The sequence below is a fragment of the Poromitra crassiceps genome (genome assembly GCF_964638095.1).
Source record: "Poromitra crassiceps genome assembly, chromosome: 18".
Classification (NCBI taxonomy): Eukaryota; Metazoa; Chordata; class Actinopteri; order Beryciformes; family Melamphaidae; genus Poromitra; species Poromitra crassiceps.
Genome location: NC_139636.1, coordinates 2125926 through 2270104, shown reverse-complemented (window position 1 = coordinate 2270104; position 144179 = coordinate 2125926). Strand labels below are relative to the sequence as shown.

The 144179-nt window shown below is 44.7% G+C and overlaps 5 protein-coding genes across 8 annotated transcripts in view; 2 read left to right on the top strand and 3 right to left on the bottom strand.

The window, feature by feature from the left end:
* The first annotated feature begins 31171 nt into the window (after positions 1-31171).
* On the top strand, positions 31172-108833 carry tjp1b (tight junction protein 1b). 4 transcript variants are annotated; one of them, XM_083654569.1, is made up of 28 exons: positions 31172-31270; positions 79611-79667; positions 82840-82964; positions 83083-83185; positions 83522-83831; positions 85421-85524; positions 86674-86842; positions 86951-87095; positions 93689-93828; positions 94244-94349; positions 96163-96313; positions 97432-97540; positions 97625-97844; positions 98122-98306; positions 98408-98503; positions 98615-98697; positions 98811-99021; positions 99149-99249; positions 99683-100033; positions 100370-100600; positions 101727-102653; positions 103100-103191; positions 103463-103681; positions 104169-104305; positions 104507-104978; positions 105166-105383; positions 106115-106219; positions 107024-108833. In XM_083654569.1, the coding sequence occupies exons 2-28, from the start codon at positions 79620-79622 to the stop codon at positions 107116-107118; spliced, it is 5253 nt and encodes a 1750-aa protein (XP_083510695.1). In that variant the 5' UTR covers positions 31172-31270; positions 79611-79619; the 3' UTR covers positions 107119-108833. The 4 variants fall into 4 exon arrangements, with proteins under 4 accessions (XP_083510695.1, XP_083510696.1, XP_083510694.1 ...); XM_083654570.1 differs by having other exon boundaries at positions 85418-85524; positions 106115-106198; XM_083654568.1 differs by having other exon boundaries at positions 85418-85524.
* On the top strand, positions 40222-42106 carry LOC310792832 (uncharacterized protein). The gene is made up of 3 exons (XM_083654593.1): positions 40222-41040; positions 41620-41788; positions 41941-42106. Exons 1-3 carry the CDS (start codon positions 40446-40448, stop codon positions 42101-42103), a joined length of 927 nt encoding a protein of 308 aa, XP_083510719.1. The 5' UTR covers positions 40222-40445; the 3' UTR covers positions 42104-42106.
* Positions 108834-114352: 5519 nt separating the features above from the next.
* On the bottom strand, positions 114353-125898 carry slc27a2 (solute carrier family 27 member 2; the record flags this gene model as incomplete). Its single annotated transcript, XM_083654585.1, has 10 exons — positions 114353-116087; positions 116587-116717; positions 117445-117542; positions 118806-119004; positions 119385-119475; positions 119599-119793; positions 121866-121990; positions 122072-122230; positions 122747-122956; positions 125418-125898. The coding sequence occupies 10 exons, from the start codon at positions 125896-125898 to the stop codon at positions 115911-115913; spliced, it is 1866 nt and encodes a 621-aa protein (XP_083510711.1). The 3' UTR covers positions 114353-115910.
* A 6038-nt stretch (positions 125899-131936) lies between these two features.
* On the bottom strand, positions 131937-141490 carry LOC310792448 (long-chain fatty acid transport protein 2-like; the record flags this gene model as incomplete). The annotated part of the gene is made up of 10 exons (XM_083654139.1): positions 131937-133186; positions 133268-133398; positions 133633-133730; positions 133871-134069; positions 136000-136090; positions 136181-136375; positions 136491-136615; positions 137332-137487; positions 139530-139739; positions 141115-141490. The coding sequence occupies 10 exons, from the start codon at positions 141488-141490 to the stop codon at positions 133010-133012; spliced, it is 1758 nt and encodes a 585-aa protein (XP_083510265.1). The 3' UTR covers positions 131937-133009.
* A 1202-nt stretch (positions 141491-142692) lies between these two features.
* The window catches only part of cep152 (centrosomal protein 152), a gene marked incomplete at its 5' end in the record, with an annotated part of 24646 nt that continues 23159 nt past the window's right edge, over positions 142693-144179 (bottom strand). The window contains one exon of the mRNA XM_083654138.1: positions 142693-144179. This exon is cut by the window's right edge and continues 1238 nt beyond it.

Genomic DNA, 144179 nt, shown 5'->3' with positions numbered 1-144179 from the left:
GTGCTCTTCCTCCCAGGAAACATTATTGGTGAGTATGATTCTTAGTGCGGATGATTTGTAGTAGGCTAGTAGGCTATATGATGCAGGTTGAGAGAGAGAGAGAGAGAGAGAATGGGGGGCTGTCGCCTCCCACACATCCCCACAAATGAACGGGTCACGGAGCTCAATCTACAAAAATGCGCACCGTCCTCGTCACATCTGAGCCTCTGCAGCCAGTCTGCACTCTGCTGCTGCACCATGTTGCAATCATTACAGCCTACTGTAGTCGATACTGTAGGTAAGGCAACTCGGTCCGCATGCTGGGAGTTTGCGTGCGTGCGAGTATGTGTGTGTGTGTGTGTGTGTGTGTGTGTATTAGGCCTATATGTAATGTGTGTATGTGCGTGAACGCGCTTTTTAGTGACTCCAGGTCCAGTGCGTATTTTTGTCCTTTTATTTATTTTTGTCCCCCTCACCATCACATCAGTTTGTAAAGTTGAATGCTGTACGAGGATGATGTCATTGCATTATCATTGTTTCTTTGCCTCCAACTTCATGTGCTGCTGTAGCTATTAATGTAAGGCCTACATTGTATGCGCTCACTGCTATTTCATTATAATTGCATAAACCATGTGGCAAACCATTACGCCCCCATCCCTTACCATAGGCTACTGTATTGTAAGCTGAATAAAATGATCGCATGAAATATGGTCCTCTGCTGTTTTTATTTCCTACCTGACTGTGAAGTGCTGCTAGGCCTCTGTACACCTCTCTATTAAACGTCATTTGACTCATACTCTCAGCATGTGTGTGTGTGTTTGTGTCTTTTCCATCTATTCAATGTTCTCATTACTGTATATGCCAATGCCGGTGGCCACTTCTCTCTCCTCAGTAGTACGCTGTGGCCGTGTTCATTTGTTTACTTTAAGGGAATCTGCCTTTGGTTCCTTTCTCCTTGCTGTGAGCAGATTTGTGGCGAGGCTGCAGTGTGTGTGACATAGTATCCCTAATTACAAGAGGATTACCATCATGTTTGATAGGGGAGACGGTTAATTAGCAGTCGATAGGCTGCCTTGGCATTCGGATAGCAAGTGTCTCTCACAAACCCCAAAATGTTACAGTATACTGTGTGCAGGCTATAATGCAGTGGACTCCACTGTGCGAGAGGCTTAACTCTATACTGTGTGCAGGCTGGATGGTTTTCACCCTATAATGCAGTGGACTCCACTGTGTATACTGTGTGCAGGCTGGATGGTTTTCACCCTATAATGCAGTGGACTCCACTGTACTGTGTACAGGCTGGATGGTTTTCACCCTATAATGCAGTGGACTCCACTGTATACTGTGTGCAGGCTGGATCGTTTTCACCCTATAATGCAGTGGACTCCACTGTGTATACTGTGTGCAGGCTGGATCGTTTCCACCCTATAATGCAGTGGACTCCACTGTGTATACTGTGTGCAGGCTGGATGGTTTTCACCCTATAATGCAGTGGACTCCACTGTGTATACTGTGTGCAGGCTGGATGGTTTTCACCCTATAATGCAGTGGACTCCACTGTGCGAGAGGCTTAACTCTATTATCGTCACCTCTTCATAGCCAGGCCCAAACCATTTTTCCGTTGGAGCAAGGACAAAACACAGTTGATGTTCCTCGCTGAAAATCTCTGATGTTTGATATTATTCTGAGGTAGATTATCCAGATCGCAGCAGGAGGCGTACAGATAGGCTACTCATACCCAGTGTGAGTGTGAGAATAGGTGAGATTATTTCCAAGAAGAAAGTAACTGTTGTGTGCACAGTATGCGTATGCCACAACAGAGGGCTATTTTGGTTCATATCAATGTATTGTAACATCTAGCGTTACCGTTTTGGAATGTGATCCTTCTTGTTCTTCCGTGTTAACCATGTCATGTCCTGTCCGACCACCATCATCCACTATAAACACATGTGATGTCAACAAAGTCAAAGTGCTGCTGTAACCTCAGCAGGGGTCAGAAGCTCGGCTTTTATCACATGCATCTTTTTACCTCCCAGCCTCTTTGGCTAATCATATTCCTTTGGTCATCCTCATATTAGCCTAATTGTCCCCCTAGGAGAGGATCAGGGATTTCACTACAGAGTGAGGGCTCCCTCCAATCTTTCCTCTTTGTTTTCATACTGGCATCTCCATATTCAAGTGGATTTTGGGGGGATTTGGGAAGGAGTCCTCTTTTGTCTGGCCTACAACAATTCGCTGATACAAAAGGATAAACTGGTTATGTAACTCTTTGAGCAAGCTCTGACCTTGTTAAATTGAATTTGTCTTTCCCACGATGAAAAGGAATAGCCCCATGCTATTGTGAGCTACTGAACTGAAAAGGCTGAGCTGAAATGGCTTTGTCCCCCTGATGAGCCATGGGAAGCATTGGCCAATTGCTTCGTAGTATTTTTGTTTCTAAAATCAAATTCGTTTATAGCCTACTTCTTGATATCGATAATTAGAATTATCCTGTATAAACTTTGGCAAAATGAGGAAGCCTCTTATAGTGTTGTGGCCTAAGAGCTCATTTTGAACAGATGGCTCAAGGGCAAGGAACCATTGTGGGCTAAAATGAGCCACTAATAGCTGCAGTTTATCTTATATCGTGTTAACCTGCTATTAATGAGTACATAACATGTACAAGATGTGATACATTGCGTGGCCTCAGTAAACATGATTAATATTAGTAGTAGTAATAGTTGTACTTCTACTACTACTACTACTACTACTACTACTACTAGTAGTAGTAGTAGTAGTAGTAGTACTACTACATTTAAATTCTCATCTTTGTGACATTTACCATTTACACAAATTTGAGCTAGACTTTCCTCTCTCCACTCCATCAGAACAAGTAATAAAATACCCCAGGAGAGTGTACTCTAAAATAAAATTTAAAAAGCTATTTATAAATTATGACAGAGTGGAGATAAAAAATTTAGTGTATGAAAAGACAGTAAAATGATGTAGAGTAGGCCTGGTCTCTGTTCAGCTGAGTGAAATACAGCTCTCTACTGAAACAACAATAGGACCATCGTAAGCTTAACAAAATAAACAAATATTAAACATCTCATAAAGACACTGAAGAGCACCAGGTCAAACGTATCAGTGAGTTTTGGCACCTCGGATCAAAAACCCTGAATGAATCCTGCATCAAGATTCCAGACGCATTAAGCACAGGTGAAGCTTCTTAATAGGAATCGTAAATGGAGTCGTAATGGGAATGATGTAAGGTTTTGTACACAGCAAAGTTCTTATAATGATAAATATTGTGTCAAGAAGCCTCAGGTTCTGGAATTCTTCCTATTGTGATTTCTTGTAATGTGTATTTCTTTTGTAACTATACTGGCATTGCTATGTGAGAAAATAATCTCCATTGGTGTCACCCCTCTCCCACATTTTGGTGAGAGATTCTCTTTGGGTTCAAACTCTTTTTTGCAAATGATTTTGATACCTTCTCATGATTAAAGTGACCATTTAGATCTATACTGTTTTATATGTATTATTAACACTCCATATACACACTACCCCCACAAACACACCACATCAATGGTTTCAATGAAAAGCCAATTACATTTGCGAATGGAACATTGCGGTTTCCGTCATACACTGACACATTAGACATACTGTACAGTAACAGTCTGTAACTGACACATTAGACATACTGTACAGTAACAGAGTGAGTGATTCACACAGCTGAAAGAGGGGGTAACACTATAATAACGTTCAGTCATAACCTATTTACAAAACATTAATATAACAAACAAATCATTAGTAAATGATTAATAACACACAGCTGACGCACAGAGTCATTTCTTCATCGGATTTGTGGAATATCAAATCTTTGAATGACTACAAATGATTCATAATAACTAATTACTTATCAATCATTTATGAATGATTTGTGTGTTATATTAATGTTTTGTAAATGATTCATCAAGAACTAAAGGCTTATAAATGACTTATGACTGAACGTTATAAAGTGTTATGGAAAAAGGGCTTCATTGCATTTGACTCTTGCCTCTCTGAGGTGTGTTATGTTGTTGCTCTTTAGATCATTGCTTACTAATTTGATTTATTAATTTGACCTCACAGCCTGTGGTCAGATGATCGCAACCCGAACACTCACACCATCCACCAAGCACAGCCTATGTGATCTGTATGTGATCTGTATGTGATCTGTATGTGATCTGTATCATATTCACAGAGACACATGCTTTGCTTTGCCTCTGATGAAGGATAGTAGTAGCTCTCTAAATTGGCGAGCAGGTGATCCTCTCACCTGCAGTCTTAAAAACTCATTCCCCCTGACAAAGATTAGCATTAACTTGACTTCATCAACTTGACACTCTTGTCGGGCCAGAGGGGGTCATGTTGGCACACGTCTATTGTGCTTATGTAATGTTTCATCCCATTTTGAAAAAGCAGGCAGATAATGTGCTTACATCATAGAAATAAATCATTTAGGACTTGTCAGTAGTGGATTGTTGTTGAAGTGATGTGTGTGTGTGTGTGTGTGTGTGTGTGTGTGTGTGTGTGTGTGTGTGTGTGTGTGTGTGTGTGTGTGTGTGCAGGGCTGGACTGCAATGTAATTCTACCGGTGCAATGGCCGGTGGGCCGCTCGCTAGTGGGCCGGTCAGGTTGGTGAAAAGTATGTATTATGTATTTGAAAAGAAAAAAAAAAAAAAAAATTGGGGGGGGAACTGAAATGTACCCAGGCCCGGGCCCGTGTTGCCCGGGCAGTTCCGCGACCCATGATTACACCTAAAACCCCTAGACCGGGTCATAACGTGGCTTTATAAGTAAATCCCCAACCCATGCGAGCGTGAGCGAAGCGAGCGCGAGCTCGAAAAATTGGGCCGATTCGAAATTGTGGGCCTGTCTGACACATGGCAGGTAGCTTTTTTGGTCCCAGTCCAGCCCTGTGTGTGTGTGTTTCTGACTGCAGTGCTTCCTGAGTCTGATCCAGTATTATATATACGCAGAATTATACTTTCGATACCCACCCCCATTTTTATTTTTTGTTTTTGCTCCAAGTGAATTGTTTTATGGCCACTCACGCTTCAGTAGCTGGCTGCTTGGCTTGGTTCCAGGCTTAAAACTCTTTATATAAGTATTTTTTTTCGAAACATCTATGGAGGAAATGAATGGGGAATTCTCTGATGGAACCGGAGCTGCGAAAATGTGGGCAGTCACTGTTGAGCTCTATTCATATTATTCCCATGATGTCACATACATTCTCTACCAATATGATGCTTTACAATACACACAGCTCATTGGCTATTTCGGTCGTTTGATTGTAATCACCTGTTAATTGATTACAATCACCTGTTATTGTCCTATCAAGATGGCCGTGGAATCATGTATCAGAATACTATGGATACCAGTACCCTTAAAGTGATACTAATCGACACCAATATAGTACTTAATTCGCTATCATACAAATCGTTTTTTTTTTTAGATCAGTGTACAAATTGGATCAAAATGCAGGTATCGTTTGACTGGAGCGGAGAAGTTTTGATCGATACTACATGGTACTGGGTTATTTAAGCCAATCTGTCTGTATGCCTTTGATTGTGTCTGTATCAGGGTGGGAATTTCCTCATTTTAGGCACAAGGTCACATGCCAGGGCACAAGGTCACATGCCAGGGCACAAGGTCACACTCCAGGGCACAAAGGTCATTGCTCTATTGACAACATGAAGAGCGATCCTTCTGAAATGTGTGTTAAAATGAGCCAATGACACATCCATTGCATAGGGCAGCAGGCTACATTAAACTGAGACCACTGATGCTTTTAAAGCGACTGACAGTAGCAGGCTGCTAGCAGGGCACTGCCAACGTGGCCTTAGGGATCTCAGGGCATCACGGCCAGAAGGAGGGGCAACGGAGGCCATGGCCTCCATGGCCTCCATGTAATTCCCACCCTGGTCTGTGTACCAGACAACAGGCAAGACTTCTTGCTTGTTAAGTCTTATTTTAGCACTGACCAAGATAGGAGGGATGAAGCGTAACATTGCCTATTGACCTGCTGATAAAGCAGTAGCTGTTATCGCTGGAACTAATCGTACCTGATGGCTGCTCGAGTCAGATCAAGAAAGAGGGAATAGGAGGATTGCATAAAGTAGTGCGATTGATTTACTGTATGTGTGTCTCTTGTCCTTTCTTTGAAATAGCGTTAGACATCTGTGGGACCTTTTCTGTGAACTACATTCTCACAGTCCATGCTGGAGGGTACGGGAATATCATGGGACTTGGCATTGATCTCCTTTATTCTCTTGAATTTATTATTCTTAGCGTTAGTTTGAACCTGTGTAGGAGAACCACACACAGAAATGTTTACTAAACCGACTTTCAGAATAATTTCCTTGTGATTACTTTTCTGGAACTTATTGTATTGACCACTCTGGCAAAACCCACCCACCAGATACATAAGTATGCAAGAAACAAGCTGCTCTCTGTCTTCACCAAAAGAGTAGAAAATAATACCCCTTTCACACCAACGATTCAACCAGGGTTATTCCCAGGGTGTGGAAGGGTTAACCTGGGTTGCCTGACCCGGGTTGGCGACGCACTTCGTGAGGTCCAGAGTCGGACAAGGGTTGATTTCAGTGTGAACGGCACCACCCGGGTTGCTAAATGTGTTATGCTAACATCCTATGCTAATTGTTATGCATCTCTCCCGGGTGGTGACCTGGGTTCTATCTGAATGGTCAGGACCAGGGATGAACCCGTGTTGACTGACTTGGTGTGAATTGCCAAAAGAAGAGTTGGACATGGGTCAAGTAACCCTGGTCCAACCCTGGCCGTTGGTATGAAAGTGGTGTTAAAGGTCAAACGCTGCCCTCTCAATGATATTATGAGTATTATAACTACATTAGTGAGAGAGCAGGAAAGAGTTTTCTGTATGTAATTGTTTGCCCTCTACTTTACTATTCCCCCATTAAAATGATCCTATTACATGCGCATGTGTCATAAAACGTACAAAGGTGAGTGTGTGTGTGTGTGTGTGTGTGTGTGTGTGTGCGTGTGTGTGTGTGTGTGTGTGTGTGTGTGCGTGTGTGTGTGTGTGTGTGTGTGTGTGTGTGTGCGTGTGTGTGTGTGTGTGTGTGTGTGTGTGTGTGTGTGTGTGTGCGTGTGCGTGCGCGTGCGCGTGCGTGCGTGCATGTGTGTTTTAACTTTCCATAAGTTTGGCACGATCATTCGCAGCTGTATGCCAAGATGCATTCAACCGTGTATAGGTTAAACCTTCCCCATAAACATCGAGGTCAAAAAGAGACAAAACATTAAATCACAGTTTTAAGTGTTCTCGCAAATCCCTAATGAAACACATGACACATGCATATTTGACCAGTGGCATGCATCAAAAAAAGCAATTTTAAATCTTTGCCCAGTATCTCTTAAGTGTAAGTCACCCCAGTTGCTGGCAGTATGTTACAGTATGCCTTTGTGGCCCGAAGTGTTTTGGCTGAAATCCATTTCAGAATCAACATCCACGAAATGAGCGTGTGACTGCGCAGGACTGCATCGGGTCTCTGACACCGTGCAAGAGCCTTTTCTCATTAGTCATGTTTACGGTATTGTTTATGAGAACAACCTGCTGTCGCTCGTAAGCCACTGAGCTGCATCTGACTCAGGGCTCATGGCGACTGCTCAATGAATGCAGGGGGGAAGCAGAAGGCCATGTTCTGATTTTCCTATCTTTGCTCAGTCCCGCCTCTCTCTCATTACACCATGTCCCTCTCTGAGTCACTGAAACCTCTGGAGCCCTGACACAGCCTGACACCCAGCATGTGAATGAGCCCTGACACAGCCTGACACCCAGCATGTGAATGAAACCTCTGGAGCCCTGACACAGCCTGACACCCAGCATGTGAATGGACATCTTCTGTCTATCAGCCGCTCTCTGTGCAGACAGGATTTCTGTGCAACCTCATTGAATATTGTGTTAGGTAAATCCTCATTAAGCATGCCTGTCCTCCATGACACAGAAAATAACCTAGAAGAGCAAAGTAGCAACACCTGTTGTACAATCAAGGAAAACATCCTATTTTTCCCTATTTTTCGTCAGAAGGTGATGTGCAAAATCATCAGGACACTCACTCGGTCACTCGTTCACTTATGGACGTTTAATGAGGCGAATATAGGGAATAGGGGCCGTAGTTAGGAAAAGGAAGGTGGTAGAGAGTCAGGATTCGAGGGGTAGGTAGGGTTAGTGGCTAGGGGGATGTTCAAGGATGGGGGGGGGGGGCTAGGGAAAAGGAAATGGTGGATAGGAAGGTGGTAGAGTGTCAGGATTGGAGGGTTGAGTAGGGGGAGTGGCTAGGGGGGATGTGGGTGGTTGCGGGGGGTGTGAGGAGGGGTGCGAGGGAAAAGGGATGATAGCTAGGGATAGAAAGGTGGTAGAGTGTCAGGACTGGAGGGATGGGTAGGGCGAGTGGCTAGGGGGATGTGGGTGGTGGGAGCGGGCATGGTGCCATCAAGCTGAATGGCCACACCACTGCGCCGTGGGCTTAAAGGTTTGCGCTTGTTGTTTCTGTCTGCAGCTGGGAGATATGGCTGAAATCAATATCTCAATAACCCTAATGTTTTTTTATATTGATATATCTCATAATATGGCTCATGTATGAAAAATCATTTTAGATAATCAAATGAATGTTCATCCCATTGAATTGAATGGTAATGCTAGGTGTGATGTCAAACAGAAACATCTTTGAATAATATTCCTATAAAATGTTTCATACCTCGTTGTGTTAGACTTTAAATACAATTTCTTATGAGTTTAGACAACATTATCATGTGTCATGATATCCCAGAATCACCATATAATAATAATGGTCTAAAAAGTCCTCTCTGCCAAGTAATGGTTGGATCGGGATAAATACTTAATAATCAACCAAATGCTCAATTCAGCTCAGTTCAGTCGAGTTCAACTTTATTAAGGTATGGGGACAATTCATTTTGGGGCACACAGGGCACAATCAAGCAACAGACATGAGAAAGAGAAAGAGAATGAGAGGTGGAGAGGGCTCCAGACATGAGAAAGAGAAAGAGAATGAGAGGTGGAGAGGGCTCCAGACATGAGAAAGAGAAAGAGAATGAGAGGTGGAGAGGGCTCCAGACATGAGAAAGAGAAAGAGAAAGAGAGGTGGAGAGGGCTCCAGACACGAGAAAGAGAAAGAGAAAGAGAGGTGGAGAGGGCTCCAGACATGAGAAAGAGAAAGAGAATGAGAGGTGGAGAGGGCTCCAGACATGAGAAAGAGAAAGAGAATGAGAGGTGGAGAGGGCTCCAGACATGAGAAAGAGAAAGAGAAAGAGAGGTGGAGAGGGCTCCAGACATGAGAAAGAGAATGAGAGGTGGAGAGGGCTCCAGACATGAGAAAGAGAAAGAGAATGAGAGGTGGAGAGGGCTCCAGACATGAGAAAGAGAAAGAGAATGAGAGGTGGAGAGGGCTCCAGACATGAGAAAGAGAATGAGAGGTGGAGAGGGCTCCAGACATGAGAAAGAGAAAGAGAATGAGAGGTGGAGAGGGCTCCAGACATGAGAAAGAGAAAGAGAAAGAGAGGTGGAGAGGGCTCCAGACATGAGAAAGAGAAAGAGAATGAGAGGTGGAGAGGGCTCCAGACATGAGAAAGAGAAAGAGAATGAGAGGTGGAGAGGGCTCCAGACATGAGAAAGAGAAAGAGAATGAGAGGTGGAGAGGGCTCCAGACATGAGAAAGAGAAAGAGAATGAGAGGTGGAGAGGGCTCCAGACACGAGAAAGAGAAAGAGAATGAGAGGTGGAGAGGGCTCCAGACACGAGAAAGAGAAAGAGAATGAGAGGTGGAGAGGGCTCCAGATGAGAGGTGGAGAGGGCTCCAGACATGAGAAAGAGAAAGAGAGGTGGAGAGGGCTCCAGACACGAGAAAGAGAATGAGAGGTGGAGAGGGCTCCAGACACGAGAAAGAGAATGAGAGGTGGAGAGGGCTCCAGACACGAGAAAGAGAATGAGAGGTGGAGAGGGCTCCAGACACGAGAAAGAGAATGAGAGGTGGAGAGGGCTCCAGACATGAGAAAGAGAATGAGAGGTGGAGAGGGCTCCAGACATGAGAAAGAGAATGAGAGGTGGAGAGGGCTCCAGACATGAGAAAGAGAATGAGAGGTGGAGAGGGCTCCAGACATGAGAAAGAGAATGAGAGGTGGAGAGGGCTCCAGACATGAGAAAGAGAAAGAGAATGAGAGGTGGAGAGGGCTCCAGTAATGTTGCTAAAGTGTGTCATTAATGAAGGGTAAAGCATGTCCTGAGAGTATTGGTGATAGGTCGGCCAAGTGTGCCTCCTCCCCACATCTCCCCGTGACCCAGCTTAGTCCGAGCGGCGCGGCCTGGAGAAGGCTCTCTACAGTCTACACAACCTCACAGCCCTGTGTGTGTGTGTGTGTGTGTGTGTGTGTGTGTGTGTGTGTGTGTGTGTGTGTGTGTGTGTGTTTCTGACTGCAGCGCTTCCTGAGTCTGATCCGGCTCTCCTACAGGGCCTCTGTGACATTCAATCCAATTATACATACTGTAGTTTTGTTTATATTGTACCCAGTGGGCGACTGTGGCCTTTTGAGAAACAGTGTTCTTTTACATCCGCTGTAGGTGTGTGTCTCCCATGCCGTCGCCTACAATCACGCCCGTGGCTCTTGGTCCTCCTGGCTAGTGGCACGTGCTGCTGTGATACATGCTAGCGTAGCGTCAGTGTACCTGTCCTAATGTGTCAGTGTACCTGTCCTAATGTGTCAGTGTACCTGTCCTAATGTGTCAGTGTACCTGTCCTAATGTGTCAGTGTACCTGTCCTAATGTGTCAGTGTACCTGTCCTAATGTGTCAGTGTACCTGTCCTAATGTGTCAGTGTACCTGTCCTAATGTGTCAGTGTACCTGTCCTAATGTGTCAGTGTACCTGTCCTAATGTGTCAGTGTACCTGTCCTAATGTGTCAGTGTACCTGTCCTAATGCGTCAGTGTACCTGTCCTAATGTGTCAGTGTACCTGTCCTAATGTGTCAGTGTACCTGTCCTAATGTGTCAGTGTACCTGTCCTAATGTGTCAGTGTACCTGTCCTAATGTGTCAGTGTACCTGTCCTAATGTGTCAGTGTACCTGTCCTAATGCGTCAGTGTACCTGTCCTAATGTGTCAGTGTACCTGTCCTAATGTGTCAGTGTACCTGTCCTAATGTGTCAGTGTACCTGTCCTAATGTGTCAGTGTACCTGTCCTAATGTGTCAGTGTACCTGTCCTAATGTGTCAGTGTACCTGTCCTAATGTGTCAGTGTACCTGTCCTAATGTGTCAGTGTACCTGTCCTAATGCGTCAGTGTACCTGTCCTAATGCGTCAGTGTACCTGTCCTAATGTGTCAGTGTACCTGTCCTAATGCGTCAGTGTACCTGTCCTAATGTGTCAGTGTACCTGTCCTAATGCGTCAGTGTACCTGTCCTAATGTGTCAGTGTACCTGTCCTAATGTGTCAGTGTACCTGTCCTAATGCGTCAGTGTACCTGTCCTAATGTGTCAGTGTACCTGTCCTAATGTGTCAGTGTACCTGTCCTAATGCGTCAGTGTACCTGTCCTAATGTGTCAGTGTACCTGTCCTAATGCGTCAGTGTACCTGTCCTAATGCGTCAGTGTACCTGTCCTAATGTGTCAGTGTACCTGTCCTAATGTGTCAGTGTACCTGTCCTAATGTGTCAGTGTACCTGTCCTAATGTGTCAGTGTACCTGTCCTAATGTGTCAGTGTACCTGTCCTAATGTGTCAGTGTACCTGTCCTAATGTGTCAGTGTACCTGTCCTAATGCGTCAGTGTACCTGTCCTAATGTGTCAGTGTACCTGTCCTAATGCGTCAGTGTACCTGTCCTAATGTGTCAGTGTACCTGTCCTAATGTGTCAGTGTACCTGTCCTAATGTGTCAGTGTACCTGTCCTAATGCGTCAGTGTACCTGTCCTAATGCGTCAGTGTACCTGTCCTAATGTGTCAGTGTACCTGTCCTAATGTGTCAGTGTACCTGTCCTAATGTGTCAGTGTACCTGTCCTAATGTGTCAGTGTACCTGTCCTAATGCGTCAGTGTACCTGTCCTAATGCGTCAGTGTACCTGTCCTAATGTGTCAGTGTACCTGTCCTAATGTGTCAGTGTACCTGTCCTAATGTGTCAGTGTACCTGTCCTAATGTGTCAGTGTACCTGTCCTAATGTGTCAGTGTACCTGTCCTAATGTGTCAGTGTACCTGTCCTAATGTGTCAGTGTACCTGTCCTAATGTGTCAGTGTACCTGTCCTAATGTGTCAGTGTACCTGTCCTAATGTTAGCCCCGTTCCAAACCGGCCCCTATTACAGAAATAGTGTGTAGGCCATTTTGTACTAGTGTCCGAATTCTCAACTGTTTGAATTTGATTGAATTTGATTCACTATATAGTCCACTATAAAATACCCACAATGCACTACCATTTCTAGTGAACAGAGAATGTACCCCACATTTTCTCCCTGATACACCACAATGCAATGCTGCCGTGTTTACCAAAGACGAGTGAAGTAGCGTCTGAAACTTGTCTGTTCACGATTACGATAAACACTACATGGGGAATAGTGAGTCAGTGAGTGAATGAATGAGTGAACCATTCCGAACATGGCTGTTGTGTTTGATCTCTCTTTGTGTCCTGCCCCCCCCCCCACCCCCCCGCCTCAGGATACACCCCAGCCCAACCCATGGCTCCATCACAGCGTCGCACTCCTCAGTGAGCACCATTCAGGGCAAGCCATCACTCCGTCGCATCAAGGGCCGTATTCACAGGAGCAAGAGCTTGGACAGCATTGATCTGCTCGACTCCAACGTGAGTAAAATGAATGAAATGCACACATGATGTTCAGCTGTACGAGCTCACCGTGGCCTACGAGGCCACCGAGAGAAGATGTACAGAAATAGCACGCCGACAACCTGGGCCACGGCCGTCGGCGTGCTGCAGCTAGGCTGACTGATGTTTGTAGAGCAACGCAGACGTGAGCCAATACACAAGTGTCAGCAGTGTTTAATTAGTGGGTGACTTTAAAACTGCTGAAACAAAGCAGAGACAATGAGCTGTTTAAAAGTCCAAACAATCAGTCCCACAATTCACCAAATTACAGACACTTGCCTTTTGAAATTTCCAGACTGCTTAGTCTGCTTCTGAGGTCATCTATCAACCCAGCTTGTGTAGACTACCTTTAGATTGATTTGCTTGGTGATAAAACATAAAAGCAGTGCAATAAAAACACATACAATGATTTAAAAAAACACTGAAGAGATGCCTTCACTAATCTGTGCATGATGTGAGATTAAGCAATAAAATGAACAAACCGAACAGTCTCAGACTGTTCAGGAAAAGGAGAAAAGAAAAAATAATAATGGAAAAGTACATAACAGTACATATATATATATTACACTGCCACGTGATGCTACCAGCCACGTGAAGTGCTTATGTGCAGGGATATTGTACATAGGATCCCAAATGGGGGGACCATGAGAAACTAGCCGTGCAAGTCACCCGTCGCCCCTAGCCTCGTCAAGGTAGGCCACAAATGGGTCCCAGCTAGCCAAAAACCTCCTAAGTGAGTTATTCCTCAGGAACCTGAGTCTCTCAATCCGTACAACTGAGGCCATGTCCATCAACCATAGCTGAAAAGAGGGTGGGGAGAGGGACTTCCATTCCTTTAGAATGAGTTTCTTGGTGACAATCGTCCCCTGTATCGACTGCTGCACAGCCGTGGGGAGGAGCAGAGAGGATTCAGAGCAGCCACGGATGGCGAGTTCGGCCTCCGACTGAAGGGTTATTTTGTAGGCCTTAAGAGTACCAGTCAAATATTTTGGCCCAGAATCCAGACAGTGAAGGGCAAAACCAAAAAGCATGGGACAGTGTGCCCTCTGACACCGGACACCTATCACATAGTGGTGAGACAGAAGGATAAATCTTGTGCGAAATTTAATCTATTCTATCAGAGGATACTGAGCTGGCCAGTGGTGTCAGCCACTTTATGTTATTTTCTCAAATTAAAGTTGGCTTACAAAAATGAATAAAGTGCCTAACTAATTTCTGCATCCACCAGCCACCATGGCTAGCAAATACAGATGTTAATTTCCTGCTATTTCCACAGTTCATATTATTATGCTGAGGGTATTTCAATGACAATAATCATCATTCAGAAGACCGATGTCTCGATCCTCTGCACTGTTCAGAGAAAACGTTCTGACGCCTCAAAACATGGGGAACCACCATCTGAACAGACATCATCTGAAGTTAAAACTCTTGTATTAATCGTTTTTGTAGTCACCCTGACTGAATCATCACCAAATACCACATGCTGCGTGTTTTTAGACACATAAGGCATGAGGATATTATCTGGGTGTGTTAGTCGGACTTTTATAACTTCAATTTCAGTCGAGCTAACATGTTTACGTGCATTTCAAAAGTCTGGTTTTAGGCGGACTAACGCAATAATTCGATTTTTTTTAAGTGCATGTAAACGTACTGATTGTTTTAGATTCAACACTCTCATCTACATGAATCAAAGGTGACTCAGAAGTACTCGTACTCAGACAGACAGAGCAGTTAGCCTGCTGCAGAGCCTCAGCCCGGGGCAATTAAGAAGGATGTAATATATAGTAAGTGTTAGCCAAAAGTACATAGCTATTTGGGAACATGAGAGTTCGGAATGCTCTCTTCTAACAGAGGTGTATCAAATAAGTGCGAAATCGCAATAGCTGTGACCACATGCCTGGATCCACGCGTCACACCACACACACTCTACCACCGCAAATTTCCGGCAGGACACGCCCGACTCTGCTTCTGATTGGCTTCCCCTGATATTTTATCCTAACCTTCAGATTCAGATTTACTTTTATCGCCACAGTAGGTAATCCGGTTGCATATGAGGAATTTGACTTAGTGTAGCGGTTACATCAATAGTCAGAAGACAAAAACAATATAGAAAGACAATCCCAAAGAAATCAAGGTGCGGTCCAATTATGGCTAAATCAACCAATCATCACTCTATATGCCTAAACTCAACCCAATCAGAGTCAGAGTATAGGACGGGTTCTTCCCCTGCCACCCTGCATTTGGAAATGCACCCCCCCCCCTTTAGGCAAGTGGTACGCAACCTTGCCCTACTCAGGAGCCACATTAACAAACAAAAAATCTTTGCAAGAGCCACAATCCCAAAAAACTCCCTTTCCTCACTTTATTTTTATTTATTTATATTAAGTAGAACTTAAAAGAGCCACAACTACCCACAAAGGAGCTGCATGTGGCTCTCTAGAGCCTCGGGTTGAGTATCACTGTTTTAGGCTATAATTGACAGATGAATGGTGGCCGTGATTTTGAGCCAGACACAGAGAACATAAGAGGGGCAGTGTAGCATCACTGTATTCTGCATCATGTCTATGCTGTAACTGTAAAGTCACACTTACCTCATCCCGGGTTATTTGGCTTTATGGCCTGCCACTCAGAGGGGGGGGGGGGGGGGGTTCCAACCATCTCACTAGAGACTGTGTGAGAGCACAGTGAAGGGCTCCTGGCTCTTTCCACACTATATTTCTTTTGTACGGGTTGTGTGTGCAGCACAAGGGGAAAAGTTGCTGACGTGCCCAAACTCAAATGCAGCTGATGGAAGTAACGGTCCGCCTTACAGTGAGTGATGAGACTGCAGGATGCTGAGCTGAGGAGCCGCTTGCAGTGCATCCTATACTACACTGTCACACAACTGAGGCGTCGCACTTTCTGCACTCATATATTCGAACAGAAATGTCACCTGGTGGCTCACTAGTTGTCTCAAAGGAAATGTGAGTGTATTCATCATTAGAGTTCAGCGTATGTATTTTAGGTCCATAACTATCATTGCCCATCACCATAGAGCTCAGTAATCAATAGTAGTTAAGACTTTGTTTGCATCGATTCCTTCTTTTGATTGCTTTTCTATCTTGATAGTCAGGGGAGGACTTTGGCGCCGGGCCCACTCCCGCTGTCATTTGTGTTGGCAAGCAGCATACTTGTTCACAGAAAGCTTGAATCAGATTTTAGTGCTAAGGCTGCAGAAAGCACAACAGAGATGGAGAGAGAGGGGAGAGAACTACAGTATTGTACGCAACCAAACCTTTTGTGTACCGGGAGTTTATTTTGTTGTTGTCTCTCAGCAGCAGCAGCACCTCATCCCATTCCAAAGCGCCATTTGTTTCTCACTGCTTAATGGAGACGCATTAGTCCATCTGTTGCCTAGTATTTACACTCCATCTCATTCTGGTCAGTATTTAAGCCTCCGGTCGCCAGTATCCAACCGCTCTCTGTGACGATTCCAAAAAAGGTGACCTCAGGGACACAGGAAGAAATGCTCAACTGTCATCTTGCCCAAGAGATTTGCCCCCCATGCATTGCTGTGTGTGTGTATGTGTGTGTGTGTGAGAGAGAGAGAGAGAGAGAGAGGGGGAGAGAGAGAGGGAGAGCGCATGCAGACCAACGTTAGATGATGCTGAATATGCGGCTTATCTTTATGTGCATTATATTTCATGATGACAGTGGAAAGAGATCAACTTTAGCCTCCAACAGAACAGAGTAGCGCTGCATGGTGCAGTGTGGCTGCTAAACCCAGGTTGCTGTTTCTGTCATAATTCTCATGTGCCTTGATTTTTTTTGGGGGGGGGAAGATTTGTTTTTAATGCAGTATTTTTCTGCCCTCTCAGCTGTTTTGGAAAAATGTTAACAGAATGTTTGCTGCAGAGGCCGTGAGCAGGTGAGTTGCAGAGAAAACTGGGAGCATATCAGCAGGAGCAGCTGCCGCTAAAGCCAAGACGAAAAGCGCAATTAAATTAATTACTCCTTAACAGATCAGGATCAGTCACCTACTAGGCTTCAGATTTGCCAGTCACCTACTGGGCTTCAGATTTGCCTCGGTCTGAGCCTTAATCTGTTATTAAATCTGCTTGCCCCAACCCACCTCCTAAAATCCCATTTCTGGCTGCAGTCTGCTGTGGAGGCACCCTCCCTCCCTCCCTACCACCACCACCAAAAAAACCAGCGTAAGCATTTATTCGCTGCTCAGTGTCCTGAAAGTGCTGCAGCTGCATTTACAGAGAGCGCAACTGCAGCTGAATTAACCAATCTGCATATTCAGGGCCTGTTAGAGGGAGATTGTTCCCGTGTGATAAAAGGCGTGGACTGCTTGGAGGAGAGCACCAGGGTGGGAGCGGAGGATTGCACCTATAGTGAGACACACACACAGCAGAAGGGCTGGAGAGAGAGAGAGAGAGAGAGAGAGAGAGAGAGAGAGAGAGAGAGAGAGAGAGAGAGAGAGAGAGAGAGAGAGAGAGAGAGAGAGAGAGGGAGAGGGAGGACCAGAGCAGAGGGGTGGGTGGGTGCGTGCAGGAGATTTATCATGACTGATACAGTAGGAGGCCTCATTAGAAGGAGGGGGGCTCCTATGGGTTGGGAGTGTGGGGAGGACGCTGGCGAGGGAGCGGGGAGAGGCGCTGTAATTGGAGCAGCTACGGCGTTTCTCTAGGTAAGACAGGTCTGTTATGTAAGAGGCAAGAGGAGTGGGTTTGTTTTGGTCCTATGTGATGAACAGTGGAGCCGACGCCTAATCAGAGAGATGAGTGCGAGTGTCTGAGGTAGAGGCGGCCATGCGTGACGCACGGTTTGCGTGTGCGCTCCCCACAGGCCGCGTGCGTGCGTGCGTGCGTGCGTGCGTGCGTGCGTGCGTGCGTGGAGGGGATGGCAGATGTTTGCTATGTTTCTGGAGGCTGTGACTCAGGAGCACACTCTGCCTGTGTCCCTTCTGATGAGGAGACATATGGCAGGGTCACTGTGGGCGCTGCGGAGTGTGTAGTGTGTGTAGTGCGTGTGTAGTGTGTGTGTGTGTGTGTGTGTGTGTGTGTGTGTGTGTGTGTGTGTGTAGTGTGTGTGTGTGTGTGTGTGTGTGTGTGTGTGTGTGTGTGTAGCTACTACCACAATGTCACACATCTTGGAGCAATGTGTTGACTTTACAGCCTCTGCACTACTTGGTAGGGTTTCCACAGTTTTTATCATGCCATAGAAATATTGACAAAAGGAATATTCATGATTTAAAACTTGATTTGATAGTCAATTACTGTATAATTAAGTATATTTCATGACAAGTATTTAGGGTTAGGGTTAGTGACAGTGATGTCATAAGATGATTTTGGTCAATAATGATGTCACTGATGGCATCACTGATGATGTCATAGACATTGTGACATCATCAGTGGGACAACGATTTAAACAGACAGACAGACAGATATTGCCCACTTGCAATAATATAAAAAGGATGTGTAGGACCAAAGAAAATCACACCTACAGTACTGTAGATTTGAATTTTATCAACATATCTTTCCTTTCATTCCTTAAAAGATCTTGTGGAAAGATTCTAAGCAGCATAGTCCTCAGTTGTCGGAGAGAGCAGAAGAAAGTGATTCGCGCTTCTGAATGATTTTTATGGTCGGGCTCGCGTCCCTCATCTGCAGCAAATCATTTCAAGAGAGAGAGAAGAGAGAGAAGAGAGAGAAGAGAGAGAAGAGAGAGAAGAGAGAGAAGGCCCAAACCCGCATAAATCCCAACAACTCTATTGACTTCCCCCACATGATTTACGACAGGAGCGGCGCTCCGGACAGTAAGCGCCATCACTGGCCGAGTATTAGTGAACATGTAGCACTAAACCAGTATTTTCCATTCCAAAAATACAATCTTAATCTGTTAAACACACAATAGCAACCTTTCACTATCATTGGTTTATTTCCCAAGGAACGATGATGTCCGTGGTATTCTCCTATTTGAACACTTTGGTTTACGGGGTCAACTGAAGGACAACCACGGGGGGATGATGTAATGTTTGTAGGAATCAAGATGGTGGCCATGGTGGGGAAGTCGAGCATGAACGAATGAGACACCGGGATGGTTTCGCTCAGATAACATAATCCATCACAGGGGTGAACGTTCAAAGTTTACGTCCTCTGTTGATTACATGAGAGGAACAAATATTATTTTTATGAAGGCAATTACAGTAACTAAAACAAGATTCCACCGCCAGCAAATATTGATTTACTTTCTCTAAATTATAATATAACATCATACCCAGTAATGAGCATATATTTGGTGTCAGTCTGAATTGTGTTGTTCAATGGAAATGTGTTTGCAGTAATTAATTCCAGCACAGCAGATTCTCCGTCTATTGATCAATCTAAATCAAGCGATATGCACAGTGATAAATGAAAGCCCCATATTAGTGTCAAATCATATATTAATTTGAATCTCACAATAATTCACACATCACAACACAATGATTCATGGTCAAACGAGAAACACAACAGAGTAGGGCTGGACAATATATCGATATTATATCGATATCGTGATATGAGACTAGATCACGTCTGCGATTTTGGATATGGTATTGTGATATGGCATAAGTGTTATCTTTTCCTGGTTTTAAAGGCTGCATTACAGTAAAGTCATGTACTTTTCTGAATTTACCAGACTGTTCTAGCTGTTCTATTATTTGCCTTTACCAGGGTTGGGGAGTAATGGAATTCATGTATTCAGAATACAGTATTTAAAATATAAAATATAAGCAACTATGTTCCATTACAATTACGGCTTAAATTGATGGTATTCTGAATACAGTTACTGTCCTTAAAAATAGGTTACTTTAAGGGATTAGCCTACTTTATTTTTGTTTTGTTTTATTTGCTCTAAAATTCATGTAAGGCACGCATTTTCCATAAACAGCTTTGAGAAAATGTGCGCGCGCAGTGCACCTGCCACACACACACACACACTACAAGAGAATGGCAATGTCAGAGGAGACACACAGCCAGGACACTCTCACGAATGTGTTCTTGACATGGGAATATACATCAACGTCATTTGACACAACCATCTCTCTTGGTGCCCTGTGTGCTCTCACTCCTCTTGGTGCCCTGTGTGCTCTCACTCCTCTTGGTGCCCTGTGTGCTCTCACTCCTGTGTGCTCTCACTCCTTGCTCTCTCTCATTTGAAAATGACCTCTAAGCAAAGGTTTTCTGTCAATGAGGTTTTGTCACAGTTCTTTGTGAAGTTGTGACTTCAAAAGAAATTATTTCGATTATTATGCAGGATTTTTTGTAACGTGATGATGCAGGATCTCGCGTGAAACCCGCTGCCTCGCAAGGTGACATTTTTGGGATTTGGTAAATAAATAAATAAATAAATAGAAGCCTTTTGACTGTGTGGCAGTAAAGTTAGTGACAGGTAGCATCATGGTGTATTTGGCTCAGGGGCCCCTGGGTCTGTACCCAGTTGGCCCATTCACTAATCCATCCATGTGAGCAATTTGTTAACTGAGTGACCCAGATAAGTGGTCTCAGCAAGACGATTTTGATGTATTCCAAAAGTAATCCAAAGTATTTAGAATACGTTAGTTAACTTGAGTAATCTAATGAAATACGTTATAAATTACATTTTAGGGCAGTGCTACTCAACTCGAGGCTCTAGATCCACAGTACTGTAGTGGCTCTTTTAAGTCCTACTTTAAAAAAAAGCAAATAAAAAAATCTAAGAAATCTAAACTCTCAGGTCTCGTTTGCAGGTGCGCCAGACAAGTTCAAACGCCATCACACTGGGAGAACTAGCTTAGCATGAACCTAAAATGGTTAAAGTACATAAGGAATACAAATATGAAGAGGAATATCGAACATTTAAAGAGGACTGGGAACTCAAGTTTATCTTCGTGTCCATGGGTTCAGGAAGATGCATCTGTCTGCTTTGTCATTTCACAATTCAAAAGGTCCAATTGGATTGTGGCTCTTGCAAAAAATATTTTTTTTTATCAGAAATCTCATTGTATAAATATTTTGTGAAAGCACCAAGTTACATCTGAACATTTAGCCCACTTTGTAGAAAATATATATAGTGTATTGCCATTCAGCCTAAAAATACAGATATGATTTTTGTCCATATTGCCCAGGGTGTAATTCAGTGTGATAACGCAAACACACAAAAGACAATTGTTGGATACCTGGGCCTCATTTTCTACATGTCAAAATCCCTGCTAGGCTACTATCGGCTACTACCCACTACTACGCCGTGTGTCTGTTTTTAAGAATGAGAGTATGTCCTTGTGTGTGTACAGTATGTGTATATGAGTGTGTGTGTATGTATCATGCAGCCTGCAGTGTTGCTGGACATGTGTAGGATGTGTGTTGATGCCCAGGGAGGCACCATATGCTGTTGAGACTTAGGCGCATCCCATCACAGCACAACCCCGTGGGTGAACAACCCCAACTCCCTCTTGTGTCTCCCTCTGTCCATTCATGCATTCACTCATGCCTCATCAGCCAGCGGGGCTGATATCACGCAGATCCACTGCCTCCTCCTGCTTTGTCTTCACGTCACCGCCGTCCTTCAATATAGATTTCCTCCTCCTGCCAGGCCCGACACAGGCAGCACAAAGAATGTGCGGCTGGAATCCTGCAGAGGGCAGAGTTTTACTACCTAAAACGTACAGGAGGACAGTGAAACATCCATGTTTGCATAGCCTGACGCAGTAGGGTGAGGAGGGGTAGAGTGGGCTGAGCTGAATGTTTTCCTTTCACATGTGGCTATAAAAGAGCCCCGGTGTTTGATAAGATATATTTCATCAGCTCGGCACACTGGAGGTTATTAGTGAGCGATTCTGGGAGTGCAGTCGACGGACGGCCATTTTCACATGTGATGTTATGTGGTTGGTGAGGTGTGAGGCATGCACGCAAACATGCAGTTCACCCTCTCTCTCTTCCCCCCCCCCCCCCCCCATCTCTCTGGTGCACACACACACACACACACACACACACACACACACACACACGCACGCATGCATGCATGCATATGGCTACTGCAGCAAACCTAACCATGCTCGTCAAAGGTATTTGTTCATGCAGCCTGGCATCCAGGGGCATAGTGGAGGGTAAACACAAGTAAACACAGTTTAGCCACCTCTTTGAAATGAGACAGATAGTTTACTCGCCTATTTTCAGATCAACTGTATCGAAGAACAAGGGGAAACTATTCACTTTGCATAGTTTACCCACCTCTGTATTTACAACTACACCCTGCTCGCACCATTTATTTATTTGTGTTCTTTTGATTTTACATGTGTATATACCTTGCTATACTTTTATAGGCCTACTGGCATTTGAGTATAAAAATGCTTACAAAAGTTACAATCATATAAAATGACACAAAAACAGGAGAAATCCAAAAGGAGTAAGAACTAAAACGGAATTTGGGGGGAATAACAGATTTAACAAGGTCCTGCAGTTTGCATTTATGTCTGTCTATCTTTCTTTCTTTAAACACTCATTACACACATGCGGGCGCGCACACACACACACACACGCGCACAGCGCGCACACACACACACACACACACACACACACACACACACGCACACACAAGACTCATCTGATGTATTGCACAGGGGGTAACCTTGTACTGTTTGCTCTGTTAAACAATAATTGCGGTTTGATTTTTTTTTCTTTTGTGGATTTATCGATGAGTCAACCCAATAGTTGTGATAAACAAAATTAATTTCCAGTTGAATTGAGAGGCTGAGGAGATTTATAGTATACTCTGGCTTCGTTCCGCAGTGCGGTAAATTACCCTGGGGTGATTTTTCTCCCCGTTTCATCCTCGCCCTGTTACCCCATTACCTGCCCCCCCCCCCCACACACACACACACACACACACCCGCACACACACACACACACACACACACACACACACACACACACACACACACACACACACACACACACACACACACACACACACACACACACACACCCGGTCCAAAGGGAGCACCTGATCCCACATCATCAGGGGCCCTATAATAACTCCTTGTGAATTCAGTCATACAGTATGTTTTACAAACTCAATCAAAGGGCTGTTTCAGGGGACATCAAAAGTTACAGGCACCAATGAATGAATAGGTGACAAACAATATTTGGACCTGCAGCGTGTGTAAGCCTGTGTCACTCTGATTGCGTGTCATGAGTGTCTGTCATGTCAGTGTGTTTTGCTTTTAGATCAGTGAGTCTCGCTGGGCCTCCATGAGAAGAGCCTCAGAGTCTTTATGGCTAATTAACGTGCCTAATTAATCTGCCGTTGCCATTTCCAGCTGTCTGCGAAATCACAATTGGATTGATCAGGATCCTGCTGCTGTAAAAGCTTTTATCGCCCCAAGGAATTCAGCTTGGTTGTTAGCACTGCAATCTATGATCTGGGCATGTGTTCAAAAGCAAAATCATTCAACACACCATTTCACGGCTAAAGATACCTCTCTTTCTCTCTCTCTCTCTCTCTTTCTCTCTCTCTCTCTCTCTCTCTCTGTCTGTCTGTCTGTCTGTCTGTCTCTGTGTCTCTTTCTCATAGAGACAGCTCGGTATCATCCACATTAACTGATTGGAATTGTTAATCTTTATTAGCATTTTGTGCTCTCCCCCTGGGATAAACATACTTAGGCGATTGCTTCTTTGCTAAACGTGGTAACTGTTAAGAACCTACTGTAGGCTAGCTAGGCTACATGATGCTACAGTTTGATCTGGGATTTGCATGCCGGTGACCTGCGCTGCTGTTTCTGTTGTCAGTCACATGATCTGGTGGCTGGAGGTGGCGAGGTCATTTCATGTCACCTGATATGTCTGAGCACCTGGCTCTGGGTAGGGAAAAATGAGACAGAGATTATAGATTCAACTGGGGAATCTTGAAAAATATGGATTTCATCTCTGAATGTGGATTCAGATTTTAGCTTGCAGTTTTGAATGAATGTGAATGCTATGTGAATTATGATTATATATATATATATATATATATATATATATATATATATATATATATATATATATATATATATATATATATATATACATACATACATACACACACACACACACACACACACACACACACACACACACACACACACACACACACACACACACACACACACTGCATGTGTATGCCTTACGTGTGTGTGTGTAAAGCAGACATTGAAAAAAATTGATGTAGTATGGATGAAATATTTTTTGACAAACTGCATTAATGCACATGACAGCAAACAAATGTTCAAAAATATTCTGTATGCCTGCCTACACATAGTCTGTCAGTGCAGACAAATATTGAGAGTGAAAAGATTTGCATGTGGTGAAACCGGAACCCATAGGCCTACTCTTGACACTAGATTTAGATTGCTTTGTTTCTGTGCTGCATTTACGTAGCAATCAATACAACAGCCAAATTGTCAAACATGTATCTCTTGGATAGTATTGGTGTAAACTAACACCGGGCGCAAGCTGTTAGAAACACAAAACCTTGTCCTTGGTAATGAGAAGAAAAAAAATATATAAACATCATCATTCCATTTGAGCTACAGATAAACCAGGAGGAACAAAATGAATTCTCTACATAATCAATCGCTTAATTGCTTTTGGCCGCCGATATTAAAGCTGACAACACAAAAGCCTAAGGGGGCAAAGCCTGCTGCATCGATAATGGTGAAAGTTGAAATGTGAAATCTAAGGCAGAAAGCGCACGTTCTGCGTCTGAACGGAATACTCTCAAATCAATGAGCCAATAATCTGCGCTCATCAATCCACATGCAGCAAAATATTTGCTCCTTTGTGAGACAAGTGGCAGTAAAACAATGTCAGATCGCAATCACACACCGTCAGACGAGCTGGGGAGCGTTAAGTAGGCTGCAGCCTCACACTGCATCTCATCTCCTGCATGCGTTAGCTGCATTTTCCTTCATCTGCAGCCCTGTCCCACAGAGGTCACACTTCACTCTTCTATAACGCACCCTTTCCATGAGCTGCTTTTTTCTGCTGACTTTGGCAGGCGGCTCACGCTTGCTACCTCACAGAACCTTTTCTCTCTTTGCAGCTCTGAACGTGCTAAATATACATACCGTATACATATACATATACATATATACAGTATAACATACCCGTGTGTGGCGTCGTGTAAAGCGTGCGCGTGTGTCGAGAACCGATGGTGTCAAAAAAATAAAGTCTGGGGTGCTGGGTTCTCACGCCAGAGGTCATGGATACAGGATACTGATAGAGGACAACAGAGTTCATCGAAATACATGAAAGCGGCAGCTTCGTGATGGGATTACATCGATGTACTCCGGTTTGTCAAAGCAAAGACTAGAAACCGCAACTTAAGAAGAGCGTCTCATGTATCATCTTGCCTGCCTTGACAAAGCACTTTTGAATGATAGCATTTGGCCCTCCTATAGCCATTAGAAAAAATGCTTTTATTTATTTTCATCTCCGCTGCAGTGCTATGTTTAATGTCTGTCGTGTCATACGATAGCTGCAGTCATAAAAGCTCATGGATAGCCACAGCGACCTTTTGCTTAGTAGGCTGTTTTCCTGACCCGTACAGTTGGGAGGTGACTCGCTCAGCGCACTCTAAGAGGCAACCTGCGGTGAATTTGTAATTTGCTTTTCCACTCGTGTGATTTGGTCCTGCAGTCATATTCTGGGTTTGGATCCTGTCTCTGTGCCTAAAATGTGCTGATGGGGGGAGGAGTGTGGGGGGGGGGGGGGGGGGGGGATGCATCATTCTGTTACACGGCATGTGAAACTCGCTCTGTGCTGTTACAGCTATAGTGATGCAAACACTGTCACAGCGTTGACAGAGGGTATTTCAAGGGCTTCCACAGAGAACGTTAAGCAGCATAAGCCCACATCAAAGCCATGCCAATAACGCACAGATCTTACCAAGTTTACATTCGTGTATTTCCCGGGGAAAGGCTTTTGATAGCTTATATTATTTTTTCCCTCTGATTCAAGCCTTTAGTCACTTTTAATACGGTACTGCTTGATGACAATTCACTGCCATAGGCGCAACCATCACTCACTAAACTCTGCCCATTATCATTCCCACTGGACACTGTCACCAAGACACAGCTGCCTGTAACAGAGGTGTAACAGAGGTGTAACAGAGGTGTAACAGAGGTGTAACAGAGGCGCAGATACAAAGTAGCTGAGTTCTTCACGCTGTGCTATTTAGCTTGTCACTTTTCGCTGTGATTTGTGTCATTTTCTTATCTTAACAGCTACAAGATATCCTGCTGCTCATCATCCTTTGTTTTCCCACAGGATGTCTATGACTGCCCTTGTTTATCTCATTCTCATGACCTTGGCCAACTCACATTCTTCCATTCAAGATGCCCCCGCCCCCTCCTTCTGATCGTCCAATGGAATCTGCGGCAAGTCTCCTTACGTCAGCAACATTGCTGGACCTCTGTGCTCGTCCAGCGTTGTATTCAGGCCCGATCTCCTCCTGCGCTCATTAGTGCAAAGAGAGGTAGAGGTGACATGAGCGCTCGCAAAGTGACTAGATGCACAACACAATTCGGTGCTGCATAGAATTCGCCACTTCTAGAAACTGACACAGAAACTACAGTGCATGATGGAATAGAGTCTTAAGCATGCGGTTTGGTGCAGTGCACAATTTACATTCTACTGTATATTGATTACATCTGTATACCTCATGGGAAGGAGTATTGAGCATCGTGACTGTAAGGTGGATTATCCTCTGCATTTTAATCTGTTTCTAGCGAACAATATACAACGTTAATGCAATCTTCCAAATTAAGGGCCTGTCCTGCTTTTCCCCTAAGCAGGTTTTGTGGAAAGCTAACATTTTTAAATAATTGCAAGATTTTCTGGTTATACACCAATGCCAACAAGGGGACCGTATAGTGAGGAATAACTCAAAGAATCTCAAGCACGAACACACACTGACAGGAGCGCTGAGAGATATGAGGGATAACCCATCTTGGCCTTGTCCAAACCTTTTGGTTCAAAGAATTATATCACTCAAAACACTCACTGTCTATCAAAGCAAACCTTAAGGTTATATTATATCACTCAAAACACTCACTGTCTATCAAAGCAAACCTTAAGGTTATACAGTATTATATCACTCAAAACACTCACTGTCTATCAAAGCAAACCTTAAGGTTATATTAGGCCTGCTGAATGTAAGACACTCTTGTCTTAATTCGTAGCAGAATACGTTGTCACTTGTAGCAAGATGCATACTGTATATGCATCTGGGTGTAGAATTCTGATGATAGAAGTGTAAACACTAAGATCCTCTTGGATGTTATATATATATATATATATATATGACATCACTCACTGATGACATGTGTCACTGTGGGACACTATGACATCACTGATGATGTCATAGACATTGTGACATCATCAGTTACAACCACAATTGCTCAAGTGACCATCACTGATGACATCACTGATGATGTCATAGACATTGTGACATCAGTGGGACAAAAATTGAAACAGACACAGAGCCCACTTACTCCCTTTTATATATAATGATGATGATGATGAAGATAATGATAATGATGATGATATAAGGGAGCAAGTGGGCAATGTTTGTTTGTTTAAATGTTTGTTCCACTGATGATGTCATAGAGGCATTGTGACATAACTGAGGATGTCATCACTCATCAGTGATGTCATAAGACTGATGATGTCATCAGTGACGTCATAAGAGCAAAATCATCTTATGACATCATAGGCACTGATGTAAACTTAGGGGGCGCACACACACACACACCCGCACCAATGTAACTTAAGGGCAATAATATTTTGTGAGCAACACACACACACACACACACACACACACACACACACACACACACACCCACACCCACGCGTGACAATAGAGCAGGCGAGACCATGACATCACTTCCGGGAAGTGATGCATCAGTGATGTCACTTGAGCCAATTGTGCATTGTGAGAGCACTGATGATGTCATAGGCATTGTGACATCATTAGTGATGTCATAAGAGCAAATGTGATGTCATCACTGATGCGAAGTTGTGACATCATCAGTTTGTGACATAATCAGTGATCTCATAAGAGCAAGTGAGCCCGCACAGCGGGCGAGCTGCATAATGCGAGCTGCAGGGCCAGCTTGGCGAGCTGCAGGGCGGGCGAGGCCGCGCTGCAGGCGAGCCTAGGACTCGAGCATGCGTAGCGCGCCGCCCGTGATGCCTAGTATATATATATATATATACATATATATTTATATATATATACATATATATATATATATATATATATATATATATATATATATATATATATATATATATACAGTTCACATACATACATAAATAAATACATACACACACAGACACACTTCCAAATCACTTCCTGATTTTACGTCAATATGTGAGAAATCTAGCAGCACTATGGTCTCTCACTACAAACTGGATCGCTCATGCATTGTTACACCCATTTAGGTCTCTATTTGATCAGAGTGCTTGTTAAAAGCACAGAGAAGATAAAATGTAACTGGTTAGGTCACTTGCAGCAAAGCTGACAATGCTTTGTCTGCACAATAACCTATTACTGCAGTCTACCTGCAGGTAGCCTGTAGTAGTGTACTACGGGCTCATGCTACAGGGAGATGAGGATCACTTGGGGGGAGAAAATGTCTATTTTTGGTCGCCGACACCAAGATCAAAATAGGGATTCTTATTTTATATCTTTTTCTTGCTGGCATTTTTCTTCATATTGTTTTATTATATTTTGCTACATTACCAGTTTATCCCCTCTAGTAAGCCTATACTGTTAATTCATATTTCGTATGGATATATAGGCCCAGTTTAAAAGCTTGAGGTCTAAAGTCATAGTGTGCCTATCCTTTTTGAAATTATTTTAGTTTCTTTTCGGTCGATCGATCAGTCAATCAACATAGAAGTAGGCTAGAAGGCGTTTTTGTTACAGATAGATTGAATGAAAAAGAGCCCACTTGACTGCTATAGCCAATTAAACCATAACATCTATTAACAATACTCCTATAATATTATTCCTATAGATTTGCAGCATAAATATTCAGTCAGTGACCTTTAGTACTTTATGGTATTATTATTAGGCTATTATAATAATAAAAAAAATCTGCATGGACTTGTCCTTTTGCTATATTAATATGGTTAATCCTTCTAGAACAGTGGTTCCCAACCTTTTCCAACTCAGGGCCCACTTTTATGTCTCAAAAATGTTCGCGGCCCACCTCCGACCCCATAAATACAAAGGCCATATAATGCGTTCTCAGAGCACTTTTTTATTGAAAATTGAACATAAAGGACTGAACTGAATACAGGAGAAACATGTTGGAAGCTCCACAGTCACTAACACAGCACCTGTAACATGTTGCAACACCTTCAGTATTACAGTTTTCAAGGAGCTGTCCACACACACACACACATACACACACACACGCACACACACACACACACACACACACACACACACACACACACACACACACACACACACACACACACCAATCATTCAAGGAGCTGTCCATCAGCACCACACAGATGTCAGAAATGACAAGCAAGGGGCTGTCTGTAACAGGCTAATTAACAAATGATTAACACGTTAACTGCCAACGACGTACTGATACGTCAAGCAGAATCCAACCGTTTACTGCCAGCGACGTATGGATACGTCAAAAAAATCGTTTTTTTTTTTTTGACGGTGGATCGTTGATCTGGCCCTTTTGCATCTTCTATTATACTGTTAGAGCCGCCGGGCGTGTGCAATCCATTCCGCCGACCCACTGAGTGGCGACGGTGCTCAGACTATTGAGTGTTGTTTGGCCAGAAACGCACGCATTCCAGCTGAGCTCAACCGAGGACCCAGAAGCGAACGAGCCTCATTCTCATACTGTAGGCGAAAACCTTTCACACGGGCGCACGGCGGTGGGGGCTTCCACAGGTGGACTGGGTGGAAAGCACACTTTGAAGCGCGCAGCATAAGCCTAGAGTCACACAAGGCTTCGTCAAAGCTCTCAACCGAAAATCCAAGAACGGATTAAGCCACATCCACGCTCGCCGACGAGGGGCCGCCAGAGAGAGAGGCTGCTGCTCACTGCTCAGACAGGCAGGAGAGACTGGCTTGTGACTGACAAACGCTGCTGAAATCCACCAGACACGCCCACGGAGGGAGGAGTTGTAAGGAGAGGGGGTGCGGGTGCTGCTATGGAGGAAATTACTGTTCAGAACTATATTGTTTATGTCTGATGTCTCACTGATGCCAAAAATAAATGGTTAAAGTGACTGTTTGATATTGAATTTCACAAAACTGCGATTATCTCAGCTTTTTGTCTCAGACGCTGAAACCATGCTGTACTCAACGGCTAATATCTACATAACTACTAACTCTACAAACTAACTCTTTTAGACAGAGAAAGCACACATTCTATTAGTACTTTTGTGAACTTTGTGTTGACAAACTCCAAGCAGAAAATTATCCTTGGCTCTTGTAAAATGAGCCAGAATCCTCAAAAAAACCCTCTGGCAAAAGCTACCTACAGTAAAAAAAAAAAGGCTGGCAGTGAATGTGTTAATAAATAACGGTATCCTTCAACAATGGAAAAATGCATTCTCATAACAATTTGACATCCAATATCAGATCCAAACAAAATCCAAATATCAGAAGAAAGCCCATTAAATCGATAGGCTTACAAATAAACACAAACCCAATATAAAGATGATGTAAAGATGAAACTTCAATTCAAGCAAAAGCAATAACATCAAAGAAACAAAAATCATACTTTTTCAAGTATGATTTTTCAAAATCTTTCAAAAAAAGAAATTGAAAAAAAAAAAAAATTTGATTTTTTTTTCTTTCAAAAATCATACTTTTTTGGAAATGATTTGGCGGCCCACTTGCAATACCTTCGCGGCCCACCAGGGGGCCGCGGACCACAGGTTGGGAATCACTGTTCTAGAATGTATTAGGATTGCTCTCATTAATCAGTGCAATTGAAAAAGGTAATAGGACCTAATGTGTTCACTGGGCATGATAAAGCTGTATCAGTGTATGTTCACTCACTGTCGAGTCGACGACCGCTCGCTCTGCTCAGTGCTCTCAGCGGAATGGCGCTTGATGCTGCTGGCTGGGTAGTGCTGCTGCGGCTGCGGTGGACTGCCCACCGCCTCTCCGCTCCCCCCTCGGACAAAACCAAATGGTTTGCTCCAAGTGAACCTGTCACTGTCACCGCGGCTGTGAAGGAAACCGAAGTGAACGAGCAGAGGGGGGGAAGGCATCCACTGCCTGCTATTGCAGTGCGGCGGCACCAGGAAGACCAATTCATTCCTTTTCCATCAGATTTTCAGACACACGCCGTGAGGACCGTTGCTTTGCGAAGGTGAATGGCTTTCTTGAGTCGTCTGTGAGTATTCGGGAAAGTTTTTTCACCAGCGGAAGAGGCTGACTTGTTGTTGTCTGTCCCTCTGCGGTTACAAGCGAGTGTGCTAACGGTGCAGGGGCAAGCCAAGCCGATGTAGCTAACGTTACCTCAGTGCTAGCCAGCTGAATGTATGCGCTATGCTAACGCTTCGATGCTAGCTGTCTAGCTAGAGTAAACTTACAGGCTAACGACGTTGTCATGTTATTTACTGGCTGGAAACATTGTATCGACATCCGCTGCATTCGTTTTACAGGGGTTTACAAAAGCCGTTCAATAAAATCTTGATCATGAAATGCCTTGCGATGAAGCTGTCACTGGGTAGACGGGTTGTTCATGTCAAGTGCGCGCTGCCAGGTAGCTAGGAAGAGCGTTAGCTTCTGAACAAAATGTCGGCCAGCCAGGGTTGATTTGACCAAGAGGGTATCAGTAGCAGAAAGGGGGCATGGGATCATGCAGTGGTCAGACTGCATGAGCCAAGCAGGGAGTGGTAACATAAAGGTCAGTTACTAAAATTACGATACAATTTTTCTAAATTAATGGAAGGTCATACACCATGTCTCTCCTTGTTTTGATGGGCGGTTAGTAAAGCTATCCAGCTAGGTAGCAGTTAGCTCACATTTGCTGGTTAGCCAACAGTAATCTGGTGGCAGTGAAGTACCTGCCTACCCGATGTCTCTAGCTGTCCAGCTGTCCTCCAGCACTGTCATGCCAGCTGGGTGTGTGGTCTTGCCGGCCGGTCCACTAACAGTTTGCTTGAGTTACCCTGAGCTAGCGTTAGCTAGCTATATTGGTAAGGTTAGCTCGTTTCCATACCAACAGATGGACAGGCAGCTAACATGAGCAAAAGCACCATGTCGTCACCTGTTGAATATTGATAGACGCATCGTGCGTGGTGCGGATATCGTTTGTTTAGTGAATGCGTGTCTAGCTGTGCCTGTATGTGCTGTAAACTAACAGTACAGTATACATGGAGATGCTTACTTATCTTGTTTGGGACACTGATAGCTGATAGCCTGTCTTTTTAAAAGTGCAATTAAGGTGTATGCTGACATCGATTGATGGAATTCGTTTTTGTCATAGATATTGTGTGTCTAGTTCTGTTGACCAATTATATAATATATGTCAAATATATATTGGTCAATAAGTAAACAGTTGAAAGACCAAATTATTTCTTTTGTTGTTTGGTCAATAAGTAAACAGTTGAAAGAGCAAATTATTTATTTTGTTGTTTGGTCAATAAGTAAACAGTTGAAAGAACAAATTATTTATTTTGTTGTTTGGTCAATAAGTAAACAGTTGAAAGAGCAAATTATTTGTTTTGTTGTTTGGTCAATAAGTAAACAGTTGAAAGAACAAATTATTTGTTTTGTTGTTTTAGTTAGTGCTGTTGTGGAACAATAAACATGTCATCACTGACCTCAAGATAGAAGGTATTTTAAATGGCAATATATACATGTTGGGGGCAGAGCAGAGATGTTTCAGTGCACATCTCAATTGCCAGGTTTTGGAGGAATTCAAATTGCAGTGGTGTGCAAGGAATACTGCTGGTAAGCTTGTTGCCTCAGTAGTAGAACAGCTCAAGGGCAGCCATACTGTTTACTGTTATACGGTACATGTTGACCTGTAAATCATGTTGCCCTAAGCTGTCATGGGAACAACGGTCAGCTGAATCGTGGTGATTTTGGAAGGATGGATGATATTTTGCCTACCCAAGAGGATAGGAGAATCTGTGTCGAGCACAGATGCAGGTTATGACAGACCTAGATGACAACAGGCTTACTACTGATAGACTCACATTTAACGCATGGTTCAGTGGAGAAAGGAAGTTTTCTGCATTTTTCCTCAAACTCAGATTTCATGCAGTCCAGGTTGGTTCAAGAGTGTCCCATTGGCATGATGCAGATGAACTTCTAAGCAATTGGGCTATGGTATTGATATAAAAGGGGTCAAGGTACTTGATGGGAGGAATACACTAATTAGGGAGCTGGAGAACAATGCAGTGGAATGGCAAAGAAGCTTTTTAGTACCAACAGTGTCACATGACATGACATGACATGACATGACAAAGCAAGGCCTAAAGAAGAGGGCCTACATTATGGGTTATTCTGCACTATTCTAAAGTATCTATGCTTTATTTTATTGATTCATTTATACCATTAGGACCATTGTGAAATATCTGTCTACTGAAGACTTGACTTCAGAGTGAGATGATGATCATTTCTGTTCATTACCTATTTTTTTTATCACCCCACTTGATATCATGAATATTAATTAGTTTGAGGCTTTGGTATTCTGCACTGCAACCCAATTTAATATCTCTGTTAATGTACTTTCCCGTAGCAATAATGGCACCAAATTAATTATATGACAAGTTGACAACTGTTGCTGCAGGAGAGCTACGCTTCCCCTCCATGCTGACATCAAATGCTCACCACTCAACACTAAGTGATCATAGAATAAAAGTTGTTTTTTGTTACTCTTCCCAGCCAAGACTATCTCAGATACAATTTAATGAAATATACCCACTGATGATAGGCCCAATCACAGACTTTTTGTTGGTAAGACTTTAAATGTTTAGGTTATATATGCGTTATATAGGCCTATACGGGCTACTCGTGGTGGTGGTTGGTTAAGTATATTCTTCTCTCATCCTTGAAGAGTTTTTTTCTGTAATGGGGAAGTTGATTGATGGGCGCCTCAGCCATTGAAAGGTCAAATGCTCTGATGTATGACCAAGCTAAGACTCCCCAGCAGCAAACAGGCTTATAAAAATAAAAATAAAATTAAAGTCCATGTCGCCATAGTAGGTCTTTCTGTGTTAACAAATGGCACGTTTACATTAGGGTTATAGCTCCAGTGACACAGAAGCCTTGTATAAATCAAGTCCGCCGTAAATCCCTACTTGAAAGAGGTGTGGAATTATCAGGGAGAAGAGGCCTGCAACATCTCCAATCAATCACGTTTCAGCATGAAGCTCCTTTTTCGTCCGGTGCAGAAACATCCCTTATCGTCCATGTTTTTCATTGGCCCCTTTGTCTGCACCTCTCTCAGTGAGGGAGGTGCAGGGAAGACGGCGCTGCTTATCAGCACATTCCTGCCCTGTGTGTGTGCTCTGTGTGGGGCACTGATAACTTCCACTGGGCTGATTGAGTTCAGGAGCTGATTTCCATGTGTGAGCGTGAGACAGACTCTCAGGCTCTGGCTATGATCACTGACTCCCCTCTCAAAAATAGACCCACCCTGCTCACAAATAGCCATGATGATTCCTGAGTGCGTATTGGAGTTGGGTCTTTTTGTGGAAAATGATCCAGAGAAATCAAAAGCTCAAATCAGATTGTTTTTCGGTGATGTGATTCAGATTTTTTTTTAAGACTAGCCAGTAAAAAAGACAAAGAAGAATGCATTGTTTTCAGTTGTGATTAGAGATGCTGCGATCGAGATTTTTCAATTCCGATCCGATTCCGATATTTTAGCCTCAAAACCGATCCGATTCCGATCAAATTTCGATACCCGATTCGATACCGATTTCGATCCGATACGGATACAGCACATATTTAAGCCTCTCTATGCTGTCTGATAGCTAGCAGGCAACAAACATTTTTAGGGTTAGGTATGTATGTGTGTGCTTTGGTAATATAGTATGTAAACGATTTAGTTCATCTAATTAATTTTATGTAAAACTAAAACATAACAATCAAATACACACTTATTTTGTAATGGATGGACACAAATAATGATTGTTTCCTCACACATACACCCCCACTCTGTCTCACACAGGACACATACACACACAGCCCTGTCCCTCTCTCTCTCACTCTCTCACTCCCTGTTTCTGTCTCTCACACACACACACACAAAGTTTGTGCATACATTTCCACTGCCAGATTGGAGGAGTCTTTTGTCATTTTCTAATGTTACTTCTCTTCAGTGCAATACGTTTTGATAACGACCTGCTGTACAGCGCCGTTCGCTCAGTCAACTACGTGTCGTTAACGTTAGTTTAGAGGAGAAAGATAGCTGGTGTTAGCTAGCTAATTAGCCATGTTAGCTGCCTCAGTGGGTAACGTTAGCCTATAGAGAGTATTTATCTGACGTTTATGTTAGCTACTCCTCAAACCTGCGGGTGGAAATGGTTTATGCGATGCGATGTATGTTGAAGCAAGACAACGTTTTGGCCCTGGCCATCCTAGGCTCAACGCGGCCTCAGTGTGCTGCATGCTGGATAGAAATCCTGGAGCGGAGTCATGGAATGGAGTGCTTATATCGGAGCCTTGGATCGGTCATTTTCGCTGGAATCCGATCCGATCCATGTTTTTTGGCTGATATCGCGCCTATATCTGATCACATGATCGGATCGCAGCATCTCTAGTTGTGATTTAAACTAAAATGTGTCTGTGGTTGCAAACAGGGTCCAAAATTGGCACCAGCCACCAAGCAGGTAACATTTGACTCATTCAACTCTGCTCAAGGAACACCGAGAGACCATCTCATCTCATTCATAAACCAGAAGAGGTTAAAGCAGAAGGGGTTGGGACAGATGGTTTGGTCTCGGAGTGCAGTTTTTAAAAAGAAAAGTACATTCGCCATAACAGGCATGCATTATTTCATTGCTATCTTGTTCATCCCATTTTCCTTAGATGAATTTTACAGAAATCAGGTTCGGGTACAGAATGAAAATAATTTCTGCTCTTCCCTTGCCTGTCAGCCAAGGTCTACCAGAAGCATCATAATTGGTCCTTTACTTCCTGAGGGATTAATATCTCAAAACAAACACTGGAAAGACCTATAGCTATATCAAGTCTGCTGCAGTACTTTCACCATATATCAAGTCTGCTGCAGTACTTTCACCATATATCAAGTCTGCTGCAGTACTTTAACCATATATCAAGTCTGCTGCAGTACTTTCACCATATATCAAGTCTGCTGCAGTACTTTCACCATATATCAAGTCTGCTGCAGTACTTTCACCATATATCAAGTCTGCTGCAGTACTTTCACCATATATCAAGTCTGCTGCAGTACTTTCACCATATATCAAGTCTGCTGCAGTACTTTCACCATATATCAAGTCTGCTGCAGTACTTTCACCATATATCAAGTCTGCTGCAGTACTTTCACCATATATCAAGTATGCTGCAGTACTTTCACCATATATCAAGTCTGCTGCAGTACTTTCACCATATATCAAGTATGCTGCAGTACTTTCACCATATATCAAGTATGCTGCAGTACTTTCACCATATATCAAGTCTGCTGCAGTACTTTCACCATATATCAAGTCTGCTGCAGTACTTTCACCATATATCAAGTCTGCTGCAGTACTTTCACCATATATCAAGTCTGCTGCAGTACTTTCACCATATATCAAGTCTGCTGCAGTACTTTCATCATATATCAAGTCTGCTGCAGTACTTTCCCCATATATCAAGTCTGCTGCAGTACTTTAACCATATATCAAGTCTGCTGCAGTACTTTAACCATATATCAAGTCTGCTGCAGTACTTTAACCATATATCAAGTCTGCTGCAGTACTTTCACCATATATCAAGTCTGCTGCAGTACTTTCACCATATATCAAGTCTGCTGCAGTACTTTCACCATATATCAAGTCTGCTGCAGTACTTTAACCATATATCAAGTCTGCTGCAGTACTTTAACCATATATCAAGTCTGCTGCAGTACTTTAACCATATATCAAGTCTGCTGCAGTACTTTCACCATATATCAAGTATGCTGCAGTACTTTCACCATATATCAAGTATGCTGCAGTACTTTCACCATATATCAAGTATGCTGCAGTACTTTCACCATATATCAAGTATGCTGCAGTACTTTCACCATATATCAAGTATGCTGCAGTACTTTCACCATATATCAAGTCTGCTGCAGTACTTTCACCATATATCAAGTCTGCTGCAGTACTTTAACCATATATCAAGTCTGCTGCAGTACTTTCAGTACTTTCACCATATATCAAGTCTGCTGCAGTACTTTCACCATATATCAAGTATGCTGCAGTACTTTCACCATATATCAAGTCTGCTGCAGTACTTTCACCATATATCAAGTCTGCTGCAGTACTTTAACCATATATCAAGTCTGCTGCAGTACTTTCACCATATATAAAGTATGCTGCAGTACTTTCACCATATATCAAGTATGCTGCAGTACTTTCACCATATATCAAGTCTGCTGCAGTACTTTCATCATATATCAAGTCTGCTGCAGTACTTTCACCATATATCAAGTCTGCTGCAGTACTTTCAGTACTTTCACCATATATCAAGTCTGCTGCAGTACTTTCACCATATATCAAGTCTGCTGCAGTACTTTCACCATATATCAAGTATGCTGCAGTACTTTCACCATATATCAAGTCTGCTGCAGTACTTTCACCATATATCAAGTCTGCTGCAGTACTTTCACCATATATCAAGTCTGCTGCAGTACTTTCACCATATATCAAGTCTGCTGCAGTACTTTCACCATATATCAAGTCTGCTGCAGTACTTTCACCATATATAAAGTATGCTGCAGTACTTTCACCATATATCAAGTCTGCTGCAGTACTTTCACCATATATCAAGTCTGCTGCAGTACTTTCACCATATATCAAGTCTGCTGCAGTACTTTCACCATATATCAAGTATGCTGCAGTACTTTCCCCATATATCAAGTATGCTGCAGTACTTTCACCATATATCAAGTCTGCTGCAGTACTTTCATCATATATCAAGTCTGCTGCAGTACTTTCCCCATATATCAAGTCTGCTGCAGTACTTTCCCCATATATCAAGTCTGCTGCAGTACTTTCACCATATATCAAGTCTGCTGCAGTACTTTCACCATATATCAAGTATGCTGCAGTACTTTCACCATATATCAAGTCTGCTGCAGTACTTTCACCATATATCAAGTATGCTGCAGTACTTTCACCATATATCAAGTCTGCTGCAGTACTTTCACCATATATCAAGTCTGCTGCAGTACTTTCACCATATATCAAGTATGCTGCAGTACTTTCACCATATATCAAGTCTGCTGCAGTACTTTCACCATATATCAAGTATGCTGCAGTACTTTCACCATATATCAAGTCTGCTGCAGTACTTTCACCATATATCAAGTCTGCTGCAGTACTTTCACCATATATCAAGTATGCTGCAGTACTTTCCCCATATATCAAGTATGCTGCAGTACTTTCCCCATATATCAAGTATGCTGCAGTACTTTCATCATATATCAAGTCTGCTGCAGTACTTTCACCATATGGAGTCAAAAAAGAGGAAGAAAAAACAAACATGCTATGTTCAGCCACTGATCAATCAGTCTATTTCCTCCTTTCGGAACTGGAAACCCAATCATTACATTATGGTCTATAGGCTCTTAAATATATCATGGCATTCGCAACCTTAGTGGGTTTTTTTAAGTCATTGATATATAGTTACTGCTGGACTGGAATATGCTTTTCACCTTGACTGTTTAAAACACAGATTATTGAGAATTGTATTACACATAATTGCTTCTTGTTGTAGTTATTATAGAATTCCCATTAATTTCTGTTGGGAGTTATTACTGCTTTACTGCTTTTTCACCTTACATTTGAAGCATTTAGCTGACACTGACTATGTGACTTGAAAGTAGATTTAATCTTCAATGCTTGGATCGTCAGGACATAAAGTGATCATGTGCTAGGAAGAACCTGCTAGGAAAAGATTAAAAAAAAATGGGAGCTAAGGAGAGAAATAGGCACGGAATTTATTTACCTCTGCATTCTGTAGTCATGAATGTCGAAGAGGAGAACTTTATAAGTAGCTGAACTACTGGAATCCAAGATGACTTCTAGTGATTATCACCCCGTGTTCTCACATGCCTCTTTCGGGTTCATCTGAGGATGATTCATTTTGGATGCCGGTAAGGAGAAGGCAGTGGAGAGAGGAAAGTATGTATGGAATCTGTCACCACTCTTAGGTGCTGCCATTAGGGGATGTAAATTTAACTCGTCCCCTTGCCAGCAGTGAGAGGATTCCATGTGGGACCAGTCCAATTATCGTGACTGGAAAGCGGGGATGTTATGAACCCGCCTTGGTTTGTTATTAAGCCCATGCACGGGGCGTCCGGGTAGTGTAGCGGTAGATTCCCTGCCCAGTGCCTAGTGCCTACCAACATGAGGGTTGCAGGTTCGCGCCCCTGTGTCCATATAGGCACGATTGGCTGTGTCTGCGGGTGGGAAGCCGGATTGAGGGTATGTGTCCTGGTCGCTGCACTAGCGCCTCCTCTGGTCGGGGCAGAATGGAACTGGTGGGAATAGCGTGTTACGTCCTGCCTGTGAAGCTCCCCGCTGTCAGGTGAAAAGAAGCGGCTGGCAACTGCGCATGTGTGAGAGGAAGCATGGTGCTAGTCTATGGCTCTCCCCAGATCAGCAGAGGGTGGAGCAGTGACTGGGGCAACAGAGGGAAATTGGCCAAGTACAATTGGGGTGGAAATGGGGGGGGGGGGGGATCTCGTATGAATGAACAGCATATTTGTTTGAATTCTGTGTTATAGTAGTATTTCAGGAATTGAACCCGGGTCTCCGCGGTATTCAGAACTTCTTTCATAGTGTCGGAACAGTCAGCTTACTCTCTGTTGGTGTGGCTTCTAATAATTAGAAGTGCCATAATGATTAGTCAACAGGTGGCTTTCACACACTGCGATTTTGGGCTGTCCCAGATGAAAGATGACCAATGTGAAAGAAATGTGGAGTAATCTTTGGTTGTGGCGTCTTGCGTCGCCCAGTGAGAGAGGTTCAAAGATGGCCGTTGTCACAGTCTTGCGACCAAAGATAGCCTAGGACCAATTCTGACCGTGTCAGAAATGTAGTAGGCCATATTGTGACTAGCATTTTCGTTTACTTCCGTTCCCACGGCAGGGGCACTACACACTTTTTTCTCCATAAAAGAGATCTATAGGTAGAAAGTACAAATAAAAAAGTTCTACTCGTGTTATCCTGCAGTATTTTTTTAATCAGTGGTCAAAGACGGCACTATTTCTTACTAGGCGTACTAATCTGTGCAAGGGGAGTGGTGTGGTTTTGGTCACGTGGACCAATCGCGTAGCCGCTTTATTCCCTTGCCGTAATAACATTAGAGCCATGGCGACCACCAGTTCAAGCAGCGAAGAGGGGAAAAAGAAACCAAAACAGCGGAAAAAAGTGCGTAAAAGCCGGGAATCAAAGGACTCCAAACGATGCTATATGCACTTTTTGTCAGTACAGAATGAGGACGTGCAGGATTTTACCCAGACAAGGTGGGACACTTACAGGTCTGTCGTCAAACAGTGGCTTTGTCTGGACGGCGATAGTAAAGTTATCGCTGAAACTTTTAAACATTGCGTGGACGTGGATTTTGACCATGTTCCCGAGGACGCTGGATTTCACGCGACGTGTTACCGTCGCTTTATTTGTAAAAGACGTTTGGGTTTGGCTGAGAAACGCTGCACACAGATGGTGCAGGGGGGGGGAGAAGAAGAACCAGATGCAGCCGCAGCCTCGGACAGCATCGGCCCCGACGGAGCCACGTCTGAAACCCCCCGAAAGAAACTTCGGTCTCGGACAGGTTTGCCCGTCCGTTCTGCTGGCCCTGTCCTTCCAGCCATCTGCATCATTTGTAAAAAGGTGGACAAATATATTACTGTTGGTGGAAAACGGAAGAAGGATCAACTTTCACAAGCAGAGACAGTGTCTGCAGGTAAGCGACCCCCCCCCCTCTCTCTCTATCTCACACACACACACACACACACACACACACACACACACACACACACACACACACACACACACGGGACTGAAAAACATGGAACAAGGAAGTGTGCAGATAGACAGGCAGAAAAGGCGGTGGTCTTGTGATGTAGTTGATTTATATATTATATTATATTACTTATCATTGATTAAAAAAATGTGTATCTACAGAACAGAGACTGAAACACCAAGGGGGGGCAGGTCACAAGTGCCAGCTGGCCCATTGTTCACTGTGTTATTTACAGCCCCCAAACCAACACACACACACACACACACACACACACACACACACACACACACACACACACACACACACACACACACACACACACACACACACACACACACAGAGAGAGAGAGAGGGAGCATTTTATTTTATTGCCTTGATCTCCTTGCCCCCCCCACCTCTTTTTTCTTGTAATAACAATACAATGGATAAAAGATACAAAAACAAATGTCACCCACTTTTTTTTATTATAAAATGTGTGATTTGACAGTAAAGCTGATTATAACTTTTTTTTGTTTTCAGGCCAGTTGCGGAAGGCTGCTGAGAAGAAGGAAGACTCTAGCGTTCTTTTGCATATCAAAGACAAAGACTGTGTGTCTCTGGAAGTGCGTTACCACAGGTCCTGTTACAGAGAATACACAAGGTCCTTGTCAAAGTCTACGGCAACACATACTGCAACCACAGATGAAGTGTGAGTTATTACATTGCATTAACACTGCACATTTCAAAAGTAAGGCTTTGACCTACAACAAATACTATTTTGTCTGTCTTTAGATACAATGTTGACAGCAGACCTCTTTGCACATGTTAAGTATTTTTTTGTCTGCGTGTGTGTGTTTTCAGAAATGAACAACCCTTTGCTGCCAGCTACAAGATATTCTGCGAACGAGTCATCCGTCAAAGGATTATCGATAAACAAGAAATCCTGAAAATGAACCAACTAAGGAAGAAATTCATAGACATCGTTAAGAAGAATGAGGATATTGATGCTTCAGACTACAGGTAACTGTGTCCTTGACAGTTCAGTAAATAAAAAAGAACCTCTTTCATACTGAAAAGTTTCCATTTTATTGATTTATTCGCTCACAAGAAAGGCTGACAGTATGTTTAAATGTATTTGTTTGTCATTGTCAAAAAAATCCCTTTATTTATACATTTGTGCTCGTCTTTTTCTATATTTTCATGTTGCAGGCAGGATAAACTGAAAAAGCGGTTGGCCCGTGATTTCCCCCAGCTGGTGTTTCACAGCCCTGCAACGCGCAACATCTCCGAACTGGTTTTTGTTGAAACATTATCAGCAGATACACTGTTAGACAGGCTACCGCATCCATCAGACACGACAACAACTGAGTCAACCGAGGTAAGCCAAGCTGAAAGTGACAATGAACACACATCTGGACAAACTACAGAGCACACAAGGACACTGTACAGTGCAGGACTGATATTGAAGAGACTTGTGAATGAAACTCCCGGGATGAAATGCCCCTGGCCTCCCACAGCAGAGGATTTGAATGTTTCTGACGCAAAATCTGTTGTGCCAGTTGAACTATTCAATGTGATTTCCTGGATTATAGGTGCAACAGAGGAACCAACACTAGACCATTATGTTGATATTCCTGAAGATGTGAACCTAAAAGTTTTATCTGTTTGTCAAGACATTGTGTATCTTGCTTCTAAAGGTCGGAAGCAGACGCCTAAGTCACTGTGTCTTGGTCTAACTGTTCGCCATTTAACAGGTTCATCCAATGTTCTGTCACTACTGAACAGATTAGGACACTGTGCTTCATGGAACACAGTTGTCAGTCTAGACACTAGCCTAGCGTCACTACAACTTCTAGAGGGCAGAGACAAAATCCCTAAGGGGTTCTCAAAGAAGGCACCAACCATACTGGTGTGGGATAACATCGATTTTGGGGAGGAGACACTGTCAGGTCGTGGAACTACTCACCATACAAATGGCATTATGGTACAAAGTTCTGTTGTTGAAACAATGTCTAGACCAGACAGACAGCCACTGCCGAAGTCAGTTTACACATTCAAAGCACCTCCTAGCATCCCGCTACAACACTATCCACAGACTAAAAGACAAGGGCCACAGAACTTGCTTCAGGATGAAAGTGTTCCATTGCAGGTGGAAACGTACAGGTTGAACACTGTGTCTGCTGCCAAAACAGAACTGGCATATGTTTTAGTGAAGAACACAGATGCTGAAGCATGTACAGTACCAGGCTGGACAGGTTTCCACACAATGCTACAAAGTGATGCCACTCTACCTAAGTCAGCACTGTATTATCTTCCAGTCATTGAGGCTTCACCGACAGAGATGTCAACAGTTAACACTATTCTGAAGCGAAGTGTTGAACTTGCTGATCAGCTAGAACTGGACCATGTAGTGTTAGTTTTTGACCAAGCTATATATGCCAAAGCTCAGCAAATCCGCTGGAAAGATGATGAGTTGACAAAGCGTCTTGTGGTTAGACTAGGTGAGTTTCATACATGCATGTCCTTCCTAGGCATTTTAGGAAAAAGATTTGGTGATGCAGGACTGCAAGACATACTCATCGAGTCTGAAGTCGTTGCCCAAGGATCCATCAATGGTGTGATCAGTGGTCATCATTACAACCGCAGCATGAGGGCACACAAACTTATGTATGAGAGTCTGCAACGTGCCAGATTCAGCACATTCCTAGACTCATTAACACCAGAGGAGAGAGATGAGTGCATGGCTGTCATCACTGAGATCAAAGACGCTTTCCCAGACAGAACAATGGATGTTTTGTGTGCAAATGAGAACTTTGACAAAATGTGTTCAAAGTATGCCGTCTTTGTGGAAACGAGAAGTGCAGAAAACCCAACGTTTGCCTTCTGGAGTTCATACATTGACATGGTACAAATACTACTGCTGTTTGTGAGAGCAACACGTGAATCAGACTGGCAGCTTCACCTGTCAACAGTGCGCCTGATGATGGCATGGTTTTTTGCTTACGACCGTGTAAACTATGCTAGGTATTTGCCTTCATACTGGCTGGAAATGGTCAATTTGCCTCTCACACATCCTTCTTGTCACAAAGACCTCAGTGTAAAAGGCCAGTGGACTGTCCAACGTCAAAGTGCCCATGGATTTGCCTCCATTGCTTGTGACCAGGCTATTGAGCAAACATGCAATAGAGATTCCAAGACAAAGGGTGGCTGGACAGGGATAACACTGAATCGGGCTGCAGTGTCTCGCTGGATATTGTCACAACATGAAAGAGCTGCCATAGCTAGACAATGTGAGTCAATGGCTGGTAAATCTCCTGAAACACGGAGACGAAAAGATCTGGACCAAACACGGATTCATGCCGATGAAAATGCTGTGACCAGAATAAGTTCCACCATAGATTCTATGCTGAACCCATTTGACATACACCAAGATGGCATTGTTTGTCTTAGCTCAGGGACAGTAGCAGCTGAAGATGTCAAGAATGATTTGCTTGCAGCACAAGAAAGAGGTGAAGAAGCTGTCAAAGTCTTTTTGGACCAAAGACTGTTGTCAAAATCAGTCGACATTTTCGCCCCCATCAAGGCACAAAAACTGAAGACCTTCAGTGACCAGGCAAAGACAAAGAAGAAATCTGCAGCAGGCAAAGATGTGATTCTGCGTGCTGACAAGAAACTGTTCTCCAGACTACTCATTGTTGGTCAAACTAGAAAGATAGACCTGAGGGAAGTTCTGTCCTACTCCTTGGGAACGGTTTCATATCCTTTAGCCAGTACTGACGGGTCACTAGCTAAAACAAACAAATCAGCTCTGATGAATATATTGGAGAACAAAGACAAAGACTGCTTAGTTCAACAAGTTCCGTCAGATGGAGCTATTCTCTTCGATGGCATGGCAGTCATTCAAGCCATTCGTTCCAAACCGGCTACCTTTGGAGAATTGGCTGAAAACGTACTACAGTATGTGCTCAAATTAGCTCTGCAGCACAAGTGTACACGGATAGACTTTGTCATTGACCAGTATCCAAAAATTAGCATTAAGAACCTAGAGCGGTCACGTAGGGCTGGGGTCGGTACACAACGGGTGCAAATCTATGGACGGGATCAAAAGGCACCAACGCAATGGAAAAAGTTTCTATCAGATGGAACAAACAAAGCAGAACTGGCAGAATTCCTCTATGTTGCATGGCGAGATGCTGACCTCACCATTTTGGGCAGGGACCTCAGCTTGTACATAGCACATGGAGAACTGTGTCACTGTGTTTCCGTAAAAGAGGGTTCACAAACTGTCACTGCTGTTCAAGAACTGACATGTGACCATGAGGAATATGACACTAGGGTATTTGTACATGCACAGCATGCTGCACAAGAACACCAAACTGTAGTCATCAAAAGCCCCGATACTGACGTGGCAGTGATTGCTGTAAGTCTGCAGAAAGATTTACAGTGTAGCTTGTATTTCTTCACAGGAGTAGGCAACAGAACGAGGATCATTGATGTGGCTAAGGTGTCAGCAGCTCTTGGCACCAGTGTTTGTTCTGCACTCATTGGCATCCATACCTTCACAGGTTGTGACTCGACCAGTGCCTTTCATGGCAAGGGCAAAGGGAAGACATTTTCTCTTGCTTGCCAGAAAGAAGAATACCTGACTGGGTTCACAAATCTTGGCAGCAGTTTTAACCTTGACCAGTCAACTTTCAACACACTGAGCAAATATGTGTGCCACCTGTATGGCCAATCATCTGCCAAAAACGTGAACGATGCAAGGTACAAATCATTTTGTACGGCATCATCAGCTTTGCCAGAACTGTCCATTCCCCCAACAAGTGATGCTCTCCACCAACATTGCAAAAGGGCAAACTACCAAGCAGCAGTGATGAGACGTTCTCTGACTAGTAGGATGTGTGCTCCTTCACCCATTGGCAATGGATGGGGCATGGAGGATGGGGAGTTAACAGTAACATGGATGACTAGAAATCCTGCCCCTGATAGTGTGTTGCAGGTAGTCCACTGTAATTGTAAAAAAAGCAAATGTGAAACTGGAAGATGTTCATGCATGTCTGCAAAACTGTCTTGCACTGATTTATGTCACTGCCAGGACTGTGAAAATGTGTCAAAGGAAACAGAAGAAAGAGGTACATGGGATGATGACTCTGATGAAAGTGATAGGGATGAGTAACCCAACATGTTACTATGTAGGCCTACTACTTGTTTTGTTCAAGAATTATTAAATTGTTAAAGAATTGCCACACTGCCTACATCCAGTTAAATGCAATGCATAAATGCAAACAGCACAGACTACTTACACAGCCAACAGAAGGTTTTATTGTGATGCATTTGTATGCTATTTTGTATTTTCATATATTTCCTTGGCGGGGGGGGGGGGGGGGTGTACAAATGACAGATGCTGTGACACTTTGTGGTACTTGAATAAATGTTTCATACCATATGTTGTAATAATTCTGACCTCTAGTACTTTAATTTTTAGTCTTGTCCATTTTTTGCATTATTCCAATTTAGGGGCGTGGTAACATTTTGATAGATTTTCTGCCATTTTGGTCCAAGGTGCCCTGATTTTCTTTTCTACCTTTCATTACACAGTAGGTTGAGACATTTTTTATGTATGAAACATAAGCTTTTGGCACAATTTACTGTGGAGGTTTCATTGTACTGTGTGGCAAACACTTAAGTTGAAGCATATTCTTTAACAAATATGCTACATTTCATGATCTAAATTCACATATGAGTAAACTAAAGGCACCAATACTTGTTTCAGATGTTAAGTATATGCATTTTAGCATTTATGACATTTGAGAAAGATTTTGTGTTGCCAAAAACACATTTTACAAGCAAAAACAGCAGCACAAGATTTTCGTTTTTTGGTTATAAACTGTTTATACATTTCTGGCTTGTGACAAAATACTGCAGGATATTATGAGTAGAACTTTTAACCCAAAGTCCAGAAGGGTATTGTCTATGAAAAAATGCATTGAATGAGTAGTGCCCATGACATGGGAACGAAACTCATTTTCTAAGCACTTTTTCATGGGTCCCAACACGGCCTATAGGGTGATTCAATGGCTAGAAGTGAACCCAAGGAGAGAGTGTAGTGCAGTGAGTGCATGCATATCTTTCACTCTCTTCTCTTATCTCCCCATCTACATTATATTATACTTCTGTTGTGGTTCACATCAGCTGTGTTGAGTCACATTTTGGTTCACGTCAGCTGTGTTGAGTCACATTTTCGGGAGCTGCATGCCGGGAGGCTCACCAGCTGCGGCACAGCCCGCGGCACTCGCCAGCGGCACAGCCTGCGGCGCATTCGGCGAGGGCTTTGCCGTTGTAGCATGTTGTCCGCATTAGACCATTGAGCCACCAGGACACCCCCAAACTCTTCATTAACAAGAACAGCACAGTGTATCCAGCCAGGTAATAGATTTTTGATTGTTTGATTGATTTTCTTTATTTAAGTGTCATGCTTCGAATGAAGCCCAGCCCACATGGGCTTACAGGACACTTTTACTGTTTTTTTCATCATTTTAACAAACAATGATCAAACATAAAACCAACAGAAACACCCAAAATACATACAGTAAAGTTGTACAGCATGAAAACCACCACCTGGACCTACTTAACACATTGAGTGCCAGCGACGCCATATGGCGTCATTAGAAATTTACCGTAGGCTGCCAGCGACGCCAAATGGCGTCAGTAACTCCAAATTGTTTTTTTGACGGGGGGGGTGTCGATCTAAGCTTCTTACATCGCCTCTTACAATATTGTAGCTATTGGAGGTCTATAACCTATTTTACAAACCCATTAGGTGGCGACAGCACTCTCCTGATAAGAGAAAGTGGAGCCAAACACACAGAAGAAATCGCTGGGGAAAAAGGAAATCGCATCGCATCCGTCCGTATGCATCGACATGCATGAAGCCAAACGCCAGCTGTGCCCGCAGCAGCTGCATCCGCTGTCACAACTGAGCACCTCCGTGTCCGCTGCGACAGCACATTCGCATAATCAGCCTTATTATTCTCAACTCGAAGCATGGGAGCCCGTGACAAACACACGCGGAACCAAAAAGCTGGATGTCGCGCACCCTCACTGTGTGTGCACAGCAAACTCAGCAGAGAGCCAACAGACACACCCAGGAGGAGGCGTGTGCAGTTGAGGGAGGGAGGGGGAGGGAGGGGGGGGGGGGCACGCAGAGCAGCATACACTTCACCCAGACAGACCCAGACATCAGAAAATTAGCTTCAGAGTCAGTGATGTGCTTGAAATGTTTAATTTCACAAAAGGCTCATTATCTCAGCTCGTAGAAAAAAAGGGCTGTTTTTGGTTCAATCAAGCTATCTTCTCCGGCTCATAACTAAAGAACGGAAAATGGGATCAATAAACTTTTTTTTGCAGGTGATAGAAGAGAGTCTCATCGTTATTTGTGCGTGTTCAGTGTTTACATAGTAATTATTAAAGAAATTATATGACTGTTTTAAAATGCATTGCGGCCTATGTGGCACAGCAAGCAACCTTTTGCCCAAGGGCCGTGGCACTCAAAGTGTTAAAGAGCTGTGCTTGCCTTCTATTCCAGGCCCTAGAAATAAAGTTAGCAATCTTAAATACCTCAGTCTTAAACAACCACTCCAACTTCTGGTCATCATCTGCCCAGAAGAGCTCAGGTCTTTGCTTTTGCATTTCGTCAAATAAGGAAATCCTCAAATCATCATATAATGTACAATAAAACATGAAATTAAACTAATTTTCAACAGAACAGCACAGTGTATCCAGCCAGGTAATAGAACAGCACAGTATATCCAGCCAGGTAATAGAACAACACAGTATATCCAGCCAGGTAATAGAACAACACAGTATATCCAGCCAGGCAATAGAACAGCACAGTGCATCCAGCCAGGTAATAGAACAGCACAGTGTATCCAGCCAGGTAATAGAACAGCACAGTGTATCCAGCCAGGTAATAGAACAGCACAGTGTATCCAGCCAGGTAATAGAACAGCACAGTGTATCCAGCCAGGCAATAGAACAACACAGTGTATCCAGCCAGGTAATAGAACAGCACAGTGCATCCAGCCAGGTAATATAACAGCACAGTGTATCCAGCCAGGCAATAGAACAACACAGTGTATCCAGCCAGGTAATAGAACAGCACAGTGTATCCAGCCAGGTAATAGAACAACACAGTGTATCCAGCCAGGTAATAGAACAGCACAGTGTATCCAGCCAGGCAATAGAACAACACAGTGTATCCAGCCAGGTAATAGAACAGCACAGTGCATCCAGCCAGGTAATAGAACAGCACAGTGTATCCAGCCAGGTAATAGAACAGCACAGTGTATCCACCCATGTAATAGAACAGCACAGTGTATCCAGCCAGGTAATAGAACAGCACAGTGCATCCAGCCCGGTAATAGAACAGCACAGTGTATCCAGCCAGGTAACAGAACAGCACAGTGTATCCAGCTCGGTAATAGAACAGCACAGTGTATCCAGCCAGGTAACAGAACAGCACAGTGTATCCAGCCAGGTAATAGAACAACACAGTGCATCCAGCCGGTAATAGAACAGCACAGTGTATCCAGCCAGGTAATAGAACAGCACAGTGTATCCACCCATGTAATAGAACAGCACAGTGTATCCAGCCAGGTAACAGAACAGCACAGTGTATCCAGCCAGGTAATAGAACAACACAGTGCATCCAGCCCGGTAATAGAACAGCACAGTGTATCCAGCCAGGTAATAGAACAGCACAGTGTATCCACCCATGTAATAGAACAGCACAGTGTATCCAGCCAGGTAACAGAACAGCACAGTGCATCCAGCCAGGTAATAGAACAGCACAGTGTATCCAGCCAGGCAATAGAACAACACAGTGTATCCAGCCAGGTAATAGAACAGCACAGTGTATCCAGCCAGGTAATAGAACAGCACAGTGCATCCAGCCATGTAATAGAACAGCACAGTGTATCCAGCCAGGTAATAGAACAGCACAGTGTATCCATCCATGTAATAGAACAGCACAGTGTATCCAGCCATGTAATATAACAGCACAGTGCATCCAGCCAGGTAATAGAACAGCACAGTGTATCCAGCCAGGCAATAGAACAGCACAGTGTATCCAGCCAGGCAATAGAACAGCACAGTGTATCCAGCCAGGCAATAGGAATGCTTCAGGGCGTGGGGTTGAGTCATTGTATGTGATAATGGTTTGTTCTCATACTGGTTAAACTGAGCTACCACATGCCTATGCAGATAGCCTAAGGATGAATTGACATATTTGAATAATGAATCTGTGTAATATAAAAGAGCAATGCTGTAGTTTCTTGGTGACTAGTGCCCCAAATCGTATATTACATATTATACAAGTCAGGCATGCCTCCTTATTTTCCTCTCTGTCTACCTCCACCTCAGGCCTGTTGATTCTGTCTACCTCCACCTCAGGCCTGTTGATTCTGCCCTTCATTTCATCTGCCTTGTTTTTGCAACCTGTTAATTTTTGGGGGGAAATGTTTGTGAGTGATGCGGTTCACTGACTGAGTTATGTTTGTGTTGATCATTTTTCACCTCATAAGCTCCAATATAAAAACAAATACACAATAGACCCATTAAGACCTGATGCAGCATTTGTGTGTAATATCCCTTTAAGACCCGATGCAGCATCTGTGTTCTTCTCCCTTTCAGCAAAGATATTTTAGACACTATCCCTCAGGTTTTCAGGAGATTGTTTGAAATACGCTTTAGATTTGAGATGCTTTTCTAGCTTTCTTAGCTCTTCATGTCTTCTTTGTATTTAACACGCAGGTCTGTGGTCAGAAACCTTCTGCTATGCCATCATGTCATTGTGTTGGGGATCCTAATTTATGCGTGCAATGCAGCACACCTGATCGTAATGTCCCACATGGCTCTGGCTCCACCACCACCACGGCACCTTAAGGGTTAAGTCCGATACAGCAGTTTACACTGCGGGTGGATGTTCGCTAGTAGAGAGGAGTCCCATGCTGTAGAGAGGAGTCCCATGCTGTAGAGAGGAGTCCCATGATGTAGAGAGGAGTCCCATGCTGTAGAGAGGAGTCCCATGCTGTAGAGAGGAGTCCCATGCTGTAGAGAGGAGTCCCATGCTGTAGAGAGGAGTCCCATGCTGTAGAGAGGAGTCCCATGATGTAGAGAGGAGTCCCATGCTGTAGAGAGGAGTCCCATGCTGTAGAGAGGAGTCCCATGATGTAGAGAGGAGTCCCATGATGTAGAGAGGAGTCCCATGCTGTAGAGAGGAGTCCCATGCTGTAGAGAGGAGTCCCATGCTGTAGAGAGGAGTCCCATGCTGTAGAGAGGAGTCCCATGATGTAGAGAGGAGTCCCATGATGTAGAGAGGAGTCCCATGATGTAGAGAGGAGTCCCATGCTGTAGAGAGGAGTCCCCATGATGTAGAGAGGAGTCCCCATGATGTAGAGAGGAGTCCCATGATGTAGAGAGGAGTCCCATGCTGTAGAGAGGAGTCCCATGATGTAGAGAGGAGTCCCATGATGTAGAGAGGAGTCCCATGATGTAGAGAGGAGTCCCATGCTGTAGAGAGGAGTCCCCATTGTTGTGCTCGTTATTTGGATTAAATTTGGTTGGGTAAAATAAAATATTAATAATCCGAAAATTATTAATATTTCATAAAATTATTAAAATATCAAATATGTAATCCTTGATAAGGATTAACCTAGGGGCACCACCTGCTTGATCGCAGGACCCAACTTTAATCACAGTTAGTCTCTCTGAAGTGTGAAGTCCTAAATCCTTAAACAGAGGTTCACCACAATACCACAAAATCACTCTGAAACAGTTGGATTCAATTAAAGCTGACACTATTTATTCTATGTAAAATAAAAAAGGAATATGGGCATTACAATCAACGAATTTCTTCTATAACTAAGTCACATTCCAAATCATTGACCTGTAGGTATGGAAGTGCGTGTGTGTGTGTGTGCGCGTGTGTGTGTGTGTGTGGGGACTCAGGTCAGGTCTTAGAGGGGGCAGACTGGTTGCATCACAACATGGCTGCCTCCACAAGACCCTGTGAGGGTGTGTGTGTGTGTGTGTGTGTGTGTGTGTGAGCACGTGCATGTGAGCGTGCACGTGGATGAGAAAGTAGTGCAGGGGAAACAGACACAATTCACCACTACAGCTGTGCGCTGGCATTTAACTAGTGACGAATTGTGCCGTTTGTCTTAATGCCTAGATCTGCTCACGCAGGATCGGAGGTGGTCTTAAATAGCATTCAGAGATTCACAGTTTCATGCACATTTATACAGTCACAAATAGCTCCAAGTCATACCATTCCGTTCACAGTATTAAATCAATTCACAATACTAAATCAATATTAACAACAGTTCTTCTTATGCTAATCAATCCTAACTTCTGCCCGAACTAATAAAGGGAAAAATTAGAGCCAGTCCCTTACTCTGTGCACGAGTTTGAGTTCGGTTTGCAGGGGTCTCTTTCCCAGCGGGAGGAGACGGTGGTCTGGATGCGCGTCCGCTGTCCAGACGAAGAGGAGGGGTGAGGGAGGAACAGACGGTCGGTCTCTGCGGGCCAAGCTGAGGCGCCTTTGGTCTGCTGGGAGGCGGCGATGCCGGCTTCGGAAGAGGAGAGGAGAGGATCTCAGAGCTAGCTTAGCTCTGGGCAGGTAGCACTAGCCTGGTGGTGGCTATGCTATTCTTGGGTCCAGAGGAGTGGGGCCTTGTCCCTCTCTCCCTGTGGTACAGATGATCCTGTTGCAGCGTGCAGCTACTTAGAACTGAAGTTTTCAGGCTTCAAACCTGTATATGTTTTGGGGTGCAGGGCGTGTCTTTGCTGTGGTTTAGGCACACCGATTGGTTCACCTTATCTCACTTACAGACAGCAGAGTTGGCTCTCCCTTTGTCAGTCTTCGATAACAAAGGAATGGCTCGCTTCCCTGTGGTTTTTATCACGGGTGTGGTATTCAAATTGGCCAAATGGCCAGGTATGTGGGGGTTGTGTGCTCCCACTGTCTCCACACAGACCAGCTAGTATTCAAACAACATGTCTTTCATTCAATGTCAGTGTTCGTTCAACATGTTGTTCATTCAATATCAATATTCATTCAATATCAGTGTTCATTCAATATCACTATTCATTCAATATCAATGTTCCTTCAATATGTCTGTTCCTTCAATATGTCTGGCCCAACATCCCCCCGATGGTTGAAAGGGTGTGTTCTGGCACAGTCTTTAAAGCATCTCCAGGGCCATGCGGCCTGCGGGTGGCGACCCATTGGTTGCCTAGTCCGTGAGGCTGAAAGGAGCAAGTTCGTTAGGTCCTACGCTATGTGGTCCTATGTGGGCTCAAGTCCGGGCAGATCACCTGTGTCCGGGCAGGACTTTCTCAAGCTATTCTATCATTCTATATCACACAAACAATACATTCAGATGGTCATCCTATACTATATCACACAAACAATACATTCCGATTGTCATACTAGTCTACATCACACGAAGCAATACATTCAGATTGTCATACTTCAAGTTTCTTAGGCAGGGCCTGGGCCCGGTTCTCTGTCTTGGTCACTTAGCTCTTCGTTTTTACACGATTTGCATAAGGGGAAGGGAGAGAAGGAGTGTGAGGTAGTGTAATGACCTGGTTACATGTTTGGTGAATGGGGGTCCAGTTGCCTTGGGGCTGAACTAGACTAGTTTGGTCCCTCGGGGGACCGTGTAGAAGACCGTCTGATTCATAGGTTCAGTTTAGTGACCATGTCATAGCGGTTGTGTGACAGTGTTTTAGCCTACATGTTCTGCGGTTCAATGATTGGTAGGTTGACAAGGAATCCTATTTCTAGATGCGGTGGATCTATGAAAATTGGGATTGCACTGCCAAGACTGTATGCCAAGCGTACCTGAGAGGGCTAGGCCACGGTGGTCGTGGCGGATTTTAAGATTTGTTCAACCAGAGATAGGGAGACTAGGTAGTGGGGGTATGTTACCCCCACTCAGACTGGTGACTGAGGAGGATATCTCCCTGTAAGGTCTTGTGTCAAGTCTCTGGTCGCGTGCACATAGGTCTTGTCCTCTCGTACTATGCTGGTTAGAGTCTGTAAGGCATGGAGGTTGAGTCTGAGTTACTGGCAGTAGGGCTCTATGTAGCCTAGGTTAGTGGTTAGTGCATACTGGCGGAGTGAGTGGACATGCACCTATCCTGGCTACCCTACTAAGTCTCGTTCACTACCTCTGTGGTGGGGCTTGCCTTCCCCCCTTTGGAGGTGTGTACAAGCTGTTAACTGACACTCCCAGTGGCTGCCGCATCAGCGCTGGGTCAGGTGCATGCGTCGGGTTCTGCACCAGAGTGTTGGTTGAACGATTGTCCAACTTAAAGAAAGGAGTGCCGCGCATCGTCATGTTTTGTTCTCTGTGCCGGGGCAACGGCTGGGAGAATGCCTGCCTGCCGGGCAGTTTCTGTCCCAGGCTGATGGCCAGGCGTACGGGAACCTTCGCGGTTCGAGCGGGAACTGACGCGCGGGTTTCGTTTGCGGAGAATGCGGGGAGCAGTCGCTCCTGTTTGCACAGGCGGCGGTACAGCTCGGGGCTAGCGGTGGAAACGTAGCGTGCCGGCAGCGATGTGCCAGCTTCCTTGATGACAGCGACTTGTCTGTCTGTGCTAGGCTGGCGGCCAGGTGACGCCCATGGCTTTGGCGTCTGAACCTGAGCCCAAATGCGATTGCTGGAGCAGTCGATGATTGGGACTAGCCGGTCCAGGAGATCCTGGCCAATGAGAAGCGGTTCGGTATCGAGAGGGCTGATGTGAATGGGGTGGCGTATAGTCATCCCCTGGAAGGTGATGTCCAGCAGAGCACGCTCAGCAATGGGGGTTTGGTCTTGTGTGTAGCTGGTGATGCTAACATCACAAGGCTCGATCCGAAGTGGCCTATTGGTGGCGTGCATGGCTATGCAGACCTTCTCGAAGGTGTTGGCACTCATCAAGCTGATGGAGGCTCCTGTGTCCACTAAGGCGAGGGTGCGAGTGCACCCCCCTACCACCACTGGGGTGTAGATGCGATGGGCGTTGCCCTTGCGGACAAGGTTGCCCATGAAAGTTAGAGTAGGACGGTTTGGTGAAGCCTGAGAAGGAGACTTAGGAAGGGGTCTGGTTCTTCGGGGTCCCCTCCGCCTGTTGACAAAGCGAACTTTGGCAGGTGGCGGAGGTTCCCCCCCAAGTCATGCGACCGGGGTTTTGTCTGGCTCCGGCGGGGAGCCAGCTGGTTTGTCTTTTTCAAAGAGCATTTTTACCGTGTCAGCTAAAGCGTTCAGCAGTCGGGTCGACTGGTCTTCCGCGGTTGTTCGCCTGTCCCTACCGTCGGTGTCGCTCCCTGACTGGTTCTTCTGCTGGTTGGGTTTGTGTGATTTCTTACCTGACTGGTCCTGGTTCTGCCAGGGGCATCCCTGACTGGGGTAGTAAGAGTTCCCTGACTGGTTCTGTACCCAGTCCTGGTTGTACCAGGACCGTCCTTGACTGGGGTGGTAGGAGTTCCCTGGCTGACGTCGTTCCCACTCCTGGTTCTGCCAGGGCCGTCCCTGGTTGGGTCTCCCCCCCTTTCCCTGCTTCCTACCCCTACCTCGACGGCTGGGCTGTCTGTCTTTTAAGTGTGAGGGTGCAGGGCGTCGAGGAGCGGTTGGCTTCCGGACCTGGGGCACCTCGTCGCCCTCTAGGGTGAGACGGTCAGGCACTGGCTTCTCTACGCTGTAAACTGCTCTACGCTGGGCTTCCTCTTCATCAGAGTAGTCTTCCCCTGAGTAGGCTTGGGGGCTCTCTAGGTGTTTCCTGGTTGGCTTGGGTCGTGCTTCCCATGCCAACTGTGCGTACTGTCGCGTATAGCTCAGTGTGGACTGGAGGAGCCTACAATGAGTTTCTACACCGGAGCGTATGCTCTCGTGCAGGTTTGACATGTACGTGAGGAGGAAATCCCTATCTCCCTCCCCCCCCCCGATGGGGGGGCCTCTACCCTGGAAGTAGGCTGCTGACAAGCGCCTGAAGTACTCTCGGGGATCTTCGTCTACTTTCTGTTTGATGGCCTCGGCGGCCCTTCGCGCGATGATCGGGTCAGAGTATGGGCGGTACTCCTGTCGGAGGGCCCGGCAGACGAGTCGGTAGCTCTTTTGAGTCCGACTGGGAAGTACGTCTATGAAATCGCGGACGGTGCTCGTGGTGGTCTTCCAGACCAGCCAGAGTCTCTCACGCGTGGTAGGTCGCTCCAAGTTGGTGAGGTAGCGATTGACGTCTCGTAGGTACCGATCGATGTTGGCGGCACGGTGCGCCGGGTCAAAACGTTCTATGTCCCTGGCGAAGGACTCGATTCGCCGGTCACGGACATCTCTTTCCCGCGCGGTGAACGCTGGCTCGGAGTCGGACGACGATGAGTCGTTGTGGTCGTCCGCCCATAGGCCAGGCCCCATGTGACCCGAGAAGAGGAGGGGCGTCTCTTGGTAGTAGCCTTCGCTCCTCTTACTCTCCTGGCCATGCCGACGTCGCTTCTCCCGTGGGTGGGAGTCGGCGTGGCGTTCGTCGCCCCAGCGGTCGTCTGCCCGCCGCCCCGTGGGCGGGAGGCAGTCGTCCGGGCGGTCGGTGCGGCGTTCGTTGCCCCAGCGGTCGTCTGCCCGCCGCCCTGTGGGCGGGGTGCAGTCGTCCAGGCAGTCGGTGTGGCGTTCGTTGCCCCAGCGGTCGTCTGCCCGCCGCCCTGTGGGCGGGGGCCAGTCGTCCGGGCATGGGTGCGGGGAATGGTCGCGCCTGTATCTATTCCCCCCCTCCTCTGGTGGGGGGGGGACTTCGGTCCTACTGTCCTCGAAGTGTGGTTGTCCCCAGGCGGCCTTTTTGTGGCCACTCTCACGGGTTAGCGACCCCCCTTGTTCATGCCTATGCGACGGCCTTACGAGCGTGGACTCGTATGGGGGGTGGGGTCCCCTGACCCCCCTGGGCTGGGACTCGGGCATGGCGGGCGTGTCTATGGTATATAGTGAGGGTTCGACCTCACCACCGGACCCGTCGCGCGATAGCGCTGGTGCAGCAGGCGTCTGGGCAACGTGGGATGAGGATACCTGTGGAGGCGGGCTTACCTGTGGCCTCTGGTTATGGACCTGTCGGTGAGGGAACGAACACGCAAGCTGGTTGGCTCCATACCTACCTGTTTTTCTTTTCTCCTCCTCGCTCTCTAGGTCCGCCTTTTGTTTTTCCAACTCCGTTGCTCGCTGGTCCAACTCAGCTGCTCGTTCCTGCAGCTGTGCGTTGGTTTTCCTGTGAAAAGTTTCTCTGTGGAGGACAAGATAAAGCATATTGGGTCCCCTGGCCTCACTGGGCTGGGACCCGAGTACGACGGGCGTGTCGATGTCGTATGGCGAGGGTTCGGCTCCACTACCGAACCCGTTACGCGGTGCAGCCGGCGTCTGGACGCCGTGCGATGAGGACGCTTGTGGAGGCAGACTTACCTGCCTCTCTTGGTCTTCGTTTGAGACCTCCAGGCACGCATTTTGCCTGTCCAACTCAGTTGCTCGGTTATGCAGCTGTGTGTTGGTTTTTCTGTGAAAGGTTTCTCTGTGGAGAACGAGATAAAGCAGCTCTGACAGCATGGTGCAGTTTACCGTATCTGCACTTTTCATGGCGGCTGCTTTTCCTTCCAACATTTTCTCACATTCTTCTTCTGTGAGCTTCCGCAGATGTTCGATCTGTCCTCTCTCAGGAGGAACCGCGTTCATGAGCGCTTCATGTAACAGCTGGTCGGGCGAGGCCGAGTGCTCTGCAGCAGCACCCTGGCCGTTGTGCTGTGACATCTTACCTGCTAGTCAGTGCACTTCTTAAGCTTAGGTGGAGCTCGTACCTGTAGCTTGAATGTCAAATAACTTGTATTTGAGAGGCAAACGTAAAATAGGCTTGTAGTCAAACTGTGTTTGCGAAAGTCCTATGGTTGAATTTTAAATATAAGCAGGTTTTAATTCAACTGTAGTTGCCTAATGTTAGGAGTTAGTCGTTATGCAAGCTTGAAATAAGGGGTTCTTAAATCAAAACGATTGAACTGTGTTAGATCGTCTGTGTCAGTTTGAATCTGTGTCAGTCTGAGCGGTGGTAGCTCTGTCTGGCTCCGCTCGTTCTGGCTGGAAGCTGTTTTGGGAGGTTTACTAGCATTCAGTGCTTGGCATGCGCTCGGTGGTTACACAATGCAATTTAGGTAATTCAGTGTTTCAGTCAAAATTGTGATACTTGTGGTAAACTCTGCCTGAAAGACACCTCGGGCGGGGCTCCAAATGTTGTGCTCGTTATTTGGATTAAATTTGGTTGGGTAAAATAAAATATTAATAATCCGAAAATTATTAATATTTCATAAAATTATTAAAATATCAAATATGTAATCCTTGATAAGGATTAACCTAGGGGCACCACCTGCTTGATCGCAGGACCCAACTTTAATCACAGTTAGTCTCTCTGAAGTGTGAAGTCCTAAATCCTTAAACAGAGGTTCACCACAATACCACAAAATCACTCTGAAACAGTTGGATTCAATTAAAGCTGACACTATTTATTCTATGTAAAATAAAAAAGGAATATGGGCATTACAATCAACGAATTTCTTCTATAACTAAGTCACATTCCAAATCATTGACCTGTAGGTATGGAAGTGCGTGTGTGTGTGTGTGCGCGTGTGTGTGTGTGTGTGGGGACTCAGGTCAGGTCTTAGAGGGGGCAGACTGGTTGCATCACAACATGGCTGCCTCCACAAGACCCTGTGAGGGTGTGTGTGTGTGTGTGTGTGTGTGTGTGTGAGCACGTGCATGTGAGCGTGCACGTGGATGAGAAAGTAGTGCAGGGGAAACAGACACAATTCACCACTACAGCTGTGCGCTGGCATTTAACTAGTGACGAATTGTGCCGTTTGTCTTAATGCCTAGATCTGCTCACGCAGGATCGGAGGTGGTCTTAAATAGCATTCAGAGATTCACAGTTTCATGCACATTTATACAGTCACAAATAGCTCCAAGTCATACCATTCCGTTCACAGTATTAAATCAATTCACAATACTAAATCAATATTAACAACAGTTCTTCTTATGCTAATCAATCCTAACTTCTGCCCGAACTAATAAAGGGAAAAATTAGAGCCAGTCCCTTACTCTGTGCACGAGTTTGAGTTCGGTTTGCAGGGGTCTCTTTCCCAGCGGGAGGAGACGGTGGTCTGGATGCGCGTCCGCTGTCCAGACGAAGAGGAGGGGTGAGGGAGGAACAGACGGTCGGTCTCTGCGGGCCAAGCTGAGGCGCCTTTGGTCTGCTGGGAGGCGGCGATGCCGGCTTCGGAAGAGGAGAGGAGAGGATCTCAGAGCTAGCTTAGCTCTGGGCAGGTAGCACTAGCCTGGTGGTGGCTATGCTATTCTTGGGTCCAGAGGAGTGGGGCCTTGTCCCTCTCTCCCTGTGGTACAGATGATCCTGTTGCAGCGTGCAGCTACTTAGAACTGAAGTTTTCAGGCTTCAAACCTGTATATGTTTTGGGGTGCAGGGCGTGTCTTTGCTGTGGTTTAGGCACACCGATTGGTTCACCTTATCTCACTTACAGACAGCAGAGTTGGCTCTCCCTTTGTCAGTCTTCGATAACAAAGGAATGGCTCGCTTCCCTGTGGTTTTTATCACGGGTGTGGTATTCAAATTGGCCAAATGGCCAGGTATGTGGGGGTTGTGTGCTCCCACTGTCTCCACACAGACCAGCTAGTATTCAAACAACATGTCTTTCATTCAATGTCAGTGTTCGTTCAACATGTTGTTCATTCAATATCAATATTCATTCAATATCAGTGTTCATTCAATATCACTATTCATTCAATATCAATGTTCCTTCAATATGTCTGTTCCTTCAATATGTCTGGCCCAACACCATGATGTAGAGAGGAGTCCCATGCTGTAGAGAGGAGTCCCATGATGTAGAGAGGAGTCCCCATGATGTAGAGAGGAGTCCCATGCTGTAGAGAGGAGTCCCCATGATGTAGAGAGGAGTCCCATGATGTAGAGAGGAGTCCCATGATGTAGAGAGGAGTGCCATGATGTAGAGAGGAGTGCCATGATGTAGAGAGGAGTCCCATGCTGTAGAGAGGAGTCCCATGCTGTAGAGAGGAGTCCCATGATGTAGAGAGGAGTCCCATGATGTAGAGAGGAGTGCCATGATGTAGAGAGGAGTGCCATGATGTAGAGAGGAGTCCCATGATGTAGAGAGGAGTCCCATGATGTAGAGAGGAGTCCCATGATGTAGAGAGGAGTCCCATGATGTAGAGAGGAGTCCCATGCTGTAGAGAGGAGTCCCATGATGTAGAGAGGAGTCCCATGATGTAGAGAGGAGTCCCCATGATGTAGAGAGGAGTCCCATGATGTAGAGAGGAGTCCCCATGATGTAGAGAGGAGTCCCATGCTGTAGAGAGGAGTCCCATGCTGTAGAGAGGAGTCCCATGATGTAGAGAGGAGTCCCCATGATGTAGAGAGGAGTCCCATGCTGTAGAGACGAGTCCCATGATGTAGAGAGGAGTCCCATGCTGTAGAGAGGAGTCCCATGATGTAGAGAGGAGTCCCATGATGTAGAGAGGAGTCCCATGATGTAGAGAGGAGTCCCATGATGTAGAGAGGAGTCCCATGATGTAGAGAGGAGTCCCATGATGTAGAGAGGAGTCCCATGATGTAGAGAGGTCCATGATGTAGAGAGGAGTCCCATGATGTAGAGAGGAGTCCCATGCTGTAGAGAGGAGTCCCCATGATGTAGAGAGGAGTCCCATGATGTAGAGAGGAGTCCCCATGATGTAGAGAGGAGTCCCATGATGTAGAGAGGTCCATGATGTAGAGAGGAGTCCCATGATGTAGAGAGGAGTCCCATGCTGTAGAGAGGAGTCCCCATGATGTAGAGAGGAGTCCCCATGCTGTAGAGAGGAGTCCCATGATGTAGAGAGGAGTCCCATGATGTAGAGAGGTCCATGATGTAGAGAGGAGTCCCATGATGTAGAGAGGAGTCCCCATGATGTAGAGAGGAGTCCCATGATGTAGAGAGGAGTCCCCATGATGTAGAGAGGAGTCCCATGATGTAGAGAGGTCCATGATGTAGAGAGGAGTCCCATGATGTAGAGAGGAGTCCCATGATGTAGCGGAACTGCAGATCCCACACAGATCGCTGCCAAGCCAGAGGGGATTTGCTTCGATCCCGTGAGCATGGAGGGAGGGAGGGAGGGAGAGAGGGAGGGATGGAGAGAGGGAGGGAGGGAGGGAGGGAGGGAGGGAGGGAGGGAGAGATTGTGAGAAAGATGTTGGGAGAGGACACAGACCCATGTGGGGCAGAGGAGCCGTTTTGGTGTAGCTGCTTTGAAATAGCTTTTCTGTGACCGCGGGGTGTGTTTCATAACCCCTCACCTGTGCTTGTAGTTTTCAGTTGTTTCAGAGCCAGAAAAAAAGGAAAGGAAAGGAAGGTGGGGGCAATTCCCTCCCAGCCCTAATTGGTGCGGTCGGTCATGCTGCTGAATCTCTTGCTGGATTTACTGAGGAGTGGCTGGAGGTGGGTTTGTCTGGGTCTCCTCTCTGTGATCACCAGGATGACCTGAGGAGTGGCTGGAGGTGGGCTTCAAGATTCAAGATTTTTATTGTCACTCCATGGTACAAGTATCACGTGTGAAATTATTGTGCTAAGTATAACAGCACAAGATATAACAGGGCATATGAGTGCAAAAACAACAAGAGACACAACAAGCAATAAGGCAGTATAGTGATAAGACAAGTCAGAGACAGTGGCATATTCACTGCACATAGGTGCACATGTCGTGTGCATACTTTAGACTTGATTCAACATTTTAAATTCGGCGTATTTGACATACAGGTGCAAATAGCATATACCTAATTAAACGGCTGTCTGGGTCTCCTCTCTGTGATCACCAGGATGACCTGATGGAAGTACCCCACCACGCCTCCACACCTCTCTGGATATGTATGCAACAGAGCAGAGATGAAGGGAATGTGGCGGAAGTCTTGTCTGTTACATTCTAGCCTATTAGTGTTAAGTGTGTGTCGTTCATGGTTGGTGATTAAGTTTTATGTCGGAGTTAATAGGTTCCATCTACTGACCTTCTTATCGGTGCATCGCTGCATCTCTCTCCCCCCTCCAGTACAGTGTCACTGTCACCATGTTGTATGTGCACAGTGTGCAGGATGGTCAGTACAGTGTCACCATGTTGTATGTGCACAGTGTGCAGTACAGTGTCACCATGTTGTATGTGCACAGTGTGCAGTACAGTGTCACCATGTTGTATGTGCACAGTGTGCAGTACAGTGTCACCATGTTGTATGTGCACAGTGTGCAGGATGGTCAGTACAGTGTCACCATGTTGTATGTGCACAGTGTGCAGTACAGTGTCACCATGTTGTATGTGCACAGTGTGCAGTACAGTGTCACCATGTTGTATGTGCACAGTGTGCAGTACAGTGTCACCATGTTGTATGTGCACAGTGTGCAGGATGGTCAGTACAGTGTCACCATGTTGTATGTGCACAGTGTGCAGTACAGTGTCACCATGTTGTATGTGCACAGTGTGCAGTACAGTGTCACCATGTTGTATGTGCACAGTGTGCAGTACAGTGTCACCATGTTGTATGTGCACAGTGTGCAGGATGGTCAGTACAGTGTCACCATGTTGTATGTGCACAGTGTGCAGGATGGTCAGTACAGTGTCACCATGTTGTATGTGCACAGTGTGCAGGATGGTCAGTACAGTGTCACCATGTTGTATGTGCACAGTGTGCAGAATGGTCACTCGCCTCTCCGGGGACCCCCCTCTCTCATGCCACAGCATGGGGCCCTCATCATCAGCATTTGAATCATATGTTTTCTGAGGCAGCCGGACTTTTAGCAGTTGTCAGCAAATCCCCCACTGACTCCAGCACATCGTTTTCCATTTCTGAACTGATCAATCATCTTATTCTGCTTGTTTTCTGCTTCACTGACAGCCAGCGAGGTGGAGTGTGATCCCACTGTTTTCTTTCTCTGCCTTTGGCCGCAGTGCAACTTACACAATATGTGTGGTTATTTAGTGAACAATGTATTCAGTGGTTTACTTACACAATATGTGTGGTTATTTAGTGAACAATGTATTCAGTGGTTTACTTACACAATATGTGTTGTTATTTAGTGAACAATGTATTCAGTGGTTTACTTACACAATATGTGTTGTTATTTAGTGAACAATGTATTCAGTGGTTTACTTACACAATATGTGTGGTTATTTAGTGAACAATGTATTCAGTGGTTTACTTACACAATATGTGTGGTTATTTAGTGAACAATGTATTCAGTGGTTTACTTACACAATATGTGTGGTTATTTAGTGAACAATGTATTCAGTGGTTTACTTACACAATATGTGTTGTTATTTAGTGAACAATGTATTCAGTGGTTTACTTACACAATATGTGTTGTTATTTAGTGAACAATGTATTCAGTGGTTTACTTACACAATATGTGTTGTTATTTAGTGAACAATGTATTCAGTGGTTTACTTACACAATATGTGTGGTTATTTAGTGAACAATGTATTCAGTGGTTTACTTACACAATATGTGTTGTTATTTAGTGAACAATGTACGGTATTCAGTGGTTTACTTACACAATATGTGTGGTTATTTAGTGAACAATGTATTCAGTGGTTTACTTACACAATATGTGTGGTTATTTAGTGAACAATGTATTCAGTGGTTTACTTACACAATATGTGTGGTTATTTAGTGAACAATGTATTCAGTGGTTTACTTACACAATATGTGTGGTTATTTAGTGAACAATGTATTCAGTGGTTTACTTACACAATATGTGTTGTTATTTAGTGAACAATGTATTCAGTGGTTTACTTACACAATATGTGTTGTTATTTAGTGAACAATGTATTCAGTGGTTTACTTACACAATATGTGTTGTTATTTAGTGAACAATGTATTCAGTGGTTTACTTACACAATATGTGTGGTTATTTAGTGAACAATGTATTCAGTGGTTTACTTACACAATATGTGTGGTTATTTAGTGAACAATGTATTCAGTGGTTTACTTACACAATATGTGTTGTTATTTAGTGAACAATGTATTCAGTGGTTTACTTACACAATATGTGTTGTTATTTAGTGAACAATGTATTCAGTGGTTTACTTACACAATATGTGTTGTTATTTAGTGAACAATGTATTCAGTGGTTTACTTACACAATATGTGTGGTTATTTAGTGAACAATGTATTCAGTGGTTTACTTACACAATATGTGTTGTTATTTAGTGAACAATGTATTCAGTGGTTTACTTACACAATATGTGTGGTTATTTAGTGAACAATGTATTCAGTGGTTTACTTACACAATATGTGTGGTTATTTAGTGAACAATGTATTCAGTGGTTTACTTACACAATATGTGTGGTTATTTAGTGAACAATGTATTCAGTGGTTTACTTACACAATATGTGTGGTTATTTAGTGAACAATGTATTCAGTGGTTTACTTACACAATATGTGTGGTTATTTAGTGAACAATGTATTCAGTGGTTTACTTACACAATATGTGTGGTTATTTAGTGAACAATGTATTCAGTGGTTTACTTACACAATATGTGTTGTTATTTAGTGAACAATGTATTCAGTGGTTTACTTACACAATATGTGTGGTTATTTAGTGAACAATGTATTCAGTGGTTTACTTACACAATATGTGTGGTTATTTAGTGAACAATGTATTCAGTGGTTTACTTACACAATATGTGTGGTTATTTAGTGAACAATGTATTCAGTGGTTTACTTACACAATATGTGTGGTTATTTAGTGAACAATGTATTCAGTGGTTTACTTACACAATATGTGTCGTTATTTAGTGAACAATGTATTCAGTGGTTTACTTTGGCATGCTAGTCTTTGTGTCAGCGTCATCCCTGGTTTGCTTTAACAGTGATCCCAACATCCAGATCTCTTAGAACTAGGGATGCACGATATATCGGCAATCATATCGGTATCGGCCGATGTTAGTCATTTTTTAACATATGGGTATCGGTCCGATGTTGCAATGTTAATATCGGTTATCGGTATCAGCCAAATTCTTCACATTGAGATGAAATAATGCAGTAAATCTATGATTTATGGGCTTTTACAAATGTTTTTGAAATAAAGAAATGCATTACTTTTTCAAATTCAGTGTTTACATGTGTTTTTCACTATCTACAAAATTTTATTATCATAGAAATGTGTTTTTATTCAGATCATATCGACATCGGTAAATATCGGTTATCGGTCATAACAGCAATGTTAACACGTTCACTGCCAATGGCGAGTTGAGTCGTCAAAAAAAATCCAACGGTTGACTGCCAATGACGAGTTGAGTCGTCAAAAAAAAAAAAAAAAAATTTTTGACGGTGGGACGTTGATCAACGCCCCCCACGTCTCCTATAAAAATATTGGAGCCACCGAACGTGTACAACCCATTCCACCGACCCACTAAGTGGCGACAGTGCACTCCATTCTAGAAAAAGTCGAGCCAAAACTGCAGGGGAACGCGCGATGAAACCATTCTCCTACTGTAAAATGGATTGGCGAAAACGCTTTCGCTTTCGCACTGATTGCTGGCGGTGCGGGATTGCAAATTTGCATAATAGATTATGGGTGCAACACACTTTGAAACACGCAGCATAAATAAGACCACAATCGCAAAAGAAACCCCGTTTCTTGGGGTTTCTCAACCGAAAACCCAGAAACGAACGAGCCTCATTCTCATACTGTAGGCGAAAACGCTTTCACGCTGGCGCACACGGGCGCACAACGGTGGGGGGTTCCAAAAATAGACTGGGTGGAAAACACTTTGAAACACGCAGCATAAAGCCTAGAATCGCACAAAGCTTCATCAAAGCTCTCAAACCCAAGAAACGAGTGAGCCCCATCCACACTCCCAGGGAGGGAGGCTGCTCACTGCTCAGACAGGCAGTAGAAACTGCTTGTGACAAACGCACTGCTGAAAGCCACCAGACACGCCCACGGAGGGAGGAGTTTGAAGGAGAGGGCGTTCAGAACTATATTGTTTAGATGTCTGATATCTCACTGATGCCAAAAATAAATGGTTAAAGTGACTGTTCTGCCTGTTTGATTGAATTTCACAAAACTGCGATTATCTCAGCTTTCAGTCTCAGAAGCTGAAACCATGCTGTACTCAATGGCTAATATCTACATAACTACTAACTCTACAAACTAACTCTTTTAGACAGAGAAAGCACACATTCTATTAGTACTTTTGTGAACTTTGTGTTCACAAAGTCCAAGCAGAAAATAATCCTCGGCTCTTGTAAAATGAGCCAGAATCCTCAAAAAAACCCTCTGGCAGAAGCTACCTACAGTAAAAAAAAAACGGCTGGCAGTGAATGTGTTAATATCGGATATCGGCATCGGCCAAAATTTTCATATCGGTGCATCCCTACTTAGAACTCCACTTCTCCGTGTCACAACCCAAATATTGTAGTCCTTATAGGCACTTTTACTACCTAAGACCCAGACTCATTGACCTTTATTGCTGCTCTTGCCATGTGGGGGACCCACCTGTAGTTGGAGCGTGGAAACTCATTTTGGGTGCCAAATAAGGATGCACTGAACTAAGGGTCGTGTTATCTTGAGCTGATACCGGGCTAAAATAGGGTTGTGGTGAATCTTCCCCTTCACTAAAATCCAATAGCACTCTGTGACTTTATTTTCTGCCCTTTTCACACAAAGAACAAGTTGATGTCTTTACTGGCGTTCAGGGAAAGTCATTGATAGGTCACGGATTGATAGGTTTGAGTACTACATTTTAGCTTTGGCCAATACAGAGGTATTGGCCAAAGCTAAAATGTAGTACCGTACTCAAACTCATCTCGTATCTGAAGAAACTTTGCTCTATATCGGTGGGTCTCTCAAAAGTGTTTGGCTTCGGTTCAGTACCCCCTTTCCTTGATTTCTGAAGTGCCCCCTTTACCCCACTACAACATTTTGCTTAGAAAACTGCCAGAGAAAAGTGTACGAGGGATCAGCCCAGCAGCATTTTGGTAAACAAACCGCGTTTCCGGGGGAAATGGCAATGGGACCCTATGGAGCCAGCCTTGAGTGCTCACTCTAGCCCCGGCTGTGCGGTGTACATTTTAAAAACTGCAACAGTTCACACAACTTTAACACGACATGCATATATTATTATACATAAAACTCTTGAGCTACTTCTGCTCTCACTCAGAATGTCAAAATATAAGCGATGTCATGTATAGTGTTTGAGATATTAACGTGTGTTTGGCACAACTCATACTAGTTAACTGCTGCGGGGCTTCCGCATTTCTGGGGGATTCGTTGTTATTATGATGATGTCGCGCAGATTCGTCCCGTGCCACCCGAGCAGATCAACATTTCATTTATTTTCATGATTTTATACAATTTTTCCATTTCTCCCTTTCTCTCAAGTAGCCCCTGTAGTACATCCACGTACCCCTAGGGGTACGTGTACCCCGGTGTGGGAACCACTGAGTCTGCTCTCTAAATTATCTAATTTTCATCTGATTTGGCAGCGCTCTGTATGTGTGACAGTCTAACCCAGCATGGATTTCAAGGAACCTGCTAAAGTGAGAACATCCTCCCTTGGAAACATTGTTTGAATAGCCACATTGTCACAACTCTGCCTCTGGAAAGTATCTCCCTGTGTTTGCTTCAGACCATACAGAAGCCAACAGGAGGGCACTATAGAGAGTGAATGCATTGTCTTTGTTGTATTGCATCATTTGTTTCAGTAGTGCTTTCATGGCATTTAATATAACGGTAGGTTATTAAGCGTTCTCTCTCCAGCGTTCATACTCCCGAGTTTCCCTTAAATCACTCTGTTGCAGCATCACAACGGCAGAATTAATGTGATCTATTTTTAGCTACTCGGTGTCCCACAGCGGTCAAAATTGAATAAGGCTCTTCTGCCTCACCCCTAAACCACACTACAGCATCAAATATAGGATCTTAATCGGAGGATTAAACACCCGCCAAATTGCCTCAGTTCCCTATTAAGATGAAATAATATTTCTTCTGCTGCTGAATAGCAAGTCAGTGAGACTGAACGCCTTCATTTGAATGATATTACAAAGTGAAGATAAAAATTAAACACCGTGTCCCTCCCCCCCCCCCTCTCTTCATGGGTGAGTGTTGTGATGAGTCTGATGATGACTCATTGTATATTAAGGTTGTTTCTCTCCCAGGCAAGATGGAGATGCTGTCATTATTTTTGTCCACATTTTCTATCACAGTGTATTAATGGATTAATGCATCATTCTGTAATAAAGCTATGCCGTTGGCTATAGCTGTTATGAAATTCACATTTTCAGGGGGATTAGGGGTTTGCCATCTTCTGTTGTTGTGATATTGCAGTAAAGAGACAAGGAAGCGAAGAGGGAGGCAGAGATGTGAAGCCGAAAAAAACCCCATGGATCGGCCCCTTCCAGTATTTCACCTGCCAAACTGATTTGAACAATTGAAAAGAACTTCCAAAAGACTGGTAACCTGCCAAAGTGGCTGTTAGACAAACTTGCCAACAACAGCCAACATTTACTGGCATCCCATTGCATTTGCTTCAGACTGGACCAACGGGCCACACAAATATTTGTGTCTGGAGACGTTTCACTGGCTTAGCCTACTGTACCTCTAGCTCTAAACTCCTGACTCGAATAGATGTGACCTCTAGCCTCGGCAAAAATGTCTCATTTATTTTGATCAGACATAAACAGCTTGAAACACTTGGTAGATAGAGGAACAGATAAACCACAATTGGCCTATAGTTTTATACAAATCATGTTTTCAGTCTGGTTTGTGTATTAAGTAAACGCAGACCATTTTGACCGCAGCTTTCCCTTTTCCCCTCAGCTGTGTGGTCCATCTGTGTTGTAGTGCTGCCTCCCAAATCGGTTGCTCCCAAGTTGGCTGCTTGTAATCCCCCAAGCATGACCCACCCGCCATGGTGGGGCTCCACGGGGCAGTGGCTGCCAGCCCTGGCTCTGGCTTGTGGCATTGAGCTCCTGTTGGCACCGCTTGTTTGTGGCCAGAAAGGGCATTACACACAACAGTGCCACAAAGAGTCATCAATTACTGGATGCCGACACCACTGACAACACACGGTGCACGAGAGCACTGCAGTCTTCAGGGCCACAGTTCTTCTGGTGGAACGCTACTTTCTTTTTCTGTCTTTCTTTCTCTTACATTCTCTTACATTTAGTTATTTCGGGCTCTAGATGAAGCAGTTAGTCTAACCGCTGGCTTGGTTTCGGGACTATATGCTATAGGGGTAGGAAACACAAATGCCCCACGATACGATATTATCATGATACGATAGTATTGCGCTATTGCGATATGCTAGTATTGCGATATATTGAGTATTCCGATATTGAAATATATTGTGATTTATTACCTTTGTTCAACTGCAAATGATGTCCCCAAAGGATTTTTTTTTGTCAACATCATTCTGTTTTATCTAATGAGATAAAATTTCCAGTCTGTTCAAGGATTTGGCTTGCTTTCTTCAGTAACAGTTGGAGCTCCTTAGTTTTTTTAATGAGGGACCGGGTCCATCACATTACAGAAATGAAAATTAAATGAAAATAAAATTATTAAAATAATCACAGTGTTTAGGGGGCATTCTGAGATTTCTTGTGGCATTTTTTTGCCCTTGCCCCCACCGAATTTCCTACGCTGCTTTCAGTGTCATTGAATCCTACAAAGAGTAGTCATTTAAGAGGTGATAACATGCTGTCTATGCTGCTGTGTATGTTTGAAGTGAATGTTAGCTTACAAATTGCAAAGTATACACCTACATGCGCCAACAATTACCGTAAGTGACACTCATCTCAAATGGAAAAAAATATAGCGTTTGTTTCTTAATTCAGTTGTGTGTGTGTGTGTGTGTGTGTGTGTGTTTACATCACACACTTGAGTGGAACCTTCAGACATGGCCTGAAAATGTCAGGCCACTTGAACAACACCACACTGTTCTGTTCCCCCACCGTTACCAGAGCAACAAGCTCTGCAGGAGGAGAAAGCAAAATTACATCCCTTCAAACTGAAGTGTGTGTGTGTGTGTGTGTGTGTGTGTGACGCACACTGCAGGGCCCTGTTTAATCTGTTTTGCCATTTTCTTTACCAATTGTGTAATTCTTTTTACACCTTTTTGGATTTTGGATTTTACACGGTTTTAAGCATTTTTAGAGTGTGCACTCACTGTAGGCATTATTTTAGTTCTTCATCTTTACATCTTCCAGACAAGCAAACCACATTGCTCAACACCTGATCGCATCATTGGGCCCAGTATTTGTTTGTGTGTTATTGCTGCGTAAAATGGCCATAAAGAACTTGTGAAAGAAGTACGGTAGTGTCATCTGGAAACGAGTGCCTCTTTTATTGGCTTTTGCGTTCAGCGATAAAACTTCTATAAATTCAGACTAAATGTTGCAGCGTTCTTTGCATCAGCATTTTCACCTTGCCGATCAATTGCAAGACGCATAAAAATCCTCCTCGAAGGACAACCTTGTTCAGCCAGAATTCTTGCCTCTGTTTCCAGCGATCTTGTTCATATTCAGAAGTCTTTTTTTCTCAGTGTGGTTTATTCACTGTAAAAGGCCAGAAGGAGCTCCCCCTTGTTCAAACTTTTGTTCCTCCTAGCTGCTGGAGGTTCTTTCTGACTGTTGCTGCTGAACCAAGAACCTCTAAGCTGCTGGAGGGCTTTCTGACTGTTGCTGCTGAACCAAGAACCTCTAAGCTGCTGGAGGTTCTTTCTGACTGTTGCTGCTGAACCAAGAACCTCTAAGCTGCTGGAGGGCTTTCTGACTGTTGCTGCTGAACCAAGAACCTCTAAGCTGCTGGAGGTTCTTTCTGACTGTTGCTGCTGAACCAAGAACCTCTAAGCTGCTGGAGGTTCTTTCTGACTGTTGCTGCTGAACCAAGAACCTCTGGGGCCACTTGTGGCGTTTCATTCAGACGGTCATATTCCCAGACAGACGCTAGCTAACGCTATGGCACTTGGCCGACGGGGTCCGACAGTCAGACAGTCAGACACGTTGGGACGATGTGTTGTAGGAAGAACCCTGGGTGGGAGAACAATAAACAGAACGGCCGTGGAGCCAAAGTGAGTAGGCTAAATAATCATTTCTGTGGGTTTGCTCAGCCTCTTACTTGGTGAGAGTGGGTATTTAATTTAATTAATTCACAATTTGGAGGTAGTCATTTTGATATAGGTACATATAATCTAATATTAATAATCATTCCATGGTTGTGGTAGTCTGGTAAACCAGCCGGTCACGTCAGGTTAGCCTGGTAAACCAGCCGGTCACGTCAGGTTAGCCTGGTAAACCAGCCGGTCACGTCAGGTTAGCCTGGTAAACCAGCCGGTCACGTCAGGTTAGCCTGGTAAACCAGCCGGTCACGTCTGGTAAACCAGCCGGTCACGTCAGGTTAGTCTGGTAAACCAGCCGGTCACGTCAGGTTAGCCTGGTAAACCAGCCGGTCACGTCAGGTTAGCCTGGTAAACCAGCCGGTCGCGTCAGGTTAGTCTGGTAAACCAGCCGGTCACGTCAGGTTAGTCTGGTAAACCAGCCGGTCACGTCAGGTTAGTCTGGTAAACCAGCCGGTCACGTCAGGTTAGTCAGGTAAACCAGCCGGTCACGTCAGGTTAGCCTGGTAAACCAGCCGGTCACGTCAGGTTAGCCTGGTAAACCAGCCGGTCACGTCAGGTTAGTCAGGTAAACCAGCCGGTCACGTCAGGTTAGCCTGGTAAACCAGCCGGTCACGTCTGGTAAACCAGCCGGTCACGTCAGGTTAGTCTGGTAAACCAGCCGGTCACGTCAGGTTAGTCTGGTAAACCAGCCGGTCACGTCAGGTTAGTCTGGTAAACCAGCCGGTCACGTCAGGTTAGTCTGGTAAACCAGCCGGTCACGTCAGGTTAGCCTGGTAAACCAGCCGGTCACGTCAGGTTAGTCTGGTAAACCAGCCGGTCACGTCAGGTTAGTCTGGTAAACCAGCCGGTCACGTCAGGTTAGCCTGGTAAACCAGCCGGTCACGTCAGGTTAGTCTGGTAAACCAGCCGGTCACGTCAGGTTAGCCTGGTAAACCAGCCGGTCACGTCAGGTTAGTCTGGTAAACCAGCCGGTCACGTCAGGTTAGTCTGGTAAACCAGCCGGTCACGTCAGGTTAGCCTGGTAAACCAGCCGGTCACGTCAGGTTAGTCTGGTAAACCAGCCGGTCACGTCAGGTTAGTCTGGTAAACCAGCCGGTCACGTCAGGTTAGTCTGGTAAACCAGCCGGTCACGTCAGGTTAGCCTGGTAAACCAGCCGGTCACGTCAGGTTAGTCTGGTAAACCAGCCGGTCACGTCAGGTTAGTCTGGTAAACCAGCCGGTCACGTCAGGTTAGCCTGGTAAACCAGCCGGTCACGTCAGGTTAGTCTGGTAAACCAGCCGGTCACGTCAGGTTAGCCTGGTAAACCAGCCGGTCACGTCAGGTTAGTCTGGTAAACCAGCCGGTCACGTCAGGTTAGCCTGGTAAACCAGCCGGTCACGTCAGGTTAGTCTGGTAAACCAGCCGGTCACGTCAGGTTAGCCTGGTAAACCAGCCGGTCACGTCAGGTTAGCCTGGTAAACCAGCCGGTCACGTCAGGTTAGCCTGGTAAACCAGCCGGTCACGTCAGGTTAGCCTGGTAAACCAGCCGGTCACGTCAGGTTAGTCTGGTAAACCAGCCGGTCACGTCAGGTTAGCCTGGTAAACCAGCCGGTCACGTCAGGTTAGCCTGGTAAACCAGCCGGTCACGTCAGGTTAGTCTGGTAAACCAGCCGGTCACGTCAGGTTAGTCTGGTAAACCAGCCGGTCACGTCAGGTTAGTCTGGTAAACCAGCCGGTCACGTCAGGTTAGTCTGGTAAACCAGCCGGTCACGTCAGGTTAGTCTGGTAAACCAGCCGGTCACGTCAGGTTAGTCTGGTAAACCAGCCGGTCACGTCAGGTTAGCCTGGTAAACCAGCCGGTCACGTCAGGTTAGCCTGGTAAACCAGCCGGTCACGTCAGGTTAGTCTGGTAAACCAGCCGGTCACGTCAGGTTAGTCTGGTAAACCAGCCGGTCACGTCAGGTTAGTCTGGTAAACCAGCCGGTCACGTCAGGTTAGCCTGGTAAACCAGCCGGTCACGTCAGGTTAGTCTGGTAAACCAGCCGGTCACATCAGGTTAGTCTGGTAAACCAGCCGGTCACGTGAACTGACATTTAATTTCCTTCTACCAGACCGTCTGGCCTCCAGCTTTCACACAGTGTTTGCAGTGGGCAGAAGTTGGGCGGGTCTACTTGCCTTGACAGACAACTCCTTCAGCCAATCAGCGTTGGATCCAGTCAAATCCAAATCCACTCGGGAGAACGGCAAAATCATCTTTTCCGCCGCGAAAACATCTTTTCCGCCGCAAAAACTCCACTGTTGCTGCATACTCCTGTACTCGCTTAATTGTTGTTATTGAGTCTATTTCTGCAATATTGGCGCTTTATGGCTGTTTAAACTTGTCGAACGTTGACGTTACTGCTCGAGGTGGACAGGCACGGAGGCAGCCATTACTGTTTTGCCAGCAGCGTTCCTGATTGGCCGGGCGGGTACGATGTCAATGAGGCGGGTCGCTGATTGGCTACTACACTTAGCTTTGCAGTTTCTGCAAACACCCTCCCAGGGCTTGAGGCCAGACGCTCTGGTAGAGCGAAATGAAATGTGAGTTGACGTGACCGGCTGGTTTACCAGGCTGTTACCAGTAGGGGTGGGGGAAAAAATCGATTCACCTAAGTATCGCGATTTTTAATGTCACGATTTTTTGGATCGATCTTTTATTCCAGAATCGATAATCGCAAATTAAAAAAAAAAAAAAAAAAAAAAAAAAAAATTGGGTGCTTGCAGTCAGGCCACTCACTGAACAGCAGGCCAGGCGCCGCCTACTGGTTTACTAGTGGTTTTATTACTTTATTAGTTAGTCTGAAGTAATAATTACACTTCAGGGTTAAAGTGGGTGCATCTCATTGTAAAATTGGACTTCAAACGGCCCAAATCTGGCTTCAAACGGCCCAAATTTCACGCGCGTTGGCCCATATCGGCCTGGCCTGCTTGGTATCTAATGCCCGGCCTGAATTATGATCCCAGTCCGCCCCTGTTTTTAACTATATCGCCCAGCCCTACTCATGATATATAATATACAGTCTCTAGTGTATGATTCAACTTTTCCCATGTTCTAATCTAGTGTAAAAAAGCAAACAAACTGAAAAAAGAAAAGAAAAAAATAAACAAAAATCGCAATAAATCGTAATATCGAATCGCAATAATCGTAGAATCGCAATACTTAAGAATCGCAATATAAATCGAATCGGCACCCAAGAATCGTGATAGTATCGAATCGGGAGATAAGTGAATCGCCACAGCCCTAGTTACCAGGCTGTTCACCTGACCGGCTGGTTTACCAGGCTGTTACCAGGCTGTTCACCTGACCGGCTGGTTTACCAGGCTGAGGTCATGTGACCGGCTGGTTTACCAGGCTGTGGTTGTGCCGCGGCTCAACCAGGATTGTTGGAGGGCTAAGTCAGCAGAACCACGGTTCAACATCAAAGTGGACTGACGGCACTTAACCTAATAGATGTTCTGAGGGGCAGTTTAACCTACTAGATGCTCTGAGGGGCAGTTTAACCTACTAGATGCTCTGAGGGGCAGTGGTGAATGGCTTCTGCAGCTGCCAGCAGGGTGTCAAGCTAAAGGTCCAAGCACTGGAACCTGCTTTAAATGAAAGATTCACCTCCCCCCCTCCCCCCCATATTTCACTATGCGTTAATGCGCCGCAACATGAGCTCATTCTGTCCAATGGCTTTTCTGCCTAGGTGGTCGTAAGCGCTGGAAGTTAGTGTCAAAGAAATGAGCGGAAGAACATTGGCGTTGCATGGTGCTAGCTGCCTGCTGGCTGCTGCGTGTGGTGGAGGAGCACAGTAATGACTCAGCTCACATACATTAAGGTCACACACCCCAGATCAATTTACATGACAAATAGGGCTTACTGCATAAGGTGCTGAAATATGGCTTGTAATACCTACGCCCCATACATACGCCCCATACATACCCCCATACGCCCCATACATACCCCCATACGCCCCATACATACCCCCATACGCCCCATACATACCCCCATATGCCCCATACATACCCCCATATAGAGATGCAGCGGTATGATTTTTTGACGGTATGATAACCTTGGAGAAAATAACCACGGTTTCACGGTATCACGGTATCGCGGACCTTTATGTATTCTTGTCAAATATGGCACAAAAAAAACATTTTTTTTTTTACCATGAACAAAATGATAGTTGAATGGGGACCATGATGACAAAAATATATTTGGCAATGAAGTATGCCACAGCATAATTTAATTATTTGGCATGTTTGGATTTGGGTGCATAGGCAAATGCATGTTGAATTGTTGGCTGGTCTCTGCAGCTGTTGATGTGGATACCCCTCCGCTGGTGCCAGTACTACTGCTAGCCTAAAAAAAGAAAAAATACATGTTAATGTAACCTACATCTGTAATGACAGTTAACTGTTGCGAATGTGTGTGTGCTTGGATATATAACAGTACCATTCTTACTTATCATAAATGACGATTTATTTAATCTAATTTTATGTAAAACTAAAACACATAATATCAAATAGATGCTTATCTTTTGTAAAAATCGGATGGACACTGACTGCACTGGACACAAATGATTGTTTCACGTTGATGGCACACACCCACTCACACACACCCCTCTCACACATTAGCCTCTGCCCCTGTGCTGAGCGCTTGTCTTTTCCCCCTCTCTCACACACACACACACACACTGTTTGTGCCTCAATTCACTGGCAGGTTGGAGGAGTCTTAGTTTCTACATTATTGAACGTTACTTCTCTTCAGTTCAATATGTTTTTGATAACGAGGCGCTGGCCAGCCTGGCCTACACAAGACGTGATCACTCAGTCAAGAAGTAACGTTACGTTAACGTTAGTCAGCTGATGCTAATTAGCCATGTTAACGATAGCCTATGATGAGTCATGAGTGTTTATCTTACGTTAATGTTAGCTACTCCTCAAACCTGCCGGTGGAAATGGTTTAGCGTTATGTCCGATGTGATGTATGATGAAGCAAGACAACGTTAAGTACCTTGAATTTTGCAAATGAGGACGGCTGGTGTTGATGGGCTATCATGTTTGAGGTAGGCTATTGCCTCCTAGTGCAGCCACTCTTCGCCTGCATGTCTTGCATGTTGGCTGTCCTTCCTCCTGTAAGCCCTGGCCATCCGTTTTTCTGATAACCAAAATAGTCCCACACTACCGATTTTGTCCTTTTTTGACTGGGGAAAAAGTTCGGGGGGTTCTTCACCTCTCTGGCAGCCATTGTCACGCGGCACGCCACTCACACAACAATGATGACTCCTTGATGATGATAGCTGCGGTCTGCCAGCTACTGATTGCTCTACACACACATGCAGCAGGGGGGAGGGGCCGCGTAACTGCACTCTGTCTCTGCAAGGGACCTGGGCACTTTCTCTCAGGGAAACAGCTGATACCGTGGAGAAGGTATGACGGCAAAATTTAGTGGTTTTGATACCGTGGCTTTTTCAAACCGCGGTATACCTTCAAACCGGAAACCGCTGCATCCCTACCCCCATACGCCCCATACATACCCCCATACGCCCCATACATACCCCCATACGCCCCATACATACCCCCATACGCCCCATAGAGTGTTTTACACACTGTCATTGAGTGCCTGATGCATATTGGGATTGTGGGGGAGGTGAAATGGCACAAGGGGGAAATGTATAGAGGGCCTGGAGAGAGAGAGAGGACAGCACTGACTTAACATCTGAAGGTGTGGTGGGCCTGGAGAGAGAGAGAGGACAGCACTGACTTAACATCTGAAGGTGTGGTGGGCCTGGAGAGAGAGAGAGGACAGCACTGACTTAACATCTGAAGGTGTGGTGGGCCTGGAGAGAGAGAGAGGACAGCACTGACTTAACATCTGAAGGTGTGGGCCTGGAGAGAGAGAGAGGACAGCACTGACTTAACATCTGAAGGTGTGGGCCTGGAGAGAGAGAGAGGACAGCACTGACTTAACATCTGAAGGTGTGGGCCTGGAGAGAGAGAGAGGACAGCACTGACTTAACATCTGAAGGTGTGGTGGGCCTGGAGAGAGAGAGAGGACAGCACTGACTTAACATCTGAAGGTGTGGTGGGCCTGGAGAGAGAGAGAGGACAGCACTGACTTAACATCTGAAGGTGTGGTGGGCCTGGAGAGAGAGAGAGGACAGCACTGACTTAACATCTGAAGCAAGGCGTGGGCCTCCTCTATAGGGCCTGGAGAGAGAGGACAGCACTGACTTAACATCTGAAGGTGTGGGCCTGGAGAGAGAGGACAGCACTGACTTAACATCTGAAGCAAGGCGTGGGCCTCCTCTATAGGGCCTGGAGAGAGAGGACAGCACTGACTTAACATCTGAAGGTGTGGGCCTGGAGAGAGAGGACAGCACTGACTTAACATCTGAAGCAAGGCGTGGGCCTCCTCTATAGGGCCTGGAGAGAGAGGACAGCACTGACTTAACATCTGAAGGTGTGGGCCTGGAGAGAGAGGACAGCACTGACTTAACATCTGAAGCAAGGCGTGGGCCTCCTCTGTCCTGTCTTCTTCTCTCATGTCTCATTGACTGTTGTTAATGTGAGGATGTGCCTCACTTTCACAGACAGACAGACAATGCAGCAGAACACAATGTGATCATTGTATTCAAGGCACTGTAAACACACAGCCACACACTGTGGATCCACCACCTCTCCTCTGACACCTACATGTTAGAAGTTCACTTTCACTCAACTTCCTGTGTGTGTGTGTGTGTGTGTGTGTGTGTGTGTGTGTGTGTGTGTGTGTGTGTGTGTGTGTGTGTGTGTGTGTGAGTGTGAGAAATAACTCCAGTGACATCAGAAAACTGGGCTTGGGACTCCGTCTCTCTCCAGTCACTAGAAGCTCGTACTGCTTACTTACTAGAGGGAATGACGTGGAAATGGACCCCTCTCCAATCGCTTTGTGTTTTCAAAATGTGTTTTTGACGTTCTTAACGGTCTCACTCTTTCTAATTGAAGTGTTCTATGTGTTCTATGTGTTCTATGTGTTCTATGTGTTCTATGTGTGCTGTTGCTCCGGCCGTACTGAGTTGGCTCAGCAGCAGCTTTGGGACGTGGCTCAGCAGCATATTCCTGATCTCCCTCTCCTGCAGTGTAGGGATGCACCCATCCACTTTTTTCACTTCCGATCCGATTCCGATACCTGAATTTGGATATCTGCCGATACCAATATTTTTCTTGAATATACAGTATAGGCAAAGATTTGGCCAATTAAAGTTTTTTTTTTAAATATACCTTGCAAAAAGCAGACAAAATTAAGAAAATATACAAGGCAAAGAAGGATACTATTATACATTATTATACAAATTACGGCCAGCTGTGCGCTGGAATTGCAAAAAAAAAAAATCCGATCCGATCCGATCCGTGAATTAGTGCCATATCGGCACCCGATACGGATATTGGATCGGATGGGCCCCATCCCTACTGCAGTGCAGAAGTGATGCAAATAGAGAAAGCCTCCATCCCTCACATGGCTGTTCTATATATATAAGAAAAGACACCCGTCCAAAGCTTTTGTTTTCACTTGCCTTTTTCTCAACTTAACATAATGACAATCTACAGCATCCAGAAAGAGATGGGGAGCCCGCTGTGCGTAGGTGCCTGCAAGCAGGTTACTCATGATAAAGGCAATTAAATTGTGCAGATAAAACACTGCATTTTCCCATTTGAAAGAGATGATAATGATGAGCACATGATGCACCGTTCTGCACACGTGTCCAACAGAGTTGAAGAACTCAGGTTAAAGTTGTTCATCTGGTGGTGTCAATTCTACGTATATCTATTTCAAGAACAAGCCAGCTTGAACGCCGAAACATTTGCGCACTCGTCGTCATCTGTGCAATTCAAGTGGTTATTCTCACATGGTCTGTGACTGTTTGCCATCTTGAGTGCAGAAAAGCTTCCAGATGAATTTGGGGCTGTTGAACCTGACAATGAATGAATGCACACCAACTTGATTAACTGTAAGAGAAAGCTTTAGAAATGTTGTATGGCTTCTGTCATACTTACAGGGACAAGACTAATTGGTTTGAGAGGGGGAACGACAGACGCCCTCTTGTCTAGCGCAACATCCGTAACACTAGCAAAGTTGTCTTCCTTATGTTGCAGTATTTAACATTTGTGCACAACATTTTAGGCGTTTCTGCTAGCTAACTACTTTGCACGTCGAAGAAACATCCTGTTCCTAGCCGCATACGTCTAAGCCTGGTGCTGTGGTCTTCTGGTGTAACTGAGTGGTGCTTTTGTGTCTCTCTGTCTTCCAGAGCGCAGCAATGGAGGAGACTGTCATTTGGGAACAGCACACAGTAACACTACACAGGGTGAGCATCTACCTATCTCACACTTTCTACACTTTCCATCTTTGTTGAAACCCGGCCCAATATGTCTGTGTCTGTCCCTTGCAGGGAGAACGGAGGAGACGAAGGAAGTGTCACAAATCTTTCCTTCTGCATGGTTGTCTTCTAGGTTGTTGGCTGTAGAATCCTAACAGCCCACACACAGTAACCTGGCACCGCATACACATGCTGCATCCTATTGTCTCTGCTGATACACAAGAGAAGCTGGCACACTACACACACTACACCTTACACACTACTACACACTACACCTTACACACTACTACACACTACACCTTACACACTACTACACACTACACACACTACACCTTACACACTACTACACACTACTACACACTACACCTTACACACTACTACACACTACACCTTACACACTACTACACACTACACCTTACACACTACTACACACTACACCTTACACACTACTACACACTACACCTTACACACTACTACACACTACACCGTACACACTACTACACACTACACACACTACACCTTACACACTACTACACACTACTACACACTACACCTTACACACTACTACACACTACACCTTACACACACTACTACACACTACACCTTACACACTACTACACACTACACCTTACACACTACTACACACTACACACACTACACCTTACACACTACTACACACTAAACCTTACACACTACTACACACTACACCGTACACACTACTACACACTACACACACTACACCTTACACACTACTACACACTACTACACACTACACCTTACACACTACTACACACTACACCTTACACACACTACTACACACTACACCTTACACACTACTACACACTACACCTTACACACTACTACACACTACACACACTACACCTTACACACTACTACACACTAAACCTTACACACTACTACACACTACACCTTACACACTACTACACACTACACCTTACACACTACTACACACTACACCTTACACACTACTACACACTACACACACTACACCTTACACACTACTACACACTACTACACACTACACCTTACACACTACTACACACTACACCTTACACACTACTACACACTACACCTTACACACTACTACACACTACACACACTACACCTTACACACTACTACACACTACACCTTACACACTACTACACACTACACCTTACACACTACACCTTACACACTACTACACACTACACACACTACACCTTACACACTACTACACACACTACACCTTACACACTACTACACACTACACCTTACACACTACTACACACTACACACACTACACCTTACACACTACTACACACACTACACCTTACACACTACTACACACTACACACACTACACCTTACACACTACTACACACTACTACACACTACACCTTACACACTACTACACACTACACACACTACACCTTACACACTACTACACACTACTACACACTACACCTTACACACTACTACACACTACACCTTACACACTACTACACACTACACCTTACACACTACACCCTACACACTACTACACACTACACCTTACACACTACTCAAATTAATAACTCATTAACTCAAATCAACTCTCAATAACTGTCAAACTATTCATCACTCATCTAGTTTGACAGTTATTGAGAGTTGATTATGAGTTAATGGGTTATTAATTTGAGTTAGTGTGGACCAGTGATGTCACTGGTCCACACTTTAACACTCAATACCTGTCAAATTAAATGACAGACTTCAAAACCGTTTACAGTTTTCTGATATACTACTGATGTTCTAATGATACAAAGCTGGTTGAAAAGGGGCAGAGTATTCCTTTAATTGTTAACAAAAATATACAATTTGTAAATTGTAAATTAACACACAATCCAAAAACAATGTGTGGTTTGGATGACAAATTCCAAGCAGGTTAGGATGTTGTGCTGACTCAGCTAGAGATGAAATGATGTGAAAATTTGATATCACGATTTATAGTGATAAAAATTATCACCGTTATCAGTATTATCACGGTATTATTCAAATGTGCTGAAAATGTTCAAAAAATACTAACACGGTCATAGAAATCATTTCACCAAGATTTATATTGAAAACTCGGACCAAAGAATTATTGATACTCACTGAAATGATTTCTCCAAGTCAGCATCTGGGAGATGGTTGCCAACTTTGGTTGAGGATGGAGAGTATTTACTAGCCTGGGTAAACCTAGGCTAAGTATTTACTAGGAATGGGCATCGAATTTTCGAATAATCGTTGTTATTATCAAGGTCGACTTTTATTATTGAAAGTCGAAATTCGAAAATAAAAATAAAAATGTTTTTTTTTTTTTTTTTTTGTGTGAGTGAAATGTCGCATTGTCTCTCCCCTGATTCTAAGTATAGTCAAATCGCTTGGTTTGAGCAAGTAAAACAATTTTTATAAGCATTTTAAGCAAGGTTTATGGAAAAATGAATGGCGGATGAAATCCCATGAAGAGGGAGAGGGGGTGACTTTGGCACCCCTTTGGCACTCAGACCTGAGCCTACTAAATATTTAATGAACCACTCATGATTGTCAAAACTGTTTTTATTTTCGAAAATGTCAATGTCATGTAACATGTTCTTTACTTCAGTGGTGCAATGCTTGTTTGAGCTAAAAATCCACAGCAGAAGCTTTTTCTATTAATTAATAAAGCCTTAGACTTAGAATCAGGGGAGACAATGCAACATTTCACTCACAATCTTTTTTTTTTTACATTTTAATTTTAATTTTTTTTTTTTTCGAATTTCGAATTTCGAATTTCGATTAAAAGTCGACTTTGGCCAGCGAATTTCGAATAGTGTTTTTGCTAGAAATGCCCATCCCTAGTATTTACCATGTTTGTAATGGTTATTGTAAGGAATTTTATCACGGCTATCAAGGAATGTTATCACAGTTATCATTAAAACCGCTTATTGTTTCATCCCTAGACTCAGCGCCGTCTGGCCTTGTCCGTCTACACCTTTTTATTCTGCATCATCATTTAGTAACTTCATTACTGCTGATGTTTGTTTCTACAAAGATGGCGAGATGATCAGTGGCCTAACTGATGTTTCTGTGTGCAGGCACCAGGGTCCTAACTGATGTTTCTGTGTGCAGGCACCAGGGTCCTAACTGATGTTTCTGTGTGCAGGCACCAGGGTTTGGCTTCGGGATCGCCATCTCAGGAGGTCGGGATAACCCTCATTTTCAGAGTGGCGAGACCTCCATTGTCATCTCAGATGTGCTTAAGGGAGGCCCCGCCGAAGGCCTACTGCAGTAAGATCTTGCTCCATAGAGCCCAGTAGGACTGCTACCGGTAGTTAGTAGTATTTAATGACTGTACCTGCTCCAGAGGGAGTCCAACATGTCTGTTCTCTGTGCTTCCTTTCTCTAGGGAGAATGACAGAGTGGTTATGGTCAATGCTGTCTCCATGGACAATGTGGAGCACGCATACGCAGTCCAGCAGCTTCGCAAGAGTGGCAAAAACGCCAAAATTGTGAGTGTCATCAGCAGCACCAACACCACCACACTATGCATTTTCTTCACCGTTTTTCTGACTGGTATGGTTAGTATGTATGGTCAACTTGTTACAACTGAAACCAAAGTCAGGAACTACCTTGCTTCAAGTCAAAGCCAAAACAGGTCAGAAGTGGGCAGCATAGTATATATCCTGCCATGACACATGTATATGTTATGTGAAAACTGACTCGTCAGAGAAAAGCATTTGATGGAGGGATTATGATTGAGTCAGTGTTTGATGCAGGAGGGAATATGATTGAGTCGTCTAAACTTGTCTGAGAAGTTGTCATGTTGATCTAATTTCTCCGTCCAGACAATCAGACGAAAGAGGAAGGTGCACGTCCCCATGGGCCGTCTTGGGGAGAGGGAAACCATGTCTGAGCATGACGAGGAGGAGGACAGCTATGATGAGGAGATATACGAGACCCGGAGCGCCCGCAGCGGCGCCTACAGTGGCGTAGGCGGGGCCATGGGCAGGCGCAGCGGCCGGGGCAGCGGGCGAAGGGACCGGGAGCGGGAACGCAGTGGCTCGCGGGAGAGGAGTCTCTCCCCACGTCGCTTGCACAACCTCCCCCCACCACGCCCCGCCAAAGTCACCCTCGTCAAGTCCCGCAAAAATGAAGGTGAGGCTCACAAAGTCGGGGAAATGAGGAGTGGCTGGTAAATCCCAAATGTCAGCTTCCACTTTAATTATTTACCAGATTATTACTAGACAGCTAGATTTTTTGATGAGAATAAGACCTCCAAATCATGCTTGGTTAACTGTCAGAGTAAACACACTTACCAGACACAAAAATCCAAGTTAGAATAAGAAGTGAATTAAAGTAAATAGCCGTTAATTGTCTTTGATCAGTAACTTTCAGGTTCTGCACTCTCCTGGTTTGCTTCCTATCTCTCGAACCGCTCATACCAGGTCTTATGGAGAGGGTCCGTCTCCAGATCCTGCCCTCTTACCACTGGTGTCCCCCAGGGCTCAGTCCTGGGCCCCTTACTTTTCCTTCTCTATATCAGATCTCTTGCCTATGTGATCTCTTCTCATGGCTTCTCTTATCACTGCTATGCTGATGACACTCAACTTTTCCTTTCCTTCCCCCCCTCCGACACCCAAATCGAGGCTCGCATCTCTGCATGTCTCAAGGACATTGGCAACTGGATGTCTGCCCACCACCTGAAGCTCAACCTTGGTAAGACAGAGCTACTCTTCCTCCCAGGGAAAGACTGTCCTCTCGCAGATCTCTCCATCTCCATCGACAACACGACTGTACTTCCCTCCCAAACAGCTAAGAACCTTGGGGTGATCCTCGACAACCAGCTGTCTTGCTCAGCCAACATAGCTGCGACAGCACGCTCCTGTAGGTTCTCCCTCTACAACATCCGCAAAATCCGTCCCTTCCTCACAAGAGAAGCACTCAACTCCTGGTCCAGTCACTTATCATCCCTCGCCTGGACTACTGCAACGTGCTCCTGGCCGGCCTACCTGCCACCGACATCCGACCGCTTCAACTCATTCAGAACGCTGGTATTCAACCAACCCAAATTCTCTCATGTCACTCCCCTCTTCCGGGACCTCCACTGGCTTCCCATCTCAGCTCGCATCAAATTCAAGACACTGGTACTGGCCTACAGGGCAGTACACCAGTCAGCTCCCCTGTACCTGCAATCTATGGTCAGGTTCCAAACCTCTCACCGCTCCCTTCGCTCCTCCACCAGTGCAGGGCGCCTCGCCCCTCCTTCGCTACGGGCGCTCAAAAGTCGCTCATCCCGATCTCGACTCTTCTCGTCCCTGGCACCCCAATGGTGGAACGAGCTTCCACCTTCGGTCAGGACTGCTGAATCACTGCCGATCTTTCGGAAAAGACTAAAGACTCACCTTTTCAGGCTCCATCTGGGCCCTTCTTGATCTAACTTCTTTCTCTCTCTTTCTATAAAAAAAAACAAACAAAAAAACAACAACCCTAAACTAAACTCGTACCACTGTTCCTTCAGGATTTGTAGTTGTCATAGACTGTGCTCCATAGTTGATTGCTCTATTGCTGACAAAAAGTGTGTTATTGTAAGTCGCTTTGGATAAAAGCGTCTGCCAAATGACGTAATGTAATGTAACTCCTAGGGGATAAATCCCTGTGGGAGCAGCATCCGACAGCGAAGTGCGGTTGTCACGTGAACTTTATGCTAACATCATCTTTGTTGCTGTCGTTCACTTTGTAAGCAGAATATGGCCTGCGCCTGGCCAGCCACATCTTTGTCAAGGACATTTCCCCAGAGAGCCTGGCAGCCAGGGACGGCAACATCCAGGAAGGGGATGTTGTGCTGAAGGTGAGTGGAGTGGAGACTAGAGGAGATAGGTGGGAGGGAGGGAGGGGTGGGCAGGTAGAGAAGGGGGAGCAGTGGGGGGGGGGGGAGTGAAGATTTGATATGGGATGACTTTAATAAGCATAAATAAAACATTAAAGATAAATAAATAAAGTAGTGATGTCACAATATTTGTTTTCATTTGGGTCTTGAGATAATCGGAGAAAATAAGCTAAGTGGAGTTTGTGTTGTGCTGGAATGGGCTGGTATTCGCTGTTTTGCCGTACCAGCCATTTTTGTTTTACACCAATCTATTCATAGTATTGTGTTACAGCGCCACACGGCCATCTCTGTGTGAAAATAATAAATTAACATGTGATTATAATCAAGTGACAGGCAGCCACAGCCAATGAGCTGTGTTTAAATACTAAAGCACCATATTGGGAGGAAATGCATGTGGCATCATGTTCTATGCTGTTGGTTTATTTACCCCATATTGCGTAACAACACTTGTTGCATCTAGACCTCCGCTCCTTCTCACACTTTGGAGAAAATATAAAGTAGGTCTCTGTGCTCAACAGATTCTGCTAATTATTTTCTCGTTAGGCTGTTTCAGAAGCGTAGCCGTTCTGATTCAGTTGTGTCTCACATTCAGCCTCCTCACACACCATTTGACTTGGTTTTAGTGCTGTGCCAGCAAATGTGCATGGTGCTTAAAATTGAAGAGAAATTTGAATGGCTAATCTAATGACTATTAGGCCGAATTTTCAAAATACCTTAGAGGTTTATCTACACTGTATGACGTGAATCTTGCATGCGTGTAATTTTTTCTCTCCTAGGCTGCTTCTCATAGCTTTCTAAATTGATTTCAGCCTATAAAAACACAATCATGTTGAAGGTAATGTGGGAGTCATATTTTGCCTTTAAACAGACAATCCATTTCAAGCACTTTTACAGGTTGGGCAACTACTTCTCATTCGAGCATATGATTGCTTGCAAATGGTTATTTTTGAAGTGTGTGTGTGTGTGTGTGTGTGTGTGTGTGTGTGTGTGTGTGTGTGTGTGTGTGTGTGTGTTTTACGGCTATCTTTTAAATTCCAATTCGAGCACTAACATTCTTTTGTCATATCAGAAATGAGCTAATAGCCTCTTTTTCTTTTCTAATTCTCTCAGATCAATGGCACAGTGACAGAGAATCTCTCGTTGATAGACGCCAAGAAGCTTATAGAAAGGTCAAAGGGCAAGCTAAAAATGGTGGTCCAGAGGGACGAGAGGGCAACACTGCTGAACATCCCTGACCTCGACGACAGCATTCCTTCAGCCAACGCCTCTGACAGAGACGGTGAGATAGGCGTTGGGTCTTTAGATTCAGCCCAAAGCAGGGCGCGGCCCAACTTGTTAAATGTGCATTTCAAACTGCAGTCGCTGACAGCCACTCGTGTTTCATCAGACATTTCAGATATCCATTCTCTGGCATCCGACCATTCCAATCGATCGCATGACAGACACCGTAGCAGCCGCTCCCGCTCTCCGGACAGGCGGTCCGAACCCTCAGACCACTCCAGACACTCCCCCCCACAGATCAGCAACGGCAGGTAACGAGCATCCATAAAGATAACATTCATGATTTATTTTAGGCACATATTCAAACACATATCGCTTACAATGCTATATGATGGCATAAGGTATCAGGCAGCCTGTAGGACATTCCTGCTTACAATGCTATATGATGGCATAAGGTATCAGGCAGCCTGTAGGACATTCCTGCGCATGTGACTGTGTTAATTGTCACCTGCAATGGATGAAGGGATCAGCATAGCCAGGTCATGTGTGTGAAAGTCAGTTTGTCTGGTGTTTAACACTATCCTTTTTATTCCCTTTATACACCGACAGTTGGAGAATACCGTAAGTTTGGCAGCCTTGGCCTTGTGTAAATAGTTTAGTTGTGGTAGTAAATTCTCAGTTGATTTGAACGTAGCTTAATAGATGCGTAGATCTCCTTTTAGATCCTTTTTGACTACGATAGAGAGCCACTTCCTGCTTCAGAGATTTTCATCCGCCATTTATTTTCCCATAGACATTTCGTGAAATGCTTATAAAAATTGTTTTACTTGTTCAAACCAAACGGTTCAGATATATTTAGAAACATGAGAGACCACATAACATTTCACTTTGACCAAAATGTCAAAAAAAATTGGGGCTTTAAAGAAAATATTTTTTCGATGTTGTTTTTTAGTTTTGGTCCAAGTGAAAAGTTCTATGGTCTCTCTAGTAAAACTATTTTTATAAAACTATTTTTATAAGCATTTTACAAAATGTCTATGGGAAAATAGATAGCGGATGAAAATCTCTGGCACAGTGCTGAAGCAGGAAGTGCCGTTCACTTTGGCTCTCTATAATAAACCTGTAGCCATCAAGAAACGATCCCACAGCTGCCTAGAGTAGAGTAGAGTAGAGTAGAGTAGAGGCGGGTGAGTGGGGGGCGTTTGTAGCAATCCATGCGATTATGAATGCCATCCATTTTTGATGAGTTCTGTGTCCTTGATGTGTGGCATCATGGAGTTCACGTCAGGGAAATCAGTGCTTTGGTTTAACAGCGACGGATTACCTGATGAAATATTACTGACGTGATCAATTATTAAGTGGCAGGTGTTGTTTTGACTTGGGATCACTGTCACGCAGAACAGAGTCTGTGAAAGTGTCACATGATCTCAGCAAACCGCATGTTTGGCACGAGGACAGTATGCCTCTAACAATGAGCGGACAATAGGCCATCACCAACTATCAGTGTCAACAGGCTCCTGTTTTGTGTGTGGCTGGCATTACGACAACCTTCTCTTTTGTATCTGTGTGTCTGGCTGTCTGCGTGCTCCCCGCCTGCTTTGACACTGTTTTGAAGCCGTTTTAAAATTCTGTACACACACACACACACACACACACACACACAAAGAAGAAAACCAGTTAAATCCTGTTCCTAATAATTTACTGTTGAAACATCCAGGCCACTAGAGCACATTTATCATTCAATGGCATCATGGAAGACAATGTTTTTATTGACAGGAAGGAGAGGTTGGAACAACTTGTTTATTCGAGCCTGACCTGCGACCCTTGCTCCCACTTCCAGGAAGCTGGCATTACAAGCATGGTCTCCTCCAGGATGGAGTTGAATAAGCGGTTTTCCCCCTGCAGCTTGTTGGTTGTGTTGGTTACTCTCGTTCTGTGAAGAAGGCAGCTCTTTGCCAGCAAAGTTGTGCCAGTGACCTGACTGCCCATGTGACCAACAGGTTGGAGTTGTCCCATGTCTCTGACACTGGGGGAACTTTGCGTCTCCCTCTTCTCTTCTCCACTGTATTTTGATTGAAAAACAAGAGCGCTGGAATTCTGTTATCCTGTAGAACTAGAAGGGCACTCAGAGAGCGCAGACCCCCCAGCTTTGTGCTATTATTGCATCTTGGTCAATCTTGCATCTTGCGGCTCCGGATCCACTCCGAAATGGAATGGCTTCTTCCTTGGCCGTGGACTAGTCATTTGTCCGTAATCCTGCTGACAGACAACAAACATACTAATGGCACCGGAAAAAAATCCTTGGTGGAGGCAATTATCTTGCTAATAATTGCCCAGGTTTTTTGGGGGGCCAGCGCTAGCGTCGCCCTGTAGAGCCGTCCAGTCGTATTTGCGTGACGATCTGCGGGCCGATTTGCAAGCCGATCTGGTCATCTGCACGCCAATCCGAGGAAGCCTTTGAGCCTTTGGGTGGCACGCTGCGATATAGCCAAGGAAATGCAGGAAACGTGACTCCTTCCAGAGCATTTAGCAAACTGTTTCCACTTTCCAGCTTTACTTTGCTCACCAGTTTGCCGTTTTCTCGTCCAAAATAATCCATGCACGTAACGTACCTATCCAACACCGCCTCGCATGTACAGGACAAGGAGGACAGCACAGAGCATCGCGCCTCCTCAGCTGTTGCCAAAGAACAGCAAAGAACTGACATTCAACAGGTTCAACCCACCGCAACACACAGCTAATCCTCCATTTTGGACAGATCGTCAATGCCTCCGGCTAATGTTTTTCAGGCCAAAATGGCGGCAGCGCTGCTTCCAAAACTACACTAATACCCAGAGTGCCTTGCGCTACCGAAGAGAGAGAGAGAGAGAGGGGGGGGGGGGTTACGTTTAAAGTGAATGTTTTCTAATACATAATTATATAAATCACCTACAGACTTTTCAAAACATGTTTTCTTTGTTGTGTTTGAGAGGCTCAGATTTTCTAGTATTCAATATTTTATTTTAACCCCTAAAATAACATTTTACATCAGTAATGTAGCTACAACTAGAGCTGGGTGATATGACCAAAATCTCATATTCTATATACGGTAGGTCATTTCATATCCCGATAACGATATACATCAAGATATAGCATATTTTCTGTAAATTCAATTTATAGTGTATATAAAATGACCACATGGCCATTTATTTATGTAACATTTAAAGTCGAGCTGAACCCAAGAATGACTTTTCTTTTCTTTTAGTTCAAATACCTGGGTATGCAGTGCACCTATTTAATAATGTATGCAAAACAAATCACAACAATCTAATTTATTTAGTTTTTCACACTTTTTCACATCAAAAGTTCGTTTTTCAAGATTTCATTGATAACAGTAATTTACAGTTTGCTGACGTCACCCAGTACTATCAAATTTCTACCCCATTTCAACCAATCATATCCCGACATGCAGCTGTCAATCAAATCTTCATTTCTGGATAATTTTCTCTTCCAAATGAAGTCGAAAATGGCGCCTAGTGCCTGTCATCTGGCAGAATTCCTATCCCATAAACTAACTACTAACTTGGCCAATTGTTAGAAACATGGATAAAAAACAAAAACTATAATCTCTAAGAATGCAAAGAAATGTAACTGGCTCGTTAAAACGCGCATTCCAGGGATATCGTATCGTTATAGCAGCGATAATGGCGCGCGCATCCGAGAGCTTGGTTGTCAGGGGTCGCACTTCGGAGATTCCAGGCCGACGTGCTGCACTCTCCGCTCGGCAACACGAAGGCAGCTGGCTGCCTGCGGCTCGCTGAGCTCCACTCCTCCCGTCAAAAGGCTCTTCCCGAGGGGAGCGCCACAACACACTGAATCCCACTCGATTTGGAGGCGGAACACGCCAGGATTGGCCAAAGCCCAATCCAGTCCCCAGAATTGTCAAATAAAATCATCGACATGATACTATGACCCGCCTCTCAACCTGTCATCTTAGACAAACTATGTTTTCAGTCTGAAACGGACTCATTATGCACGTGACGAACAGGTTCAGTTCGACTTTAAACCAGTTAAAATGTTATCAAACCTCACCAAGGATACATGCATTCAGAATACAGATAAGCATGGTTATTCTTTACAACACAAATAATAATAATTACTTGCAGGGCAGTAGAATGAAACAAACTGAACCACACCACTAGTTCGATTTTCAAAGATTACATTAGAGCAAAACGGGTAGAATAAAACTTATTTAGCCAATAGTGCAGTCCAGTTCTCTCAGTTTGTTTATAAAGCAACAAAAATGCTCTACTTCGGGATTTCCATGTTACCAGTTCAGTTCACTCAACAAAAATACTCCACTCCGGGATTTCACGGTTATCCAACACAAGTTAACTCTTAGTCTTAAACCCAGGGAAAGCTATAAGCTAAAGCTAACGATAGACGTTTTGTTGTCGGGTCCTCAATGGATTTCCTTGGGATGATGAGAGGATGGGAGGAGATGTTTTGCCAGGTTTAACGTTAGGAAGACACACGCAAATATGGATCAAACGTGGACTTAACACAGTGCAAATGCCTGGGTAGACTAGGCGGATGGAGTGGAGGTAACATCTCCCTGCTCTTTAGCCTACTCACCGGCTGATTTGTGCCACTTATAAAGGGAGGCAAGGGGCTTGTTGACACAGAGTCGGGTGCGTGTGTGAGTAAAAAGAAAACAGAATGACGAAAGCACAGCGTCATCCAAATGACGGACAATATTGCTGTAAAGAAAGTGTGATTTGCGACACGGCAATATAAACGATAGAGCTTCATATTAAACGAAATACATTTTCTATCGTCATATCGCCCAGCCCTACCTACAACACTGATCAGATCCAATTGTATATAGGCTATCTATAAATCTATCTATATATAGATGATGTATTATAGATTATAGGGATGGGCATCGAATTTCGAATTTTCGAATAATCGTTGTTATTATCATTCATTCTCAAATACACTGCTACCGCATGCGCTAGGACGTGTCATCAGTGATGTTATCTGGGGTCGTTAGGTGTTTCGGGTCTGTCAACATCATACACCCTCGCCCAGTAGACCCAGCCGAGGCCAATTAAGACCCCGACTCACGTCCCAGAAGCCGCTACGGATCAGCCTTACTACTCTATCTGCAACGTTGCCCGCGGGAGGGGTAAAAAGAACCCAATCCGCTGCAATAGAGCTAGTGCTACGCCGCAGTATTGGCCCTTCGGTGCATGGAGGATCTGACTGGCAGGTCTTTTATTATTGGAAGTCGAAATTCGGGGATTTTTTTTTTGTTTTTTGTTTTTTGTTTTTTGTTTTTTGTTTTTTTGTGAGTGAAATGTTGCATTGTCTCCCCTGATTCTAAGTATAGTCGAATCGCTTGGTTTGAGCAAGTAAAACAATTTTTATAAGCATTTTAAGCAAGGTTTATGGAAAAATGAATGGCGGATGAAATCCCATGAAGAGGGAGAGGGGGTGACTTTGGCACCCCTTTGGCACTCAGACCTCAGCCTACTAAATATTTAATGAACCACTCATGATTGTCAAAACTGTTTTTTCTTTTCGAAAATGTCAATGTCATGTAACATGTTCTTTACTTCAATGGTGCAATGCTTGTTTGAGCTAAAAATCCACAGCAGAAGCTTTTTCTATTAATTAATAAAGCCTTAGACTTAGAATCAGGGGAGACAATGCAACATTTCACTCACCATTTTTTTTTTTACATTTTTTTTTTTTTTTCGAATTTCGAATAAAAGTCGACTTTGGCCAGCGAATTTTCGAATAGTGTTTTTGCTAGAAATGCCCATCCCTAATAGATTATAAGATAACAAATTATATAATACAATACAATTAATAGAATGTTTGACAAGTATCCTTCATACTTTTGCCACCAACAGCTCTTCCCATTAATAATGCCGCTACACAGTGAAATTCACCTGGAGGACAGAATCCACTCTGCCACCTTAGATAAGCTCCTTCTAAAAATAGTGCACCAAAGAGAGGAGAGAAAGAGCAGTGACCTTCAAGACTACAATGCGGCCTCAGACTCGAGCTGTTCCTTTCTGCCCAATGCATGTGCACTGCAGTCAGGACCCCGTGGATGTCCACTGCAGTCAGGACCCAGTGCATGTCCACTGCAGTCAGGACCCAGTGCATGTCCACTGCAGTCAGGACCCAGTGCATGTCCACTGCAGTCAGGACTCAGTGCATGTCCACTGCAGTCAGGACTCAGTGCATGTCCACTGCAGTCAGGACCCAGTGCATGTCCACTGCAGTCAGGACCCAGTGCATGTCCACTGCAGTCAGGACCCAGTGCATGTCCACTGCAGTCAGGACCCAGTGGATGTCCACTGCAGTCAGGACCCAGTGCATGTCCACTGCAGTCAGGACCCAGTGCATGTCCACTGCAGTCAGGACTCAGTGCATGTCCACTGCAGTCAGGACCCAGTGCATGTCCACTGCAGTCAGGACCCAGTGCATGTCCACTGCAGTCAGGACTCAGTGCATGTCCACTGCAGTCAGGAGAAGTTCATGTGCTCTAGGATTTGTATTGAGCTGTGTTGTATGGCCTTGACTTGGTTGACCTATTGTATAGATGTTGTAGCCTTACTGCACGCAATTTTGCAAATTTGCGCGAAGTCTGTGCAAACATGCGAGCAGACGCCGGGCTGCATGAATCAGGCAAATGAAGTGAAATTTCGCTGCAAGAAATGTGCCTTATTCGCTCATTCACTTTGGCTAATAAATTGTCAAACTCGAGCGACTGACGCAATTTCCGCTCTTGGTGTGAACGCAACATTAGAGCGCTTTTGTAGCCTAGCTCGACATCTCCACAATATTTATAATCTCACCACTTCCATTTCTAAAAATAAACTGTACAAAAAACATTGATTTTTGTCCGCAGTCAGAGAAGTCGTGATGACGAAAGGCTCTCTAAGCCAGCTTCCACACCAGCCAAGCTAGCGGAGGAGATTCCTCTTCCTCTTCCCAAGCCCATGGAGTCAGCTGTTGCCAGAGAGGAGAAGCAGCTCCCACCACTCCCAGGTCAGGACTGCAGCCATCAGCCACTAAAGCACATCTTTCTCTGTGTGTTTGACAGATATCATCAATGTTTTCTTACAGGCATACATGTGAGAGACTCCCTTTCAATGCCAAATTCAACACACCCTATTTCACTGGCTATTGCCAGTAGTAGAAATTAAATAGTTTCTTATTGGTGAAAAGGGGACCTTCTTTGAACCAGTCATTTTTGCCCTGTTTAAAAGCACAAAGTTCAATCCAGAAGCCTGCTGAGCTTGGCTGATTTTGCCTGGAGCCCAAGTGAAAATAAACTGTATGAGTTGATCGACTCTGACGTTCCTCCCCAGCCTGCAGTACCCTGTGTGACCTCTGTGCTCAGGACACTCTGTGTGTGTGTGTGTGTGTGTGTGTGTGTGTGTGTGTGTATGTGTGTGTTCAGAGCCCAAGCCGGTGTATGCCCAGCCTGGACAGCCAGATGTAGACCTGCCAGTCAGTCCCTCTGATGCCCCCGCACCGAGCGCTGCCCATGATGACAGCATTCTACGGTAATCCCCTCTCCAATACGAAGCACTGGCAATAGACCCTTTTCACGGGGGCCGTTTTGTGTCGAAAAGGCAGAATAAACACAGGTGCAAGCAAAACACTAATGAGGGTTCCCAAATTCCAATCATGGAAGTTGGAAACCCTCATTAGTGTTTTGCTTGCACCTGTGTTTACTCTGCCTTTTCGACACAAAATTGCCCCCGTGAGAAGGGTCTATCGGGCAAGCCACGAGTAATCCAGTGCTGCTAGGTATGTGCATTTCACAGCACACACCAATCTGCTGCAACAATGAATACTGCATGACAGGGGGCACTAAAATAAAAGCTTGTGAGTCAGTCCAACATATTATTTGTTTATAGTTAATATATTCAAATGTATTGATGTCCCCTAGAGAGCACTTTATTAGGAACACCTGTACACCTGCTTATTTATGAATTTACCGAATCAGCCAATCATGTGGCAGCAGTGCAATGCATAAGATCGTGTAGATACAGGTGAGCAGCTTCAGTTCACGTTCACATCAAACATCAGAATGGGGGAAAAGTGATCTCAGTGACTTTGACCGTGACATACTGTAGTTGTTGGTGCCAGACTGGTTGATGAGAGCAGTCAGAGGAGAAGGCCTCAGACTGGTTGATGAGAGCAGTCAGAGGAGAAGGCCTCAGACTGGTTGATGAGAGCAGTCAGAGGAGAAGGCCTCAGAAAAGCATCTCAGAATGCCCATGGATTGTTGAGGCAGATGTCACTTTGGTAGTCTCCTCACTTGTCGAGTGGTGTGCCCAGAACAACTTAACCCTCAACATCTCCAAAACCAAGGAGATGATTGTGGATTTCCGCAAAAATAAAGCTGAACTCCAGCCTTTAATCATAAATGATCAGGCTGTTGAGAAGGTGGAAAGTTTCAAATTCCTGGGGACCACGATCTCCTCTTCTCTTAAATGGAACGTCAATGTGAGCCTTATCGTAAAGAAAGCCCACCAACGTTTGTTCTTCCTGAGGCAACTCAGGAAATTCAAAGTCTCAAAGATAGGGATGTGTCACTTCTACCGAGCTATGATAGAGAGTGTGCTCACATTCTCTATCACAGTTTGGTTTGGTAACTGTTCAGCTGAAGACAGAGAAGAGCTGAACAGAGTCGTGAAAACGGCATCGAAGATCGTAGGTAAGGATTTGCCGAGATTATCCGATATTTATAACGAGCGCATACTGAAGCTAGGGCTGAAGATAATAAGGGACCCCTCCCATCCAGCCAATGCTCTCTTTGCCCCCCTTCCTTCGGGAAGAAGGGTACGCAGCATCAAATGCCGAACCACTCGTCTGCGTAACAGCTCATACCCTGAAGCAGTGAGGGCCCTTAACTCCTCCTCAGTTCAGTTCACCACCCCAACTTAATTTTACTCCCTGGTCTTTTAATGCACCAGACACTTTAATGCATTGTGCACTTTTTTTGTTGCACTAGCCGCCTGTGCCTACCCTGCACTGTACACTGTATTGCATACTGTTTTGCAGTTGTTTTTGATTGCATGTTCCTACTTTTTATACATTGCAGCAGATGTGTAGTTGTATTGTCTGTCTCTCATGGTCTGTTACTGTGATTGTTTTGTCTGTTGAGCATGCCAAGACAAATTCCAATCAACTTTGGTTGATATGGCAATAAAACTATTGAATCTTGAATCTTGAATCTTGGTAGCCGGTTGACATTATTAGCGTGGTGTTCCAGTAAAGTGCTCATTGAGCGTAGTCATGTGCTATTGTTGCCATGTCACCCAGCACTAAAATGTACCTATCTGTAAATGCAACCGATCTGCTCCTCAGGCCAAGCATGAAGCTGGTGAAGTTCAAGAAGGGGGAGAGCGTGGGGCTTCGGCTGGCCGGGGGTAACGACGTGGGCATCTTTGTGGCCGGAGTGCTGGAGGATAGCCCAGCTGCTAAAGAAGGCCTGGAGGAGGGTGACCAAATTCTCAGGGTGAGATTATGCTTTTCAAAAGGACCAAACAGACTCACTGGAAATGAACTGCACGGGCAGCATTGTGCACACACTAGAGTACCAAATGTGTTACAAACATAATCTGAGACTATATGTCAACTAAAACAAAACGCAGACTAGTTATTGCATCGACTGTATGCTACAAGGGCTAATTTTGTATTCCTTTTTTTTTTAACAATGAGTAGCTGATGGTGTCTAACAGCAGCAGTGCTTTATGGGTATGCATGCCTAAGCTTTTCCCTTTTATTCATGGTTTTACTCACTGGCTGCTCCAAGATGCCTGTACCTCCGGGCTGCTCTCCTAGCAACGGCCCTGAGGGAGTACACAACAAAAAGTGTCTGCGTGTTTCCTCTCGCTGTGTTTGTTCCATTTCCTCACAGCCGTATATCTCCCTGTTTGTACCTCCTCCTTTCTCCAAGTATAATGAAGAATGGCTCAAGTCCTCAAAGTGCAATAAAACCTGAAGTGTGTAGTTACCCAGGCAATGGTTGAGCACGGGAGGAGCTATGTAAACATTTATCTGACTCCAGATTCACACTTTGTGCAACAAAAGCTTACTGATTTTGAGATCATTTGGAAGCTTGTAGTCCTAGATTGCATTGAAGTTATTTCTCCCTGAAAAACATAATATTGCTGAACCTGCAAGGATTATAACCACCGACCCCCCTGGCTGCCTATGATGAAAATTAATGGGATTCTTGTATCCCATTTGTCCAAGTTGTTACATAATTAAACACATTACAACACACAGGGCGGAAGTTGTGTTATCCTCTTTACGCTCTATGTTATCTTCACTCCACAATGTCACCAAATATTTGAATGAGCAGGTATGGCTTGCAAATTTTTTTCTTTTTTTCCATCGCAGCTTCAAACCCCATCAGAAGCTACCTCAACAAATAAAGAACTGCAAGATATATGAACCCTTAAAAGCAAAAAATGATGAATGTTGTCACTGGATGGAATTAAATGCAATCGCTTTACACTCTTCATTTTCATGTTAGACTGGAAGTGGGTGGGGATCCCTTAGTTGGGCTGAAACGTTACACCGCACGTGAGAGGTCTATCGCAGTAACTCGTCTGTCGTCCCGATTTTCAGGTAAATAATGTCGATTTTGCAAACATAATCCGAGAGGAGGCGGTGCTGTTCCTCCTGGACCTCCCTAAAGGCGAAGAGGTCACCATTCTAGCCCAGAAGAAGAAAGATGGTAAGTGAGGTTTAAGGAGGACACTGGAGATGAGAGGAGGTGTTTGGTCCCCTGGATCTGACTCTCTGCTCTGTCCCGCTCAAGTGTATCGACGAATTGTGGAGTCAGACGTCGGCGACTCCTTCTACATCCGGACGCACTTTGAGTATGAGAAGGAATCTCCATATGGGCTGAGCTTTAACAAGGGCGAGGTGTTCCGTGTGGTGGACACCCTCTACAACGGCAAACTGGGCTCCTGGCTGGCTATCCGCATCGGCAAGAACCACCAGGAAGTGGAGAGGGGCATCATCCCCAACAAGAACAGGTGAGAGCATCCTCACAGTCTGTCTGCCATGGCTCCAGTTGCACCTCGGTCATCTCACATAATGGCACACTAGATGAACGCTTGTCTGTCACATAGTTCCCCTCATTGCACCAGATTTGTTATGATTATCACAGGCATGTAACAGCCTCAGGTGTTGGCAGTGTTGAGGTTAGCAGTGCCAAGTCTATAATTCATTAGCTTGTGTTGTGCTAAGAGCTGTCCCTCCCTCCCTCCCTCTCTCTCTCTCTTCCTCTCACTTCCTGTCCTTGGTCAACAGAGCGGAGCAGCTCTCCAGCGTGCAGTACACCCTCCCCAAGACAGCAGGGGGCGACAGGGCAGACTTCTGGAGGTTCCGTGGCCTGCGCAGCTCCAAGAGGAACCTGAGGAAGAGCCGAGAAGACCTCTCTGCTCAGCCGGTCCAGACCAAGTTCCCGGCATACGAGAGGGTGGTGCTAAGAGAGGGTGAGGAATCTGAATCTGACCATGTGTTCTAGCTGGACAAATACTGCGTTGTGAGCCTGGCAAGGTGTTCATGTTCCGTGTTTTTTTTTGTTCTGGTGCAGCTGGTTTCCTGAGGCCCGTTGTGATATTTGGGCCCATCGCTGATGTGGCTCGAGAAAAACTCTCCAGAGAAGAGACAGATATTTTTGAGCTTGCAAGTATGTCTGTATGAATTTCGGTACAAAAGATGACTACAATTGCAGCTAAATGGACATAAACTGATTGTTTTAAATTAATTTTATACATCCTATTTACCATGTTTTGAACAGAAAGTGAACCTAGAGATGCTGGAACAGACCAACGTAGTTCAGGAATCATTCGTCTTCACACCATCAAGCAGATCATTGACAGAGTGAGTGTGCCTGCCTTCGTCATGTCGAATGGATTGTAAATGTGTTTATATGTATAATTATTCATTGTAATACTGTCACCTTATACAGTATCTATTTTCTTTATCTAATAAAGGACAAACATGCTGTGCTGGACATCACCCCCAATGCTGTGGACAGGCTGAACTATGCTCAGTGGTACCCCATCGTGGTGTTCCTCAACCCTGACAACAAGCAGGGTGTGAAGAACATGAGGACCCGACTGTGCCCAGAGTCCAGGAAGAGCGCGAGGAAGCTCTATGAGCGAGCCATCAAACTGAGGAAGAACAACCACCACCTGTTCACCAGTGAGTGGACACAGAATGGGTTCAAAATAAGTCCAAGAGAAACCTGTCAATTCTGTCCAATTTTCACTTCCTGATCTTTGCGTTTGTTGTTCTCGATGAATTAAGTGACTCTGAAATTCTTTCCTAGCCACCATCAACATGAATAACATGAATGACGGCTGGTATGGAGCTCTTAAAGAGACCATCCAGCAACAGCAGAACCAGTTGGTCTGGGTGTCGGAGGGCAAGGTGAGAGACAATCCCCACTTAGATTTTCTAATCCCGTAACATTGAACATTTTGTTGGCTCCGCCAAAGGAGATGGTCAGGAGGTCATGTTTTCAACCCTGTTTGTTTGTCAGCAGGATGTTTTCAACCCTGTTTGTTTGTCAGCAGGAGATCTCAAAAAGTTAGCAACAGATTTGCACAAAACTTTGTAGAAAAGTGTCATGGGCCAACTTAGAACGGATTAACTTTCCACGGCCACTGGCCAAAAGGGGGCGTGGCAATGGGCGCATCCAATCACAGAAATGCGCCTAACTACCAAGCAGACTCACGTTAACTCCCTGAAACTATGTAGAAAGGTTGGCGGGGGGGTATGCACGCTACCAAGTGCCCTCTGGTTTGTCCTGTTAGCCTGACTGAGAGACGTGAGGTGACTTCTCTGCTCCTCTCCTCCTCAGGCGGATGGAGCGCCAGAGGACGACTTGGACATCCACGACGACCGTCTGTCCTACCTCTCGGCGCCAGGCAGCGAGTACTCCATGTACAGCACAGACAGCCGCCACACCTCCGACTATGAGGACACGGACACAGAGGGCGGAGCCTACACTGACCAGGAGCTGGACGAGACACTGAACGACGAGGTGGGTCTGCCCACGGAGCCTGCCATCACCCGCTCCTCCGAGCCTGTGCGAGAAGACCCACCGGTCATTCAGGATGCTCCTGGTTACCCTGGATACCAGCACCCCGTGCAGCCCGACCCAGCCAATCGCATAGATCCTGCCGGGTTCAAGATGGCCGCTCCGCAGCAGGTGAAGTCCACATCCAGCACTCGGCAGGTAGTGCCACGAACAGAGATTGTTGCATTGCTGAAAATATAAGAACGCAGAAAAGAGAAATAGCTCCTCCATGTTCAGTGTGTCATGTCTTTGCCCTTGTTAGGATTTATGTGTCCTTTCTAAGTAATAAACCTGTTTTAGAAGCTACCAGTATACAGTATCTATTGTATCCACATTTTTGGAAATGCATTCTCTGGCTGGTGTCAAAATGATTCAGTGTGTTGAAGATGATCGTGGTGATGGGGTGAGCTGTAGTGTGTGTGCCCTTGGCGCAGCCTGTTATAAATGTCTCTTAACAATACTTCACAGCGAGATGAGGCTGCTCTGTCCATGCCCTCGCTGCCCCCGGCGGTGGCAGCGTCCCCTGCTGTTGAGCAGCCTGTACTACAGCTAGAGGGTTTGCACCCAGAGGAGCCGCCTGCTGCAGCCGCAGCTCCTCCTCAGGCCGACTCACTTAGCAGCCCCAGCCCTGCCCCCGAGCTAATTCAGCCCCCACCACATGAACCCCACCCGTCTGGGCCGCCTGGTCCAGAACCAAAGGTACCCGCTGCTGTTTCGCCAGCCACTCGGACCGGGCCTGGGCCCCCAGCCTGCTGTTTTAACTGCCTGTCTTCTCGCACACGCTTTCCACTCCGCTCTGTGCATGCCCCGCCCATGCTGTGTGCCTCACTGAGCCCACTGCGTGCCTCACTGAGCCCACTGTGTGCCTCTGGTGCGACAGACTGGTCCACATGCACCACAGTGGGCTGGGAGACCAAAAGGGACTGGTGCATCTGAACCTTTGACCAGGATGAAGAAATCCACAGCCAGCCCTAACTGTTGCCTCTTACTTCCTTTGCATGGCTCCTAATGTTGTTGTTTTTTTGGGTTTCTTTCAGCTTGAACTCTTCCGTAGATGAACGATAGTAGCGCTCGCAGTGGCATCGTAGTGGTAGATGTACCGTCTGTTGTAGTGCAGTAGTTGTCGACATTGTTGCATTAGATGCAAACTGAATGTTGGTTGCATGATGAAAGCTAACCTGCAGACAGTATTCTTGGCAATGATTTCCGTCACACAATTCTCCCTATGGAAAAAAACAAACCTGCATACATATTGTAAGCACTGCATTATGTCTTCTGTCTGGTAGTATTGTCCTGTATAGATGTCAACAAAACAGCCTTCTTCCATAGGAAGTACTGTAACTAGATTTGCTGTCTACAGGCTACACATCATACGTTTGAAATGAGGCCTTTCAGAAATGTACAAATTGCTCGTTAGTGCACTAATAAATCAGAAAACATAATGTATAAAGATTTGCTGGTGAACATATGGATTGTTCTCATCATTCTTGAAAGGCATCTTATCAAACAGGCATTCAGAAATGTTTTTGAAAAATGAACAAAGTCTGCTTGTGTGTAATTGCACTTGACTTGATGTTTGTTTAATTCATTAGTAGTGGGATCTTCAATCTAATTATTGGATTATTTAATGTTATGTATGTTCAGCTCCCTAAGGTTTTGAATTTATTTCCCCATATTTAACTTCTTTATCTTGAATTTATACTATCTGGTTGTTGGGGAAACAACTTTTTCCTGACCGCCTTCTGTCCCTCAAAATGATGGTTGCTCAAAATGTTGTTTGGACGAAGACGTGATGATGTATTCATTTGCTATTCTTCCCCCACAGATGTACAAGAAAGATCTGTACAGTATGGAGGAACCTGTGCGAGTGAACCACGGCCTGAAGCAGTCTATGAGCTACAGTCACCAGCCGCCGTACCAGGACAAACAGCCATACCGCGAATATGACCACCCGCCTTACGGATACGACGGAGGCGGCTACACAGAACCAAAGCCTCACAACATTGACTCTCACCTGCACTACGACAACCGTGTGCCTCATTACAACGAACAGTGGCCCCCCTACGACCAGCAGACCTCGTCCCAGCAGCCCGCAGGCTACCAGCCGGGCCACCAGCAGCAACCCATGGGCTACAACCCCCGGTCCCCTTACGAGGACGGGCCAGGCAGAGACTACAGCCCGCCTCAGCCTCAGCCACGCTATGACGAGGCCCCCCCGGCAGGCAGGCCACGCCACAGTAAACCTGGGCCCGTGCGTTACGACGAGCCGCCCCCCCCACCACCCCCAGCAGTCTATGACGCCCGCTCCCCTTACGAGGCAGAGCCTCACGCCCGCTCCCCTTACGAGGCAGAACCTCACGCCCGCTCCCCTTACGAGGCAGAACCTCACGGCTTCCCCGTCAATTCGCCCAGATCGCCGGACCCCCCAAAGCAGTATTACGGCGACTCTGGTCTGAGGCCCACCTACAACCCCGGGCCTCCCAACCGGGCGTACAAGCCAGGGATGCATGAGCCAGTGATGAACTCTGAACCCGCCATGCTCCCGCCTCCTAAACCAGAGACCCTGCCCTCCCCAGGTGAGCCGGGCATCGCCGCAGGCTCCAAGCCCCTTCCCCCTCCGCCCCGGGAAGACCTGGATGACGACCCGGCCATGAAGCCCCAGTCGGTGCTCAATAGAGTCAAGATGTTTGAGAATAAGCGTTCTGTTTCTGTGGACAGGGCGAAGGACGGAGGAGAATCAGCGGCACTTCGGGTAAGTTGCTCACAAATGCATACAGTAGACTCATGTAGAATACAAGGTCGCCTAAATGGGTCAAAGTTTTTCTGCCTCTGTAATTAAGTCCATTGTGCCTTTTCCCAATGACGGCTTGCAAGCTAATTATCAGGCTGCAAGATTATAAAATCTCTGTCAAAATCAAGCCAAAAATAAATGTTAAATCAGCTTCCAAGATAATTTTTTGTCAAAGGATTTTCACTGCGATACTACTGGTCTGGACCGTGTGATACTGGTCTGGACCGTGTGATACTGGTCTGGACCGTGTGATACTGGTCTGGACCGTGTGATACTGGTCTGGACCGTGTGATCCTGGTCTGGACCGTGTCCGTGAGACATCCACCACAGCTGTAGATATGTATATGCGTGTGAATGTGGATGGGCTGTAGTAAGTGCTAATGATGCCTCTCATCATCACTTTCCAGCCTGCAGATGTTCCTAAACCTGTGATTGCACCTGGCCCAGTCCTCAAAGCAAACTCCCTCAGCAACCTGGAGCAGGAGAAGTCCACCTATAGGTATGTTGTAGTCATCATCACAGCAACACCACACTGCACAAAAGGTGGGTGAAGGACAATCCTACCACGCTTCCTTGCAGAGGAGTCTCCAAATCCATTCATTATTGTTTGACCGCCACCTAGTGGACAACAGCCACAGTGTAACCATGCAGCAAATCAGACTTTTGTAGTATGTTGTGATAAGACTCCACAGGGCAAGCAGTCTATTTGACTTTGTCTCTGTGTTGAATCTCTGCAGCTCTTTTACTGTTCCCTTTGGCTTTCACTTCAGGGCTCCCGAGCCTCAGAAGCCCCAGGCTAAAACCCCGGATGATGTGGTGCGCTCCTCCAACCACTATGACCCAGATGAGGACGAGGAGTATTACAGGAAGCAGTTGTCCTACTTTGACCGCCGTAGTTTCGACAGCAAAGCCATGGGCCAGCCCAGTCCTGGAATCAACCGCTTCCATGACCTGCCCAAACCCGCTCAACTGTCTTACCCTTACAACAGGTACACACCACGCCTAGGGCTGAACAATTCATCCAAATTTGATTTGATCTTAATCGCCATACATGGCCCACTGGAGGTTTAAAATCGCCGGAGGCGCAATATTTGTTCACCATTTTAAATTAAATATTGTCATGCTGCAGAGATGTCCTGGCCTACATTATACAGACTTGAGAAAACATCTTGGTTTGGTAGAGATCCCCACTAAATCAAAACCATACTCATTTGATTGGTAAAAATTTGCATTCATTCTAATATCGCAAATCATATCTCAATTGCAATATCAGCCAAAATAATCGCAATTAGATATTTTGATATTTTCCAAATGGTTCAGCACAGGTAGTTCAGCACACCTCGTGCCAGTGATAGTGTCGGCTGACAGAATGCCATACTTGCAGTTCAAAACCAGCACAGTGACTCTGTTCACACATTCACTGAGACTCATTTGCCTTTGGTGAAGCTGTATTGTTTGTGTCTCTTCCTGCTGCAGGGTGGAGTCTGTGGAGAAGGTGAGTCCAGTGGAGAAAAGGTATGAACCGCTGCCCCAGATCAGCCCCTCCTCTCAGTATGGCCCAGCCACCTCTGCCATCCCACCCAACACGCTGCCCAAACTCAGCCCCAATGAGGGTAAGCACACAAGCCGGACACCGCAATATATTTATTACTTCGGTTTTGCTTGCAATGATGACAAACTAGAAATATAAACTTTTTGTCCATTATTGCACTTACTGAAAGGATAAGAATATTAGCTTAAATCGCTGAAGTGCCAAAACCTAATAATTTGACCCAGGCTGTATTGAAGTCCTCTCCTTCTCTACATGTTTCTAGTGAACTCCGTACCTGAACCACTGAGCTCACCTAATCCTAAGCCGGAGCTGGCAGCTCTGAGGCCGGCCAGCAGGGACGAGTCCACACAAGGGGGGTACCTGCCTCCGCGGGGCCTCCCCGATAAATCACCCGTTAACGGCACCGACGCGCCGCCCAAAACCCTGGGCGCTCCCGCTCCCACCAGCTACAACCGCTACGTCCCCAAGCCTTACACCAGCTCGGCCCGGCCCTTTGAGCGCAAGTTCGAGAGCCCCAAGTTCAACCACAACCTGCTGCCCAACGACATGCAGGTGAAGACGGACCTCATCAGCAAGCCCAGCGTGCTGAGCAACAACAGCGGGGGCAAGCCTCAGCTCTCCCCGCAGCCCCTGGACCACGACAGCGGCCTGGACACCTTCACACGTACCATGGACAACAGGCCCAAGTACCAGCACAATAACATCAACGCCATCCCCAAGGCCATCCCAGTGAGGTAAGGCACTTTTCAAAACCCACCAGCAGAGAGTAAATTAATCTTGGAGAGTAATTACAGGGCTGCTGGAAGACGGCAGACTTGGCCTGTTCACTGGAGGTTTGCTCTTGCGTCCTCTGCTGTGCATTCTTCTGCTGCCTACAGCGTTTTTGACTGATGATACTGACTTCTCGCCTCCGTCCCTCAGCCCCAGTGCGCTGGAGGATGACGACGAGGATGAAGGGCACACGGTGGTGGCCACGGCCCGGGGGATCTTCAACTGTAACGGAGGGGTGCTGAGCTCCATCGAGACGGGCGTCAGCATCATCATCCCCCAGGGTGCCATCCCCGAAAGCGTGGAGCAGGAGATTTACTTCAAAGTGTGCCGCGACAACAGCATCCTGCCCCCCCTCGACAAGGAGAAAGGTTGGTCCCTCGCTCCTCTTCTTGATCAACAGTAACAAAAGACACATTTATTCCTTTGATTTCCTAAATATGTCAAGGAACAAGCAAGACTTGTGTAGTTTATATATATATATATATATATATATATATATATATATATATATATATATATATATATATATACATACATACATATATTACTAAGGCAAGACTTAACTGCCGCTATGCATTTTTAATGAATGGCTGCATCAAGATAATGCTTTTCAGCAAAGAAGAGGTTTATAGTAAAGACATTTAGCCCTAGGAGAAGGGATGAAATGATTACCGGTTTAATGATAAACCATGATAAAATTCCTGACTTATTACCGTGATTACAGCGTTTTGAAAAACATGGCGGTAAAAAAAAATGCTATCCATCATCAACCAAAGTTAGCAACAGTCTCCCAGACGCAGGCGCACAGCCTTGGTGAAATGATTCCAGTGAGTGTATCAGTACTTTTTGAACATTTTCAGCACATTTTAACACAATACCGCGATAACACACATAACCGCGATCATTTCGGTCATTATATGAATTTTTCCTACCGTTTCATCTCTATCTAGGAGAGTCTAACACGAATAAATCAATCCAAAGTAGCGATAGATAATTATTTGCATTTGTTTTTTTGTTTTTGTTTTTTACACTTTTCAAAAGTCGTTTTTTTTTTTGTATGCTTCAGTTCCGGATGGTGAATGTTGTTTTGTATCTGTAGGAGAAACGCTGCTGAGCCCCCTGGTGATGTGCGGCCCTCATGGACTCAAGTTCCTGAAGCCAGTGGAGCTACGCTTACCTCACTGTGCGTCTATGACCCCTGATGGTTGGTCTTTTGCTCTAAAATCCTCCGACTCCTCGTCGGGTACGCTGTCCTCTCTGTCCTTTTGGGGTCTGTGGGCTGGCTTGGGTGATTAATGGCTTCATGCCATCATGAGGGTCAAGAGGAGAGTTTCTGCTTGTCTGTCCCACTTTCATCAGCTCATCTCCCATCTTTCCCCACATTCCCGTTATTTCCACAACATGCACTTCCTGTTTGGAGGTCTCAATCAATGTGTTGTTTTCATGTGGAATCTGAACTGTTACTGCAGAGCCTTGTTTATTCAAATCTTGGGCTTCCAAACCACCATAACCAGAAATAACAACAATGCAACCTTGTAATGCGCTTGTTCCTGTTCATTCATGCTAATGAATGTGTTTGAACAACAAACAGCCTCATACAGAGAAGAGAAGACACGCATTTTGTCTTCCGACTTTTACATTTAAATTAGTCTCAGTTTTGGGGAAAGCATTCTCTTAAAAAAGCCTCTGTTCAAAGGTTGGGATTAACAAGGCTCTACTGTTTATGTTTCTTGTTTTGTGACCAAGATTGTATTTATTTATGATATTAAGATGTAAGATCAACAACAGGTACAACATTCGTAATTTAATTAAGCCTAAATGGTACTAACAGCATGAAAACAAATTAAAAGATAAATATTCAGTATTAATCATTTGTGAACATGACGGTACCTATATTGTTGACGATACATCCATCATGGAAAGACCTACAGTGCTTTTTCTGTAACGCAGCCGATGTAAAGGAGAAGGGAGGGTTCTCCAACAGCTGACATGTCTTTATTTACTGCAGGTGATCCCAAAACCTGGCAGAACAAATCTCTCCCCGGAGACCCCAACTACCTGGTGGGCGCAAACTGTGTGTCTGTGCTCATAGACCACTTCTGAAGAGGGCGACAGCTGGCCTGTTACTGAATGTGAAAAAAAAACAGGGGAGCGCCCCCTGCTGCCTTCCCTCCACTGTGGCAGGGTGCGCACCGCTCCATGAAGTATGAACTTGATACTCTCACGTTGTTTACTGTGCCCAAAAATTTAAGAATAAAAAACAACAAAACACACAAGGAGCGGGAGGAGTCCAGCATCCCCGGGGCTGTACTCTTACTTTCGTTCATTTTTTTCGGTGCTTTCAAGGCTTGCAAAAAATAAAGATTTAAAAAGAAGTTATATTAAAAAAATGGAACTGATGTTGGAATGCATGACCAGTGCCACAGACTGAATAATCTCATTTTGACATTTTTAGCTAATTTTGTAAAAGGTCAGAGTAGTGCAAGAAAAGGAGAATTTCTGAAATTTGTTGAATATTGCAATGGGATTTTTTTGCATACTGTAATGCACTCACAAACAGGAAAGTTGGTGTGTATGTATATACAGTATATATACTATCTATATGCAAAACTTCTGTTTGTGAGGCCTGTGGTCATGCGTTTCGCCCATGAAGGATCTCTATAAGGACTTGGGGAAATGCTGAGCCTGACTCAAGGGTGATGAAGGAAGACTTAAAAATTATGAAGATTAAAAAGTATATATATATATATATATACACACACACACATACACATATATATATATGGAGAATGAAGGTTAAGTATTAGTATCAGAGGCCCGTTTATTCTGACTGGGCTCTCTGTTTAAACTGATATTTTGTAGCTATGTTTTACCGTAGATAAATATACTGACTTGATTTTACAAACTCCTGCTGTCTAGAGATCTATGCATGTGCTATGACTCAGGTCCAGAAGCCTGCTACTACTAAGTTCAACACATGAAAATCCCATCTTACACTGCAAGCAGTGATGCCTTATCTGCATATTAACTTTTCAGTGAAACTTTAAAAACATTGGATCCTTCAGTTATAGCGGTCAATTACGAAAGAAGAAGTTGTCTCTGAATTTTCTCATATCGGTGAACTTGGATTTAGCACACAAGAATAATTGAGGCTAATGAAAAGGTATGCTTTCTTTTACTGCTATGCATATGAAGTCTTGAGGAAATACAAAAACACTAGAAAATGTTAAAATTATGGCTGTACATATTGCTAGCATATGGCCTTGGTTCTCTGTAAATGAACTTTTGTACATCTTTGTTATTTTGTATAAAAGAGAAAATGTTTGTTAAAAAGGAGAAAGCGGTTACATTGGTTATGTTTGTATTCTGGTTATACCCCTGAGCCTTGGAACTGACATAAGCAGTAATAAGTCCAACTTTTCTACCAACATATACACACACTACTTAAGGCATTTTTGACAGTCAGAAAACTTTTTATTCTTATTTACAAAATAGAAAAGTGCTTGGTTTAAATGATTTTAAAAGATCTGTATTTGAGGGGTCTGCTTTGAAGAGTGGTCCCTTCCTTTATTTGTGATACTGGATGCTGTATTGTGTGCCCTGAAATGTATTTTTGTACTAATAGACAATTTATTATGGCACATCAGTACTATTTTCTTTTGATATAACACTGCTTCAATCCAACACTAGTTTATTTTCCTGTGTGGCTGACATACTTTTTATTTATTTAGTTTTTCTTTGGTTCAATGTTTATTTGATTTTTTTCTTTGCGACACATTTCTAAGTATACCACTGTATTAATAAATAAATTCATTTTCAAAGTAGTTGCTCACGGTTGTACATACTTTTTTGAAAAGGCTTGTGTTGGGGAGTAGTTGACTATATGTGGTTGTCAAACTACTTAGTTTAACTACATTTTGCAGTAACTTGCTGGTAGTTCAACTACATTCATATTTGCGTAGTGAGTCAAGTACTTCAACTACTTTTTGGGTATTTCTACAATTTTGGTCAATAATTATATGAATATATATATATATAATATAAATTTTATTTTACCATTACTGTTGAACCAGAAGCCCCTTTGACAAGACAGACCCCTTTTCTTCTGTCCTGATCGCTTTGAAGGCAGCATAGACTATGAAGACAGCCTACACTGCCTCTAATTGTTCAAGATGTTCATACAAGGCACAAGTTGAAGAGCAGTCTATTAATTGAAGATGGTGTTAAAATAAATGTTCTTCAATAAACTACAGTATACTGCAAAGGAGGGTTCCCACAGCAGGTTTTGACCCCTGGTCTACCAGAACACAGACAACTGCGCTGACCACACAGACACCCACAGACCTACCTGTCTGTTGTTGGATGATTGTTTCTGATTGGCTGTTGAATGAAGTAATCTTACATACAATTGACAAAGTAGCATCTGTGCGATTTTGGTCATGTTTTTGGTCCCACATTGTGAGATTTGTGATGATTTTGGTCAGTAATGATGTCACTGATGATTTCACAATGTCTGACGACATCAGTGATTGGCACTCGAGCAATTGTGATGTCACTGATGATGTCATAATGTCCATGACATCATCAGTGATGTCACTCAAGCAATTGTGATGTCATCAGTGAGTGATGTCATCAGTGTTGTGAAGTTGGGCAAATTGTGTGCTGCACATGCCAATATGCATGCAATATATGGGTGAGGCCACGCTTGAGGCTGGAACCCTAGTCTAAAACAATCTCAATAAGACTGCATGATTCTCAGTTTCTAAATTCAAAGCTACTGCAATCATTTGGACCTTGATTTATCTTACATTGTTTTATGTAGGCTAATGGCAACAGAATCCATGGCCATTTTTCCATGTGTTTGCATACCATCAAGGTCCAATTTGTAAGATTACTCCACAACAATCTTAAATAAAATTGCCAAAATGGCCTCTGTCTGCGATTTTGGTCACATTTTTGGCACCTGTGAGATTAGTGATTATTTTGGTCAGTAATGATATCACTGATGTTGTCGTCTATGAGATCATCAGTGATGTCACTCGAGCACTCAGTCATCAGTGATGTCACTCAAGCAATTGTGATGTCATCAGTGATGCGATGTTGAGCAATTGTGCGCTGCTCATGCCAATAAAGCAGGCAAGGTCACGCAGCAGCCGAGCTGTGTATGCGAGCCCGCACAGCGGGTGAACTGCAGGGTGGGCGAGGTGTGTACTAGGGCTGGGTATTGGCAAGGACCTCACGATACAATATGTATCACGATACATGGGTCACGATACATTGCGATGCAATACATATTGCGATATATTGCAATACTGTACATAATTTACTGAAAATTATAAAATAGAGCTGAAAATACTACTTGATGTGTACCATCCAGGTAGTGTAATAATATGTACATCACTTTATATTGATAACTTAGTGCACAAATTGAGTCAAAACTACAGTGTTGAGTGTGTTACTGAACGCACTAAAATAAAAAAGTATTCTTATTGTGTCACTGAGCACACGGCTGTGCAAAAAATTGATATGGCGATATTGATATATCACGATATTTTCCTGAAATATCGATACAGTATTGCGGAAAGAAATATCACTCTGTCAATATACTATATTGACACACCCAGGCCTTTTTTCTACCAAACCTTTGATAGGATTCCTGTGTGGGTTGTGAAGTTGCTGATTGTATTGACAGCATACTATCCTTGAGCACCTTTTAACTGTCCTTAAGTTTTTCTGAGAATCACAGCTGTGTTGCAACTTGGCTGAGTTGAGCAATCTGGTGGATTACACCAAACATACAAGAATCAGTTGTGCGGCTCAGTGTTAGCCTGGGTGAACCGGACCCTGCCTTAAACGTGACATCACAGACTGTCTGTATTTTACATGGAGGGCACGTGACTTAGACTATGTCTGTACATGGAGGATACGTGGAGGCTGGGTTTACCCAGGCTAGCTCAGTGTATCAAAGGTTTGTGACATCATCAGCAAATTGTAACCCACATTGCTCAATGTGTCTGCAGGTCCTTAAAAAGTTTGAAAGTATAATATAAATGTAAGGATTTAATAAGTATCTGTCTTAAATCAAGTTATTAGATCTAATAACTTGATTTAAGACAGATACTTATTAAATCCTTACATTTATATTATACTTTCAAACTTTTTAAGGACCTGAAATGGAGAATGAAGTCGTAACTGTCCAGTAAAACAGATATGATGCAAGTCATGATGACTTGCATCATATCTGTTTTACTGGACAGTTACGACTTCATGCTCCATTTCAACTCATTTCCTTTTTTATTCTGTCCTTAAATAGTTTCAGACCTTTCATTAGCCATGTTCAACCAGAAACACAATGGGTTTTTTTCAGCTTTGCTTCTTGAATTTTGCGTTTAAATTAATCTAAAATTAAATTCCTGGTAGCATTAAAAGCTCTCAAATAGTCTTAAACATGGTTTTCTCAGACTTGCAAATACTTTGATTTCTGTGTTGAAGCTTTGTGTGTGAGTGTGTGTCTGCTATCTGCAGTGCACAAAGGTTGCGTGTCTCACAGTTTCACGATTCTCGGTCAATGACCCCACCAGGGTTAAACCGGGGTTAATATTCAAAAGCCCAAACTAACAAATTATTATATAGAAGTGAAAGCAAAGCTTTCTAACAGAGGGCTAAAGCAGCGATTTCCAACCTTTTCCATATCAAGGACCCTGATTCAGTCCATATTAGAGATGAGATTGTGTCTCTCTGACTCAAATCTGAGAATATTTTTTTATTGTCAAATTATTTTGTCCAGAACTTCATAACTTGCAGGTAGATAGAGAACAGAGAAACAATGATGAGAACAGCCATTCTAAAAAAAAAATGAAATAAAAAAAATGAAATAATGAAGTTTAACAATTCATCCGTTTTCTGGGGACCCCCTGCAACCCCCTTCAAGCACCCCTAGTGGTCCCCGGACCCCATGTTGAGAACCACTGCGCTAAACTCAGCTGGATGTGTCCTCACCCACATGAACTGATAAAGCATTATTATGTGGCGTTAGTATATGCAGAAATTGACACAGTAAGGACCAGCGATATGAGACAACAGTGGATTTTAAATGTTCAGTATTCAGAGTTGTTGTTTTTACACTGATGTTATATCGGACCTGAAAGGACATACAGTATATTAGATTGGGGTAGGGGGGGGGGGGGGGGTTATCTACATTCCAACCCAGAAAGCTCTTGAGAATGGATTTTGCCTTTAAAAAAAACAAAAGCACATTCATACATTCATAGGGTTTACCATACATTTAGAATGTAAAAGAAAAAGATGTTGATAATCAAAGTTTAATCATCTATGATCATCTATGACTACAAAGTAGGGGTGTCACGATATTTCGTCGCACGATATATCGCGATATCGAAACGTCACGATATGCGTATCGTCAGAAAAAAATGATATCGTAAAAATAAAATATATATATATTTTTTTGCTCCTGAATAATAATAGAACAAATTTAGCAGAATCAACACGCATGAGTGAGGGGGTAGACTACTACTGGCATGGCAAAACAGCTCAAGGGGTACATAAGATTACATAAGTTTAGGGACCATTGAGCATGAGTTATTTAAGAAATAGATTGTATACTTTATTTTTCTTTCACCATGCAACAAACATTTAGTTTGTGACAGTGTGACACATTCTACTGCAAGAGAAGCATTATCTTCCATGTTGTTTTATAGTTATTATAATAACAATTTCCAAAAACAGCATTTGTTTTGTATTTTGTGTATTTCAAATGAAAGACTATTTTTCCAGTATTTTCCCAGGGCTCCCTTGAAAAGAGGTTTTGATTTCAACGGGACTCACATGGTTAAATAAATGATAAATACATAAAAATTATTTACTTTTGTTAAAAGGAATATTGTTAAAATATCGTATCGTATCGTTATCGTGAACCCAATATTGTGTATCGTATCGTATCGTGAAATTAGTGTATCGTGACACCCATACTATAAAGCGAGGAATCTCTCTCTGTATGTCTGTGTGTGTTGTCCTTCACATATCTTCAGAACCATTCCAAACAGGGGTCGGCAACCTTTTTTGATATGAAGTGCCATTTTCAATTTTGCTTGTCAATCAGTGTGCCACACCAAGATTAATGACTCACACATGAAAAATGTACGTTATTCCTTCCAAAATCAGGACATTGAAATGAAAGCACTGTACAAGATACACAGGGTCCTTCTCTGTCTTCCGCCCTCGCATGTTTCATCTGCTTTCTACTGCCCAGAGCCATGTACAGTATATAGAGCCATGTACAGTATTTAGGATATTTACGGTAGTGACCCACTCTCTGCCTCTGATTGGTTGCCTTCCATGGCAGCAGCAGAGCAATCTAGTAAGACGCCACTCTTACCAGATTGCTCTGCTGCTGCCATGGAAGGCAACCAATTGCAGCCCGGTACCAATTGCGTTGCGGCCCGGTACTGGTCCGCGGCCCGGTGGTTGGGGACCACTGTTGTAGGCTATGTAAAAATGCAAAAGTTGCATCAGCCTATATCGAGACATATATTATAGCCTAACTTTTGTGGGGAGAAATAAATTGAATGAAAACTATAGTCAGATATGACTTGAATGCCACTATGACTGGCGGCTTTTGGGCGATAAGGCAAGCGCTCACTTTTTCTGGCACATTGCCACCCCACGTTATCGCCTGAATGCATCGGAATGCATCTTCCGTTAAAACTGCATGTTTTTGAGTTTTCGAGTTTGGTTACAGATTCGCTAAAGCTGTTTCCATATCACATTTCTTTTTATCGATACACCCTACCGCACCCCCTCCACCTGCCCACTCTACTCGCCATCGGCAGAGAGAATACGGACCATTTCCAGCTGTTTATGAACAAAGACTCCTCGGCCCCTATCGTTGCATCGGCGCAGTTTCTAGGCCGAGCGGCAGGCGCAGATCAAAGCAGTGGGCGTGGAAAGGCGCACTTGATATCGTCGTGCTGGCGCTAGATGCAGCCCAAAGCATTACAACCACGCCTTTTAGGCGTAAAATTATGCACCGTCATGCTCATTGGATAAGTGCAATAAACGAATCGCACGCTTGCCTTTTTAGCTCCAATTCCAGTGATCCCGCAAAACCAGACGAAAGCCAAACGCTCTGCCCCCCCCCCCCCCCCCCTCCCTTCATCCAGCCTGTCTGTCTGCATTATAGGCTATTATTCCATATTATTATGCTTCTCAAACCAATCTAACTGCAGTTTCAATACTGCAAGCATGTAAATACGCTACACTATAGCAAGATCAAAGTGAAAATAATGTTCTATGCATCAGCTAGAAAAATATAGCCTATTAGATTGGTGAAAGTTTGTCCAGAAAGATATCATTTTCTCTCGCCTGCTGCAGGAAGGATGATGCACATAAATATACCCTACATTATGTCAAGTCATTGCATAAATGTGTTTTTATTGTAAAACTAAATGTGAAATAGGGCCAAGTTATTGGACGGACATCACAGTATAGCAGATGCCATTAGAAGCGCGTTCCGAAGCGCGTTCCGCTGTTACTTCTCTAAATCACGTTAACTCGACAAGGGGTATATATATACCCAGGAGGACATATATGTTTCACATAGGGTGGTGTTTTCATTTCGACGTTTTATTTGGTCCAATATTGAAATGTTGACAATGGCAGGCTGTGTTACCATTACACATTAATTTAGAACTACCTTTTATATCTATTTTGGCTCATTTGGTGGCTATTTAGTAGCGAAATGAAGAAACACAATGCATGCTGGGAACTCAGAGAGAGAGAGAGAGAAGGGTGACAGAGAAGAAGCAGTGAAGGCAAAGAATAGGCCTGCTTTTGAAAAGCGCAAAGCGCTAAATGTAGGCCAGCTCCCAAGATATGACTAGGCTGGTATTTAGCGCCGACACGCCCACTTTGGGACTGCGCCACGCCCATTCGGCCTAAAGCGCATTTGGCAGCCTAAAGCATATTGCTATCTTGCCGAAACAGGCGCAAGGCACGTTTTTTTGCGGTTAAGGCCCGTAATAGCGCCGATGGCCTGTGGGAGAATAGAGCCCCACATGTCTAGAAAGGTAAAACCGGAATGTCATGTAAATAATGTAGTTCAGTATGTATTGCATGTGGAGCGCCCCCCCCCCCCCCCAACATAGATTGTTCTTCTTTATGGTTTATGACATAACTGTGTTATACAGCAATGCAAGAAAAAAATTTGTTCTCCCAACTTCTAGCCATGGTTGTGCTGTTTTCATAGAGGTGCAGGACTTATATCTAACTACTATAATAAGGTGGGTGGGTGTTCCGCGTGGCGGCGCTCAGTTGCGCGAAGCACACTAGAAATGAGCACGTGATATTTCTAGTATCGAGTGAAAAATGAGTTTACAGTGAGCAAAATAAGTACGTAATGTGACAGGAGCAAAGAACGCACAGAAACTGCTTTGAACATTGGATAAACAAGCGAACAGCGAGCGCTCTGTGCAGCAGCGGAGCCAACGGGCACTGCGCTAGTTAATTATTAAAAACACAACAACAATAACGGCAGTGAGAAGTACCTGTATATTACACATTGCCACTCTTATGGAATGTGTATGTCTACGTAACGTTACAGACTGCAGTGCAGAGATGTGCTAGTAGCCTGGTATCCAGCCCCATGTGAATGGCAGTTGTGAAGGATTCATTGGGGCTGGTTACCAGGCTAGAGATGTACAGTAGTTCAGTTAAAATATGCTTTTACCGTTTCAAAGTGAGGCTATCCCTGAGATTAGTTGATCTTGTTAGAGGTCCGTGAGTAAGCCTTTATATCTTTGTAAACACGTTGGTAGTCTGCCGGTTGATACACACATTTAATGAAGCGCCACATTCTGCTGGTATTTCAAGTCTCTGTGTTAGAGTTTGATTTCTCTTGAGATGACTGCTTTGTAAATGTGCTCAGTCAGAGGAACATACATCTTCTTCTCTGGATCCAGAAAGTGCAAAGGCTCTGTGATGTCAGCTGGGTTAAATCCCTCCTCCACCAAACGCACCTTCTTCATCTTGAACGTCCCCGTCATCTCCAGGCAGGGCTAGAAAACAGACATTACACACTTTAAGAGAGCTTCATTTTATTTTTCCCCAATCTAGGCTGGAACATTTTCTTTTTTTCCTCGGTCTGAGCCATGTATAGTGCAGCGGTTCCCAACCTTTTCCAACTTATGGCCCACTTGAAAATCTAAAAAATGTTTTCTGCCCACATCCGGTCGTAGCCTGGTAAACCAGCCGGTCACTTGAACTCACATGACCTCTGGTAGAACCAAATTAAATGCGAGTTCACGTGACCGACTGGTTTACCAGGCTAATCCGGTCAGATGTGGGTAGAAAACATTTCCTTTCGCATACTTGCGACAATGACTTGACAGATGACAATAAGTGCAACAGCGCAATACATGGTAACATTTATACTGATTCGTCTGGTTTTGTTGAGCAGGCATATTTTCTCCAGACATAACAACATAATAAAGGTTTGAAAACACAAACCAACAACTAACTTTACCTGAATCCTGATGAAGCGAGGTCTAACTTTACCTGAATCCTGATGAAGCGAGGTCTGGCATAAGCGGGGAGGAAGTTGGCCACTTGCTTAAAGGCGTCAGAACAGTCAAACGTTTCTCCTTCTTTCAAAGTCACAGCTGCCATGCCAATCCTCCCCTCATGACCTGGAGAGAGACAATTATAGATAAAGGGAACGTAAATGTATATCTATATTGATTGTTGAAAAGAAAAACTCTAATTCCTAATCTAAATCTAAATCTAAAAACCTCTAAATCTGAGGCCAAGGTTCTCAGCAGGAGGAAACGGTGGAAAAGAGAGCTGAGCCAGAATGTAAAGCTCTCGATCTACCGGGCAATCTTCGTTCCTACCCTCACGTATGCTCATGAAGGATGGCTCCTGACCAAAAGAACAAGATTGTGGATACAAGCAGCCGAAATGGGTTTTCTCAGGAGGGTGGCTGGCATCTCCCTTTGGGGAGAAGGTGAGAAGCTCAGTCATCCGTGAGGGACTCGGAGTGCTGCTCTTTCACACAGAAAGGAGCCAGTTGAGGTGGTTCTGGCATCTGGTAAGGATGCCACCCGGTCGCCTCCCTAGGGAGGTGTTCCAGGCACGTCCAGCTGGGAGGAGACCACGGGGCAGACGGAGGGCTAAGTGGAGAGATGATATCTCCACGCTGGCCTGGGAACGCCTCGGGATCCCCCAGTCAGAGCTGGCTAATGTGGCCAGGGACAGGACCATTTTGGGTTCCCTGCTGGAACTGCTACCTCTGCGACCCGATCCCGGATAAGCGGTTGAAGATGATGATGATGACTGATTGTGGTCACCCCAATAGACACATCTGGCAAATATGGCAAAACATTCCCTCGGGACTATGACAACAATGTGGTTTACCTTCGACTTTCACGCCGTAGACATTTGCCTCTGCAATGCAGTGAACCATTGAGAGAATGTCTGCAACCTCCGATGTGGCAACGTTCTCTCCTTTCCACCTGCAGCAAAGACAATGAATCAAACAGCAGGCAAAAAGTGAACAAATAAAACATGTCGTCCCTTTAGCTTTCAAATGATGCAGGCACAGCTTGGGCCAATCAGCAACGAGAAGCACCAAGTTTCATCAAAACTCTGTCTGGTGGCGTGTGTCTGTGTGTGTGTCTGTGTGTGTCTGTGTGTGTCTGTGTGTGTGTCTGTCTGTGTGTGTGTGTGTCTGTGTGTGTGTCTGTGTGTGTGTCTGTGTGTGTGTCTGTGTCTGTGTGTGTGTGTCTGTGTGTGTGTCTGTGTGTGTGTCTGTGTGTGTGTCTGTGTGTGTCTGTGTGTGTGTGTGTGTGTGTGTGTGTGTGTCTGTGTGTGTGTCTGTGTGTGTGTCTGTGTGTGTCTGTGTGTGTGTGTGTCTGTGTGTGTCTGTGTGTGTGTCTGTGTGTGTGTCTGTGTGGCAGCTGGAACAAAAGCTGCTTGTCTGGCCATTTTCATCTCGATCACACTACAGTGCAAAGATTTAGGACCTTTCAAAGTGAGACACTTAGCCCCATCAGGCCAATAACAGTTGTTTTTAAACGCCAGAAGTCAGTGACAATATTTACAATCCCTCCAAGTTTCGTCAAAATCAGACCAATGGAGTCTGAGATATGAAGTTTGAGGTAATAAATTAGACATTTAACTAAAGCGCAGACACAGACACTGTGGCCTGCACCCACGTGCACGGTGGCCTGCACCCACCTGCACGGTGGCCTGCACCCACGTGCACGGCAGCCAGTACACACACACACATGGTTGGGAGGCGCCGTGAAATTTGTCCTCTGCGTTTGACCCCTTCCTGGCTCGTCTTCCTCCATGATCAGGCCAGGAGCGGTGGGCAACTGCAGTGAAGCGCCCAGGGACCAACTTCTTCCAGACGACGATCTTATGCATGCTTTTAGTGAGGTGTTATACTGTATATGGAGGAACCCCTGGGAGCACGGGAAGAACATGCAAACTCCACACAGAAAGGCCCTTTCGACGAGATAGCCCACCTGGGCAGTAGGCACTGAAGACATGGGAGGAAGAGCCCAGGACCTTCTAGCTGTGAGGTGACAGCGCTACCACTGCGCCACCGTGCCCCCAAGATTCACAATCCCCCCACATTTAATCCAAATTGGACCAAAATCATGTTGTCTCAGCTATCCCCTGACACACCACGTGTCACCCACTCGATTTCATCACATGGGAGAGAAAAACCACCAAACTGACGAATTAAGATCATTTGAGCCCCAACTTGCCTGAAAGTGTCGCCGACTCGATCCTGAAAGTAAACAAAGCCTTCGCGGTCGATGAGGAGCAGATCGCCGGTGTTGAAGTACAAGTCGCCTTTTTTCAAGACGTCGCGAAGCCTCTTCTTCTCAGTCTGCTGATGGTTGCCGGCGTAACCGACGAATGGAGATATCTTCGTGATCTTTCCCACCAGAAGTCCCGTCTCACCTGAGGAAGAGAGAAACAACAATATAAACAGCTTGACGCTCACAACTCTCATGTCCGAGTAAAGGACTTGCTTAGCACAGGGAAACCCTGAAACACAGTTATTTGCTACTGCTGTGTTGAAATCATTATCACAATCATATATCTTTTTTTTTTTCCAAATATCAATATATATCATGATATGGCTCACATACAGTATGCACAATCACATTAAATAATCAAATTCATATTCACCTCATTAAACCGAATGGTAATGTTAGGGTGTGATGTCAAACAAAGCTGAAATTTTAAAATATATTTCTTGCTTGTCATCATCATACATGACGATATGATTCCACCGAAAGACGATAATCGATCATATTTGGAATGATTCATTTCTTCACCTCTGGCCGCCTCGACGCACAGACCCTCTGAATTCCGGACAGGCTCTTCTTTCTCAATGTCAAACTTGATCAAAGTATAGGGAAACAGTCTCTGGGAACATGAATGAGAAAGTTAGAGATATAATGTTGTTTGTGAATACTTTGTTGATAGCCTGCCCACTGAGCCTGCCGAAGTGCTGATGTTTCAAAATAAAAGACTGGTTCCTCTACCTACCCTGTGGAGGAAATTGACTCGCCCCACGACGCCGACCTTGGAGGTGTAGTTGATGAAGCCGATGTTTCCCTCGGTGGCAGCATACAGCTCCCTGACTTTGATGTCGCCGAATCGGCTGAGAAACTCCGTCCAAACGTCTGTCCGGACGCCGTTGCCGATGGCGACCCTCACGCCGTGGTTCTTCTCCCCTTCTTTCTGAAAAGAGTAAGATCAGCTCCAGTTCAACCTTTTTAATTGCTTGAGACTTGACATGAAGAGAAGACTTCTTGGGTTCACTAGGCTGGGCTTCTGGTTGGGGCTCGACTCTGACTTGTACTCGGATGACTTGAAAAGGTTTCTAAAGACTTGACAAAAGATCTTTTAAGTGACAGATTGAAAGTTATGAGATTTGTTCCACTATAGATGACTGAATTTAAATTCTGTTTTCTGAATTTGTATGGAATGGTTGAATTTATTGAAGTTGAAACTGAAGTTTTTTATCTTATTAAAATTATATTGTATTGAAAAGTCTAAGATATATTTTTTCTCTAAGATATTAAATTGATACTAGAATCTTGATTTGTTCCGATGTGACCGAACAGAAATGACATGGACTTGACATGGAAATCTACATTTAGACTTGAGACTGACCTGGTTTCGTCACACCTCTGGCAGGCACAGTGGGACGATTTTTTTTAATCAAGTCCCCCCCCCATTCCCCCCCAGAGGTAGGTTAGGGTTAGGGTTACCCTGGGTGTGTTGCAGAGGTAGGTTAGGGTTACCCTGGGTGTGTTGCAGAGGTAGGTTAGGGTTACCCTGGGTGTGTTGCAGAGGTAGGTTAGGGTTACCCTGGGTGTGTTGCAGAGGTAGGTTAGGGTTACCCTGGGTGTGTTGCAGAGGTAGGTTAGGGTTACCCTGGGTGTGTTGCAGAGGTAGTTTAGGGTTAGGGTTACCCTGGGTGTGTTGCAGAGGTAGGTTAGGGTTACCCTGGGTGTGTTGCAGAGGTAGGTTAGGGTTAGCGTTACCCTGGGTGTGTTGCAGAGGTAGGTTAGGGGTTAGGGTTACCCTGGGTGTGTTGCAGAGGTAGGTTAGGGTTAGGGTTACCCTGGGTGTGTTGCAGAGGTAGGTTAGGGGTTAGGGTTACCCTGGGTGTGTTGCAGAGGTAGGTTAGGGTTAGCGTTACCCTGGGTGTGTTGCAGAGGTAGGTTAGGGGTTAGGGTTACCCTGGGTGTGTTGCAGAGGTAGTTTAGGGTTAGGGTTACCCTGGGTGTGTTGCAGAGGTAGGTTAGGGTTACCCTGGGTGTGTTGCAGAGGTAGGTTAGGGGTTAGGGTTACCCTGGGTGTGTTGCAGAGGTAGGTTAGGGGTTAGGGTTACCCTGGGTGTGTTGCAGAGGTAGGTTAGGGTTAGGGTTACCCTGGGTGTGTTGCAGAGGTAGGTTAGGGGTTAGGGTTACCCTGGGTGTGTTGCAGAGGTAGGTTAGGGGTTAGGGTTACCCTGGGTGTGTTGCAGAGGTAGGTTAGGGGTTAGGGTTACCCTGGGTGTGTTGCAGAGGTAGGTTAGGGTTAGGGTTACCCTGGGTGTGTTGCAGAGGTAGGTTAGGGGTTAGGGTTACCCTGGGTGTGTTGCAGAGGTAGGTTAGGGTTAGGGTTACCCTGGGTGTGTTGCAGAGGTAGGTTAGGGGTTAGGGTTACCCTGGGTGTGTTGCAGAGGTAGGTTAGGGTTAGGGTTACCCTGGGTGTGTTGCAGAGGTAGGTTAGGGGTTAGGGTTACCCTGGGTGTGTTGCAGAGGTAGGTTAGGGGTTAGGGTTACCCTGGGTGTGTTGCAGAGGTAGGTTAGGGTTACCCTGGGTGTGTTGCAGAGGTAGGTTAGGGTTAGCGTTACCCTGGGTGTGTTGCAGAGGTAGGTTAGGGGTTAGGGTTACCCTGGGTGTGTTGCAGAGGTAGGTTAGGGTTAGGGGTTAGGGTTACCCTGGGTGTGTTGCAGAGGTAGGTTAGGGTTAGGGTTACCCTGGGTGTGTTGCAGAGGTAGATTAGGGTTAGGGTTACCCTGGGTGTGTTGCAGAGGTAGGTTAGGGTTAGGGTTACCCTGGGTGTGTTGCAGAGGTAGATTAGGGTTAGGGTTACCCTGGGTGTGTTGCAGAGGTAGGTTAGGGTTAGGGTTACCCTGGGTGTGTTGCAGAGGTAGATTAGGGTTAGGGTTACCCTGGGTGTGTTGCAGAGGTAGGTTAGGGTTAGGGTTACCCTGGGTGTGTTGCAGAGGTAGGTTAGGGTTACGGGTTAGGGTTACCCTGGGTGTGTTGCAGAGGTAGCGCAGTGTTTCCCCGATGTACTGCATCACAGTTATGTTGTGCTTCCTGCAGTCGTCCCAGAACTGAGAGGCAGAGAACTTTCTCCTCAGAACAATGGTCATACCTGCAAATAGAGTCAGATTGCACGCCTGTAAAAACAGAGCAGAGACACTGTGTCTTAGTGCAGAGCTCAGCACTAACTTACCCCTCTCGATGGCTCCGCTCATGCCGATGAGGAAGCCGGCGCTGTGATAGAGCGGCAGGTTGAGGTAGAAGACGTCGTCCGCCGTGACTCCTGACACAGCCTGGATGAAGGAGGCGGCCCACACCCGCTCCTGGGTCACAACGGCCGCTTTGGGCAAGCCTTCAAAACAGCAAGAAGAACGAGTCGATTCAGGTTCTGGAGATTCACGCTGTACTCAGTCTTTGCAGAGAACACACTGTGGCAGGGGAGCGTCGGCGGGACCAAAGGATGTAAATCCAAACAATAAATAATCAGGGTCATACTTCCTCCGTTTTCTGTCTCCCGTCTCCTCACTGTAGGTAACGTTTCAGTAACATGTTGCCCCACGGCACGCACAGCTTCCTCCCTCTTCTTCTCTGATTGTTTTCCCTCACGCTGCCGCACCTCCCATGAAGTTCTCTTGCGCCCCCCAGGGGAGGCGCGCCTCACAGTTTGAAAACCGCTGTACTATAATATACAAATAAAATTGACTTGACTATCACTGTAGGCCTATAGGTGTGACTCTAAGCCTAACCCCACGTAAAATGATTTTGTTCATGTGGGTTTTCAATGGAGAACTTTCGTTTCCAGTGGTCTAAATGCAGTTTGGGGGGCTTCTCCTGGGCTACCTGTAGTGGTGTAGATGGAGACAGCTACCTGTAGTGCCGGAGGTGTAGATGTAGACAGCGGTGGTCTTGATGCTGACGTTGGCCCTGAGCGCCTGGGACAGCGGCTGGTCGGAGGCCTGGGAGATCTTGTGGGACAGAGGAACGATGTCCGGGACGCTGCAGGTGTCTGAGAGCAGGAAGACAGAAATCCCCTGCGCTCTCAACGACGGCAGCACCTCCTCCACCGCCTCCTTCAGTTCTGCAGGAAGGCCGCGCACACACGAGCAGTTTCAGATCTTTATGTCAGTGTCCTGTCCTACATCATGTTAACCCAGATCCCTCTGGAGCTTTATGTCAGTGTCCTGACTCCTGTCCTACATCATGTTAACCCAGATCCCTCTGGAGGCGCACGTGGTGCAGACAAGGAACAGAAGAACACGTCTGTATAGTGTAACGATAGATTCCAAGCACGTTTCAAGCACTTTATTATTTAGCACTTTGTCATTACATCAACAAGTTTGGAATATTGCCATTATCACGTTATCATGACATGAATATTATAACAATATAGCGATTAGGGATGGGCATCGAATTTCGAATGTTCGAATAATCGTTGTTATTATCAAGGTCGACTTTTATTATTGAAAGTCGAAATTCGAAAAAAAAAAAGAAAAGAAAAAAAAAATTGTGAGTGAAATGTTGCATTGTCTCCCCTGATTCTAAGTATAGTCGAATCGCTTGGTTTGAGCAAGTAAAACAATTTTTATAAGCATTTTAAGCAAGGTTTATGGAAAAATGAATGGTGGATGAAATCCCATGAAGAGGGAGAGGGGGTGACTTTGGCACCCCTTTGGCACTCAGACCTGAGCCTACTAAATATTTAATGAACCACTCATGATTGTCAAAACTGTTTTTTATTTTCGAAAATGTCAATGTCATGTAACATGTTTTTTACTTCAGTGGTGCAATGCTTGTTTGAGCTAAAAATCCACAGCAGAAGCTTTTTCTATTAATTAATAAAGCCTTAGACTTAGAATCAGGGGAGACAATGCAACATTTCACTCACAAAAAAAACATTTTTTTTTTTTTTTTTCGAATTTCGATTAAAAGTCGACTTTGGCCAGCGAATTTCGAATAGTGTTTTTGCTAGAAATGCCCATCCCTAATAGCGATTACAATAGGATATGGTGCACCCCTAGTTTAGGAAACTAAAGCAAATTGGTTAAGGTTAGGGTTATGGTGTGTTGGGGTTAAAACTGAAAGTAAAAACACGATGTGCCTCGCTTGGGCGACTCGCTTTCAAGACAGCGACACTACCGGTCCACCAATCCCACCGCTGCACCCTGGGCTCTCCACTGCACCCTGGGCTCTCCGCTGCACCCTGGGCTCTCCGCTGCACCCTGGGCTCTCCGCTGCACCCTGGGCTCTCCGCTGCACCCTGGGCTCTCCGCTGCACCCTGGGCTCTCCGCTGCACCCTGGGCTCTCCGCTGCACCCTGGGCTCTCCGCTGCACCCTGGGCTCTCACACCGCTGCACCCTGGGCTCTCCGCTGCACCCTGGGCTCTCACACCGCTGCACCCTGGGCTCTCCGCTGCACCCTGGGCTCTCACACCGCTGCACCCTGGGCTCTCCGCTGCACCCTGGGCTCTCCGCTGCACCCTGGGCTCTCCGCTGCACCCTGGGCTCTCACATAGATGGAGCAAGACCATTGTTTTCAATGAGGCAGGGCTTCACTTCAACAGCTGCGTAGCTGAAAGCGGCGCGCCGCGCACCAGCTTGATTTTTCGCCAGGCAACACGACTAAAGTTAAACTATATTGAACTTTGACCCAAATATGCTTGACATCTTCGAGGCGCGTCCAATGCCATTCCGGACTTTACCTCGTCCGCACCGTTGATTTCTGACGAGAAATAATAGGGTTCCTGACCCAACGTCAGTATTTGATGACTTGGGAGTGAGAACAGGTGGGGTGTGGAGACCAGAGGGGGTCCGGTCACCTGCTGTGCACGGAGAAGCCCATAACATCTAGCTCCGCCCCTGTTTAATAAACACGTTATAAATAATAAATACATAAATAAATAGTGGGTAACACTTTCTATGAAGGTCACATCTACAATGCATTATATGAGCACATTCATAAGACATTATAATGCATTTATAAGGTTTTATAAAACTATACATGTTTTATAAATGTAAACTTATACATTTGTATAACCATGCAGCATAACGTGGTGGACATTATTATTATAATAAACACCAATAATATGCTACAGCATGACTTTGTGAGCTTTAAGTAAAGCGAAGGCAGCACTATAAGGTTATTGGCAATATGATACTATAACACAGTTATGAAGACAAGTAAAGCAAGTAAAGTGTCAAACAAAAAAAGATTCTTCTTTCAAACACTGTTGTCACATTGCCAGAGGTATAACGCATTATGAATGTTGAACTTACAATACATTATGTCCATCACTTTATATAATATCAATCAATCAATCAATCAATCAATCAATCAATCAATCAATCAATCACTCAATCATAATACTTTATAAACCTTGTTATTAAAAGTTGCCATACATGCCATGATTATAAACTATAAGGAGTTGTATAAAGCCTTATAAATGCATTATAATGTCTTGTGAATGTGCTCATAATGCATTATAGATGTATGTGACCTTCATAGAAAGTGTTACCACTCTCTCTCTACACACACAGTTTACCTGCAGACGCGATGAGCACTCTGGCCCCGCAGCAGGAGAAGCAGTGCAGCAGAGACTTGGCTCTGATGTTGGTGTTGAGCAGCGCGGCCGCACAGCCCAGCTTGGCCAAGCCCAGCCAGGTCCACACATACGCGGGCTCGTTCCCCATGAACAGAGCCACCGCGTCCCCTTCCTTCAGGCCGACTTCAGCCTGCAGGGCTCTCGCCACCTTGTTGCTCTGTTTCTCCACTTCGCAGTAGGAGAAGGCCCGCCCTTCAAAGTGCACGAAGGTCTTGTCGGGATGCTTCCTCGCCGCATCCAAGAAGCAGTCCACCATGCTGTAAAACGGCTTGATCTTCTTGTATCTGGTCAGTCGGAGGCCCAGCTGGGCGCTCCGCAGCACGTATGTACAGTCCTCGCCGAAGTGTGGGGAAACTAGTGTTTTCAGGAGAAAAATGGCCAAAATAGCCAGTCCGGCTAACAGAGTGAACCAGACGTACATGTTCGCAGCGCCTCAGTGTGTTGGCATTAGTTTCTGTGGATGTGCACGTGGAGAAGAGGAAAGAAAAAAAGTTGTTGAGTGATGAGATTTGAGGCAAAGTTCGATTTGGGGCAACAACCCCTCTGTGGGCGGCGCCCATTGGCTTGATGGTCCTCCTCCTTTCAAGAAAAGTATTCCGGTTGCCAGGTCCTACCCCGGTTTTCCTCCATTTTCACTCATTCGTAGCAATGAGTCACTGCATAACAATTGCAAACATGGCAACCCTCCGCTTAAAACCCGCAATCTGAGCTATCATTTCTCTGTTGTTGATTCACGAGAGACTGTGTGAGGCAGGGGTGGAGCTAGGAGTTATGGACCCAGTGCACATGACGCCCCCCCCCCCAACACACACGCACACGCACACGCACGCACACACACACACACACACACACACACACACACACACACACACACACACACACACACACACACACACACACACACACACACACAAAGTCTGGTCGAGTTGACACATCGATTGTCACACACAGATAAGGGGTTTTGGCCCATAGCACTAATAAAGTGTCATAACCAAACTTTCACCAGTACAGTCCTCTGTTCAAAATGTCAGAGGTATTAGGGGGGGGGGGGTATTATCTTGTGTCTGTGTAGATTCATTTCAGTCATCCTAGTAAGATATCCAAGTAAATAGAAGAAGAAAAATCCACTCCTCCAAGAGGCTTCATCAACTCTTCATTTTAAATCCAGTGGATTTTGTTTCTATTTTCTTGGATTATTTATTCCAGAACTCAGATTATTATTGTAACGACTGTATCATATCTTTTTAGAAGGCTTGATCTGTTTGCATTACTGCACATTTGATCTAAACCTTTTCAAGAACCAGAGGAGTACAATTATAGGAACACCACCTTCAGCTTAAAGGGGTCTTTAGCGAACACCTTCTCACCATGTTGCCTCGATGCACGCTATGCACTGCCTCTATGCACTCTCAAGTTCAAGTTCAAGTTCAAGTTAAACTTTAGTGTACACATACATACACACACACACACACACACACACACACACACACACAACCATACAGGTGTAGCACATAGCCCTAGTGAGGGGGGAAAGCTATCAAGTCCTATATGTCAAGTCCTATATATGTTTTCACATTGTGAGTCTGCATGCGTGTGTGTGTGTGTGTGTGTGTGTGTGTGTGTGTGTGTGTGTGTGTGTGTGTGTGTGCGTGTGCGTGTGCGTGTGCGTGTGTGTGTGTGTCTGTGTGTGTGTGTGTGTGTGTGTGATGGCAAAATATGGTACTGGAGACTTGTCTGTCTGTTTATCTATCTGTCTGTGGGGACATATTTTGCGAGCATTTAGCGTCAAAATGGGGCAAGATGCAGTCACGAAACTTTACAGGTGTGTAGTTGAAAATCTTTGTTCGAAAATAATGGCCGTCATCCGAGCAAGGGGGCCGGGGGGCCGGGCCCCCCCCCCCCCCCCCCCCCCCTCGACCAGAGACCCAGTGCAGCGACCAGGACTCATACCCCACTGGCTTCCCCACCTGCAGAACACAGCCAATTGTGTCTGTAGAACAGGGGTGGGCAACTATTTTTCATGGGGGGCCACATGAGAAATCCAGATTGTTGCCGGGGGCCGAACAAATATTGTCATGCCGTAACCCAGGGATGGGCAACTTTGATGATAGAGAGGGCCACAAAAAAAGTCCTCGCTACCAGATTTTGCTGAGGGCTGAACGGCGCCAGCGCGAAAAAATTGGGGCATTTGAAGCCAGGTTTAGAGGAATAACTCATTTTAAATTAACAGTTGTGATGTCATTATTCAGTCTTAACCACCAATATTTGATCCTTTTCTCACTCACTCCTATGTCACCACACTCTCCCTGCAGGGCTTGAAATTAACTTTTTTCACCACCTGCCAATATGGCTGCTAGATTTTAAAGTTACCAGCCAATTAGAATTTCCACTATCCAAGCTGCAAGCTCTGTGCTTTTGTAATGTAATCTAACTGTTTTGACTGTATTTTGTAACTGTTTTTTTCTTGTTGTACGGCGACCTTGAGTGCCTTGAAAGGCGCCTTATAAAATAAATGTATTATTATTATTATTATTAAAATGTTTTTCTTGAAATAAACCAGAATATGAGTGGGTTAATTTAAGCATAAGTATCAGTAAGTGGCCGGGATTCTCAAAGCCTGTGTTGAGGGTCACACGAACATGCACTCTTGAAGCTAAATAAATCCAAAACCAACAAGTTAATTATTTAAATTTCTACCTCAATGTAGAACAGCCATTTCTTACACATGAGATTACTTTTGGCCTTTTAGTCATAAAGATTATTGAAAGATATTCCATATTCCAGACTGAAATGCTATAACAGAAGAATATTGGCCAGAATGACATGAACATTTGGACACTTATTCAGCGGGTATCTTGCATGTTGCGTTCAGGTGCACTGTAAAAAAAAAAAAAAAAAAAAAAAAAAATCTTTTTTTGCAATTCCATCGCGGGCCACACAGGGGGCCGTATGTTGCCCATGTGTGCTTTATAGTAACGTTCAGTCATAACTCATTTATAATTAAGCCCATAGTTAATGAACTAATCATGTACAAAACACACACACAGTCACATATTTTATATACTGTATATGTTGTAAGCCTAATTTTTGCCATCACAGCTGCTTTTTACATGTATGGGATAATACAGGCTAATATACAAGGTGTCCCAAGGAGTCATTATAAACTCAATTAGCTACAGAAGCTAATGTTCACATTCAGTCCTTGTATATTTCTCTCATGTGTTCACCATTCCTTTCCTCCTCTGTGTGTGTGTGTGATTGAGAAATGAGATGCAGGTGGTGTTCATCCTACTTGGCCTGGTCAGGTGTCAGATTGCTGCTGGCTGATTGGCTGGTGGAGAGCATTTAAGCCAGCTGATGCCATCCTGTCGCCCTTTGCGCTCCTCATTCCCAACGATGATGGCTGCTGTGCTGACTGCTGTGTTCTGTCAGGTAGGAACTGTGTGTAGACCTACTTTAGTAGTTCTGCAGAACTTTATTAAGATGTGTCTTTATCTTGGTAGACCTGTGCAGTCTAAACTGTAAATAGTTACCTTCCAGATCTACACTTTTGTACACTGTAAATAACACTTACCCAAGTAGCAGAAAGTAGGGGGAGAAGCCCTTTAGTTTTTTGTAACATTTTCTCAGGTTTATTTTGTAGGAGCTTATAGGTAAGAGCTGTGTCTCTTATTTAATCCATCATTTTCTTTTCTTAGGTAAATTTAAGGTTGGGGATTAGTTTGATTGGTTAGTTGTGTTGGGGCCATGCTGTGCTCTGAAACTAAACCTGCTACTTGTGATGGTGGTTTGGCTGATCATCCTTGGGAGTGGGAAGAGTGGGGGCAGTTTTGTGTTGCGGTCCAGTTCCCCGAGGCCGGTTCCTAACATAATTGGGTGCTCGTCTGCTTTTCTCATTCGTCAGCACGTCGTCTGTGAGTGTGTGTATATATATATTTTATATGTTTGTCTGGTGGGCAGTCTTTGTGCAGGTGGTAAATGGTGTTAGTCAAGGTGCCTTTGCATGGAGCTGAGGAAGCTCATGGTGGTAAAGCTGGTGGAGAGGTTTGTTGGAGGAGGAGCCGGTCAGAGGGGACCAGTAAGACTGAGGAGGGGCGTGACAAGGCAGGGCCGTCAGTAGCACCGTTTCTCCTCTTTCTGTGTAGACTGCTACCCTACAAGAGTCTCCGTACATAGACGGAGACTCTTTTTTTTACCGAGCTTTCGGCCAGAGTGGCGCTGTTGAGCGCTCTGACGGCTGGGAGCTCTAACCTGGAAAAAATATCACCAGCACAGACTTCAGATGAAAAGAGGCATTTATGAGCAGCGTCGAGCTTTCTAACCCCGACGTCGAGAAGCGATGAACCCTTCTTCTCAATATGTGGCTTTGAAATGTTTCTGTGACACTTGTAAATACATCTGTATCACTGATTTAGACGGCTTGGGAGTCAGAGTCACAGGCAAGTCTATGTACGGAGACGGGACTCTTGTAGGGTAGCATAGTCTACACAGAAAGAGGAGAAACTGTGCTACTGATGGCCCTGCCTTGTCACGCCCCTCCTCAGTCTTACTGGTCCCCTCTGACCGGCTCCTCCTCCAACAAACCTCTCTCTCCACCAGCTTTACCACCATGAGCTTCCTCAGCTCCATGCACACCATTTACCACCTGCACAAAGACTGCCCACCAGTCAAACATATAATATATATATATATACTCAGACGACGTGCTGACGGAACGAGAAAAGCGGACGAGCCCCCAATTATGTTAGGAACCGGCCTCGGGGAACGGGACCGCAACACAAAATTGCCCCACTCTTCCCACTCCCAAGGATGATCAGCCAAACCACCATCACAAGTTCACAAGTCGCAGGTTTAGTTTCTGACGTCTGGTCACATGACACTGCTGCTCACATCTTTATCATGCACTGCAACTTGTTTTGGCCTTGGTTACGCATGTTGCCAAACACACAAATCAGGCCAAAGGACAAGATGCTCTGAAGGACAGCCTTGTAAAACAATTGCAGGACATAACATTCAACATTAAAAAAAAAACACAATTTCTGTTCAAAACAAAAAACATTAGCTGATGCATTTTTTTTATATATTTTTTTAGCACTGTTGACCCACAGCAAGAGGGTCCCGGGTTCGAACCCCCGGTCCGTCCCAGGTCCTTTCTGTGTGGAGTCTGTGTGCTCTCCCCGTGTTCGTGTGGGTTTTCTCTGGGTGCTCCAGTTTCTACCAGTTTCCTCCCACCACCAAAATACATGTATGTTAGGGTTAATACTCCTGTCACTGCCCTTGACCAAGGCAATGGCAAAAGAACTGGAGTTGGTCACCGGGTGCTGCACTGCGGCTGCACTGCTCCTAGTTCTAGGAAGGTTCCTAGTAGAGGATGGGTCAAATGCAGAGGATGAATTTCCCCATGGGGATAAATAAAGGATAAATTAACTTCTCCTCCACTCCACCTAAAATGGCAATTTCCTTTGTTTTAGTCACATTTACCTCAAGGAAATGACCAGAGCACTTAATGAAGTTCCCTACCTCTTCCTCAAAACTATGGAAAAGGTTTGAGAACCACTGGGTTAGGCTGTAGATTAGCTAGATTCTTGTGTTGTTAGGCAGTTCAGGTGAGAGGGTTAGAATCTAATCTAATCTAACCTCATATAATCTTCTTGAGATCAAAGTAGGTTAATTAGGATAGGGCAGGTTAGGCTGTAGATGAGCAAGATTATTTGGTTGCTAAGAACTTCAAGTGGACTAGTTCAGTGGTTCTCAAATGGGGGTCCGGGGACCCCCAGGGGTCTGTGGCACTTTGCCAGGGCGTCCGCGAAAAGTTTTCAGGAAAATAAAAATAAAAACTTTCTTTTTTTTTTGCTAAAGCTTCATAGTTCAACAAAAATATTGTATGCTTTAAATCTAAAATGGTTCATGGATTACACTCTAATCTAACAAATCTATCAATTTAAAAGTCAAGCACGTTACCGTGGAAACAATTAAGCTTAGCCCAAAATCACAAATCAGAATGAGGGGGGTCCCCGGTATATTTTCTATCTTGTAAGGGGTCCTTGGCTGAAAAACATTTGAGAACCTCTGGACTAGTTAGTCTGTTTGCTCTTCTTTCTTTCTTTCTTTCTTTCTCTCACTCCCTCTTTCCACTCTTTCTCTCCTCCCCCTCACCCCCACTCTCTCCTCCCTCTGCTCTCTTCCCCTCCCTCTCTTCTTTGGTTGTTTTTTATGCTTTATAACCATTGGATCATTGAAGTCTAAATGAAATATTGATTTGATTGATTGATTGATTGATTGATTGCCTTTATTAATCCCACAGTGGGGAAATTTACTCGTTACAGCAGCTCTCACAAGGAAGACATAGAAACAGCTCTAAAAAATAAACACAAAGATAAATCCAATACACACATATTGCTTCCTAAACCATTAAAAAGAACGAGTAATAAAGTCATTTTTATGTTTGTTTGTCAATCAAACACATTTAATCAATACATTAATCTTGCGAGGCAAAATCAACATTTATGATACATGTAAGACATGCTTGTTTAAGAGCACGGTTTGTGCATGGACATAGACACCCCTCTATATTGACACTTCTCATTAGGACGAAGGTTTTCAACAAGAACCCTGGAATTTGATAAAGTAAGTTAAGTTGCTCTCATATTTTTATAATTTGTCCAATATAGAAAGGAATGCAGGAACTCAGCATGAACACAACTGATCCTCTCTGCTTTCTACTGCCAGGTGTTGTAGAATATTTTCCATTCATCCAAGTTTCAACACATAATGCTTATAACAAAAACACTTTGACACTGTTAAAACACCACAGAAAACAGCTATTGGCAACGTGTCTTGAATCATTGCTGGGCTCCATGTTATTGTTTGGTGTATTTTTAAGCGATGCAGCTGCTTATACGTGACGTGTGTGTCCGTTTGTAGCACAAGGTGTCCGTTTGTAGCACAATGTCAGTTTGTAGCATGAGAGGATAGACCGATCAGGAGGAGTGGCCTATATGCATATGGAGAGGGGGGGGCGGGTGGAGAAGGGGCTGACCTGCACAACATAGGGGCGAAACCTGCACCGCGTACTTCAACACCTGGGTGGGATTTCTCTTATTGCTGCGGGCAACGGGCCAACGATCACATTACATCATAAGATATTTCCAGTGCAGAGCTACAATGGAATCTTTTTCAACAATCTAAAACAGAAAGAGCAAACTTCAGTGTTGGTGTTGTTGGTCAACCAGAATCTAAGAGCAATCATACAGGAACAAGTCCAGTGTAGATTATGTAGAAGAGGCAAAGACACCAAGTTCTCCACACTGACAACAGCCTCAATAGACCAGAATGCAATGCAGCAAGGTTGCAAAGTCTTGAGTAATAGGCGACTCACTTCATCTCGTTTGGAAAACTCACTCTCTTGCTCTTAAGAATGCACTGCACTGCACTGCACTACACTGCACTACACTGCACTGAACTGAAAACAGTGTACGAATATCCATGGGATGATTTTCCTTTCAAGGGAATCGAGTGGTTTGAAAACAACTTTAAATTTTGATTCTCCCTGATGAAACTGAAGTGTATATAGCCGGTGTAAGTGGGACGTAATTACGTTCTCTTTCATCTAGAAAGTACAGTGGGTCTGTTATTTCATTTGGGTTGAATCCCTCTTCCACCAGCTTTACCTTCGTCTGCTTGAATGTTCCTGTAAGTTCCAAGGAATTCTGTTTTAGGAGGAAGAAATCAATTAGTGATGGAAACATCCAGATGCTTTGACTAAAGGCACTGGTCAGGAGTCAGTGTACCTGAAGCCTTATGAAACGTGGCCTTGCATAGGCCGGTAGACACTTTTCCACATGCTTGAAAATGCTTTTGCAGTCAAGCTTCTCTCCGTCTGTTAAAGTAACGGCAGCCATTCCGGCCCTCCCCTCTTGGCCTGGAGGGAGAAAGGGTTATTAAGAGTGTGTGTGTGTGTTGGGGGGGGGGGTTGGGGGGGGGGGGGGTGAATTAAAGCCAAAATTGGAACAATTCTAGTCTAGAATCTGTCTGAGGCATTATCAGTTATGAGTTAGATTTTTTCCTATTTCTGCAGGGGGGGATATTTACGCTTTCCATTCACATACTTTCCTTTGCTGCTACACTCTGAAGAGGAGACATGGGATGACATTACCTGCTACTTTCACTCCATACACATTGGCTTCTTTAATACAATCTGTCATGGTGATTATGTCAGACACCTCGGTTGTAGCCACATTCTCTCCTTTCCATCTGTTAACAAAGAGATGACAGTATGAGAGATGACAGTATGAGAGATGACAGTTTGCTTTGCTTTCTAAGCTCATCTGCATTCAAGTGACACTTTGACCACTTTCAGTTGATTGCGTGACTGAAACCCGTGAAGAAATCACCTGAAAGTGTCTCCGACACGATCCTGAAAGTAGATGAAATGATCTTGGTCGATACGCAGCAGGTCTCCAGTGTTGAAGTACGTGTCTCCTGTCTTGAAGACGTTGTGCAGCCTCTTCTTCTCAGTCTGCTGCAGGTCTCCTGCATAACCAGTGAAGGGGGCCTTCAGCGTTATCTGAGATACCAGGAGTCCAGGCTCGCCTGAGGGAAGCAGGAGGTTTGAGTTGGCACAGGGACAGCATGCTCAAAGTGATTCTGTAGTCACTTTGGGCACAATAAGGCCCAAAAGGTGTGTGTGTGGGTGTGTGTGGGTATATGTGTGTGTAAGAGAGAGAGAGAGAGAGAGAGAGAGAGACAGAGAGAGTGAATAAGAGAATGAGAGAGAGAGAGGGAGAGAGGTTGCACTACTCTGAAACATATGAAGGCGATGGTGTGATACAGAATACATTAAAGTAAGACTTCTTGAGTCAGAGATTCGGCTTTACTTAAATATATTTAATATGATTTGAAAGTCTCACGAGAGGAAGAGAATACCACTAGCACAATAGGCAGGGAAAACAGTGTTTTCTTTATAAGGTGCAATGACGCATACGGAGAGCTGACATCATAATAGATAAGACAGAGGCATAGTTACAGTAGCCTGGCAGCTGACATCATAATAGATAAGACAGAGGCATAGTTACAGTAGCCTGCCCTACAGTACAGTCAGTTGTGGCACAGAGATTGGGGATGAAAACATCAGAGATAGTGTGGAGACACATGAAAACATCAGAGATAGTGTGGAGACACAGTGCTGATGAGAACATGACATGATAGATTAGGATTTCTGTGAGGTCATGTGATACCGTGTGAATATTGAGGAGAGTTACTGTATGAGTATGAGGGTATATGTGTATGTATTTAAATGAATACGTGAAAGCTTTAAGGGGGGATACTGAACTTATAGTGTGTGAGTCTGATCAAGCTTTCTCTAACATGGTGTAAGAAACAGAAATACCTAACGGGCATGAATTGACATGATGTTTCATGACGTGCTGAAACATGTAAGAAGCAGGTCATGACAGAGGATTGGATTCATGTACCGCTCTTTTTTTTCTTTTTCTTTTTTTTTTAGAAAAACTAAAATGTTCAACATAGCCTACTACTAGTACATAGCTTTATGGCTTCTTTCAATACAAATACTGTAGTTCTGTCTGTTTCTCTGTTTCAATTTTTGTCCCACATTGGATGATGTCATCAGTGATGGTCCCTCGAGCAATTGTGATGTCACTGATGATGTCACAATGTCTATGACATGCATGGTGCGCTGAGTGATGTCACTCGAGCACTCCATGATGTGATCAGTGATGGTCACTCAATTGTGACGTCATCAGTGAGTAAGTGGGTTCTGTCTGTTTCTCTGCGATCTTTGTCCCACTTTGGATAATGTCATCAGTGATGATCACTCGAGCAATTGTGATGTCACTGATGATGTCACAATGTCTATGACATGCAAGGTGTGCTGAGTGATTGGTGTGCTCCATAATGTGATGATGGTCACTCGAGCAATTGCGATGTCATCAGTGATGCGGAGTTGAGAAATTGTGCACTGCACATGCCAATAGAGCAGGCGAGGCCACGCAACAGCCAAGCTGCGGGCGAGATCGTGCAGCGGTCACGCTGTGTATGCGAGCCGGGCAAGCCTAGGAATCGAGCGCGTGTAGTGAGATTTCTAGTAAATAAAAAAACATCACACCCAAAACTGCTATATGACACCCAATAACCCTGACACACCAAGCTGACGGTCGGCCCACGGCAATGTCTGAGTCGTCGGTGAGCATCTGTGGGCCGAGTCTTTGTGGTGTGTCCCACCACCACGTTGGCACTAGTCGGCCTTGCCGGCGGCTTTTTTGGACGATTCAATTCGATTCGATGTTGAATTGTTGAAGGTCTAGTTGACCTTCGTCTGTAGTCTTTGTGGTGTGTTCAAGTGCAACTTTTTGGCCCCGACACAGGAGACGTGACGTGAGGTGACACAGGAGACGAGACGTGAGGTGACACAACGGTCGGCCCGGGGTGATTGCCTCCAGTGTCCATTTTAACGGTGCGTGGAAATATCAAAGACTATTCAAAAAGCCGACTGCTAACGTACCTTTGGCAGCCTCTATGCAGAAGCCTGATGAGTCCCTCACTGGCTGCTCTGTCTCTGGGTCATATTTGATCAGAGCATAAGGGAAAACCCTCTGCAGGATGAAACAATGTCAAAATATTGCTTTATATTTACAAAAAAAACAAGCTTTTCCTCATAATGTTGAATTCAACTTGACTTTTACCTTGTGAAAAAAGTTAACTCTCCCAACAGCACCGATCTTTCCAGTATAATTGATCAAGCTTATGTTCCCTTCTGTGGAGGCGTACAGCTCTTTGATTTGGACATTTCCAAACCTGCTCAAGAAATCTCTCCAAACGTCCGCCCTGATCCCGTTGCCGATCGCAATCCTGACTTTGTGGCTTCGATCATTGTGTTTCTGTCGGAGATAAATGGGGAAAAAAACATGTTAAAACACACATCGATAAGTACAGTCCTCTCATTTCTGGTGACCTTACAGGCTCATGCTACCATTAAATACATAGTCAACATACCTTTGGTGTGTTGCAGAGATAACGCATAGTCTCACCGATGTACTGTATGACAGTGACATTGAACTTCCTGCAGTCATCCCAGAAGTGAGACGCAGAAAATTTACTTTTCAAAGCAATTGTGATGCCTAAGACAGTCATAAGACGATAATTAGACTACATGAAACCTTCATCCTCAACACGAATATTAATAAACAAAATAAAACCAAGGGTGGAAGTAACTAATTACATTTACTCACATTACTGCAATTGAGTAACTTTCTGTGTACTTGTTTTGCAGAAAGTCAGTAATTTCATTTTTTGCTTAGGTATGTTTCTACTGAAGCAGCCTACTGTAGTAGCTACATTTGAAATCATATCCATTACAGCAGTGGTCCTCAAACTTTTTGGGCTTCAGTACCCCCTTTTCCTGATTTCTGAATCCAAGTACCCCCTTGACCAAACTACCAATTTTTGCTTAGAGAACTGCAAGAGAAAACTGCAGCATAGGATGCAATGAATGAATGATAACCCACCTTTTGAAGAATATCACATTTACAAAATAAGAAATTGGGTGGAAGAGTTGCAATTAGTCACTCATTTTATGTTAATGTTTCATTTATTTTCATGATTTATTCTTACATTTTTCCATTTTCCCCTTTCTCTCAAGTACCCCCTGTAGTACCTCCACGTACCCCTAGGGGTACGCGTACCCCACTTTGGGAACCACTGCATTACAGAATCCAAATATTGTGGCTCTGATCCATAAGCATCAGAAACTGGATCATCCTACAATCGCCAAATTGTGAAGCCATTCACAGAAGAGCCATCTGGTTTGACATTGTGCACAAACTCTTTTTCATACCCCGTTCCATGGCCCCCGTGCATCCAATGAAGCCAGCGGTGTGATAGAGAGGGAGGTTGACGTAGATGACATCACTGGACTTCACCCCCACCACAGACTGCAGGGACGACATGGCCCACAGTCTGAGGTGACTGACCACCGCCGCCTTCGGTAACCCTGAGGGACAGACGACAGTATAGGAAATTAGCCAGGGACAAGGGCAAAAATGCCCCAAGGAATCTCAGAATGCTCCTATAAACCATGATACAGGGGCAAAATTTGCCCGCAAGATTTCAACCATTTTGTTTTCATAAATTAAATTAAATTAAATTAAATTAAATTAAATAAATAAATGGTACCTGTGTGCCACAATTAGTTCCCCCTCGGCAGGTGTCAACTGTGTCACTACTCTGTGAAGAGGGTCACGTTCACGCATGTCAAAACTGCTAGCAACTAGCTAGCAAACAAGGATGTACAGTTGCTGTCATTCGGATTCAGGTTTAGGGGAGCCCGGTGCCAAAAGGAAAAAAGAGGCCAACCCCAAACAACGGATTTACTTGTACGTTTGCTGCTCCACCACAGCCAGTGTTTTTTCCTGCGGTGCAAAGATCACGCATGACTGAGGGGGTACTATTGGCAGGGCAAAACAGCTCAACGGGTACATAAGACAGCAAAGGTTGTGAACCACTGCTCTAACACACACTCAGCACCTGCAAGCTGGTTGCCAGAAGATGGCAACCCCCCCCCCCCCCCCCCCCTCCCCATTTTTATTTTTATTTTATTTTTACAGTGGGGGCAATAGTTGCCCCCAATTTTTAATTTCCTACACTGAAGACAACCCAACATGAGGCCTGCTGCTTCCTGTGAGCGAGGGATCTGGTAAACTAGCAACTGACCTACACGTGACCTACACGTGGTACCTGAGGTGTCCATGTAGAGTGCTGGACTGAGCAGGGTGAGCTGTGACCTACACATGGTACCCGAGGTGTCGATGTAGAGTGCTGGACTGAGCAGGGTGAGCTGTGACCTACACATGGTACCCGAGGTGTCCATGTAGAGTGCTGGACTGAGCAGGGTGAGCTGTGACCTACACGTGGTACCCGAGGTGTCCATGTAGAGTGCTGGACTGAGTGAGCAGGGTGAGCTGTGACCTACACATGGTACCCGAGGTGTCCATGTAGAGTGCTGGACTGAGTGAGCAGGGTGAGCTGTGACCTACACATGGTACCTGAGGTGTCCATGTAGAGTGCTGGACTGAGTGAGCAGGGTGAGCTGTGACCTACACGTGGTACCCGAGGTGTCCATGTAGAGTGCTGGACTGAGTGAGCAGGGTGAGCTGTGACCTACACGTGGTACCCCAGGTGTCGATGTAGAGTGCTGGACTGAGTGAGCAGGGTGAGCTGTGACCTACACGTGGTACCTGAGGTGTCGATGTAGAGTGCTGGACTGAGTGAGCAGGGTGAGCTGTGACCTACACGTGGTACCCCAGGTGTCGATGTAGAGTGCTGGACTGAGTGAGCAGGGTGAGCTGTGACCTACATGTGGTACCCGAGGTGTTGATGTAGAGTGCTGGACTGAGTGAGCAGGGTGAGCTGTGACCTACATGTGGTACCCGAGGTGTTGATGTAGAGTGCTGGACTGAGTGAGCAGGGTGAGCTGTGACCTACACGTGGTACCCGAGGTGTCCATGTAGAGTGCTGGACTGAGTGAGCAGGGTGAGCTGTGACCTACACGTGGTACCCCAGGTGTCGATGTAGAGTGCTGGACTGAGTGAGCAGGGTGAGCTGTGACCTACACGTGGTACCCGAGGTGTCCATGTAGAGTGCTGGACTGAGTGAGCAGGGTGAGCTGTGACCTACTGTACCTGTGGTACGTGAGGTGTCGATGTAGAGCAGTGGTTCTCAAATATTTTCACATGAAGGACCACTAAACTGACAAAGATTAGACCACGGACCCCCATTTGATAGGATTTCGTCGCACGGACCCCCATATGATAATAACATTAATGCTTTTAGATGTTTTATTACAGAAAGTGTATAAAACCCATGACCAAAAGTCATTGTGTTACTTATGAATGGAATTATAGTGAAAATAAATGACCCCCCTTTTGGCTGGGGACCCCCTGGAACCCCCTCAAGGACCCCTGGGGGTTCCCGGACCCCCATTTGAGAAGCACTGATGTTAGAGTGCTGGACTGAGCAGGGGGAGCTGTGACCTACCCGTGGTGCCCGAGGTGTAGATGTAGAGTGCTGGACTGAGCAGGGTGAGCTGTGACCTGACGTCTCTGGGCAGAGGCTCGCTGGACGCTCGGGTGACTCGCTCTCTGAAGCTCTCCATGCCTGAAGTTTGGCATGTGTCAGCCAGGATGAAGACAGAGACGCTCTGCTGCTGCAGACTGGGCAGGATCTCTGCAACAGCCTCCTCTAACTCTGAGAAATGAAGCCAAATTAGTGAATTTGACTCCGGCTTGCTTTGCTCTCAAAGTACTCACAAACAGAAAAAAGGGTAGGCACAAGTTAAAACAGACAAGGCATGGGGGCACATTAAACAGTAACTAAAGTGTGGTGTGTAAAGTGTCTATTTTAATTATGTATATGAAAGAATGTATGTAGCCTACGCTCTGTTTTAATTTAGTCCCGGAAGTGATGCCACTCAACTGGAAGTCATAGGCATTGTGACATCATCAGTGATGTCATAAGAGCAGGTGAGCCGGCACAGCGGTCAAGCTGCAAGGGGGGCGAGGCCGCGCAGCGACCGAGCTGCGTATGCGAGCTGCAGGGCCAGCTCGACAAGCTGTGTAGGGCATGCGAGGCCCCACCGCGGCCGCTGTGCTTGGCTGCTGTGCGGGCTCACATGCTCTTATGACATCACTACTGATAATAATTTTGATAACAGTAACTTCACAAACAAACAAACACAAACAAACACACACACACACACACACACACACACACACACACACACACACACACACACACACACACACACGTTACTGTATGTTAAAAAGTAATTTAATTGTTAAAAAAAAAGCTTTCAATTTAGTTTTTTGTTGATTTTTGCAGCAATTGTTTATTCTATGACTTTTCATATAGACATATATGTTCAGAGTGCTCCAGACAGGTCCCGCATTTCACGTTATGCAAAGCTCAGCTCTATTAATGCCTTAATCTGCTGCTGTGAAATAAATGTTTTATTTGATTTTGAATAGTAGTCTTTCTTGTCTTGTTATTGCGCTTTTCAGAGGTTATTATGGTTAAAAAGTCCAGAAATAGGCATAGCAGGTAGGCTATATAACCTATGTTTTACAATATAAAAATATCATAAAAAAATAATAAATAAAAAAAATCGAGAAAGAAAAATCAGCCCCCTCCCCAGTTATAACCGCCCCCTAAGTCATTTCATTCTGGCACCGGCCCTGATGTGAAGTCCAACTCAAGACTCACCCTACTCTGCCTCTGATTTGTGGTTGACTTTGTTCTGAGCCAATCAGCCAATCAGAGGCGGAGTAGAAGTGACATCTCATCTCACATTGCGTTTTTTTTATTCCACGGTTTGGTTTAAACCTGCATCAATGTTTAAAATGTGTCAATTTGAGAATAAAATGTATTTTATGTATTTAAAATACACAGGTCTGAAAGTATTTTGATACAAATTACATCTTATTTTTCTCTGTCCAGCCAAATACAAATTGCAAAATACACAAATGTATTTCAAATATGTATTTTAAATACATAAAATACTGCCCGTCTCTGCTACCTATTTATAATGACAACTAATAAGTGATATAAACACAAAGCCTACTACCTTCAGCAGCAATCAGCAGTTTGGCTCCGCTGCAGCTGAAGCAGTGCAGCAAGGACCTGGACCTCATGTTGTAGTTGAGGAGAGCAGCGGAGCATCCGATCTTCACCAGGCCGAGCCACAGCCACAGGTACCCCGGCTCGTTCCCCAGGAAAAGCGCCACCGTGTCCCCCTGTCGGACGAGGCCACTGTGCAGCAACGCTCTGCCCACCTTGTTGCTCCGCTCGTCGACCTCCCGGTAGGAGAAAGTGTCATCGTTGAAACGGATGAACGGCTTGTGCGGCTGCGTCTTCACCCAGTGTGAAAACCTGTCCAGGACAGTGAAGTTACTCCCTCTGTATTTAGCGAGACGGCGCCCTACCGTCACTATTCTGATCATGTACTGGACATCTTGGAAAAAGTAAGGATGGCGAATTAAAAATCCAAGAAGCAGAAACACTGCACATAGACCTACTATCCAGATCAGCATGTTTACCTGTTAGCTTACTAAAGTCTGGGCGGTTATGTCAAGACCTGCAAGTCTGCAACTTGAAAGTGTCAAGTGTTGAAGATATGGAGGAGGAGCACCAGTCCAGTTTGTGTAAAGGGTCATAACATTGCACAATTTTACAGCTTGTTTTTTGTTGGAGTCCATGGCATTATGGTCACTCAGTTTGTCTTCTTTTGTTCCAGTTCTTTGCCGTTTCACTGTATGGAGGCTACTTTGTAACTTTGTTTTGAGAATTGCTGTACTATTTGTGTGTAGCTACAGTATTTCAGTATTTTTTAAACGACACTTGGTCACCTTTATCATGCATCTCTGGAGAGGAGTGAATTAAACAAAAGAAAGGGAGTTTCTGTCCTTCACCAGCTGACATCTATATTTGTATCAAGACACTGAGGAGTTCAGAATAGTCTCCATTATACAACAGGTAGTTCCGGCCGAGCAATTTGATTGGACAAGAGGGATCCTACAAGTGCCATTATTTCATGATAACGCAGTGGCACTTCACTGTGTGTAGATCACTCCGCTTCACAGCTGCCCTAATCAACAAAACGCTTCACAGCTGTAGAGTAGACAGTAGTAAAATGGACAGCCTGCAGTTAATTAGGCTGATTAGGCTACATTTTCAGCAAAGCAGAAAGCTGAGGGGACTATTTTTGTTGGCGGAGGAATAAATACAGAAATCATATATTTTCTCAGCTTTTTGTCATTTTTTTAATCAGCTTTGTTTAATAGAACTGTTGTATAAAAGCAATATCACACTCAAGGTCGTGCTGTTAGCCAACAACCGCACTCCCTCTCATGTGATATTGCTTAAACATAGGCTACTTGTTGAGATGTAAAAATGATTATGTGCCATAGAGACAAAAACAAGATAGTTTTTCATCTCTATCTGCTTTGTTTATGGCAAACCTATAGCTGGTTAGATTAAGGTCAGATAATCACGAGTCATCAGATTTAACACAAGCAACTGAGAAATATGTAAAAAAAAGATTTATTTATCGTCTATGCACAGCATACCTCATTAAGTTCATATAAAAATAAATTTAATTTAAATAAAACAAACAAAATCAATAGTATCTATAAGATGTGACGGAAGGTATAAAACAAACTGCAAACATCTGAGAAAGAAGGCGTTGCAATTAAAACGATGTGTGGAACATTTTACACAAACGTGGGTCGATCAGTCATCTTTCAAGTGGATGTTCCAGGAATACACAGGTGTTTTTCAGATCCTCCTTTTGCATCTAAATGATTTTAGTAACTTAATCTAAAAATCCTATCACAGAGAGAATACAGAGTAGAGACACAACTCCTAAATAAACCTGCACCATCTAGTCAGAGCATGTGCACAGGTGAATGTCACTCCATTCACGATGTTACAACTTAACAGTGTTAAGTCCTCCATGAGCCACAAGCGTTGACCTAAAACCATCCCCTTCAGGGTGTTACAAGTATGACCTCTATGCAGTGAAGGAGCATCCGAGCACATAAGAAAACACCTGAAAGCTGAAACTTCAGATCCCAGGGCGGTGCAGCTGATGTCAACGTTCATAAGATAAAACTGAGGTACAGGTGCAAAAACCGAAGGATGTTCGGATCAAGCGAAAATGATCACTATTCACTATTAAATCAATGTACACGCATTACAACAGAAACCATCCCCATTAAAATAGGGGAATTCATATAAAACATTTGAAATATAATCAAACAACACTCTAAATCTGTTGACAATGACATCTATAAAAAAAAACTTGGATCTGGAATCAGAGTGTCTAACTGAACTTGAAAGTGAGCCGTTTCACAGCAACATTCACTTTGTTTCGATTTTGCACCAGAACGCGTGAAAAAACATCCATATTGTCCAGAAAGTTACCCAATTCAACGGTTTTAACTTAACAAAAACGTTCTAAATTGAACCCCAGCTCACTTCCTGTTGCAGTGATTGCCAGGGACAGAAAAGAAAAGAAAAAACAAAAGTGGAGGACTGACCATTCCATGAAAACAGTTTATAACCAGCTCCAAAAAGTGTCTCAATGAAATCTCAGTTTAAGAGTCTGGGTCTTGTGTTTGTAGCTTTGAGAGAATCCTCAGTTTTCAATCGAACGGTCCAAAAAGGGCAGATTCTCTGTTTTAAACCCAGGAGCAAATTTGTGAAACCTCTCAGGGCACTGAGCAGCACAGCTATTTGGACAGTAACATGATGTCTTGTTTTGGATTCATGCTCCTGTTCCGGATGTGAAGGGCAGGACGGCAGTGTGCTAAAAGGGCAGCCTGCCAGCTTGGATTTGAGGGAGTTTTCAGACGTGGCTCTGTCACAGAAGCAGGTTTATACAAAGGTGGACGCTTGCTTACTTATTTTAACCCAGATCATATTGCCTCAGTGTAATTAAGAGCCAAGTTGAGTCATAGCTACATTTGTACGGATATGCTGAGATACAAATAGGCTGGAAAGAGTTCAGTGACATCTCAAAGTCAGTGCACAGCTTAATCATTATCTTAATCCGTCACCCAGAAACGAGGGACTGCAAACAGCTGGCTGTATGGATTATATTTTTTGTGTGGTTCAACTGATACGGCGGAA

Coding starts and splice junctions, on each gene's coding strand:
- LOC310792832 (XM_083654593.1), top strand. CDS start 40,446: ATGGCGACCACCAGTTCAAGCAGCGAAGAGGGGAAAAAGAAACCAAAA. Junction 41,041..41,619: donor AGCAGAGACAGTGTCTGCAG/GTAAGCGACCCC, acceptor TTTTGTTTTCAG/GCCAGTTGCGGAAGGCTGCT. Junction 41,789..41,940: donor ACTGCAACCACAGATGAAGT/GTGAGTTATTAC, acceptor GTGTGTTTTCAG/AAATGAACAACCCTTTGCTG.
- tjp1b (XM_083654568.1), top strand. CDS start 79,620: ATGGAGGAGACTGTCATTTGGGAACAGCACACAGTAACACTACACAGG. Junction 96,314..97,431: donor AGGGTGACCAAATTCTCAGG/GTGAGATTATGC, acceptor CCCGATTTTCAG/GTAAATAATGTCGATTTTGC. Junction 98,504..98,614: donor AGATATTTTTGAGCTTGCAA/GTATGTCTGTAT, acceptor TGTTTTGAACAG/AAAGTGAACCTAGAGATGCT.